The 144,179-nt window shown below is 38.1% G+C and overlaps 3 protein-coding genes across 7 annotated transcripts; 1 reads left to right on the plus strand and 2 right to left on the minus strand.

Moving 5' to 3' along the window:
* Positions 1 to 13,101: 13,101 nt before the first annotated feature.
* Positions 13,102 to 53,026, minus strand: VTA1 (vesicle trafficking 1). 5 transcript variants are annotated; one of them, XM_080390082.1, is made up of 9 exons: positions 52,892 to 53,025; positions 41,993 to 42,077; positions 38,919 to 39,013; positions 35,700 to 35,827; positions 34,969 to 35,044; positions 30,286 to 30,397; positions 23,253 to 23,426; positions 21,326 to 21,406; positions 13,102 to 14,240 (listed from the first exon to the last, which is right to left on the minus strand). In XM_080390082.1, the coding sequence occupies exons 2-9, from the start codon at positions 42,012 to 42,014 to the stop codon at positions 14,095 to 14,097; spliced, it is 834 nt and encodes a 277-aa protein (XP_080246208.1). In that variant the 5' UTR covers positions 42,015 to 42,077; positions 52,892 to 53,025; the 3' UTR covers positions 13,102 to 14,094. The 5 variants fall into 5 exon arrangements, with proteins under 5 accessions (XP_080246208.1, XP_080246209.1, XP_080246206.1 ...); XM_080390083.1 differs by lacking the exon at positions 41,993 to 42,077 and adding an exon at positions 51,111 to 51,254 and having other exon boundaries at positions 52,892 to 53,024; XM_080390080.1 differs by lacking the exon at positions 52,892 to 53,025 and adding an exon at positions 43,517 to 43,543.
* A 3,374-nt stretch (positions 53,027 to 56,400) lies between these two features.
* GJE1 (gap junction protein epsilon 1) lies at positions 56,401 to 62,220 on the minus strand. The gene is made up of 4 exons (XM_080390090.1): positions 59,407 to 62,220; positions 58,633 to 58,815; positions 56,851 to 58,243; positions 56,401 to 56,486 (listed from the first exon to the last, which is right to left on the minus strand). Exons 1-3 carry the CDS (start codon positions 59,443 to 59,445, stop codon positions 57,848 to 57,850), a joined length of 618 nt encoding a protein of 205 aa, XP_080246216.1. The 5' UTR covers positions 59,446 to 62,220; the 3' UTR covers positions 56,401 to 56,486; positions 56,851 to 57,847.
* Positions 62,221 to 62,240: 20 nt separating this feature from the next.
* Positions 62,241 to 86,282, plus strand: NMBR (neuromedin B receptor). Its single transcript, XM_080390093.1, has 3 exons — positions 62,241 to 67,782; positions 81,725 to 82,073; positions 84,464 to 86,282. Exons 1-3 carry the CDS (start codon positions 67,367 to 67,369, stop codon positions 84,863 to 84,865), a joined length of 1,167 nt encoding a protein of 388 aa, XP_080246219.1. The 5' UTR covers positions 62,241 to 67,366; the 3' UTR covers positions 84,866 to 86,282.
* The last annotated feature ends 57,897 nt before the right edge of the window (positions 86,283 to 144,179 follow it).

Below are 144,179 nucleotides of genomic sequence, written 5' to 3' on the forward strand. Positions count from 1 at the left end.
AAAATTTTATGAATAGATTTTACTTTAACTGCCAGCTACCTTTGTAGAAAACCAGAGATCTGTTGGGGAAGTCAGAACCCCTCCAACACATACCTTCCTATGGATGACCGAGGAACAGCCACAGTGCATTCCCTCTTTTCTGGAGACAGATTAATTTTTTGTACACCAAAGGCAAGTTCCTTTGGTGAGACAATAAAATATATTAGAAATCTATCATTAATACATTTTATTATTGATAAATCATATCAGGTGCAGTAAGTAGCACTTGTTAAACTTTTATGATTTTGTTTCCCCTCAGTAGCAACTTTTCTTAAAATTGATCGGTTTTATTGAGCTTGTGCAATAGAAAACAGAAAACACGCTTAATAGACAAAGGGCCACTAGTTGAATGAGACTCACAAGTTTCCTAGCAAAATAAAATAAAAATTAAAACTCTAAACATCGTAACAGAAATCATCACTGAATCAAAGTAAAAGCTAGATTTTTTTATTTTTTATTTTTATGTGCTTTGGTAGAAGTCCCATGTGTAGGGATTCTTCATAAAGTAAGTAATCAAAGTTAAATATAAGAATGCACAGCCCTTCCTTTAGAAGTTCAGATCCGTTAGGAAGGTAGGAAAGTCAACGCTCTGTCTGATCCTCTTCTCTGCATGGCTCCTAGTTTTGCCAAGGGAGCAGTACACAATAATTGCAGACTTCAGATAGGTTGACTTCAAGAGTAGGAGGTCTAATTAGTCTGGAAAGAAATGCTTATTCCTTTGTAGTCTAATTGACAATGGGTATACTTCAACACATTTATACACTTCCATTTTTCAAAGAAGATGGGTTCTTTGTCGAGCTCTGGCATACTAGCATTCTGTTCCTTTTGTAATACATTGTCCTGTGGTCAGAAGTACTGCTCTTGGATACCCATCACAGCAGCTTCCAAGACAAAATTAATACATACTTAAATCTTATTTTGTTTTCAAAATGGCACTCCTATTTGAAAGAAATTAGTCAGAACTAAAGCGAAAAAAACAGCACACCTGTTGAACAGATAAATCCTCTGTACAGAAGACTGGCAGCAGTTATGCAGGGTAATGACAGCTGGAGTTACGTGAAGCTCAGGGACACTGACACAGCAGCCTACATTGAACTCTCACTCCTTGGTTCATCTAGGTTTGTACTCTGAGGTTTTGTTGTTCAAGAATCTTCCAAAGGACAAAGTAAAAATTGATCAAAATGGAGTCTGCTCTGCATAACACTGACTTGTGCCCTTTCCCCCCTAAATTAGTCTTGGTTCACTGGACCGTAATTTTGGCAAAGCCAGTCAAGTTTCACATCCAAAACTGTAATTAGAGAAAATAAACAAAGATGTATCCTCTTAAGAAATAATATACTCACAATTATAACAGAAAGAACAATTTTAAAAAACAGTATTTGCCAATGTAGAACAAGGCTATGTAAAAAAAATAATAAATGTAATTTTCTGCTTCCAGTTTACAAACTGTTTGTCTTGTATAACATGCTCAAGAAAAATACTGTATGTGTAAGCATACTTGATCTCAAGGGAACAAAGCAACCCACTCACCAGAACTCACATAATTTTTACAATGTAATGTTAATAACTGACAAGTCTAAAGTACCTGCCATTACTGTTGCTACATTGCAAGGGGTGGAATTGGGTTTCTTTTAAATGGTTTGTGATTTGTTCGTTGACTCACAGCAACTTCAGAAACCAACAAGCCGGCTGCAAACATGAAACAGTAATTGAAAGCAGTCAGAGAGAGATGAACAGAATGCACATAAATATTCCTATTGCATGATCTTCCTTGCAGAGAATTCCACATAGGTAATGAAAGCTGATTTTGTTCCCAGGAAAGTGTTAATTCCATCATTTTAGTGAAAGATCTCTAGATTCCTGCTCCCATAAGCAGAAAACTTGACATCTAGACTTTAAATTAGATATGATAGACATTACTAAGCTGGAGACCAGCATTCATAGGTTGAATTTTATTAGATTTCTCTCATGTAGAATGCAATAGGCCATTTTCTTCTCTCCCTGCCTATTCTGATGATACTGATCAAAATTTGTGGTGCCAGGAAAGGGATTCACTGAAAAAACCCTCTATATTCAACAGCTGAACACTTGCAACAGATTCCAGTATTCAGTGTGCTCATGAAGCATTGTGGCTTGTTTGCAAATGTTCCAATGCAAGTTATGAACCTTCACTTGGTTGCAAGTGTAGCATTTAAAGAAGTATCAGATAAAAATGGATGTGGTATGCTATCTTTTCAAGTCACCCTTCCCAAATGTGGAATATGTTAAAATATCTGAGGCAAAATATAAATTTACACCAACACTTCCCAAACTTTTTACTTTGCCTCTATCTGGTATAAAATACAATTTTAATACAATAGTAGTTAGGTGAGCACTTATATTAAAAACTCTGGATAAAAAATGTGCTAATCTTTCTCATTCTGCACAATCCAATGAATCTATGGTATAATTCACTAAGAAAAATACTTGAAGGATGAGTGAATTTTGCTGGGGAAGTTTTCTCCACCACTTCTACCCTCTCTTCCATTTTACTATTTTGAGACCTCAAATACATAAAACCTCTGGTTTCAATTATATCTTGCCAGAGACAAATATTAATTACATTAAAAACTATAATTTCTTTTGCACCGTAAAGAACGAAGCACATATTCATCTTATGATGATGCTCACATAGAATAAAAATAGAAGCTTACACTACCGAAAGAAGTTAGCATACATGTCCCCCCCAAACCCCCACTGCAATAAAGATGTAGACTGTGCAATTTTCAATATGTTTCATTTTAGAATATGCATTAATTTCTCCTTTCTTCCATCCACTTCCGTGTGGAAATGTTTGTGTGAGATATGCTTTCCAAATAAAGTCCCTTTCCAGGGCACTGCTCAGAGTATAGCTGGAAAGAAGGACAAATATGAATGCCCACCCTAAATTTTCCATTATTTTATATTTTGCAATGCAAATTATAAAGTTAATGCACATGCAACTTCATCAACAATACCTGCTATGGTTATTTTAATGATGAAAGGTGTCTTAAAAAATTGTATGAAAGAGATTAGTTACCTATAACTAATTCCCTCTAAGATGTATTACCTACAAAATAGTGTCAGGCAGAGAATTTCTGTTTTCTACCACCTGCATCCACTGCTTCACAATGGCACATTTCCAGCAGCATCTGCCCCACTGTCATCTATAGTTCTATTTCTTCCCACATCACCTTGTCACAGTCTACTGAGAGGACTTCTGCACCATAACTGCCAATTGCTTCTTGACACAGACAAGAAGACAACCTGAATGAACTTCCACGAACAGAAAAAGATGAAGCCAATACAGCATTCACCTAGCCTCAGTTCTGCGAACAGGCTTAAGGATGAGCACAGACAATGGCTTCAAGCGAAACTCTGATATCCATCTTCAGAAAAAACGTACGGGGAATCCTCAAAGTAATGTACTTCTCAAAGGTTGTAAAATGCCAGGTTTTTACCCTAGAAACTGACTCTTTCCTACTTTCTTCACCAGAGGGATAGCTAGTAGAAAAAGCATTTTTTGACAGAAGACAGTATAGCCCTTGGCCAAAAGGCAAGCAAATAAAAAACCACAAAGACAAGATTAAGTCAGATGAAGCATTGTGCTTTTCAATAAAAGGAGGAGCCATCACCAAATGCTTCAAACACAGTAGGTGAAAATATTCAGAAACCTGCAGCTACAACCACCAGTTGTACCTCAGCTTCTGTACTCACTGCTTGAGGCACTTGATCCATCAACCGACTCCCAGGAAAGCGAAGAGGACTGCCCTCCAGTACAGCAGAGAGGACTCTAATCTGAATGGTCCTGATCAGGTCTGGTTTCATTGAGAAATGTAAACCACTGAAGATGGCATCTGTGATATTCTTCACTTAAAATTTATCCATGTGTTTAAGACTGACCAATGATACATTCATTTCTGATGACAAGAAATTAGATTCCCTTTCTCCTAGCCAGATTATGAGCCACCAGATTCTGTTAGCAAGTCTAACGAGGTAATAGGAGTCTCATGGGAGGAGTTCTAGAAGAGAAACAAAAGAAAAAGAGTTCAGATGTGGTAAAGAAAAATGGTTTCATGCTTTTGAGCATGTCTGAGGCTACCAGCTGCCAAACACTGGAGATAAACGGCATCTAAAATGACATTAGGTCAGAGAGGCCAGTCAGAGTAGACAGGATCAGCAATTTGGGTTGCATTCCACAAAGAGACCTCCACACAATTCCTTAGCTAGATTTGTAACATCAGAGTTTGTACCATTATCACCATGGAGGTTCCTATATGAAATCTGCAGGAGTTGCCTGTGTGGGATTTGGGAGACGGAGGGCAAGACAGCATAGCATAAAAAAAAAATCAAGTAGCTATCCTCATCAAATGATAACCTCACTGTACAGGTGCTAAGCATGGTTTCCTTCAAAGGATGATTTCTCATTGCAGGATAAATTTTCTCCAGGAATCAAGAGACACACAGCAGACATTAATGCATGTGCTCTGGTATCCTCCTGGGGGGGAGCAGGGAGCTGTATGACAATAGCTTTGTGCTACTAACATACCCAAAACCCAGAAGAAAATATTTGAAGACTTGATAAATAATATAAAATTATCAAGTGGTTGACAGTGTTCTACTATAACCAAAGCCACTCAGTTCTTGTTCACTCTTTTAAAAAGCTGCAGGAGACACGGTGGCTACTGTTCTTGGTCACATAACCAAAAAGAGCCTCTTCTGCAGTCTTTTGCACTTCTTGTGAAAGTTCCTAGAAATTTGAGTATAACGTTAAGTATTTTGGACTTAGCCACCCAATGAATGCCAGTCAGCAAGACCTTTGTTTTGGAGTGACAATGGAGAAACCTACCAGGATGTAGACTAAACGAACATATCCTTGTAAAGTACTTCTGCCAGTTGCTTCCAAAATCTCAGGAACATACTTTGATTTAAATTCTTATAGACTAAAAGTTTCAGGAAAATGTCTGATACTCTCAGGTCTTCTCTAGTGCCCTACAAAGAGAAACGCTCTTTAGCCTCTAAAAACATTGTGTCTGGAAAACTCACGGTTCCCACCCTGTGTTTTGCATTTCCCTTTTCTAAAGGCTTGAATGGGAAAGACCTTTTAAGCTGGGAGGCACAAACAGATGTTTTCTCTTGGGAGCTCTTGAGTCCTTACATTTTCCACAGCTTAGGACTAAAAAGACAAGGAAGTTGACTGAAGACCAAGAGATTTCTTGACAGGAGACTAACAGAACACTAGCCACTAAGAGATGAATGCTTGTAGATTAAAAATAAATACTAATTTCTAAGATGGGAGCTGTGTGAACCAAGGGGGGAAAAAAAGGAAAAAAAAAAAAGTGGGCTGTTCTCAGGCTTGTCCTGAAGATTTGCGCAGTGCACAGATGTCTGTGGCAGCATCTGTGTGTACAATGACTGGAAAGACTCATCAAAGCAATCAAAGGAGGAAAGATATCTCTGAAAAGATGAACTGTGCCAGAAGCAGCTGTGGAATTAGAGACTTTGATTTCTGTAGACAGCAATCTTGATAGGCATTTCCAATGTCAGAAACTGAAGAAATTGCAGGTGCTAGAAATGCAGTAGCAGGGTGTTTAGGATACACCAACGTTCTTAGGTTCAAAGAGCTTAGTGGTTTGACCAAATACATATAGTTCCGTAAACCTGACATATACACAGGCAGAAACATTTACAAACAGGTTACTACTTCACAGAAAGCTGACTGAACAGTATCAACAAACATCACACCATTACCATGAAAAAGGACTGCACAAAGAAGCTTTCACATTTTCCACTGTTTGTATCTCACTTGAGCTTCAGCAGGGATGTGCTAAGTACTCCAAAGAGTCTGTGGGAGCAATACATCATCTAAAGTTGTGTGGTAAGGGGAAGAAATCTTCAATAGGGCTCACAATGCTTTCTTCAAGAGCTGCATGTTCTGATTTAGGAAGGTGGTTGAGGGTGAACAAGAGTAGAAGTTGCCCTCTTTCACAGCCAACTACAGTATACACAGCAGGGTCTGTATACGTTCCTGCAGGTGTATTCCCGAGAATAACAATTTCTTAGCTAATAGGAGCTGTGTTTAGATATATCTGTACCATAAAATATATTGACAGAGCCTTCAAAGGAGTACCGTCCTTTTCTGCATGTCTAGTGCAACTAGGTCCAATAGGATTTATCATTATTATTTTGTATAAAGTACAAATAACCCCTCAACATTTCCCAACAGAAAACATAAATGGAAAAAAGTCAACACTTCCATCTCAAAATCTGTCAGTATAAAGACTATGAGATTAGAACCTCCACACTGGAGAACTAGCAGCATACCACACTTAGATCTCTTAAAGCCACTGGCATTGTTCTAGCTATATTTTACTGAACAAAAAGCAAACCTTTCTCCCCAACCCCAGCAAACACTTATGCACATGAGTACTCTTCATTGCCTCAATAGGATCATTCACATGGGTGAAGTTACTCAGGCAAGTAAGTGTAGGATAAAGGCCAGATGTGTGTAAAGCTTCTATTATCAAAGGGCTGCAGCACTGAAGTGCAGCAGTCATAAGTACTTGCACGCCTGTTTTACAAATACATATTTAGTATATACACTGAAAAAAGTATTTTTCCCAAGACTGTGCTGATACACTTGATCACCTTCAGCACAAAAGAAATATTTGTTGGTTTTTTACAAGAGCTTACAGGGATTTCAGTATGGGCTAGTTCTGCAAAGCTGTATTCACACCAAGAGACATGGCTTCTATTTCGAGCAGTGCCACATCTAGACACAATATGCTATGTATCTAAATCTCTGATAAGCTTTTCATATTGCAAGTTTAAAAGTCTGCATTCAGAAACATGCAGACCATGGATATTCTTCCACGGTCACAAGCAAACATATACTAGGTATTGAATTCATACAATGCATAAAAATCTCTTCATTCTGCTCCACACTCACCATTATTCAAAAAATGCTTACAATGCGTCATAACAAACATTAGACCTAATAAAGACAAAATGTGTCACTGGAAGACACTGAGAGAAATCAGGTCATCACAGTGTCTCAGGTTCTGCAATACCTTTCTTCTACAGTAACGTTTCCAGGTATTTCAGGAGATGGACCATTACTCAAGGTTGAGCAGAAGCCAGAAAAATCCTTCCCAAAACCTCACTGGACTGACAAACTGAAATTTTAAGTTTATTACCACTTCAATCTTGCAATCCAATCCACAAATTTATCAGGATGTCTTAAAATAAATTAACACTTTGTCCCTAATGCCTGAAGTCAGCCATTCTGTAACTAATCTCTTTTTCTATAGATAAGATTTTCATCAGCTCAGTAGCCCTTCTTTGCATCTCTACCTAGTAAATAACTTTTCAACAATGAATTGTTATTGCTGTATTGTGACAGTCTACTTAACTCTGCACTGAAACAGTCTCATCCAATGTATCCTGAACTCACATTACACTGCTGAACTAGGTGAGGCTGATGAGAATTACTTCAGCTTTCCATATCCCAACTTCTATTAAAAAAAATATTCTTGTTAGAACCCAAGTGAGTGATTTTGTATTTTGTGCTTTCAGTTTCACTCTATTCTAGTCTTTCAGTCAAAGTCAGAGGATTTTTCCCAGTTGTCTGCAGTACTTGCAGTACCTCCCAACTTCATCTCATTCACAAATTACACGTGGCTTAGATGGTGACCTCAGCCTAAGGCACCGATAGATGAAACAGGATGTGTCCCTAGGCTGATGTCTCTCAATTTCCATCCTGAAAATAATTCAGAATTTACAGCAGTCTTTTTCCACCAGCTTTAATTCATCTTTCAATTCTCATGTTAATCTATTTCCACCTAAGCAATTTTAGAGCCTTATGTCAAGCATTACCTCATTTCAAGTAAATTACACTCATCTTCTAAAAGTGCCCCAAACCACCCAGGGTGAGGGGCAGAACAAAAGGGCTAGGAGAACACATACTACATGCTATCATATCCATGCTTGAACTTCGTCTTTTTTTCACAATCTGAAGTAAGCTTTTCCTTAATCTTGTGGTTAAACTAACAGGTCTGAAGTTGATCACAACTTTTCTTAATGCAATTGCTTTATTTGCTGCTGTTCTGCTGTAAAATATCAACTGAACTTACAGATCCACTAAAAGTTCTTGGTACTGAATTTGTACTTATTGCAGTGTTATAGAATGGTTATGTTGGTTCTCTGATAAATTTAAGATTTGTGTTAGGTATTACTATACAAGTTGCTGGCCATGACTTACAACTACACTGTCTCTGTATCTCCTCCTCATTCCTGCCCATTCCTTGCTAAATTATCCTATCATTTTTTTTCCCATTTCTTCCATTCTCACTATAAATCATGTCACTACATATTAATGTCTCCTCTGCCTCTCCTAAAAACTATTGATTTGGGAACTTGTTACTACAATCAACTCTTGTCTTGTAATTACTTGTCAGGATTACAAAAATCGTGACTGCATGTAGAAGTACTAAAGGAACCCATTTCACAGATGGGTTAATTGAGGCAAGGAAAAGTTGGCAGTTTCACCACCTGCTCAGCTGGAGGTTTCCAGACTCCTAGAGATCAGTTTGTTGGGCTCTGATTGGGAATATGGCTCTGAGTAGAGTTAATTTCCACTTATCCTTCTTTAAATATTGCAGACATTCTGCTGCCAAAGAGCCTCTGAAATTCAGGAGGGAAGTACAATCGCTACATTTTTCTCCACAGTACATACCAGGTAAACCCCAGACCTGGTATTCTTCCCAGGGTACCCGAGAATGTCTAAACACATGGTCTATCACTCACACTTAGCAACATTCAACATTCATTTAATGACTACAACCTCCCCTCTACCTATGGGAACACCACAGAATAAATACAGTGAAAAATGGGATGCAAATCAGAACAGGAAGGAAAGCACAACATCAGGAAACAGCACGTGAAGGACAAACATGGATCTCTGTACTTCTCTGCAGATACCATGCAGTTATTTAGGCAGTCTCCTAAGCTTTCCAAAAAGGCCAAATAAAAACAATGTTAAATATTTAATAAATATGACATATTTAGTGAGTGCAAAAGTTCCTAGGATGAGAACATCTGCTACTCTCCATTTCCAGAATGCTGTCTACTTGTTTTTTTTCTCTTCCCTTTTCAAGCTAGATTTAGTCTCTGCCATCATTTCCTCAACTAGGTTAACTTTCTCCTGTGCTGTAACTCACATTTTTTCCCAGTTTGTGGTAAAAAAAAAGTGGGGTTCCTTTTGTCATTCTAGTGCTCCTCCCCATCTCTCCTATCTTCCTGTAATCTTTTGCCTTAAGCTCAAGCTTTTTTCTCATCTCTTTCAAGGTTCTAAAGAAATCTGTCAATAACTCTTAACTTCATTTCAGGCACTACCCTGCTCCCATCCCACGTGGGATTGGAAGTATTTATTCTATTTTCTTCTGCAATCATTTATATGCCCCCTCCCATTCTGTGTGATTTCTTGTTCTCCCCTGGTGTATGTCTCCATTCTCTTTCAAGTTTGTTTTTGATGCTCTTATTTACAAAGTTCCTATTCTGAGATCATTTAGGGCACTACATTCAGAACAATCTCTGTGAGACCGTTCCAGCACTCTTGTAAGCCAAAGAGAGCTCTGCTGGCAAAAATATCCTTTTTTTGCCGACAGTGAAATATCTAATGCAAATTCATGTTTTCTCCAGTTCTCTTGTTACTACAGCTGTGCACTGAAAGGTGGCTATGCAATAAGAAAAAAGCATTGTTCCTTTTCCCAACAAACTTGGTTAAAATTCCAACACTGAAAAATAGGTACTCTCAGGTGACTGTGAAGGACAGTTGCTGTCAGTATCAGGGTGCACTGGTGGTTCAGAAACAGCATCAAACTTTCAGGTTTTCCTAATCCAAATATCCAGGCTCAGGCTCTAATTTTGTAAGCTGCACAACACAAGACATTTTAAAAGAAAGCAAAAATTAAACTTTATAAGAAAGGGCACTTTCCAATCTCAGTGAGAACAGTACCACAAAGACTTTATAGTAACAGAAACTACCTTTGATCTTTTGTAAATCTAACTTCCTCTAAATTTGTGTTCTCATTCTTTTTGTACCAGGCTCCTACTTTACTGTTGACATGAAAAAGGAGAAAATCAAAGAACATTCATGTGGAATACTGCACAATTAAAAGTTAAATTTTGGCAAAGTTTAGCATTAAGAACAATTGTTAGCAGTATCTATATATTTGTACTTGACATTTTCCCAATACTTGTAAACAAAGTACTAATTATGTCTTTTTGAAAGCATTCTTATAGCCCACCATTGAATTTACATGCATTATATCATAAATGCACAGACACATGTATCTGCGACCCCCCTCTCCCCCAACTGTACTTCCGACAGTAAGTTCCCCTGTTGTTAATTTATCTTAGATAAGTATTACATAGCATCAAACACTACAGTTACAATCACATTCTGGTATGTGATCATACTTTAGTCTGTGTAGCTGAACCTTCATTACAAATGACATAATTAGAAATTCCACCTGGAATAACTCAAAAATTTTGAAAGAGTACCTCCAATACTGGTAAATCCAATTACTGCACATTTGAAAAAAATCTCCACTGTTTCAATATATCAGCACTGTTTGAATACTATTCAATACTATTCAAAACGATTTCAATATTTCAACAATGACTTGCTCTGCAAGACACTTTTCAAAGACTTTTGTAAGAACCCTGAAGTATGTCATCATCCCTGGAGGTATTTAAAAGATGTGTAGATGTGGTACTTAGGGACATGGTTTAATAGTGGGCCTGGCATTGTCAGGTTTATGGTTGGACTCGAAGATCTTAATCTTTTCTAACCTAAATGATTCTATGATTCCATAATAAGGAACTTTCTCTTCAGAGAGGTGAAAGTATTAAGAACTGCAGAAACATTCAGTAATACCAAAAGCTTTTAAAGTAACAAACAACGAACCGATTTACTAGATTTCTAGCTTACACAAGAAGTGAAACTGAAGATGGAATATCTGACAGAAAATGCTTCTTTCTCTTTTCCTAAGCAAGACTGAAAAGAGAGAGAACTCACACTCAAAGGAGAAAGGCCTACAAGGATGTAGGTGGCAATCATATTGAAGAAGAGTTGTCTGTAGCACGCAACAAAACTGTCACTCTACTTAATACTGTACTTGTATGCGTTGAGAATTTGTTTAAGAGGAGCTATGGGCTGATATTTTACCATTCAGTGGCTGTAAAGTGAATCAGCCAACACTGAAAGCTCACACAATATTTAACAATGGGGCCATAAATTCCAGTGCCTGCCACAAATTCCAGCCTGGAACAATTACAGGCTATCTACATACATTCTCCTGACATTTTCAAATATGTACACTTTTTGAATTTTTCTGCAACACTGGTTTGTATTTTTGGGCTATCTGCCACATTTCAAGTTGTCCCTGAGGCTGTACTTAATAGAATGGAAAAGTTTTGCTGTAATTTATACTTTAGGCATCAGACTGGATGATAAATACTCAGTCTATTACACCAAACATTAGCAGCTTCAAGATGTGGCTTCAAACATGGTTTGATGGGCTTTTGCAAAACTTCTAAATTAACAAATAAGTGATCAGAACAAAATTTCATGCAAAATAAAACTCAATATGCTAATTCAGGAACTGTGGTCTGAAGGTTGGTATTAGGATGTGTTTAATTTTACAGTTCGTGAGAATTTCATATAATAAACTTCTAAACACTAATTTATTTTCAGAAAGAATGTCCTGATAGCTTCTCTAAGAAAGTCTTAAAGTTTTGTATTAGCATTTCATCTCCGTTTCCCTCAGACTCACTTATTCTAACTTCTTTCTAGGCAGAAGGTTATACATTGTAAATGATCACTCAAAAACCTGCTTATGGCTTTTTCATTGCTTATTGCTTTTTCCCTGACAATTCCCTGGTTTCTTAGAGGTTCAACATAATCATGGCCAAGAGACAATCTTACACACTTTAAGAAATACTTAAGTTTTCTTTTGCAAACTTCTTAGTTATTTACTTCCATTTCATATCATTCAATCACCAAAAAAAAAAGATATCAATTTTAATTGAAAAGCCTCAAATTAATACAGTGTTATATCATAGCTCACTTACTTGTCCATGTAATACAAAACCCCTGAAGTTCTTTAAATTCTTTTATAAATAGAAACAGGAGAACTGATTTTCTTCTATCAAGTGCTGGATACTGAAGATGGTATTAGTAAATAGTGGTATGATCCCCAACTGAAAGCAACTTCTAATTTTTAATAGCAATGCAATATATATATTTCTACACGGACCAGTGCTCTGCATCCTTCTCTCAACTGAAAAGCAGCTTTTCCATTCACAGTGTAACCACAATAATATACATGGAACAATTTACAGTAATTCAGTTTGATAGTGGTGAGGGATCTCTCTTGCATGAAGCGCTGTACAAAACACAGACCTACTGCCCAGGTCTGTACAGCGTTACTGTCAAAAAAGTTTCCGATTTAATTATTTTAAATTTCCCAAAACAATTAAAATCTAATCCAAATCACTGTCCAGATTAGCATGCTATCCCATATCAGAAAGCAGCACAAACAATATCAGACATTCTATTAAATCTCAATCAACTAAAATGCTTAAAGCATCCATTTACAAGTTTCATACCACCCTTTTCAAACCTACTGTCAAAGACTCTATGCTCTTAAAAGGGTATGACCAGCTAAACCTTAATGCATGCTTATGTTTGATTGTCTTTTCCTCATCTTTTTGCTTTCAATATCAGACTTATTTTAGTCATTGCAAAGCAGTGCAGCTTTGAAGAATATGTGGATTTGATCTGGCAGCTTGGAAAGAAAGACAGGTCAGATAATATGTCATTAAAATTATTACATATATCAGACATGCTTTATGGTGTACTAAATTATTACATCACGCCAGTTAAAAGACTACTTACTCTTTCTTCTATACAGCATGGACGGATTTTTAACAATCAAGAGCTCCATAATTGCAAGGGCAGACCTCATAAAGACTCAAAAATCAGTTTCCAAGATATTTTAATTAAATCCCAAGTCCAAAAACTCTCCACAACAAAGCAGACAGGAAGAATATTAGCTGGAAATACAAAGCTCTATGACACTAACATCAGAGATGAACTTATACTGCTTTAATGGCTGACGAACAGGCCTTTTTTCAGCCTCTGAAAAAGATAGAACAGCTATGAAGTAAATCTCCCTAAAAGTTCATGTTGTTTTAGAATCTCTGCCTCTGGTTTCAGGATCACCTCTGACAAATATTAGTATGTTCTCTTAATTACCCATACATATACAAAATTGTAAGTGTTCACACAAAAGGAGCAAGAATTAGTAATCAAGAATACATGTAGCAGTCCATACAGTTGTGGGGGATTGGGCTGGAACACCATCATGACTCTACCTGATGTATCAGAAGATGTTTATTTCCAGCACGTTTTGAAATGAAATACAAAAGTCCTCAAAGTCTCACTCAACTTTGACTATGTCTCAGATAATACCCAAATAATTTATGTATAGGAAAAAGTCCTTCCCACTGTGGATGTTAGCTTTCTTACATGCTCTCATTTCATGAGGAAAGCGCTAATCTTAGTGACCATTTTAAAGCTATTATACTTATTAAATAATAATCTGAAATAATACCAGAGCAAGAATTTTAACAGAACATTCTTATGCTCAAGTTTTTTACAGATTCAGCGTTTTTCCAATCCGATAACCTAAATATTGCAAGATGAATTTTAGCTCTTGAGCAATGTTCACAGTATTTCAGTATTTTGCTTACATCAAGCCACTGCATTCATACGTTTCTAGCTCCACTGTTTGTAAGATGAAAACAGAGATCCCTACTGTACCATTAATTGCTGATCTGACTCTGAAACAGTGATTTCATTGTCATGGGTGATGGGATTGAGAAATTCTGTGTAACTCCACTCCTCTAACAGGTACAGTAATAAGCTGTTAGTTCTTTAGGCAAAAGACAGGAATCTGTTGGAAAAAGGCTTTATTCTCTGCCCGTAATCAGTAACTTGAGGGCCTTCTGTAGATTCTGCACAGCAGTGCTCACATCTTCATACTGCAAAGCACTGCCAGCATATTTGCAATATTTTTGAGCTCTGGCAAAGTCCTCTGGAGTCAAACGGACTTCCCCTGCAAAAACATAAGTATTACAAAGTTACTATAAAGGAAATCTGACTGAGGCTTCCTTTCACATGATTTCTGTGTTTTACTTATATTTGCAGTAATATTATTAAACCCAGGCTAATATTTGTGGTAATATTACAAAGACCAAGCTACATGATGTACTACTTTAATGGACAAGCTATTACTTCTGTTCACTTTTCTTTCCATTCATATAATGTTTAACTACTTTGCTGCTGGCATTTGAAAAATATGAGGACCTTTCTAGGTACAAGTATTTATATGACCCAGTGCTTTTCAAAAGTAAATCAATGCCTTCGAGAAAGATCTGCTCTTCATCTAAGGCAGCAAAGGAGAGCTTTTTAACGACTGTAAGTTAGCTATAATCACATTACAACCTGCAAGAAACAAGGACAGTGTTTTTTGTGTTTACAGTGTAATTACTTTGCTCTCTTCTTCAAGAATTATACATAATTGAAGACTGTTCCTTCTCAACTGGAATAACTTTTCAAAATGTGGAAGTGTTTCTCACCAGCATGTTTTTGCACATTTTATATCTCTGCTTTATCCAAGTAAAGTTTATGCTTCCATTTTTATGTAAGATGACTGAAAACAAAATTGATCCCATTTAATGTGCCCATTTTTTTTTTAATACTGGAGAACACTAGCAAAAGGATTCTCATACTGTAATATAAAACAATTAACTTATTTATTAAGCAGAGTATTTTCTTGACGTAAGTTAAAAAAAACATTGGGAATTCTGTAATGCTCAAACACATTCATTCACTCTTCTAAAAAGCATAGTAGGGACTTGTGCCGTAACTGGCAGAAGATTTAATCTGTGAATAGCATCGCTGGTGCGTGCATAAAATATAGCACGGTTATGTTACTGTCCCTCCTTCAACCCACAAATTCACCAGGAGTTTTAAGACTAACACCATGCCATGCCAATAACCTATGGACAAATTATGAAGATTTTACTCATGTTCCTTCAGAACAACTTGTAAAAGACTGATTTATGTGGACATGGATAAATATATGCAGTACTAAAGGATTATGTATTTCTTTAATAGGTTTCCCACACAGCATTTTATAAGCAATGAACAGATTTCACAGATTAAGAAAAAGTGCATTTTAAAATGTACCATAGATTTTATATAAAAATATGGTTAAACTAAAGTTCTCTAAGTACAGCTTTCTAATTTTAAGCAAGGACATTAATATACTTAAATGCATTTTTTATGGTACAGTTTCAGTTAGCTGGATCCCTTTCTTTCAAAATAAAACTGTTGTTAGCAATACTGTGAGAATGTTTACTAAAGAATCTCAGTGCTTATCAGAAAATGTCTATTATATTTGCTTTTCCTTTCCCCAATCTTATTACTTAAGAACAGCGTTTGAACAAATAAAACGGAAAACCTGGGAATATTAAAAACTGGATTGGTCTGCTGGTTTTCGAAACAACCCGACCCAAATAAAAAACAGAAGGGCAAGTGCTCTTAAGATTAATTTTATCATTTTTTAAATATACTCTAGAAGTTATACTTATTTTCCCTTCAATAAATACATATAACCACAAAATAACTTTTGAATACTGAGGCACATGACAGCTTGGTGGGCTCATTATCACTGTGATATAGATTAGTTTACTGCTGAGTAGGTGAAGACACATTAGATCTCTTAAAATACATAGACATGTAAGTAAATATGCATGAGGGAGTGCATAAACACAGACACACACTTAGGTTATTTTGTAACCTAAATAAAGTCACAGACTAAAAGCAGCTGGGGTCAATCTGCAAACACATTACTGAACATCTTTAAGAAATTAAAAAAGACCGAGCTCCCCTCAAAGTGGCTTTATGTTATGATGCCAAAAGAAACTACAAAATCATTCTTTAAAAACTGGCCAAGGCATCAGTCCAGTATTCAACTAATTTATTGGAAGGAAGCCTAAATTCACCAGTCTAATCTTATTTTTACAGTATGAGCTCTATTAATGTTTTGCTGGCATAAAGCCTTATTTATTATGAAATCTATTTCAGATGCTATTATGACATAACTTGAGGGAAAAAAGGTAACAATTTTAGATTTATAAACCAAAGTTTACACAGTAAGGGTGTTGATCTTTTGATGTGCTCAGTGGCCTCAGCTCCTATTGAAGTCAACACCTCACAATGGACAAGCAGGATAGAAATAAAATAGCTCTGTGTTCTTAAGTTTTCAAAACGTAAAACTTAACTATAATGTCTGTACTTACACCAAAAGCATAACCACAAAAGTTAGTAACTGACTTCAGCTTACATATTCCAAGGGATAAGCAGATTTGAGGAATGGAAAGCAGCTTTGTTGAAAAGAACCTGGGGGTCCCAGTGGACACCAATTTTTCCATAAGCCAACAATCTGCCCTTGTGGCAAAGAAGACTAATGGCGTCCTGGGCTGCACTAGGAGAAGTGTTGCCAGCAGGTGGAGAGAGGTGATCCTTCCCCTTTATTCAGCACTGGTCAAGCCACACTGGGAGTACTGTCTGGGTCCTTCAGTACAAGAGAGAGGCTGACATCCTGGAGAGAGTCCAGAGAAAGGCCACAAAGATGATGAAGGGCCTAGAGCACCTCTTACATGAGGGAAGGCTTGAGAAAGCTGGGACTGTTCAGCCTGGAGAAGAGAAGGGTCAGGGGGATCTCATCAAGCTATATAAATACCTGCAGGGAGGGTACATAGAGGACAAGGCTCTTTTCAGTGGTGCCCAGTGACAGGACCAGAGGTGGTGGGCACAAACTGAAACACAGGAGGGTCCTGTCTGAACATCAGGAAACACTTTTTACCGTGAGGGTGACTAAGCATTGGCACAGGTTGCCTGGAAAGGTTGTGGAGTCTCCATCCTTGGAGAGATTCAAAAGCTGTCTTTTGAATTAACAGTGCCATTTTTTTCTCAAACTTCTTCCTTCAGTGCTGCAAATTAAACCATGGGGAGAGTGCAGGGACCGGGGAAGACACAAAGGATGTGGACCTGAGCAACCTATTTTACAGGAGCCTTGCTTGAGCAAAGGGGCTGGACCAGATGACCTCCAGGGGTCCCTTTCAACCTCAATCATCCTGTGATTCTGAGCTCTAAAAAAGCCCAACATCACTCACATGGGAAAAGTATACCATATCCTGAAACAAACCTGCTTCTGTGTTAATCTGAAATTGTTAGCACAGTAGTTGTATTTATTACTGAAACATGACAGACATATGGAATCCATAACAAGAAATATGATTCTTTTAGTTTAAGAGGAATACAAAGTGAAAACCAAAAGGTTGGAGGTGCTGAAAATCATGTCAGGGAAAAAAGCTGCTTCAGAATGAAAATAATGTGTATTTTACATGACACATCTGCTTCTCTCCCCGGTATCCTTTTCTATCCATCAGATGGTTTTCCTTTTTATGAATTTGCCCAAATATAAGGCACCTGATTTAAGAAAAAAGTAATAATGCAACCTGGTGTATAAAAACAGTGATGGCAAAGATAACTGAAGTAATTTTTGAAACAAGATGGTTTTTTACCATTAAAGCACTTAAGATACTAAAAATATAAATCCTCCGAGATGTCTTCTTAGGATCATGAAAACATGTAATGTCATATTATTATTATTTCTACTTTGCATGTAGAAAATCAAACATTATTATATGCACAACTAGAATGGAGAAATGGTTTCTCTATACTATGCCACCTGTGGAAGGGAGCATACGGTACTGTAAGAAGATTTTATAAAAGCTCTGTGTAGCTCGACCATGAATGCATTTAGTATTAGCAAAATCTAGAGGTATTAAATTTTTAAAGCAAACTACACCAGAGAAGTGCACGCACACATTATACAAAGTTGCTGTGTAGCTCTACATTCTGTTGTCACAGACATTAACCTATGCTTAATTGCACAAGCTTTGACACTTTCAAAATCAGTTTTAAACTCTGAAACATGTTCTCACAAGACAGGACAATTATTAAAGGATTAACACTGACCAAAATCAAAGGAGTACTGTTATTTTAACTTAATTTTCTTTTGATAAAATATTCCACTTCACCACCAAAAGTTCCCCTCTCATCATAGCATTAATCAAATTGCTTCTCCCCTGTTACAAGAAAGAAAATACATAATTTATTTTAAAAGTATACATTTGATCTTAGTACCAAAAAGAGTCTTGCAGTTATAGTGTAATATCCTGTTTGGCTATGCCTATACTAGTACATTCAGCAGTGCCAGGGAATGCATCTCAGCACTCAAACTTGACTGTCTACACTGTCAAAACTGCTGGAACAGACTCCAGTATGGTTTTGGCCCATGCAAACTAGCACTTTCCCAAACAATTCCTGGGCACGACTTGTGGTCAGAGCAGGCTAGAGACCATTCAACACTGGCAGCCTTCACAAACTACCTTGTTTAGAAAGTTTAAAAGTTTAATAGTATGGATGTGAGTGGTTCTGTGCCAGCTGTTCTCAGTGTCAAATATTTACAGGCATGTTTAATTTATTAGTACAGACACAGACCTCATGTCTAAATCATGGAGCAAGTGTACTTTGTACTGTGCTGGCTCTATGGATCTACTGGAGGCCTCCACCCCACCCAAAGGCAACTTCAGTTCCATAGGAATGGTGCATATCAAAGCCTAACCTCAGCAGCCAGGATCTGCCCCAAATATATATTGCAACTCAGGAATTGGGGAGGGCTCCTGGGTCCCAGTTTAGTACATCTGTTGTGAGATACAGGCATTTCTAAATCTACTTACAGGTCAGGGAACAAGGCTACTGTGGAACAGAGTACTGTTGGCACAAAAAAGACTCCTCAGCAGCATGAGGAGAAGAGTATCTGTCATTACATGTACAGCTGAAGGGAGGAGTCTTTGGGTAATGACCAGGCACGTATGACAGGACAGTGACAGGCAAGGACAAACACATTCCACTGCTCTCAAGCTTCTTAATTCTATGCATGCAAACATACTGTGACTGACATATCCCTTATGGCCTCTCAAACTGCTGCACGACTGACAGCATATCTTCTAAGCTTTCAGAACCAAGGATCTGTACAAGCTTCTTCAGGTGCACTTTTGTAGAACTCCCTCATAAGAATCTAACATGTCAAGCTGTTACATGACCAAAACTTATAGTGACACAATGTATTTGCAGAGGAGGAAGACAGGCATGCAAATACTCAGGTTAAATCAAGTTAAAAGATTCATCATTGTGCTTAGCAAGGGTCTTAATCTCTTAAATTACACAACAGTAGTTATTATGAATTCTCACAAACACAGGGTATGTTAATCCACTCAATTCCTTTATATTTATTAAATCAGGTTATCACAGGTAAGTGGCTAGAGGGAGCAATGCACCGATATCCAGATACTGAATAATGAAACTTCTAATGCTTAATGAAGAATTAAAGTTTCAATCAAAATTATGACATTTTTGACATCTAGAATTAAACATTCAAACCAAAAAACAATGATGGCTAGAATTTCCAGAGTAGTTATCCAAAAACCTAGTAGAATGACTGTCTAGAGGATCATGATAAGCTGGTTAATTATAAAAGCTTTGCTGCCAAACAGAACAAGATTTGCTTTCCAACTAGCAGTTACTACGGTAAAGCTTAAGTAAAGCCTTCAGCTGTTAAGGAGCTACTGAAACACCCACAACAGTCCCCAAAACTCAAAAACTGTCACCAAATTCAAATGGTCCAGCTACAGGTTTGAGGTATTGTTTTCAATAAAATGAGTTAACTGTCACGAGATGTTACAGTAATATGCCAGATGAACAAAAGGCACACCCCATTGTTTTTCAAAAGAATACTAAAGGTTAATATGTGTCTATCAAATGTAAATTTCATTATTTTTATCTTTTTAGGACATCTTCTAAAAAAATAGCTTCCTAATAAATTAAGATTGACACATCCTTAAGCAATCCTATAACACCAGACTAAAAGTTAAACACTGAATTCCTGTTGTAGCATTCCAATCAAAAACGTTTTTTCAGTAAAGCTGGCATTTTAATATAGACACTGTCTCCAACAATGTAATAAACTATATAAATAAATATTTGTAAGTTACAATATACAAGAATATACCTATCTGAACTTGGTAGTCATAACAGGCAGCTTTCAACTGTACTTAGTACTGGAACTTAATACATCAATTCCATATACTATCAGCCTTCCCTTGGTGAGGATAAACTCCAGGGCAGAATGTGAACGGATTTCATACTCAACATCCATGTTACGTTGCCAACAAAAAATCTGATTATTACAAACAGGTATAACTTATCTTTATTATCTCTATTCCATGGACAGAAAAATTCCTAGAGAACATTTAATAATTTGTCCAAACGTATACCAGCATTCAAATTAGAATCTAGGATGATTCCAGCTTTACTGTCAGTCAGTGCTCTTTCCCAGTCCACGGTCTCCCTAAAGTTAGCATTTATGTGTGCATTTCAATACATGTAATATAGGTTATCAGTGATTTTAACATCCAAGACACATGGCATTTTAAAAGACAAAAGGCTTGATTAAATGGTACATCAAAATGACATCATTAGCAGTATCTTATAAATTATTTCATTTAATACAGGTACTACTTATAATCAATAAGCACACATAACAATTATGCTGCAACAAAACACCACCACAAATGTTGTGATTCTTTAACGAAGTGAATAAATAACTTATGCACTTACCCTGTAGAAGAAATTTTAAGTAAAAGGAATGTGTGTTAATTACCAAAAACATAACGTAGCAAGGCCATCAGGAATGCAGGCTTTGCTAAGTATATCAGAACGTCACTTGAGAAGCAACAGCGTAAATAGTAAAAAGCCTAACACAATGCTAACTCATTGGTTCGAAAAAGTCAGACAACACTAATTGTACACTGTAGCAAAGCTTTCAGAAACTATTAAACTCCCAGCAACACAATGTTCAGATGATGTCCATTCTTTTTAAAGTTTCTGAATTATTAGCATTCAGATAACAATGACATTGTTTCTCAGACTTCTTCCTTCAGCGCAGGGGAGACATACAGAACAGAGCACGTCCACGTACAGACAAGACAAATCCCACTGTCTTACCTGCAGACTGAGCACTGTAAAGGGAAGGATCAACCAGAGGAATATTCTGAGGAGCAGGCTGAATGGTGTTACTTGTCACTCCTGCAAATCAATGCAAAAAATTGGCCTCGGGTTATTTTTCTTTATAGACTTTAAAAGTAAGCAGAAAATAAGAAAACAGAACAGGTAAATCTAATGACTGAATGATTTTTAAATTAAGCTGCTGATAGCTTCCCATTTCTGAAAGTTTGTAACAAATAATTTAAAAACCCTCACTTCAGGCTACAAACATCATAAAATATTACAGAAGAATTTACAGGCTGACATTCATTTTATCAGTGCAGTATTTCACAGAAATTTTATTTCAAGCATTAAAAAAAATAAGAGAAATACTAGTCCAAAAGACACTGGCTACCCTAAAGTATTGAGGAAAACCTGCTAAAGAGGAGTATGAGTAAACTTTTACATTTGAAGTTTAAATTCTGCCTTTACATATCAGAAAGAGTCTCCATTATTGTATTTTTAAAGCTCCGTGTCTGCCTTCTCACACTTGCAAACTATCTTCTTCCTAATTCCTTCAAAAACAACTGGTGAGAATAAAAAAGCTAGCCAGATTTATAAAGGAAATGGTGATGCTAGAAGAAGAAACAGCACTTTATGCTGTGAGGCATTCTTATATCTGTGTTCCCATTTTAGACACTCATTTGCACTGATCTGAAACAATATTTTTGCAGTATGTCCATAACATAACAGACTAACGTAAAGTTACTTGTAAACCATCTGCTATGTAGGAAGACAGTATAATCACTTTTCTAAATTATCTATTAATTCATGGAATTACTAATGGGGTTAAAACTATGTAATGTAAATAATTTATGTATTGCAACAAGGTACATAACTCCATAATTTTCAGATCTGGTAAAAGCAATGAGCTAAACATTTACCTAGGCTGAATGTAAAAAACAACATTCGCTCCCTCCCAGACCTAAAAAACCGCACCTATCTGAAGGATTTCCCTTTGATAAAGCTAAAAAAAAAAAAAAAAAGCATCCTGAACTTCTCATGGGGTGAAGCATTTTTAAAATGTGAAAGTATCAAGACAGAGGGGCTGTGTGACAAAAATACCTCATACGTTCCATAATATAAAAATGAATCCAAACAATCAAATCATCGGCATAATTGAAATCAAGAGCTTTCAATTTTTTAGTCTTATTAAACATAATTATACAAAGATAACATGAGGTTAAAAGGTTGTATTCACAAATCAGCTAATAAAAGCTTTTTTTGGTTTGCTTTTCTTAAACACAGCAACTGGGAAGAACTTTGGATTTTTAAGAATTTCATTTATGGTCCAAAAATGATACAGAATAAGGGGGAGGATGTTGGAGCCAATACGTTTAGCAGCAGGGACAAATTTTTCATTAATATTATTGTCTGAGGTCAATCACACTAAAGTACTTGCATGGGAGAAAAAGCATAAACAAAACAGAAGAAAAGTATGAATGGTACATCAGGAATGATTTTTATAGCATCGTTGTAACAGTTTCAACATCACGTTCCCACATAAAGAACAGCAGTATATCTGCACAAGGAAAGCTAAATATGAAATAAAGTAATATAATTTCATCTATCAAGTGAAAGATTCATAGTTCTTTACAGTATAGACGTGGCAATGCATGATTCTAAAGAAGAAAAAAACCCATTCTGTCTGCAGGAACACTCACTCTTTCACTCCATATATCTCTTCTGGCAAAGTGCTCCAAAATACGAAGTGTGTGTTTTAAAAACCATAAAAAAATATTTTCAGTGGCATTTTTATGATGCTAATTTATTAAGTTGTTTCTGCCACAGAATACTGGTATTATTTTACTTTATATGTAATGGAAAGAGGGCTAGAACTTACTTCTCAATAAAGGCATGAAAGTCTTGGGGTGTGATTTGTCCTTACCTGTGTTATGAGGTACTTCAGCTGGAGTGTTAGCTGGTGCATGGGCACCAGGTGGTATATGTATGCCGGTGTAATTACTAGTTGGTATGTTGTTAGCTTCATATGTAGATGCTGCTGCTGGTTGAGTTGTTCCGCTATGGAGAGAAGATGACCCTGCTTCTTCCCTTTCAACATCTGTTAAGACAACACAAAACTGGAATTACTGTAATTCTTCTGTACAAACACTCGAAAGCTTAGGCTCCATTTTAAAACTTCCTTTCAAATTTTTGTTAGTAGAAAAATTGCCACCACAGCGTGAGACAAAACATTTATCAACTCAAACCACCTACAGTTAATTTGTAAAAGTAAAAAAGCAACATAGCATAGGATAAAGACCTAGAAACTGACATACTTTCAAAGATCTCTTCTGCTTAAATTATCTCATTATCGGTCTGAATATAAGCATTCTGTCTCATTAGTACAAACCCTTATACCTCCATGTACTGCATCCACAGTAGTTGAACAAGATACTACAAATATGCACTATCTATATTTTAATACAAGCATGAACCGGAATATGGAAAACTGTATTTGCCTTACAAACATTTTTTACAAAGACAGACAGAGCTAATCCTTCCACCCCGTATCAATTAAACAAACCACAAAAAAATAAAAAATGGGAATTTTTGGGGAAGTAATACCAAGCAGGAAAATGAAATGCAGCTTAGCTGAGTCATAACAGTATCTAGATCAATTAGAGTACATAATGCACTGTAAGAATAATGAGGTTTAATATATCCTATAACATATACAAAGAATATATATTTTTCAGTCTAGTCATGTTCTTATGGTTCTGGTCTAATTTATTCAATGTTGCTTTGAAGGCTAATAGTCTGATTTTATTATATTAATGAGCCAGTTAATTTAGAATATGAGATGATTTCTGCTCCTTAATTTGAATTCAGTTCAATTTTAAAAAAGCTACTTTACAGTTGACGTGTTCATCTGAATCAATAATGACAGATGGAACGAGCAGTCTTGGGAATGGCTTTGTTAACAGCCAGTTTGAAATGGAGTAAAATGAATATGGGAGCACAAAACTTTTATGTGTTTAGAGCTGGCAAAAGATGCATTCTTTATGAAATCCACACTGATCTTCAACTATAGAAGATTATGTGTTATGCAAGCACCTCTACTGCTTAATAATTAAACAGTCTACTATTGGAAGTATCAGATTTTTTTCCTATGTTAATTCACTCTTCTTCCCAGAAAAAGTTCAGGTACTACCTTTACTCAAAAGGGCCAAATACTTTCCAATTCATAATAGTATTTACTACAATAAAAGACTATAATGAGGAGTAGAACTAAGAGTATTGTAATTTGGACAATTGTACTGGACTTTAATAAATACATAGTTAAAGAATGTATTTTTGTTTTATATTGCAAAGTTGTAGTGGTTTACTTTCATTCAGAACATCCGAGTACTAAAAAAAAATAATCCCCCAAATCCAATCTAATACCAAAAATCTTTATTTAAAAGGACTAAAAAGCAAAAACCCTAGAAGTAAAGTTCTGCCAGGCGCGTCAAGCACTGCTAGCAAAATTTAATATAAAAACACAGAGCATGGTAACATTTTTATATATTACTCTTGTGTAAATTACTTTCACTTGCTGCAACCAGTGCTGTGGCTTTATGAAGCTATTTTGGATACATGCAAACAAACATCTGGCAGATCTCTGGAAGGCAAAGGATATCTTAAGGTGCCAATTTTTCCTTTGCTGTATTTCTTCCTAGTAACTAATACTGCAATATAATGCATGGAAGTAAAATTAAGTGTCTAAAAATTGGCAAAAAAAAAAAGGTAGCCACAAAGTTGGATTTTCCAGGGTGTCTGCCTGAAGCTAGTATTTTGGGAAAGCTGTTGAAAAATTATTAAGCCACTTTTGAGAATGAGGAGTGGGAGAAAATATTCTTTCATTGTACTTAGTACCTCAACTAAGAGAAAATACCTCTCCTAAGTTTTTGCTCCGGCTTAAACTGTTAATGCATTTATTCCTTTATTCTGACGCTTGCTGCTTCCTGTTGTCCTTATCTGGCTCTTCAGTCCCACTCTGATTCCTCTTTGCACCAGAATTTCACATCATGTATCTGCAACCCCTTGCCCCATACCTCCCAATCAGCTTCAAGCACCCTCACTGCATAGTTCATGGTCTCTGATAGTCACTCTGTAAAAGTGCAATGCTGTAGGCAACACTGGCCGTGGAAGATATGAACTCAAATGGTTAAAGTCTGGCAATGTTATAAACAAAAAAACCAAGACAAAAAAGTGCTGACCACCCTTAATAACAGTGCCTGTAAGAGGTAAATTCATAAAAGGGTGATATACTTTTATATCAGGCATATGTAACAAAAGATCAAGCTCAACTGTTTGATTTGCTCATTATGCAATTGGCAAACACTGAACTGTATTAAATATAAAAGTAGCTTTGTTTAAATTAACTCTTCTTAGGTGTTTAAAGTGCCCAAATGCCATCAAAGCATGGTAACTATTCTTTCTACAAAGCAAATATTTAAAATATTCTTTATCAAAGATTAAAGTATTAGAACAATTTTGAGATATGTGCTTGCAGTATGTGTGAAGAGTTTTAACAGTAGCATTAAATGAAAAGATTTCAGGCTGCTGGAAAAGAACATTTAAGTCAACAAACAGAGTTTAAGTTCTGTGGTTAGAACATCCATAACATTATTGAAAAACAACTCTTTCTCCAGGTAAAGAATGCTATAAAAAGTAGGGAATTAATCTAAAAAAATAAAGCTGCAATAATTTAAAATTTGAAGTTCCTTGCAATTTGCTTAAGGATGCTGAAATATCAGGCTGTAAAAGTGTCACAATTGTTTCACACTGTTTCAGCTCCAGATGAGTTTGTCTTTGAACGTCATCAGCCTTTGTGCTTGGATCCCAGCATAATGAATCCATGTGCTCTTTAGATTTTCCTCAGAGATACAGTATGCCCAGAATATCGGCTTGTTTGGTTTTTTTAATTATTATTTACCGAAGGCAAGACTTTGTGGAGTAAGGCTGATACCCTTGGCCCCATAACCAACTGTCCAAAGGTATTTTCATACAAATAGAGGAGTCTCAAGGCTTCATGGCATTCCCTTGTCTAGTTTAGATGTATAGCACTGATTATAAAACTTAAGCGGTTCAGAGCACTAGAGTTAAAACTAGCAAAATTTTTATTTTAAGGAGTCCAGACTCCTTCAATTATCTGGACTCCTATTTTTAAGGACCCCAGAGAATTAAACAGGGCACAGGAGTCCAGAGAAGTAAAAAGGTAATTTATTAATTTTAATTTAAAAACATTTTCTTTTTCTCATTCTGCTGGACTGTTTCTCTTTAGCTTGAGATGTTGCTAAAAGATACACAATGTAAGGTTCTATTGGAACACTGCTTTTTAAATTTTTTTCCTATTTTTTTTTGCTATTTATTTTTTTCCACTTGCTATTTTTTCCTTATTGCTATTTATTTTTTTCCACTACACTGAGAAATGGACTCAAAAATCCACCAACTTTTTCCTTCACTGTTCTTTCTGCTAGTTGGGACTACAAAGATTTCCTGAAATTCTGTAATACAAATGTAGAACACAATAGTATATATTGCAATGAAAGTGGTGACATTTAATGTATTTTACTATGGCTATACCATGGACATTTAAGAACTTTTTTGTATTTAAAACCAGATTTTTAATTTTTTCCACATTAGTGTAAAATCTTGGATGACCTAGGGCTACTGCTAAGTGACCTTTATGTGTACTCTAGGACTTGCATTCCAATAAATCATGTCATTTTAAGGTTTCCATGGTGGCATCCTGACAAAAGCATCCATAAATCCAACAGCAGAACTGCATAAAGCATGCCTATGTTACTGTAAAAACATCTCCAAGAGTTACAGTATGGTTTTCAGGAATCACAAAGAAAATACCACTTTGGAAAAAAATGGTAATTTGTCAAGCTACAGAGACCTAGTTTCACTCTGTTTAAACAGACTTTTTCCACTTGCAAGGGAAGGAAGAAAATGAGCAAGCAGAAAGGAATGGGGAAGGTTCAGCCATACACTCAAAATAATGCTGCTTTTCTTCTTACGATGCACAAAGCAAGAATTGACACTTTTTTTACTGATTCTTCTAAGAAAAAATTAATTTGCATAGAATTTTTGTCTTGGTTATGTAAAGCACCATGGACACCTACACTATGCAGCTAACTTCAAAAATAAATGTCTAAAAGTATTTTTCATTTAATTGCTCAGAAAATAAAACTGTGAGAAATTCTTTTACTACATGAAATAGAATTCAAGAAATAAAAAGATATTGCCAAATTATAGATATTGCAGGGTCCCTATCATTAAGGATGTTAAAATTTTGGCTCATTCAGCATTTGCTACCCTTTAAGTTGCATGTAGACGTAACTTGGTAATGAGAGCAACAATCTTCGCCAATTCATATTACTGCTTGTAATGACCTACAATGAATAGTAAGGATTTGAGTAAGATCTGAATTCCACATTCCTTCCTACAACAGTTTCTTTTGCAGCCTTGAGCAAGTCAGTTACCTTTGCCTCCACATTAATAAAATGAAGAGCAAGCCTATTTGTTGCTGCTGAGGGACAATTATTGTTTCTACACAAGCTGCATACACAGATTTTTAGCAAAAGCTCTAATCTTTGCTTAGAAATTCCATTATTGCAGTTGTCCAGAACTCATAATTCATTTCACATAATCAGGTGAGCTTTGAAAACATTACCACACCATGAGCCAGACCACTAAAGAGCACTCATTTAAAGCTAGAAATATTTAACTGAGCTATTCATGACATTCACTATAACAAAAGGGGGTTTTCCCATGTTGTCTTCTCCATTAGATTATCAAACTGGTATATTTTGACTTACAAAAATGTGGCAGTGTTTGCAGCTTGAGTTGCAACATAAGTTTCTCTACAGCTGCACTGGCAGTTAAGAAAACTGCACTGAAAAAGACTGTAGGTTAAAGAAGAAATTAGTTTGCTAATGCTTCACTTAAGTATAGCTATGCCTAGACTGGAGCATATTTCAGTGGGTAAGACAGCCATTCCAGTTTTTGAAGTCCGCAGGGGATCTTTAGGTAAGGAAAACATAGTAACAAGAATAAACCAGTAGCTTGGAAATCAAACTGTATCATACCAATTATTTTTTCACAAATATTTGAACTTGCAGTGTTTCTGCAGTATTACTATCCAAACAGTATTTTACCCAGGAAATTGCAAAGAAATTATAATTGGCAGCCAGGCTTTGAGACACTTTATGTTTAACAAAATAAAGGCTAACAATAAGCAGGAACAGATGTTTGGTACACATTCTCCTCAAAAAAACCTGTGATTATGTATTTTGTAATTTTTAAATTCTTTTAACATGTAGTGGTGACCACAACATATAAATGATAAGAGATTACACTGTGGAGAGCCACATTCCAAATAATTTAATGTTCTTAGTTGTTTCATCAGGTATGTGAATATACATAGAGATTATTGTCACTGTGCAGAATTAGTCTGCTTTAATTTGCATAGTGAAAATATCCACTCCAAAGACACCCTATTTCCATAAAGGATTCACATTTAAAATTTGTATTTTAAGTTTCTGCACTGACTTAACGAAAACTAAGAGACACTTTATTAATGAAACTGGCCACTATCAAAAGCAACTGGTGAAATGCAAGCAGAATTAAACATTCATAAAACATTTAGCACAGAAAAAGTGCAAACAGTGGGAAAATAAATGGGTGAAAATGTTTTGAAAGTTAATTTAACCATTACATACTGTTTCTATTTTGATATACTTCAGAAATAAGTAATTTTCACATCTATTTTGCTCTTACAAATAACTGAAAAGTGTTATCAGTTTATACACAGAACAGTATGCTTTAGCAGTTTAACAAATGAAGTTTTGTACGATATCTGTGGATCTATACCTTAGAAACAGGATAACATTTATAAAATTCAGAAACAATATGACAGCTCTGGTTTGATTGTTTAGTTGTTTTTAGTAAAGATACACATAATGAAATGAGCGAATGGAGCTTTTCTCAGAATAGGTTAAGATGTGATCTATGTGCTCTGCTTAGTAGTGTTCTGTTAGTTCATGGAGAGGCTAGCTTGCATCTGCTCACAGTGGTGGTGTCTGTTTTTAAAGAGCTCTAAACAAGAAAGGTTTGGATGCCCCTCATATTTCTTACTGAAGAGCTAGAACTTTTAAATTTAGACAGGTCTAAGTGCATTAAACAGAAGGCAGTAAAAGGTACGATTTGGGAGGGTCGAAACAACCTGTTCTGATAAATGTTCATTTTGGTAAGTGAGTGTCCTTGGAAATCACCTTTTATTTAACAGTCGAGCAGGTAATTTCCAAGGAACCCTGTATAGGACAGTCAGGTAGCCAGAAGAACACAGGGAGTAACTAAAAACATGAGGAAAAGGGGGGATTGGTGAGAAAGCAGCAGGGAATCCCAGCTAAAAAGAGTAAGCCATAAACCTGTTTTGAAAACCACATTATTATAGGGGGAGAAGGGGCTGTCTCACAATCAGGTGTTTGTTTTGAAGTCGAATTCATTTACCAGCAATCCATTTCCAACTCCTATCTAATTTCCAAGAGAGGATAAACTGGCAAAGGTATCATAACTACAGGACAGATTTAAAAGGAGGACTGTGGGTAGCTGTAAAGAAATGCATGGTTCTGGCCCAAAGGTGACAACGCCTTCTCAGAGAGTAGCTGTATTCCAAACAATAATCTACACTACAGAGGAAAGAAAAAAAAAAAAGTATTTTATTAAATAAGTCAAACAAATAGTAAGGTCCAATAAAAATAACAGTAGGAGAAGCAGAAAAGAAAAATCAGAAGGTGGCCCACCACAAATGGAACATTAAACAGTGAAGCTGTGCTTCTGGTGGGGTGCTCCCTGAAGAACTGTGTACAGCACCATTTCGGTCTTGGCCCAGCACTCTGCTCTTTTTAAAAGAAAAAAAGACATACCGAAGCTTTCTCCTTCCATTCCGATAGGCCCAGGCTGAGGAGTCTCTCCATTCTTCAAGCAGTTATGAATGTACGCTGCCTTCCACCTGGCGTACTTCCTGTGCTGCGCGTTCTGGGGAAGGGAAAAGGCCAGCCACTTTAACCACTCGGGGCTGAGAATTCATGCGCTTGAGACAGAAATATAAACGGGTTTTCCACCCTGAGAAGAGATTATAAAACTAAACTGCTTTCTCTGCTACCATTTGACACCCCTTTACAAGATAAACAATATATGTGAAATTAATTGAATTAAAAAAAAATACATACATAAAAAGAATAGCTCTAACAGTATCTCAGGAAAAAAGGAAAATGTGGGGATTTTCAATTAGTTCAGCACATCAGGAAAAGGAAGTAAATTATACCAGGACCATATAGTGTGAAAGACAGAACACACTGCGTAGTTATTACTAATGTGAAATAATAAAGAAAACTTCCTAACTCCATAAACTTACATGATTATTTACTTTAGATTTAAATATCTGAAACTTAAAATACCACTCCTGCTGATCAGTAATATAAACTCTTCCCTAATTTCATCATTTTAAAATTTAAAAATGCATTTAAAAGCATAAAATCCGAAAGGCTGCTGTAGTTGCAGATTAATGTGTGTGGGTTGTGTGTGATATTCAAGGACATAAAATATTTTGATTTAATATCTTCACAGCACAGCTAAACATCAGATGAAGGACTTTAGCAATACATAAACTACCTCCAAAGCAAGGGGTTATGATAACAATGACTTTTCTAGTTCAGTTATTAGAAAAAATATTAATACTTATCAAAAAATTAATTACTATATTGCCAATCAATATGATTTTTTGCCAACTCTCGTTTTCTGAAATGGTGTCAATATGAAGCAATAGCAGTGAAAGTGAATCTGCTGCTTGCCTGTCTGATTCTATTTCCACAGTAACAGTTCGAAACTGAAAACATGTGGTAGTAACTTCAGTATTTAAAGAAAACCAATGTGTTTTTTTCACTATTTTCAGTTTCTGGGGAAAAGGAATCGAGGAAAAGTATTTCACCTGGGTTTTCATAAATTCGTCTTTTCACAAAACGAGTGACTGAAATGTATGTCAGAATCTCAACGTTTTGAGATTTTCCATTTCATTTTTTAAAATATACTTTAGAGGTCTTAGGTACAACTTTAATATGTCAAAACATGAAATTAAGCTTGGCCACTTTCTATTTCCTGAGAGTATTACAATAGCCCCTTTTTAATCCAGGAAGAGTTCAGTTCTCAATTGTTATGACAAATCTTACTGATTATGCAAAGCAATTATTTTGTCAAAAGTTTTAAGAGATATAACAGTCCTGACAGTTATGAGGTAATATATTTCAAGGAAGAAGGCTGAATATAAACAGAGACAAGAAATGTGGAAGGATGAATGGAATAATTTGGCCAAGTGAACAACTGAGGTAGATCACGTTTCACATCAACATTATCACCTGCAAGATACCGGTGAAGTCAAATTTCCACAGCAACAAGTACAGGTAAAAGTGGTTTGGAAACTGAGGTAGACAGAATACTCTCTCTTTAAAAGTCCTGAATGAAATTACATCCAAACTTTTTGAGAATGAATTTAATTCAATGAAACTGAAATTAAATTAAATGAAATTCAAAAGTGTACTGCAGAAAGTCTGCTGCACTGTTGTCTAGAAGAGGGCAGGGAATGACAGTGACAGGTAAGTCTAGCAAGCTCTCTTGCCCAAATTTAATGGGATGCTCACACAGCCCAGGAGAAAGATACAGTCCTTCATTTTCACAAATAAAACGTCCTCCAGAAAAAAGCCTATCATGATGACAGATTTATTAAAATGCATTCATTATACCTCAGAAAAGACAAGTACAATTGGAAAGCATGGCTTTCTGTAAATACTTTTCTTTATTAATCATTTCTGTCCAGGTAATGTTACAGATTAAATCCTTTTATCATTCACAAACAGAAGCCACAAAATGCAGAAATACATATCCAGAGTATGGCACCTTTAGACACGAACACTTCACAAGATGTAACAGCCTGCACATCTTCCCTTTAATACCACAACTATTTCTTGATAAAGCGTGAAGATGCTGGTGCATTGGGTGTCCATGCCCAGGTGCTAGCAACAGAGGGTGGCACCTGTGAGGAGAGGCCAGGGCTGCCCTGTGCTGGACACAGCCAGCTCCAGCAGACCCACTGCAGGACACAGCCGAGTGCCTCAGCAGGCTGGTGGTGCCCCTGGAAAAGCATATTTAAGAATGGGCAAACCCTCCCCACACCACAACTCTGGACACAGATGAGAAGGAAACAAAGTGTTTGATGTGTGTCATTCTGCATCCCAGCTGCAAAGCTTATCACTCCAGAACGGAGAACCTAAATTCTGTTGCTTTCAGTTTGTTTTTAATATGCACTGCTGCCTCTTTTTGGAAGGCTGCCCTACTGCATGAACATTACTACCGAGGTAAATGAAAATGACACTACTATCACATGGCTTCTTCCTGATCTGATTAAGCTGTCTTGTAAATCATGTCTTCCAGAAAATCCTTTTGCCTGTTCAGATACTGAGGGATGGAACATCCACTGTTTCCTGTGACACAATTCATTCATACTACCCAATAATCAACCACTTGCCAGTTAAAAATATACATAGTATTTACAATACCCATTCTCTGATTTTAGGTGTCAAGTATCTGCTTTCTATGCCTTCTACTGTTGATTTAAAAGCCTTTAATAGCTGATATTCCACACATGTGAATTACATACTGAAAAGGCACACAGGGGTCTGAATATAGATATCATACTATATAATCGGGTGTCAGGCTTAGCTTACTTCAGGCTAACACAAACTTCTGCAAGTCTGAGACAGTCACATGTCATACTCATCCCATCATTCCTTCACCTGACACTAGATAAGGAAACTGTTGAAACTTAATAAAGCTAGCCAGAAATGCAAACCTTTTAGTGTATTTCTTGTACAGTCTCTTTTAACACCTTCACTGATTAAACAAAATGAGATAATTCTGTTTCTTTCCTTTCCGCATCAACAAGAACAAAACTCCACATTCAGTAGTAAACATACCACTGCTAGCATTCCACATTAACATTTATAGTTATATATATCCAAGTAGGATTACTTCAGGACTTCTGAGGAGTCACCAAATCACTGTCCTGTGCACTGGATTCCTAGGGTCTAAGATGACAGTCTTCTCAGTCCAATTCAATGTGCATTCACTCTGGCTTTAGGAACAGTTACTATTTGATATCATAAAGGATGCCAAGGAGCATAGCAGCCAGCTTTAAGAGAACACATGAAAGAGCAATCTTACTTGCACCTCTTGATAGATGAAGATTGGTATAGTCTCAGGCTATAGGAGATGTAGAACCTTGCAAGAACACTAGGACAAGTGTTCTTGGGCAAGACCTATCTTTATCGGTACTTACATTCCTATATGTCATAGTATACTAAGAAGTGCACCGCTATCAAAACCATTCTTTTACCTTCCTTCCAACATTTAAAAATTAGCCATGGCAACTGCTTTTTAAACTGAGCAAATATGCCTGCATGTTAGGCACATTTATCAGGTCGGGGATTTACATACAGGATGTTGAGCCTGCGAATTCCAAGCAGGGCATGGATTAGTCTGGGACCAACACAACCACAAGCTTGTTATGGGCCTGCAAAGCAGCAGAACTTCAGGTTTTTAAAGCACTTTTACTTGTGTAAGCATGGAAGCCTATAACACTCAAGCATGTGAGAAAAAAATATTTGTAGATTACCTCTGCGGATTTAGGTGTCCTGAGACATATTCAGCACTTACTGACTTTGTCTCAGATTGCTTAGCATTGCTGCTGTTTCTTATTTGTTTTTCCAGGTATTTCAGCCTTTGTTTAAAAAGATTTGAAATTTGTCTTCATGAGTCAGTAGCAGCTTTCTCTGTTTTTTTTTTTCTTTGCCAGAAGTTATCAACTATACCATTACATTTTCAAACTGAGCTTCTCATTCATTTAATTTAGCAAGGAAACATCCGCTTTAATTTTCAGAACAAGGAATACTTTATTAAGAGTACCTGTTCCTCTGTATCAGAGATTAATTCTTCTGTGGGGCATGAATAACAGAGAGCAGCTGACCATGCACCTAATAGAAAAGTTGCTTTTTTCAAATCGGACCAAGTGGTTATTCTGGTGTGCCTTAATAAAAATAATCATGATCTTGTTCAGCCAGTTCTGGAATACTTGTTTGATTAAAAGATTACCTGCCATAAAGAGCACTGCGTTAGTTACTTTAGCAGATAACTTTTTGAATTAAAACATTCATGTCCTAATGGCCACATAGCAAGCCATTTTTTATTAAGTAAATGTACATTCTTCCAACTTAACATATCACCTTTCAAAAGTGGGGTTTGTTGCAAATTCAGAAATATCTAACTAAAATTGTATACCATTTCACTTCAGTTAGTAGCACTAAAGATCCTGCTTGCAGAGTGAAAAAAACGGAGGTGGAAAAAGCCAGGAACCTTGCTTCATTTTTCCCTATAATCATTCCTACTTCTTCAATGTAAGGCTATGAGTTCCACAGTAATAATCAGACTCTGAATTTCTGATGGATACTTAAGTCATGAAGCATCTTCTAACAGATAACAGCTGTCTAATATTCACTTACCTCTTCAGAGAGCTCCCCAAATACTGTTAGAACATCTATCAGGAGACTTGCAGTATAAAAGGACTTTATCATGTTTCTGTAAAAAACAAAACATTTCACTAACTTGGTATTGTTAGTCTCTCAGGATCACATTTTATAGGGTGGCATTTTAGATCATACTGGCTTATATTCAAGACAATCATTACTATTTTTTTCTTTTAATCTAATGTTAGAGAACTTACTTCACAATGTTTAAATTTAGCAATATATTGACTAGTCTCCTGACTACTATGTGGAAAGTTTTCAGTATTTTTTAAAGCTGGTCATGTGTTCTGCACTTAGTTTCTAGTTTGGAATGTTCAATATAGGACATAGGACATCCTGCATTACCTTAGAGAAAGCCATCAACATGCAGTAGTTACTGCTGTAAATCAAACCACATAATGTATCATCACAACTATTTTAATATCACTGTAGAGTAGAAAATAACATGCTGGATGTCAAGCTCAGTATCAGCCTGGGATTTTAGAAGGCTTGCCAGTAGGTGAGCAACCTCTTAAAGAGTAAAGGAGGATACCAATTAATGTGTGAAGTTAGAGGCATACAAGTAGTAACAAACAGAGTTTTCTGAAAGAGAAATTAATGCATTAAAGCCCAATTCTTGTTTTCAGTCAAAACAGAGAGAGTTTGGATATTCAAATTACATGACCAGTACCTTAATTCAGATAAAAAACCCAAAGATTTTCACCTACTTATGAAATTGCCCAGCTCTGTCTTCATTGTCTGCATACAAAAACATTTTCAAAGCGTAATTCTCGACATGAGCAGAACCAACAATTTCCTGAGTAATTGCTTCATTATCACCAAATTGCTTTTTCATCTGGAAAAAGTTAAAGAAATATATTAATTACCTTATAAGACCTTAGCAATTCTGCAATCTAATTCAAACACAAGGAAAAGCTGCTGATTTAGACAAAGCCAAGTACAATTTAAAAAAGAAAATACATACAATTCAATTATTTTACAAATCTCCAGCTTCTAACATGAACACTAAAAGCAGCATGCTAAAGCGGATGCACATTCTTTTGAAGAAAGAATATTATGAATAAGTAGCACTGAAAATTGTCTTCAATCACAAAATACTTAAAAAAAACCCAACCAAACACCAAAAAAATCTGTTAAAAATAAACTACAATATTGTGAAGGAGGAGCTACAGATATTTTCCTCCTTGCTATCTGAAAGACCAAGCACTCTGAAGCCTCTGTCAGGATTCAACACAGTTCAATTCATAAAGTAATGCACGCTTTGTAAATGCACTGTAGGTGAGAGTGATCATGTATGTTTTGTCTTGTAAGGTTACTTCACAGCAGTTCATTACATCTTCCAAAGCGTCTGAGCCCTACCTTGACCAGTCTAGTGACCTATGGATTTACTGGAATTTTCAATGTAAGCAGTGTATTTGCAATTCAAAGACCTCTTTTCAAAGAGGTTAGAGTACAAGAATCCTCAAGTTTCCCAATAAAAATCAGTAAAGCAAATAACCCTCTAACAGTTACAACAGGTGGATTTAGAGCTTCTGAATAGGGTTACTGTTCACACATAAGGAAATCTCAGGTTATCCTCAGAGAACAAAAACAGGAACACTGCATGATACTAACCTGCAGCCTTTATTTTGCCAAAAGATTTAAAAGCAATCTCTGAATGGCAGTTATTTTTCACTGTGCATGTGAAGAAAATCTAATCATGCAGGCTGCACTTCCATATTTTTTAGATTGCTGCCAAGTCTTTAATACATAGCATGCTTCCAGAAAAGTTACTTGATACTAGCAGTGAAATATAAACTTTCCAAATAGAACTTTAAATCTGAAGACTTTTGTCAAACTCATAACTCTACATAGTTTTCAAAAAGTATTTGTTTTACAAAGTGTAACTGTTTTTCTTGTGAGTGTACTGCAATTTGTAAGTTGCAAGATACATAACGGAAGTGAAATTGAGGCTGAGGAAGAAAATTATCTGTTTATATATACGATTTCACCAGCCTATATATACCTTACACTCAGATGACAACTGATCTGATCTTCAATGGAGATGATTTCAAATGCACAAATGACACACAAGCTTCTAAAAATATTAAACAAGTTGTTTACTTTTGAAATTACCCTTCACAGAATCTGTGACTCAGTACTGCAGTATTGATGTTTTAAATGGTGATTTATAACTTCAACCTAACAGATTCGGTTTAATTTTAGTAAAAGCTTTTCAATGAAAGAGTTACCTACTGGAAAACAACACAATCATATGTAAAAGTATTTCTGACAGAAACACGCATCTTGGGATACAAAATTCACTGTATTTAATTAATTCTCATATTGGGAATATTATGAAGTTTCTTGCAAAGAACACATCTGGTAATTTCCAGATATATCTACACTGTTTTATGTTTTGCTACTATAAAGTTCAGGATTGTCTGTCTTAACCTTTAATGTAATCAGTTGTGGCAACACACAGAAAGCTGTGAGAAACATCTAGCACAGGCTGCAGCACCCCTTTGTGCTCCCTGCTGGTTACGGGCACACTGGAAATGGCTGCTATTAAATCACCGCAGAAGTCCAACTTGTCAATACGCCCAAGCTTCCTCGCCATAATGCCATATTAGATCTACTTAAAAGTGCTCTCTCCATCCTTCCACCACTTGGCTATCTAGAAGGAACTTCGACACCTAAGCACAAGATGTCACACAATCTTACCAGCAATTGAAAGATGAAACCATGGGGTTTTACTCTTTTTCTAGTCTTTCCAAATTTGAAACAAAAGGGGTAGCTGCAGATTAGTTCCTGCAGTACCACAAGGGATCAGAAAAAAATTAAAAATCCTTAGGAAATGAAGAGCAAAATCTTCTGGAGTTTTAATCTCATGTCTCCGGCCACATCTTTTCCCTTTTGAACATGAAAACCAGACCCATTAAGAATGTCAAAATTTGATGAGATAACACACCGAGAAGTCACTGTACACTGGATTTTCCATTGCTAAAAATCAGAGACAAAACATAGCAAGCAGCACAAGGTATGAAAAAAAAAAAAAAAGACAAATGGTTCATGTTTCATTGTTTTTCTGAATAACTGGAGGCTGTTGCACTACTGAACACAAAAAGAACTGCTACTTCATTTTTCAGCTTTACTTTCTGCTTCCAAAGAAGCCCTTATATCTTAAAATTCACACACTACTTCCTTCCAGACTATTGAAAACTACTGCAGATGAATATAAACAGCTCCTGGAACTTAAACTGACCATCTGTAAAATTACTTTATCTTTCTTTGTTTAACTGTTACTTTATTTAAGGTTGTTTGCTAATACTATCAGGTCTACTCAAAAGAACATGGCATAGCTATCTCTTACACACACAGATAGGACTGCTTACAAAAATTCATAGTATAAGAAGCCCAATCTCTAACAGAGGAGATGATCAAAAGTATCTTTATCTTTTAGGGAATGTTTTAAAAAACTCCCTGGGTACAACAGTTTAGATCAAAAATTTCAAAAGCACCCAAGAACTAGACTAGCCTCTTGCAGACTTCAAGGAATCAAAGACAAATAAATAATAATAAAAAAAAAAGTCTTCTAGAACACCTCTATTTATTTTGTAATGAATTACAATTCCTTATGAGAATATGTATAAATATTGTAATTCATATTGTCTAAACAAATCTTATGGCAAATGTCTGCTATATAAAATTCCTGTTATGTTTGTGCTTGCATACGTACATATAAACATACATACACACATAAAATTTTATTTCCTTTCAATCCTTCTGCCATTTATTACATATAATTTAAATTCATACAGTATACCTGCATACAGAAATAGTTGCATCAATGACTGATGACAGAGAAAAAACGGTATTTGCAGAAGCTTAAATAAAAATTAAAGCATCATGAATCATTTTAGAGGAGAGCAATAAATTGTACTTACAGCTTCCAACTGATCCATAAGTTTTGATAAAAATTTACGGCATTCTGGGGTTTTACTATCAATCTTCATCCCTGTTTGCATTGCATACAGGCGACCTTTGAAGGTGACAAAACACATAAAAAACCCAAGAAGTTATTATCTAAGGCAAAACCCACAAGCAAACAAAGCAATGCCCCCTCAACACATCAGAGAGACAAATTCATCTCATGGTTTAACAATATACTACTGCAGTACTAGCAAGCAATGACAGTGAAATCTAGATATATTCAGTCTTACAGAGATATTAGGGCATATTTTTCTAAGACTTATGCTTTATTTTTTTCAGTGAGTATTCCTGCTGATTTCAGACTGATGTTTGTATCACCATTATGCAGTATTAAGTGCTTTTGTAAATAATCACCACCCATGTTTGCAAGCCTCTCAAATAGAAGCTTCAAGTTGGGTTTTATCTCTAATGATAATTTTCACGACTTACATATATGTATAGGGTGTATGGATATATCTCAAAAATAGAACTTAATGTAGCAGGAACCAGTTAGTTTTAAAACTCCACTTTAACAGAATTAAGCATCTATTTAACAGAATTAAGCATCTAATATATAACATCAAAAGACACAAGACACAAACCTCATCTTTAAATCAGACCAGACTTTATTAAGCTTTCCCTGCAAGTAGTCATTTTTTCATATGACCTTGAAAATGAATTGTTAACATCTTCTGATTAAAAATTAACTTTTTACTACCAAAAACTATGAAATTTAAACATGCACATATGGTAGAACTTTATGTGTCTCAGGAAATTATGGGGGAAAATTAAGCAACTTATTTACTGGGATTCACACACAGAGAAGGGAAAATGGACAGTAACATTCAGTAACACAATGCAGAACTTTTTTCACAAAGTAGCCATTTCACTAATTCTCACTCTTGACCCTCAAGGGAGTCCTACAAAACAGTTTCAAATGTAGAGCTTAAGAACTAAAAGCTGTAACTCTACCAAATATTATAATGAGCTAGTTATTATGGCATACCCCAATGTACTTCTTCCTGCAGGATACAGAGTTCTGCAAGAGATCCTTACTTCCCTCATAGCCTGACCATCTCTCTCCTTCCAAGCATCTCTTCATGTACCAGAGATAGCCTTTTCCCTTCAAATTATCTCAGTAAATACAAATATAATACAGGTATTTTCAAACTGCACTTATCCTGATGTGTGCGGAATTAAGCTACTGAAAAGCATGTCTGTCTTCCATCTATCATCATCAGGCTGTCTAAGAAAATCAGATCTCTCTCTACAAACCTTACCTAGGTTCTACTGGTGAGCATCATATATTAATTTATATGGAATTTTAAAGTAATATTTAATGTTTCATATACAATTGATAATTCAAACCAGACAAAATATACATTCCATATTTGGGACTGCAAAGCTGACAAATTTTTTGAACATTAAGCTGTTGAGTTGTCCAGCCATTTAAAGATTAAAAAAAAAAAAAAAAAAAAGTACTTGTGCCCTCCAGTGCCTCTCTATTTCTACGATTTATAAAACAAGCCAGCACCTTTGTGTTCAAGTTTTCACTAAAGAATAACCAAGTAAAAGTCTACTCTGAGCAAAATTTCAGGAATTAATAAAGGCTATAACCAACTACAACAACTGACCACGACAAATGAAAGACAGCAATTTTAACAAGAATTGCTGTGTAGGTTCTACGCTATGTAGGTTTCATCAAGTGACAACATTTAATATTAAGATAATTACTGATACATCCTTTTAAGCTCACCTTATTTATAAGGTGTAAATGACTGATTAGTTCATATTAAAAATTATGAAACCTGCACGTGTAAAGTCGAAAGATAGAGATTTGTATCTAAGGCACTCAAATTAGTTCAGTTCTACTGCCAATTAAAATACCATAACCACATGATGAGGGGCTAACACTTCCAGTCTTCAACTAAACTGATTTTTAAGGACATACATGATTGTAAACTTCCCTGAACACATTTCATGGTATAATTTAATAATGAAAAACTTAGGAATTAACATAATGGATGCTAGACCTATGGCCATCTGGATCAGTTATTTCTTTTGTAAAGACACAAATATCAGATATTTTCAGAAGAAAGTAAATTAATTTTATATTGATATGAGTTAGGGTGATTTAAATTCAGAATACCCTTGGTCATTACTAGATACAGATTTATCTTACTTGCTGAAGTATGTACCTTCATCTCTCTCCATAATTCATATACATAAAAAGAACTTTGTTTCCATATAAGTGGAAACTTTGCAAATGTCTTTAGTCTTGAGTATCAGTTTAATCATTAGATCTGCTTATTTGTAACTGTTATGAACACCACTTTCCTGCTAACAAAAGACTCTGGGACGAAGGTACCCAAGAGTCCTCAGGTCATTCAAGATTGAAGGACTATTACCCAAAGTGTACACAGACCGTTGAGAAAACATCAAGGAGCTCTAGCAGCAGCAGCTCTGCAGGTATTAAGAACAGAGACATCCTACAAACTATTAATGTCACCTGAGCTGTGTTCCACCTGTCACAACTATTAAATCTGTGTACCACACAATTTACAATATGAGACAGCACATCTAGCCATGAAACCCTGATTTGTATCAACATCTATATAAACTAGAAAGACTTCTTGCAAGATCTTAACTAGTAAAAGGTCAAAGTACACTTAAGTTACCCTAACAAGAGAGTCTACTGCAATCTTTAAGAACTTTCAAAGTTCAGAATTTTTGCATACTCACTTCTTCAGATACAGTAATATGTTTGAAAGGAGTACTGCATAACAAAACCTGCCCAGAGGCAGGCCTCTGATGAGGCAGGCAGTTGTTGAGGTAAGGGCAAAAGCTATTCCTTCTTTCTGAAATAACTGGTGATTTCAGTATGTTTGTGAAAGAGTACGTTTGTGAAAACTTCGAACTGACAAAGCATCACTACCTAGCACCATTCAGTACTGAAAGGGAGTCTTGACTCAAGTACCTTGATACAATAAACCGATTGTGATGAAGTATGAAGCAACCTGCAGGTCAGAAAATACAAACCATACCTTACCAGCCAAAATCTCCTGGAACATCAGTTCCAATTGATGAACTGAGCATAGAGAAGGACAGTATGCTCTCCACAGTTTGAAACTCACCTGTGACAAACAAAATGTTAAGTACATTTAGGCAGACCTACTGCTTTACTCAGTGCTGCCCTAGTCACAAGTGGGGCTTGGGGGTTGAGAACTTATCATTAAACTTATCAAGCAGACAGCAAGTGAATTGTTGAAAAACTGAGAGAACTAGGGATTTCTCTGACAGAAACAGAATAGGAAGAAAAGGAAACACTTTGGTATTTGCCTCTACAGACACTAGTGAAATAAAAAACCACATTCTTTTAATGTTTTGAAATGTTGGTTTTGAAATTATCTGTATAAAAAGTAGTCTGGAAGTAAATCTGAAAGCAGTTAAGTAATCAATACCCAGTACCAACACAGGCCAGGCAGAGAACAGACTGAGAGCAACCCTGAGGAGAAGGACTTGGGGGTGCTGGTAGATGAAAAGCTCAACATGGACGGACAACGTGCACTTGCAGTGCAGAAAGCCAACTGAATCCTGGGCTGTATCAAAATAATTGTGGCCAGCATGCTGAGGGAGTTGATTCTCCCTGCCTTTACTTTGCTCTTGTGAGACCCCACCTGGAGTACTGCGTTCAGCTCTGAGGCCCCCAACATAAGGAAATAGACCTAGTGGAGTGAGTCCAGGGGAGGGCCACAAAGATGACCAAAGGGCTGGAGCACCTCTCCTATGACAACAGGCCAAGACAGTTTGGGTTGTTCAGCCGGGAGAAGAGAAGGCTCCGGGGTGACCTTACAGTGGCCTTTCAGTAAAGTGGGCTTATAAGAAAGACAAATCTGGTCTACTGGAAGGTGTCCCTGCCCATGGCAGGGGGGTTGGAACTAGATGATCTTTAAGGTCCCTTCCAACCCAAAATGATTCTATGATTCCATGAATCCCTTGCCTTATTACTGACATCACGAAAAAGTGTCTACTAGTTCTACTCTGCATTTTTGAGTATTATTATTACATCTTATTTCTAGGGCAAAGAATCTCAATTTGTTTCCAAACACATATTTTTCCATGTCTGCATCTTCTGTTATCCTTCCCTCTGATCTTTCTGACTTTGAAATGTCCCAAGTGCTCTGCATGAAGGCTAACTGTAAGACCATGTTGGTTTGTGTTGGTTTTGATACTGCTACCTTTGCCAATTAAGGTGTCAGAAGTCTCTTAAGTATCTTTTGTTCCTTGTGTAGTTTATCACACAAATATTACATATGGTAAGGATACACGACAGTAACTGAAAGATACACTTTGATCTAATGAAGGAAATCTGTCCTTTTCCTGTCTCAGTTGCAGCAAATGGGCAAATAGTTCATTATTGTCTTTTCAGTAGCAATGAGCAAAACAATTTTCTCTGTTAATATCATCAGTGAAAATTTAAACTGGCAATTAATGGCCAAAGGACTGTCCTCCCTGTTTATGTTGACTGGTAATTACGTAGCAAAGAACTCAAAAGCAGAAGGCCAAGGTTTACCATTTCCAACATTTCTGCAGAAAAAGCCAAATGTAACATGAGTTCAGTTTTTTCCCCCTATACCTGAAAAAAGACAGAATAATTGTTTACATTCCTTTAAATACAGCTGTTCTGGTTTCTGCAATATTGCAAAAGCAGTGGAATGTATTACTACCATGCTTGCTAAGTCACAAAAAAAAAAAAAATTGCTTTAATGTAAGTGCTTCAATTTCTTTCTAGTAAGTAGAAATTAATCTCCCAAACAGTACGGATACCACAGAAAGAAATCCTGTTAAGTGTTTGGTATTACAGTTGTATTATTTCACCTTTTAAAAATACTACACGAGATGCCATTTTACATCAAAATTATTTCAGTTTTCTCTTCAGAACTTCTCTCTATACATTGAAAAATGTTTAAAGTGCACGTCCCTAATAACCACAGTAATGTAATGTAAAATTAAACAACTAGACTTACAGGAGCCATTTGCTTGCTAACTTCTGATAAAAAATTTCCTCTGTAAAAAGCCAAGCTGCTGAAAATTCTGATATAATAAGACAACTAAACCCATACATTGTAGCTGCAAAAGTTTTCAAGTTTTTAAAGCCTAAATGAAGTATTTGAAGAATCTTGGAAAAAAGTGACCTGTAATTCTCATTTCTTTGCACTATTCGTGATGAAGATCTGTAATACCTGAAACCAAATAAATGAATGCAATTATTGGTTCTTCTTAAACTTGTTTTATGCACTTGGCTTCATAACAGATGTATTTTTTTGCCTCCTTTATCCAAATAAAGTAGCAAAAAAGATTTTTGTGTGGCCAACAGTAGTATAAGCATAAGGAGGTAAAGAAGACTACATAGAGTTAACATCTAAATATTAATTAATATTATAAGTAGAGCTAAAGTAACTTGTAATCTTTTATGCACGAAAGCAGAATTGTTTTGCCAATTATTAACTAAAAAAAGAGTTTGCTCTCAGTTTACAGACAGGACATTTATCTTCAAATTCATAAAGAGTTGGCAAGTAATCATACTCAGAAAAATGTTTTGCCAAGACAACTACAAAATTTATGTCTTGATTTGTTGCCCTTAATTCTTGTTCAGCAAACACTTCAGTGTGGGTGTGCTGGATGGAACTATACAGTGAGCTTTACAGAAATTTCTCTGCTTTTATTTATGTCACGTAATACCATGTTATTTTTCCTTTGCTAATAATACACAGCACAATTTCAGAGTGAGTATTTTGTCTTTAGTACAAGCCAGGCATTAATTCCTAATACACAGTAAGTTATTCCAGATTTATGTTTGGATAACAACTGAAACTCCCCGCACTCCCATTTTAAAGTAACTCCATGCCAAGTGAAAATACTGGAGAAAAACAGTTCCAGCCAGCAAGCATGCACAATAGGTTGATTCTATCTTCTAAATTCTGTCCTACTATCCATCTTTCTTTTTCCAGGTCTAACAGGATCAAAAGATTACAGTTCTTCCCCTCCCTCCCTTTAATTCCCTAGTGTAGAAAAAAAAAAAAAAATACTAGGAACTGGAATATTTTTTACATTTGATAGTAACAAATGGACATTAAATAGTAAGAAAAAACATTGCCATAACTTTGGCCATATTTTGACTTTAACTTAACCTCTGACTGAGTGATGAAAACTTTTTCAGGATGTAATTTATTATTCATTCATATTCTACACCTTCCTCTTTGCTGTGTCCCATCATTGAAACAAAAATGTTTGTTTACTGCTTGGTACAGGAAGACAACAGCTTGAATACAAAGGTGGGAAGCAAGGGACTCAAAAACATTAAATTGGATTGTACTCAAACTACTGCAAATGTATTTTTTTAAAGAATGCACCTGCAAAGAAAAATAAAATTACTCTTGCTTTTATGAACGTTAATGTATCATACTTCATCAATGTAATTCCTGCATGCAGATCATGAATACATGGTAATTTTACATGGCCAAGTACAAGTTGTCTGAATTAAAAGACTTTTTAAAAAGTGATTTAATAGCACCGACAAACTTCGAAGGGCCTTCTACTTCCTCTTCATTATACGATGTTTAAGGAAACTGGCAAAAACCAAGGTAAATATTAGGCTGGCACCATCAGTTAAAAATCTGAAACATTCCAGAGAAAACAAAATCACTTTTTAATATTTATTTTCAAGTAAAACTAGGGCAAGGAAAAGTGCAAGAAAAAAAAAAATTCTTCGGCAAATATAGGGAGAAGGAAGACTACGGGCAAATTTAATTAAGAAACTAAAAAAAAAAAAAAAAAGCATAGTATCATGACTCCTTCTTCCCTCAGATTCTTTTAGATATTCTAAATCCTACAGAGGAAAATGGATTGATTACACTTATTTCAAGGTTATGTTACATGATAGACAAACATAGTCAGGTCAAAACTATCTCAAGTAAAATGTCTCTTACTTAAAATTACTGAAAGTTATAGTAAACTGCATTATAATTCACTGTTATTTGAAGAACAGCAACTTGTGAACAATCAAGACGTGTTTTGCAATTACAAACAAGAGCAGTAATTACGACATTTTGATGACAAAACAAGTAATCTAGTAATATCTATCATGAATCCTAGGAAATGACTCTGTATTCTACACTGCCATTCTTCAGGTTGATATAAGGACCAATTTTGGTCTTGTAAAATTTGAGTAAGAGATACGTGGCATTCATAAGTTTCTAAACTACTGCTTCTTTCAAAGCTTATCTTTATAGTTTAGTAAAGAAAATGAAGTATTTCTAATTAAAACAGAAAAACTACCTGAACTGTAGGATTTATAGCAATTGAGATCTCAAGAAGGCAAAAGGAGAAGGCAGCTACTCTGGATTAAACAGCGTGTAGTGATTACAGCACAGATTTGAAGCACTTCTTTGGAACACCCTCCAGTTTTAACTAAACTGGAAGAAACCTATCTCAAACTACTCTGTGCGGTAAATCAAAGGACCCTAGACGAGCACAAGCTTCCAAAGTGCACTCCTGACCCTAACTGCTAATAGCATGCAGGGCTGCATTAGGAAAAGCATGGCCATCAGATTGAGGGAGGTGATCTTTCCCTTCTATGCAGCACTGAAATACTGGGTCCCAGTTCTGGGCTCCCAGTGCAAGAGACACAGGAAAGGCCACAAAGCTAGTAAAGTGCTAGGAACATCTATCATACCAGAAGACACAGAGAGCTGAGGCTGTTTAGTCTTGAAAAGAGAATGCTTAAAGGGTCTTATCAATTGCATAAATATCTGATGTGGGGAAGGGGGCAGTGGGGAGTGAAGACAAAGCCAGACCCTTCTCTGGTGCCCAGCGACAGGACAAGAGGCCACGAGCACAGAATGAAATACAGGAAATCCCATTTAAACCTAAGAAAAATCTTCTACTGTAAGGATAATCACACATTGGAACAGGTTGCTCCCAGCAGCTGTGGTGTCTCCATCCTTGGGGATATTCAAAACCTGCCTGGACACAGTCTTGACCAACCTGCACTAGTGACCATGCTTTGAGCAGGGGATTGGACTAGCTGACATACAAAGTTCCCTTTGACCTCAACAGTTCTGTGATTCTGCAAATTAGAATGCTGATATTGATGCATTCCTTCTTCAGAAGCAGCAGCAAACCTCAGACAGGAAAAGACAGTTCTTAATTCTACTTCCAGCATCTCAAGTTGAATAAAGATCCACCAAAAAACAATGAACCGTAAAGTGGGAAAAATGCATGTTAGTATATTTACACAGTACAACTGAACTTTATACCACATACCTCAGAAATAAAGTTTCAGTCTCTGAAGTACACTTGCTCTATTCTATGTTCTCATTCCTATCTGTCAGAGCAGATTATAAACTGAGAAATATTTTTAGTTTATATACTCGTAGCTCAACCAAGCTCAACCAAAGTAAGTCTCACAGTACACTATGAAATGGATATCTACTACTAAAATATTTGACCATTTCAATTAACTCATCCTGAGTAAAGAACAGATTAAATCTATTCTTCAGTATGTAATCTCTAATAATAGACTTTGAATCATTTACAGTATTAGCATCACACAAAACAGTTTTCTGCCACCAGTAAGATGAGAATATGGAAAACTTACTTTTACAAATGCATTATACAAAACTAATACAGAAAATTAATATTTGAACTTGAAAACCAGGAATTTGATCTTATTAGATAAGAAATGTTATAGGAACATTATTTAATGCATTTCAATTTTACAATGTCCCAGCTAAATGAAGTCAGTATCTGCAGAACATCTGCAGTGAAATACAGTAAAGACCAGTTACTTTTATCTCCACTAATACTTCTGAATTACATGCATGCTCTAAATTAGTCATTCAAAGTGCATCAAGATACAATAAAAAGTTGAATAAATTAAAAGCTCAATTAAAATATTTGTCTGTTATTTCCTCTGCCTTGAGGAAAGGTCAGTGAAAAATTAACAGTATTCCAACTGTAAAATTACACAGTAGCTATTATTTCCCAAGTTCCAAGTCAGCCCATGAACTCTATTTTTTTGTCTCTCTCTTTTTAATTAACAAAAAAAAAAAAAGAAAAAAAGTCTTATAATTGGTATGCAGCGAGAACCTTGTTTCATGGATGTCTGACTAAACTTGAAAGTAAAAAACCAGTCACATTTAACAGATGAGTATTTCTCTTAAAAGCTGAATGACTTTTGATTCAAGAGGTTGTCAACCGGTTGTGGGAAAAAAATCCCACCAAGTCTTTTGCTTTTCTCTCCTGCTTGATCCCACAAAAACAGAAATGTTAACACAACAGTAAGATCCTTTGGAAGGATTTCTCTGGTGCTTTTGCTATCTCAAGAACTTGGGAATTGTAGATTTTCTTCATACCTTTTTTAAACAGATAAAGTTTACTGATCCCACATGAATGTCTTCTGATTAGCAGGTAAAGCAAAAACTATCGCAGCCCTGCTTTTCAGAAGTTACTAGGATCATGATTTTTCATGCTGAATTCACTGGATATCCAAACACCGCTGCATGTTAGGATATTATGTATCATGAAACATCAGTGCTTTCCTGGCAACTCACTAGCATTCTCTCGATGCTTTTGCATTAGAACAAAAACACAGCCAGTAAGTATGGAAGTATAAAATAAACTACCAATCATCTTTGGAAGGAGTTTAACACTTCTGAAGGGTTGAAACAACAGCTAGTAAGGAAAATCTCGCTTTAAACACTTAAATAGAGGTTGGAAGGCAGAACTCTCTCTCAAACCTTGCAATTTTTCAAAAAAATAACTACCGAGTCAAACTGCCTACGGCCCAGTTAGAGATACAATTTCTTTAGTTATTACAAACGCCAGAGATTTTTTTTTATCAAAGCCTGCCTCCTTGTGTTTGCAGAATAACATCTCAAAGTAGTCAAACAGACTGTAAGGTTTTAACATAAGAAAGTTACTTTATTGACCACCAAACACTTATCTTCCTTTTGCTAGGCACTCAATGTAACATCCTTACTGGTATTCCCTCATACCTACTGAATCAGCTGACCTTTACTGAACCTGAGATAGCTACACACTTAATGACAGTGATTAACAAAATAACATGAAACATGACAAAAGGTACCACATGGGGAGGTAATCATTTCGAAAGAAGGTAGTAGATCACCACAGCACTGAATGCTTGCATTAACCATAAAGTAATCTTTTTAAAAGGAAAATTATTTTGAGATCATGTCCTGTATGACTTAAAATAAAACTTGGTTTCTTCATTTCTCTACAGTCTATGGTCTAAGTAGAACAAATTTTACAGCCAAGTACATTTACGGTACATACTGTCCAGAAGCAAATATATTTTTGTTGCTTCAATCAATTATGTTCATCTACAAACAGTGGCTAGGGCTAAAAAAAGTAACAGTTTACAAACAAATACAAAGTGACACATCATATGCTGCTTTGAATTTGAGTATCTAAAAATGGAGTTCATCATGAAGGCTTTGTAAGGAATACATAGGACTACCAGAAATAAAACCTTTTTTTAAAATTTTTGAAGTATTTCTAGCAAGTATAACAAAAAGCATCTGTGATGTGTTATGGTGCACAAGAGCATCAAAGCTGTTCTTCAACATTTTATTTTTCATGTGGAAAATTATGTGGCAGTTGTATTAATCAACCCTGCTCTAGCTATCCATATCGTGTAAAACAGAGATGAATGTTAATCAAATTACAGTTTCTTTAAATCAACATATGCCAGCAATATCAAAAAAGCAGGAACCCTGCCTTCGCCCCAGCCCACTGTGCCTTGTTCCTTTTCTTTGTCTGTGTGGGAGCACAGCTATTTAAGCGGTAGTGATTTGGCCTGGCTGAAAAATAGTTTATTGTTGGTGTTCATCACACAATTACATCAATGTTTGCTTCTGAAGGAATCAGGGTTGGGAATGAGAGAACAGAGAACTACTACAGTATCTTCTTTAGGTGGCAGTGCACGTATGTACTAGTTTAAGTCTTCGAATGAACCACACCCAAAAACGTAACAGAAAAAAAGTTTGAAATGGTGTATGCAAAATAATATGTGTAAGCACCACTCAAATTCACAGCTTTAAGAGCACACCTCTAGCACCAGTGGATGCTGCTGAGAAACAAAAATATTAACACGAGCAGTAAGTAGCTCCTCCTGACAATTTTATTGCTAAGCTACAGAAAGTAGTATTTTAGGTTGCAAACCAGAGTTCACGTGCTTCTTATATCAAATTAGTTTGTGACACAGCTCTTATTATCAGAAATATACAAGTGGAATTGAACTAAAATGTACATAAATCAAAACCTTGCAAACATATGCCCATAATGAAAACTACTGTGCTGTGGAAACACTAATATTAGAAGCAAAGCTTTTTTCTAGGGATGAACCACTTCTGGCAACATTCCGAAGTCCAAAGCTATAAACACCTTACTCTTTTCTTCAGACTGATAGTTACATCCATCATATGACCAAAATTCAGGTGTGCCCCCTCTGCTGTGCAAGCAGCCTTGTGATGGAACATGCCGCACTGTTCCACCATAGGACCTTTCACCATAGGGTCCCCTCAACTGGCTGCTGTGCCACACCACCCTCCCGGTCCCACCATGTGCGAGGAGGTGCCAGGCACCTGCCTGCAGACGGAGCTGGTGGAGGAGCACCGGAGCTGGTGGAGGAGCACCGGGACAGAGAACACCACATGTTCCAGCACACACACACCCCGTTCTTTCCATAAAATACATTACAGCAAACATATAAAGCTCCTCTGGAACACATTTCAAAGGCTCAAGAAAGACATGCTCACTTTTTTAGTGAAGCTTCTCATGAGAAACACTGCTGTAACTCCACATTAAATCTGTGTTGCTTTCAAATCATTATCTGAAACATATAATGAAATTTCTTTGCATCTCCAGACTTTCTCTTCAAAAAACCCCTGCCTTTTTAGGAAACTTTTTATTATTCACAGCATGCTAGAAGTATACAGATTTTTGTGACAGAAGCAGTATTAATAATTAATACTTTGGGATTCCACATAATTGTTCTAAACCCACAACGTTCAAAATGAATGGTTCATAAATCTTATTTATTTCAAAGCCAGAATTAAAATTTAAAAAACCCAAACAACTACCTATGAAACAGGAATTCTTCATTTTAGTCAATCCAGACAAACTCACACACCATGCAAGGAAGTAAGTGCCATCAGTGCAACACTGGTGAAAATTAATTCTTCTTTGTGTATTTAAAAAAACGAACGGTCCAAGCAAGACCCGTCCTGAAAAAGAGGTGTCACTGCTTTTTATTTTATGTAGTAATGTAATGAGAAAGATATCTCTAGAATATAGTCTCCTCTGTACTCAGTAATGAACCTGATACGCTGAAGTACTCAAATGAAAAAATATGATACACAAATTTTCAGGGTACTTAAGACAGATAATGCAATGGACTTTACAATGATTACACACAGGTTTGTGGGTTTTTTCCTGTACCTTAAGACTTACATTAAGTTTAAGAATGGAGAAGATATTAAGAAAAAAAGATCAGCCACCAAAACATTTATGTTTTATAAAAAAAACAAACTTGTATTTTGTTACCTACACTAAAAATCCAGTATTTTTATTATGTAGGCAGACAGGGTGTTACATCTGATAAAAAACCCCAAAGAAACAAACAAAAAAAACTTGTGGAGCTCGACCTAGCTGGTGCTTCCTGCTACACCAAGTATTTGTCCTGTGTTTTTCCAAGAGACAGCAAGTACTATTGAGAACGTCCAGTGTTCTAACATGTGGCTATCTCACTTCTCTGGTGGCACTTTTCCACATTAGCAAGGTATTCCTGCATAACACATAAAAATTAAAATTATTCTTCTGACATTTGGCTGACAGTTTTTTCAGAGCCTTCTGAAGCCTGAATTTCATGAGTTAATCCTCTAAACTTAAGACTGTCTCACAAATTAATCGGCCAATTATACCTCTTTTATATTTAACTCTTCTTGAAGACAAGCTATTGCCACGTAAACCCCCCAAAATGACCTCCTCACACCTCAATAAAAAGAAAAAACTCAACAACATAAGCATACATTTCTGGTGATATGCTTGTCTTAGAAACTTTCCAAGTGTGGTTAACAACTGTGAGGGAATTTAAGACTGTAGCAAGAGGCTTGCATTTCTTAACTGTGGAAGGCCTTTTAGAAAAGCTCAGACACCACCCTGACGACCATTAACTTAGAAAATTTACATGTTAATTTGATAGATAAACAGCAAGATTATGCTGTGTTTATTTCAATGAAACAAACAAAAAAAGAGCCACCCACTCTCCACCATAGGGAACCCTGAAGAAACGACAAAGCTACAAGGAAAGGAAATTGACACTATTAAAGAGAATTAAAGACTCTCAAACCTAAATTGGTTACTTAAGATACAGGACAGAAAGCAGGTCTTTTCAGGAGAAAAACTCTGAAAACACTCTCGAATGTTAGTTTTTTGCGATACTTATGAGGACTGCCCCAGCGCAGACAGAAGAGTTGACTTTATACACGTGCGTACATATATGGAGGCTGCTGACACACCCGCGACTATAAAAAGTCTTAACTCTGCAAAAACAGAGCACGTGAAAGGCAGCCTGGGGCTGGCAGCTGAAGCGGCTGACAAAGACTGAGCCCCCAGCACCGCCCCGAGGGTTGGGGTGGGGCTTCCCCCCCCCTTCACCGTACATGCGGCGGGCACTCCGCGCACCCCGACCTGCCCGGCAGACCGAGGGAGCGGCGCGCTCCACCACCGGTGGCCGGCGTGTGGTGGCGGCGGTGGCAGCGCCAGCCGCGGGGGGTGGGGTGGGGTGGGGGGGGCGGCAGGGCGGGGCGGGCCCGGCTCAGGGGCCGGCGGGGCGGGGCGGCGCTGCGGCCGCCTCACTCACAGTAGTACGCCACCACTGGCTCGCGTTTGTCCAGCTCCTGAGCGGTTCGCAGATGGTGCTGGATGCTCTTGAACTGCGGCGGCAGCGGGGGAAGCGCCGTGGCCGCCATCACGCGGGCGGCGGGGCGCAGCGGCAGCAGCTGACGGCCCACAGCAGCTCTCGCTCCCGAGGCTGGCGCCGGCCGCTTCCGCTTCCGGTACGGGACGCTGGGGCGCGTGCGTGGTGGGCGGGCCGCCGCCGGTGGCGCTGCTGCCGGGAAGCGCGCCCCCTGCTGGTCGGGAGGGGGAAGCGGCGGGGCGCCTCACCCGCGCTGTGGCCCGTCGCAGCCGGGCGGACTGGTCCGGCCGCCCGCCCGGCCGCGGGGACGTGCAGCCTCATGCGGCGCCTACGTGGCTGCGTTAGTGTTTGAAACGCGCCCCACAGCCGCCCTGTGGAGGGGCCTGGAGACCTCGGTCCAGCATGGGGATGGTGGCCTGGTCCTGGCCCTTCTCTTCCCCTTTGGCCCATCAGCCCATAGAACCGTGTAGATTTAACCCGTGTAGGCAGATCTGCAAGTAAAGTCGCTTTTCAGATTGCAGAACCTTCCCCTTGTGCCATCCCGAGGCTCACCGGAGGTCTGGGAGGCCCTCGAGCGCTGAAATGCACCTCCGCTCCTGGGCCTCCGCTCCTGGGCCTCCACCCCTCGCCCTGCTGCTGGCAGGGGAAGCCTTGCCCTGCCGTGGCCTGGCTCACAGCACTCCGCTGGACTGGGCTGCTTCCTGGCAGCTCTCAGCAAGTCCGCCAGCCCTGGAAAGTACATCTTCCTGGATCACCGCTTCCCAGATAACGTCTTCGGAACCTCCAGGGATTTCTGTTTTTGCTGAGAGGGGTTAAGAACAGCAAAAGAAATGGGAACTGTTGAAACAAAATGTTTTTAAATGGATCTCAGAAACTGCAATGTAAATTATTTCAGTGTTTGTCAGCTTCTCATTCTGACAACATAGTAAAATGATTTTAACATTTCTTTTAAATGGCCCTGTTGCCACACTTCTTCCTGGTCTCAAAACGGCTCTTTGCAAGACAAAAGAATGTCAGTGCTCCAGGGTGTAAAGGAAGATGCCTGTTGGAGGGAGGCACATGGTAGAAGAGGTAGCTGCATTGTCTAATAGCTATCATGGGAGAGTGCTGAAAAGAGAATGGAAGGGAAATGATGGCTGATCAGAAGAAATGAAGCCAAAAAAGGAACAAAACAAGGAGTTCTGGGATAGAACTGTGATGTTGTGGTGACATACTGGAAGTTGGCTGGCCCTGAGCATCTATACCTTTGATATAAAGGCAATCACGTCACTTACTGGGTCTATTTAGCTTGTTTCATTGAAGATAATGGAGGGAACAATTACAGCTCTTTGTTAAATGAGAACTGCAATGGGCATGATACCCTGCTAGAGACAAAACCAACTGCAAATGCATGATCCGGGGATTGCTTTGAGTGCTGTCTGTGAAAATGAGGCAGCTAGAGTATGGTGGAAAACAAGAAGCATTTATAATGTGACCCTGATGTAAGCAACAAAAACACTTCCTACTGTGTTCTGGGAGACAGGACTTCATGTTTGCTGTGTAAAAAAAATTGAATCAAAGAAACCCCAAGTGTATTATATTATTCCTTTGATAATGGCAAAAAAAGTCTTCAGGATCATCTCAATTATTTGCTAAGCATTTCAGATACAATCAATGCAACACTGAGAAACGCACGCAGATATGTTATAAATCTCAGAGGGAGTAAGGGTAGAAGGAAGTTGATAGAAAGCAATGTAATTGAGCATAGAAATGGTGGGAGTTTGGAAGATGTAGAAGAAAGAAAAGTTTAGAAACACTTGAGAATACAATGAATGCTAGGAAAACAAATGGCAATATAGGATAGAGAAGTGTTGACAACCATGGGGAAATAGTTTCTTTACATGGACGTAATATATCCATCAACGTGTTTCAGAAACTAATGATGGAATCAGTCACAGAAAAACATCTGCACTAAAAGGCAATAATGCACAATTTTTTTAAAATGAAAAACAAACTAAGAAATTTGACAATTTTAATTTCACTGGAAATGCAGAAAAAATCTGCGTTGTATCCCATTTGGAAGAACAACATGTTTTCATATGTTACAGATCTTGACCACCAAGGGAAAGGGCATGGTGGTGGGTAATCTGGTGCCTAGAGTCCCACAGGGGTCCTCAGACAGTCCCATGCCAGTCCTGTCTCTGCAAGGCTCTTGATGGTAACAAGGAAATCCCCTGAGGGGCTGGGGGTTTTGGCACTCCTCTGACCTTTCTGAAGTGTTTTAAAATCTACAGAAGAAGAACAACAAGCAATGGAAATATTAAGCACCAGGGAAAATACTGATGAGGTTGTGATGAGGTTTTTTATCATTATACAAACATCTATTAAGTGTGATTTGAGTACAGTTGGTTACAACTGTGTCTACCGCATGGAAGTAAATTCTTTAGTAGTAAAATATATATTGTATTTTATTTATAAATAGGTATTTTTTTTATCTGAGATTACAAGTTTAAATTGCAAAGAATAATTCCAGATGGATACCAGTGTATGCAACAAAAAACCATGTATTGGCCAAAGCACATGGTATATTACACAAACAAAAAGTTAGCACAGTGATTCTTATTCCAATTATAATGCTTACAAATATAAAATAATTAGTTCAATTTTGTGCAAATCTGATAGTGTTAACTGGACATGTATTTAAGACAACATACAATATATTTCCATAGGGAAAAAATGACACATTAATGCTTTAATATAGCGAATGTATTGAAATTTAACATCTTGTTCTTGATAGGCATGTTAAAAAAATTAATACATCTAGTGGTGACTCACTTTGATTTAAATGACCCAGAATCCATCAAATCCAAGACACCTAAATCATGCAATTCCATTTATGTAACGAGGACTACTTCTGTGGGTGAGGTTTACAAGGCTCTTGCGACCCAACCTTGTTTGGATCTGCTTAACTAACAGTCAGTTAGTTAAGCTAATTTAGCTAGCTAAAAGATGTTGTAGTCATTTTCCCACAATTTTCCAAATATTCCTGAAAGGACCCAAATGCTGTCACTGGGATCTCAACTTTTTATACTTTTATACTGAATGTTTTCACATAAGTTGAATTTGATTCAAGAAGCAAAAATGTTCCTCCCTTCAGTGTTACAGGCCTCAAACTGTGTCCAAAGATGCTGATGGATTCCTTTTGACTGAATGTGGTTCCTGACTGGTTCCTGGATCACTGTTAAGTAGCGATGAATCTGTCTCTTGCTTCACTGAGATTCAGAACAGAAATGATGAACGAGGAAGAGGAAGAAACCTTCCATTGATTTTCCTAGAAATTGAGGGTATTTGAAAAACAAATGGGAAATAGCTAATTGTTATGACTGCTATTTGTGTATATTTTATACAGGGAAGCTACCTCCTCCTTTCCTTTCAGTTCTGAAATCTGCTTTTTATTTTTCTGTTACGTCACTTCAGCACAAGGAATTAAATCAATTCTAAGTTCAAGATGTCTATTAGTCCTTAAGAAGAAGCTGTTGCACACAAAAATACCAGATACCTATTTTTGCGACGGAGGGAAGACACAGTCACTCAATATGAGTGATCAGTAGACTTCGTTTATTGTACCTTACAGTCACTTTTTATGCCTTGTTATAATTAGCTCATACATATTACAAAAGTTAAGCTCATTATTGGTTAGTTGCCTAAATACCAAGCCTGCCCCTAGTTTCTCTTCTGTAGTTTTCTGTTCCCACCTGCAACATTCTTTTCCCACCGAAATCTTCCTGTTATTGTGTAACAAAAACAGCCAAAGACAGTGTATTTTGCTTTACTTCAGATAAGGTGAGAGCGATGTGCATTTTTGTCCAGCCAGCTGGACTATGTCTATGAGACCTTTTTTCAGCTAGCCAGTTATCCACAACCTATATAAAGTTCAAGACCTAACCTATCCAAATACACTTCTTGCATGCAATAATTTTAGTATGTAGACTTCTTTTTAAATGTTATTCTAGCAACTTTCGTCAGAGCAATAAAAAGTTAGATGTGACACACAGAGCAAAATATTCTGTAAACCCAGTTCTGCAGTCACACACAAGCAAAACTCTCGCTGAAATCAAGGCATGATCGCACCCAGGAAAGGCTTTTCTCCAAGATTTTCTTTTGACACTTTTAAGCTTCTTATGCAAAATGAAGGCATAAAGCCCTTTTACCCCTTTAAAATGTGATCATACAAAATCAGTAGAAGTCTTCTACATCGTAAGCCAAAACATAATGAGGGTAAGGCATTCCAATCAGCACAAAGAATACCATGTTAGTCTTTATGACACTAGCTGGACTGCTGCAAAGTAAGTTGATATTGATGGATATGTTTTCACCACAGCCTAACCAGGAGTCTTTGCCCCTGGGGTCTGAGATGCAGGTTGAAGCAGTGGCACAGCTTGGGAAATTATTTGAATGCTTTTTGGTACCCAGACATTATCCACCATTACTGCTTAATTCTCAAGCCATAAGAACATGTAAGAAATTTGGAATAGTTTTTCCTGGAAGGTCAATAACCTTGTTACCTTGAATTGCATGTGTTTAGAAAAGCTGTGAATAAAAATATGTTTATAAATAACCTCCTGCTCACATACAGATACTCCTCTGGAGGCAAAACTATTGTATGTGGCAGGTCATGAACACATATTACGCTTGTAAATCTTATTGCCTTTGTTCTTGACATGAAAAAAAAAAAAGATTATTTGTAGTCTTTTAGATGAGGAATAAGTGTCAGATGACTACTCTCCAGCAGCAGTAATCACCAGTGTGGTTCTCTTCTGCAACACTGCATAGAGGACAGATACTTTTTTGTTATAGCTTGAAATCATTGTTTTAAAACTGCAGGTGGACTGGATGGTAAATAACTAGAAGTGGTTGACGTCACTGAGTTTTTAACAAACCTAGCCTTCTACATGAGATCTCAAAAATTTCAGCAATGCACAAGACCACTGTAGTCACAGTAAATGTGTACATTGCAATAAGAAAAATTGTCTTTTCTAAGTGCTCTGGCACCATGCACCGGGTAATGTTAAACTTTTTTTCAAGTGCTCTCACATCACACATGTAGATTGCGTTCACTTTGAAACCAAAGAGCTGAATCTGAAGCCAAAAAGCCACAGCTTCAAGGATAATCCTTAGGAAAACAGAGAAGATATAAAAAGCAGTGTAGAACGACTTTTGGAGAATATCTTCCTGTTTGATGCTCATACATGCAGCATAAAGGTGAAAAAAAGCTCCAGGTACCAGTACAATCACCAGCTGTAATGCCCAGAATACCTAAAATGTAGCAGAAATGTAGTTGTCAGATCATTTACAACTGCATTATGACAGCTAAAACGTGCACATACTGGAACATTTTGCAAGTCTGTTTTTTAATATATAACAAATGTATAAACAGATGACAATAAAGGTAAAAATCACTATTATGTTTTTAATTTGCAAAGTTCAGTTGGTTTCTGAACTGTGAGGATTGTTGTTACAAAGGACAGAAAACACAACTCTATATTTAGTCACAGATTAAAGGTTATTAAAAGGAAACCGTTCATGAAAAAGCTAAGTGATAATTAGCCCAGTCAGTTATTACTACTTATATGGAACAACTATGTTTAACTTCTGCAGTTTATTTTCTTAACATTGGATTTCTACAATAAAAAAAAAATAATTACCTGAGGAGTTATAGGCCTGAACTGGTTGTAACAGAAAAGATTAACCTCTCTCTTGTCTGGGTCGCAGCTGAAATGCAAGGCCTCATTGCCATAAACAGCAAAGCCCAAAACGCCGAGGAAAAACATACGAACCGAGCCAAAGAAAAGCGTGTGGAACTGGCCAATGACCGTTGGTGGCCTGAGCTGCAAATCGCAGACGTGTTCAGCATGAAAACAAAAATGAACAGTGTTATTGTTGGAGGCCTACTTGCTCTTTTTCATTATCCAAAATACTTATTTTATTCTATTTGTTTTAAAAAGGAGAGGGTTTGCCTATGAAGGCTGCAGTAGCTTTCTAACAAAATAATGGCTTAGAAGCTTTTATTGTTGCTGCTAAATTTATGTAAACATTCATCCAGCACTGAGCAGTTGATTTGTTTCACCGCCGTTACACGTATCCTGCTGGTGCAGAATGCGCCAGGCAGAGCTGAGCGCTCCGACAGAGAGTCCGTTCGTTTTGCAGCTCTGTTGATTTACGCGATGTCAAATGATGCCAAAATAACTCATCATCAAACCTAAGGATACTTATTCTTGCAAATTACATGTCGGCTTCCCCTCAGGGGCATTCCTAGCACCCTGGCAGGCCTGCTGCTGCTGCTGAGCGGCCGCGGCAGGCAGACCCCCCGCACCGCGGCTTCGTGCCCGGGGCTGGGGGGCGCGGCGCGGCTCCCTGGCCGTCGGGGGCCGGAGCTCTGGCTGCCGGCTGCCGACCCCAGGTCCACCCCGCGTACTCACACATCCCTCCGAGAAGCTCCTCATGTAGTTGGGGAACATGTCGGGGCAAGGCGCCCTGCGCAGCCAGCCCCGGCCCCGGCTCGCTCCGCCCGTCGCCCCCGGGCGGGCTCCGGCTTTCGGGCAGGGAGCGGGCGCGGCGATGGCGGGGCCCCCAGGCGGTAATCCCCGCCCGGCACCGTCAGCAGCGCCGGCCACCCCTGCCCCGCCGCGGCCGGGTGCCCCCCGCGCCCTGCCGCCCCGCCCGGGGGTACCCGCTGCACCCACTGCCACCCCGTCCCGGTGCCGGCCCCCGCACTGCCCCTCGACCGCCCCGGCCCTGAGGTGGGGGGCAGCGGCAGCCTCCTGGGCTGCTGAGCAGTTCAGTTTACATCGTCTGGAGTTTAATAACTTACTTTTAACTAAACCCAATAAAAAAGTAGTATGCAACCAGGTGTGGAAGCTGTAGGTCCAAGATTCTGTATTCAAAGAAACAACGGCAAATGAATTAAAGGAATCAATATTAACCACTCCAATATTGCTACAAATAACTTAATGGCAATAATTGCTATTAATAATTTGCCGGCATAGTCCATATGGACAGTTGAAAGAACTCCAGAGCTATGCATGTGAGCTCATGTATGCACCACACACTCCTGCTGGCAAACAGGCATAGGAACTTGGCTCAACCTGTCAGTTTGAACCTAGTGGGAGTTTTATGAGAAAGTGGAGTGAGGAAGGATGGAGATGGAAACCCAGAGGAAGGGAAGAGGTAGCTTGTTATCCAGTCACTGGTGCACAGTAGCTTACTTGGCATTCTGAAGAGGATGCACAGGAAAGTGAAATCCAGCCACCAGATCCTAAAGGGAATTTACTCTCTTGCCTCCAAACTCATGAGAGAGCTTCCTTTACAACCAGTTGCAGCATGGCTTCAAGCTGATGTAACAAATAGTATTGTCCCATCCCCCCTCCGTGGAAACAGGCAGGAGGAGGGAAGAGGTGGGGATTTGGGTTCATTTTATATGTGAATTCAGCTGCTGCAACTCAAAGGTAACACACAGCATGTTTGGAGTAACTGCTGTAAGACATTGGAACACCCTTTCTAAGGGGAACCTGTCCTGCATCTGCTAAAGTAGCTAGATTACAAAGAAAGTGACAAGCACTTCAATAAGTGTGCTATTTACTACAGCTCCTTTTTCAGGTAGTTAAATATTTATCTCCTGAAGATAAACATACTGTAAGAAGTGCTGTATTAGTAGCACTGAAACTGGGTTTCTAAACTTTCTGCCGCTCCACTGCTTAGAAAGAATGCTAAGGTTTGTATACATTGAATGAACTAAGAGCAATAAATACCTCACAGTGCCATCTGATCTGCAATAAAATGTTGCAGCACTCTCAAAACTAGCCAGCTGCAACAAGGATTTTACCACCCCATACCAGGTTAACATCAATAAATAGCTCCTGCACCTTGCCCCAGCACAGCCGCAAATCCCCCACAAGATTTCAACAGTTCATTTACTGTTCATGCTGTTTCTCCATGCTCTTCAGGCTAGTCCCTCTGCTTCTTGTCTCTGCTTCACCCTTCTCCTTACCTCTCCTACCTCCAGGGCACTCTTTCTCCTCCCTCTGCTTCTACCAGATCTCTCTTCACTAGCTGCTCCTTTTCCATACCCCTTAGAGCTATTTAACTACTTAGCAGGAACCAGCCACAGCTGCACCTTATCCACATCAGCCAACCCACCGCCCCTGAAGCCAGCCCACAGCTGTATATTGTTAATTAACCCAGATTCATTTCTCTACAATAAAATACTGTGGTTCTTAGGATGTGTGGCTAACCTTCACAAAAAATGCAAGACTTGTTGCTACAGTGAGTTGCTTTTCTTCTGCTCATGATACATATGGAGCTTAATTATCATCCAAAAGCAATTTTTAATGTTTCCACTATACTATAAAATTGCTAAAGTAGATCAGCATGCTGGACAGATGTTTAATATTGATAATATTTCCATCATTTAATTATTTTAAAATGTGACTTGCTATTGAAAACCTAATGTTGAACGTACTTCCAAGAATAGTTTTATTGGTATTTTTTATGATTTTTTTTAAGCAGAAATTTTTAAAAAAGCAATAATGGGAAAACTGAAAACCTCTGTTTCTAAAGTGAGATAGATTTTTTTCAATTTTTTTTTTTTTATACTTACTAGGGTAGTGATTACTTTTACATTAATCGGTGAACATGAATCCACAATAATAATTAAGTTTGGTCAGGAAGCATTTGATTTCACTACAGATAGAAAAAATATTTAAGAACACACTTTAGGTAAAAACCTGCAATAAATGCTACTTTGTATCTTTTTATTGTTAGGTGGGGATAGCATAATTACTTACCTGACTGGACTGTCTAATCGAAGACAATCAATACATGCACTGTATGACCTCAGTAACATTATGGAAACTTGAATTTCTGTCCTGTGATAAAGATGCTAAAAGAAAACTTTGCTGCTGGCAATGTGCTTTCACTTTATACATGAGGAATACAGCTGCATTGAAATAAAAAATGAATTCTGTACAGGATATCAGGTAAACCCAATAGAAACCCTATGGGTGTCTGCACTCAGATCCCACTGAATGTGATGAATGGACCCACAATAAAACTGTTGGTTTCTTGGAAGTGGTTCTCTACATGTCATGTGAGCTGAAGCACAGGAAGCCCATTATCTTCACACTATGAGCAAGTAGTAGCAATGATTTCCTTTTGTCATGTATGTTCAGTAATGTGCTTTGTAACACTGCATTAAGAGGATAACTTGAGATGGAAGCAGAGCAATCTGGCATTGTGCAGTCCTTTTGAATGCAGTCTGCTAAGGCAACTCAAGCCGTTCTTTGGGACTTTCTTGACAGAAAATCATTATTTGTTCTGAATCTGCAGGAGTGGCTGGCTGTTGGTTGTCTGTCATGGACAACTGGGATAGAAGATGTTGATATCACACTTGTTTCTAAGTGAGTCTTAAGCCTGGCTTTCTGCTGAGGGTTGCAGCTCAGCAGTGTGCTCTTTAACTCCTCAGCAAGCTGGAGCCCTACTGAATAATCACAGTGAAACAAATGGAGACTAACTGCATGCATGAAGCTGCACTTGTGCTTAGAGGGATGAACTGCATGTTTAATGTTAAGCACCCAGTTCATTGCTTTATTAGTGTGATTAAATGTAATGCCACCTATTATCCTTGTGCTGTGAAAACACGGCACTGTGAAAATGACACGAAATGAAATGGCACAAAAGAATATGAACTGGTAACAGTAAGATTAATTTTTTGTTTGCCAAGAGAGAGCTTGCATGCTTCTATCTTGGAGAACAGCCTCTTCTTCCAGATTTTCACCTTTGCCTAGTGCTGGAATCACCTAAATTGCCATTTTGGTTTGCAGACTTCCCCCTTTGATGCTTAGGCCCAGCGGAGGCCCCTGCTAGCTGCAGACTGGTGCCTCCGCTGTAATTCGGACCTGAGATGGAGTTTGCTTCACCTTTTGCTGGGACAGGAGGCTTAGGAGGCAGGTGACTTCCTCAGATCCTCCTGCCTGCCTGCTGGTTTATGTTTAGCATGACGAATAGCGGGCAGGCTACAAGGTCTGGGAGTTGAGAGGGATGGACCAAAGGGAGTCTGGGTTTATTGCACAGGGGTGTGAGCTCAGCCATGGCACTCCATCTGGGGAGATGTGTGTCATCCTTAAAACTTCTTCCTCAGTATTCATTTTCTTAATTAATGCAAAGTCTGTTTAATCTAAAAGCATATTTTGAAAAAATAAGAAACAGGCATGCTGAATCACCCTAGCATTCTTTTCTACAGTCATTGTGTCCAGTCATGCAGGCTTAACAAAGAGGAATTTCCCTATCGGTGTTAGATGCAGCTTTGCCAGGCCTGGGAGGCCACAAACTACTGCTTGCAGCCCAGTGCTGCACAGACACAGTACTGCCAGCAGACACAGTCTGGCTCTGACCAGAGTGTAGTTGCTTCTGTTATCTAGAGTCTGGAAGGTGGAAGAGCTGCATGGCACACATCTGACATTTTTATATTAGTTAGCTGCTTCTTAGATCTTATCCCTGAGCAGCCATAGTTGAACTCATGTTGATGTTGAGATGTTTAACCTCAGAGTTTGAGGTCTGGCCTTAGATATGTGGCCTTAGAAGCTGAATGTTTGTCCTCCTTGGAGGCTCCACAATATGGAGTGTTTCATACCCACGTAGAGAACCCTTGTCTCCATCCTCACCTTTCTCCAACTCTGTCTACTCTTCCCACATAGCAGCAGTAGCAACTGTGTTACCTGGTCTGAAACCTGGGGATAGGAGAAGTGATCTGTTTCTGTATCCTCCTGTTCTTTAAATAGAGCCCCTGACTTAAGAAGGTGAAAGGCAATGGAAGACTCTGCCAAAAAAAACCCAACCCTCCACCAAATTAAGAAAGCCAGTATTCAACTAACAAGAAAGAAAGCATGACTGACTTCAGGTTATTGTACATTTGACTGTCAGAGACAAGTCACTCTGCTACAATGCATGTTCGCTTTTTCCAGCTGTATCTACTGGCCTGATGTGTGATATGGCAAAAATTTCTCTAAGGCTTAGTTCCTAATGCTCTGTGTTTAAAATAAAATAGTATTTGTTCTTAGTTTGTTGCTTTGTTTCTTTTTAATGCATGACTGATGATCAGGCCTTCAAACATAATCACTTCCAGAGTTGCATTTGAGCACAGTTCTCATTTAGCTTGCCAACATGCATACTTAATTAAAGGCTACTTACTGCAGGTAGTTTTGGTGGCAAGATAGGCTTGGGTTTTCATGGGCCTACAAAAAGTTTGTTGTGATGTGCAAATCTGGAATTTGCCCTGAAATTATCAAATGCCTTTTGCTGCACAAACACATGAAAGAAACCTTTTTCCCTGCTAGAAGCAGTTCTCGGTAGAGGGCGTTTGTGGGATGTGTGGAGTTCCTCATTCCTACGCTGACTGATTTTGCATCCCTATGTTTGGGAATACTGATGAAACAGATTTGCCTGCCACGTTTCCAAGTTGTTGCAGTCCCTGCCCTGTGGTGTTGCATTCCCAGATATGCTCCATCTGCACTGGCTGATTTCAGCCTCTGCAATTTCTTTCCCACTGAGACTTACCGGTGGCACTCTCTCCTTTGCTCTCATGCTAAGCACTTTGCCACAGCTGCACAATGAGGTTGTCACTAGACTGTAACCTGAAATAACATCCAAAGAGATGGGTGGATTATTTTGCTTGAAAAGAGAATGATGAAGTTTGTATGTAGGGATCTGAATTCTGGCTGGTTTATGGTAGGGTCTGTGGATCTTTCCCCTCTCCTTTTTGCCTCTGCAGGAAATTATATTCATGCTGTTTGAGTATATTCCTTTGTCTTCACACAGACTTCTCTTGAATGACATCAGAAGTGTAATCTGTCTGTTTCCTTTGAGCTGGAGATACTCATGGTCTCCAAAGCTTATTTCCTTGCTGTTCAGAGTTCTGAAAATATAAAGTAGATAAAATCAAGTACGGGTAAAAATTAGGAAGCTAAATTCCCACTGAATATGATTCTGATTCCTTAACCTTAGGAATTCCATCCTGTGGACTAAAAGTACAGGTAAAACTTACTAGGATAGAATAAATTCCTGTATGCAACAAAAAGCAAGGGGTCTCACCTCTCTCATGCAAACTGCAAGTAGTTTATGTCAATAGAAGCTTTTAAAGTGTTCTTCTGTTGATTCTCATGCAAAAAGACTCAGCTTCCTGTTGTCCCAGATAATACTAAAGACATGTTGACTTTAAACTATTCTCCAATGGGAATCATATTGATTGTTCACATATAAACCCATTTTCACAGAAATTAGTGCACAGACCATACTCTGGGATCACGTTGTTAATGGCACATATTGGATCCAACCAATGGGAACTGAAAAGACTGATTCCGACTGTTTGCAGAAACCTCAGTATTGATGGTCTAGACTAGAAAAGTGCATGTATGCTCAGCAAAGTAGACGGTCCCAGAAATTTAGATAAATATCCAAGTCAACAGTAAGGCTGCCTCAGAGGGTGTATAGCTGAATTTAACACTGTGTGGAGGAAACTTGATCAGTAACAAGAATCACTTCCAGAGGAGCTCTGTGACAGTTCCCAACAGCTGCCTAGTAGTAAATGGGAAGTCTCTAGCCTGATCTCTTCTGAGGATTAGCACTGGATGGGTTTTCTAATAAACTGTTCCGCATTATATGAATCAGGAATATACACAACTTCAAAACATTTATATATTCAGGGATGTGAGAAGAGTCACAAAGAAGTGTAACTTTGAAGAAACAATAATAATTTTTCTTTTTTAATCTTAGAAAAAGGTTATGTAAAATAAATTGTTGATGTCTTTCAAATTTAATTCCTACACTGGACAGCATGCCATGGACAGGGTATGTATTACTGCACACATGACATGCTTTGCTTCTGTTATTTCAGTGCTCAAACCCTCCCACTTCTCCCACTTCAGACAATTCCTCCGTGCATTCATTTGCTTTCTCCATACACCTGTCATAAACCCATAGGGCTTCAAGAGAACTCTTTTAGTAATTTGAATAAGCAAGTTCACTGTGAGCTTATATATCATCCCTTTTGAGAAAAGGAAGGGAAAGAATCAGTCTGCAGAGCATGTTACTGGCAAATGCTGTTATTCTGCCTTAGTTCTTTATCTTGAAAACTTCAGTCCAGTAGGTGTGCCTCTGTTTCAGCATATTTGCACTGCTACCTACTACGTTCATGCTTCTGCTGGAATCAGATGGAGCTGTTTGGAAAGCATATATATGTGCAGACACTGGGAAGTAAAAGATATTACCTCACTGAGAAGCAAGAAATACTAGGGACAAATGCTATGCTCTGAAAAGGCAAATAACGTTGATTCTCCACTGTGCTATACCATTTGCATAGTACACATCACCCCTTCCCATTTCCATAGTCGAGACTCACGTGAAATGGAACTTTGTGAACCCTAAACTTTAAAGGCAGCTGATGGCTTTGAATAGGATCTATTCAGAACCCACGGCTGGATGACAGGAATAAAATCTCTTCACCTCCAAGTCCCTCGCTCCCCGTCGCCCCGCATTTCCAAGCGCCGTGGTTTCACCCGGGTAAGACGCTCGAAGCCGGGTTTCCCGGAGGCGATCCCGCCTCCGCCCGACGTGGCGGACAGCTCCGTTTTGCTCTCGGGGGCTGCTGGCGGGGGGCAGCGGCGGGGGAAGGCCCCCCTCGCCGCCCCCTGCCCTCCCCATTCGAGCCGTCCGCGCCGGGCGCAGGGGCTGGGATCCCCCGGGACTGCGGCAGCGCCGGGATCCGCGTCTCTCCTCCGCGCAAGATCCCCCTCGGCGCCTCGGGGCTGGGGCGAGGGCACAATTGCTCGCAGAAGGAGAGGCGGGACGGCTCCTCCCAGCACCAGGTATAAATCGGGGCTGCGGAGTGAGGCGCGGGCTCGGTCTGCGCCTCTCCCCCGGCTCCGGCTCCGCCACCCGCAGCCGCGGGGCGAGCAGCACCGGCGCCGCTGGACAGCGCCCCGGCGGGCGCGGGGGGAGGCGGGACCGAGGGCGCTCCGGGGGCCGCGGGCAGGCTGCTGTCCCGGTGCCGCGGGCAGGCTGCTGCCCCGGGGGCGGTCGCTGCCCCCGAGGCTGGGCTCGGGATCTCGCCCGCCTGCCCACCAGGGAGAGGGCTCGTCCGCAGAGCTGGAAGGAAGCGGCACGGGGCTCTTATCCCCCCCCGGCCCCGCAACACGCCCCCTGCGCCGGCGGGGAGCGCTTCCTCCGCATGTCTGAGGGGAGGAAACTCGGCAGAGGAAAAGCGGGGGCGGCGGAGAAAGGCAGGAGGGAAGGGGGAGAAAGTTGGTTGACTTGCAAAGAGGTGAGGCTTTCCAGTGGCTCCCAACTGCACTGTGCAGTGGAGACCTTCAGTCTGCCCGAAACTGGAGGATGGGGACAGAGCTGCCGCCCGAGCTCACCGAGGTGCCCCTTGGGGGGAACGGGAGTGCGCAGCCGGTGCCTGACACCGCCCTGCTGCCCCCGGCGCGGGGCATGGCCATGTTCATCGTCCGCTGCGTCATCCCTTCGCTTTACCTGCTCATCATCACTGTGGGCTTGCTGGGCAACGTCACCCTCATGAAGATCTTCATCGCCAACAGTGCCATGAGGAGCGTGCCCAACATCTTCATCTCTAGCCTTGCTGCTGGTGATCTGCTGCTGCTAGTGACCTGTGTGCCGGTGGATGCCTCCCGGTATTTCTCTGAGGAGTGGCTTTTTGGGGAGGTGGGCTGCAAGCTCATCCCTGCCATCCAGCTCACCTCTGTTGGTGTCTCTGTCTTCACCCTCACTGCCCTCAGTGCTGACAGGTAGGAAAGCTAGGCTGCCCCTTCTCAGCCCTCTGCAGCCTGGGCTAAGGCTAGCCAGAGCTGGCATGAAAGGTGAACCACCCCTCTGATAAGGGATCCCCGGTCCGCAATCCCCTTATTCCAACTTGTGAGATGCCCGTGCTTCTCCTTCCCTCACCGGCTGGTGGCAAGTCCGGTACTAACTGAAGTTAGAGGGTGTGCCTGGGCCTCCAGCTTCCCGGGTGCCAGCTGCAAGAACTGGGTTTAGTCCTGTCCTCTGCACCCCTGGGATGGTCCTGTAACTGCCAAGGTGTTGAAATCTTATCCATTAGAGGAAGGTGTTAGACACTAAATATGACCCATGCCAAACCACAGTGGTAGGTCACAAGCACAGAGGTATATTTAATGAGTTTGTTTCTTTCTGCTGAGAAAGTGTGTGTGTGTGCGTATGTGCTTGCACCTTCGTAGAAGAGCAGGCTACCAGAGGTGACTTCCAGGACTAGTTCAGCCTCTGGGAATTTGGAGGCACCAAACAGTTCTGTTGTAATTGTCAGTCTTAAAGTTTGGCTCAAACTATTTGTTCTGCTTCTTCTGAACTTGTAGAAAAATTGAGGGGGGGGGGGGGGGGGGGGAGGGGGAAGAAAAAAAGAGGGGAAAAAAAGGAAAATCCCCCCAAACAAACCAGAAAGTAACACTTCCATCTCCAGTACTTGTCAAATTAGGAAGAAACAAAGAGCTGGACCCCAAGTTTTTCCTCCCAGTCATTATAAATAGGTACTTAAGGGATTTATAGCAGCTGGGTGGCTGTTGGACTGTGCTTCAGGCTTTGAAAGACAAAATCTTGCCACATAATTGGCAATCTTAAATTAAATTAATTACCTTTCTTCCCTTACCTAAGCAATTTTTTTTTATTATTTATTTTTTTTTAAAGCCAGAAATGAAAATGTTTAGTTCCTTTGCCATAGGTATTACCCCATTTTCTTTTGCTGGGTTTTAGCTGAACCAATGCATTACCTTGGTGTATAATGTAAAGGCTTGAGTTTAGTAATGTATCTTCACACTTATAGTAACATCTCTTTAAAACTTTTAATCGTTTTTTTTTTTTTTTTTAGTGTATAACTGTAATTTATTTCTTTTTTTTTAACCAAATCAGTAAATTGTTTGATTCCAACTGTGGGTAGTCTTAATGGCCATCAATTTCAGTGGTGTTTGAATCAGGACCTAAAATATTTGTGTATAAAAAGATTGCAACTTACGAAAATAGATTATGTTTTTGAAGAATAGCTTGCAAAATGTACCTGAAAGTGAACATCTATAACTCTCTGATTACCTCAGTTAAAGAGTATGTCAAAAACTGTCTTGGAGATCCAGGTAAACTTTACAGTTTTCTTTCTGCTCTATTTCCACTGTTTAAAAGTATGAATGTGGTATTTTATTTGAAAAGGGAAGAAGTTATTTGCAGAGGAGATCATCTCTCTAGTGAAATATAATGTGAGGAAATGCTAGTTGTTTAATATTTAAGAATTCATTCATTTACTTTTTATATAGCCCTGAAGCATTCATTGTTTGCTTTTTCCATATAATTTTACATCCTTTTAATATTAGTAAAGATTCAAGAAGTAATAATGCTGAATCTGTTTCCACTGAATATATTTAGAATTACATGTCCTAGAAGACAGCTACAGATGGTATGCTGTGACCATATAAGCTCATAATAAATATGATCCTCCACAGTATATACAAATATCAGAAATGGTTATACTAAGAATTTAACAACTCTGTTTCTTTAAAATCTGCAATTACATTTTCAGTTACTGGGAAGAAAAGCCATTTCTTTTTCAGTCAGAAGAGCAGCCACTGACTTCAGTGACCAGTGTCTTGTCTCCTAGGGGCCCGAGTCATCTCTGAGTGAAGCTGGCTGAACTCTGAAAAGAGTTTGGGTTGGACGCAGGTCTACTTTCTTGTTCGACATGTTTTGAACTAAAGAGGAGGCACTGGTGTGGAGGGGTTTTTGTCACATTAATTTGTAGTCAGATCCTAACATGTGTCATCTTGACTATATCAGTTATGGGTAATTATGTTGGCAGATCAGGAGTGATGGCAGCATCCTGCACCTAAAAGATGCTGAGGAGACAGGTCCTGGCTGGGAGCAATGTTTTCTCCAGATAAGCAAATCTATCATAGGATGCTAGCAGTTTGCAAACAGTGATAGTACTAAAAAGGCTCCATTATAATCCAGTACATATTTGGTCTGGTATACTATATCTTCGCAGTGACCCCTTTCACAGATAAAGCTCAGAGTACATTTTAATATATTATCATTAAAGCCTTTCCTGCTTTTTACTCCCTATTACCACAGGACTGTGTAGAAGTCCAGACACTGATTACACTAAAAAAACAGATTTAGAAATGTTTAGAGTTCTTTACAGTGTGCCTGTGTGAATTAGGATAAAGGAGGTTGTCCTAGTTTCCATGGTGTAATCAGCACTTATATTTTATAGAAATTCTGTGTGGCAAATTACATGTATGTGCTACATTTAACAGCAACGGCTGCAGAAACAATAAGCTCTGAATGATCATTACCTACAAACTGAAGCTATAAGGAAGAAAAAGTAGTAGTCATTGCATATATATCTTTTCTAAAGTTGCTTTATTTCATACGGCTGTTTGTCACAGAAGTCCCTTACGGCATCACTAGTGTTTTCAGTGTGACAAATGTGCACCTTCTCTCTGGAAGCTTCATGATCTAATACTGAGATTATTTTGGTTTTGCTTTGTTTTATTTTTGTTTGTTTGTTTGTGGGTGGTTGTTTTTTGTGTACAGACATGATACGTAATGTGTAACAGTGTTTCCCATATTTCCCAGGGGCACATTTGCAGATCGAAATTGGCAGCATGCAACAGATCTGCCCAAGGTTACGCATCCCAGGAACAGAAGCTGGTCCCATCAAACAGCCCTTCCCACCCTTGAGCTCCTGTGGGTCTGGCTGCCAAGTGTGGGTGGTGGTGCCTTGCTGCAGCCCCACACATTTTGTGGCAGAGAGGGGTGGGAGGTCATTGGCAGTGTTGGGGATGGAGGCAGCAGAGAAGGTGCAGTGGTGGCACTGGTGGTGCAATGTGTTGGCATTAGAAGAGGGTGCGATATCCCTCTCCTCTGGGGTGCACAAGGCAACACAGGAGCAGTGCTGCTGAGCCATCCCTCCTCTCTTGCTGCCACACAGGAGATGTGCAGGGACAGCACCCCTGCCCCTCACAGCCACTGGTCCTATTGATTTTCCTCGATCGCAGAGAACCCAGACCTCCTCTAGAAACCTTAATAATTCTCAGTTTTAAAAAAAGACAAAACCAGAGACTGGATTACAGAAGGAGAAAACATAATAATTACAGTGGACAACAAATGAAAGAATGAAGGGGGATGAAGGACAAAAATGTACAAAACAAACAAACAAAAAAAAGGGAACTAAGGAGGGCATAGGGCTGAATACCCCAAATAGCACTCAGCACACCCTGAAAGTGCCCACAGAGCTGGTGCGCGATTGCCAAGGATGCACTTCCTAGAGGTGCAGTGGGACAAGGTATAAAAAATGGGTCCTCTGTCGAGCTTGTTTCTCCAGGGGCCATGGAATGCAGTTTTGACCAGGGCTAATGGATGTTGTTGAGAAAGTCTCAGGACATGGTGTGGTCTTGGATAAGGAGGGTGAAAAAAAAGAGGTGAGAAGTGTTGCCAGAGGGACTGCAGCATGGCACACATGAAAAGGTGTGCCAGTGCCTCCTCACTGTAAACAGGACAGAAGCCGGGGCTGAACCTGACTTGAACTATGTCTCTGACTTGAACAATCCCATAAACTTGTTCACTGCTCCAGGGAGTGTTTTTCCAGTTTATGTCTGTGGTGGGCCATGCAGTTAGCTCAGAATGCAAACAGGGTCCATGGGGCTTGCTGTTTTGTGCCTGGAAAGGAATCTAGGGTAAGGAAGTGGAGTGCAAGTATGGAAAGCTGTTTCCAAGATGCTTTTCATAACTAGAGGTCAGGATGACCATAAACCTTGGGGAGAGGTGGCTGGAGAAGCCCAGGGGGCAGTGGATTAAGAATGAATGCTACAGTGTGCACCTCTGGCCATCTTTGCATTATCATGTATGCTGATGAAAAGCAATTGTACCTACAAAATGTCAGGAGACATGGGGAACAGACTTTAAAGGAATGAATGATAGTCCCTTAAAATAGCTTTAGATTTGTCCCACATAGTCTTTCCTTTTCTCTTTGGCTGTCATTTATACATATTTTTTTGTAATCTGTAAAAACAGGATTAAATTTAATTCTGCTACTTTTCTACATTGAATTTTCTTTCTAATGAAAGGTTAGAATATCTTAGCTGAAATACAGTCCTGTTGCACTCTAATGAAGACAGTGAAGACGCACAGTGGAGCAACTTACCCTATTGCAATTCAAATAGCATCTTCTTTGTATTCTTCCTAAAAAGTGCAAGAGACAAGTACTTGAATACTTGATTAAGCATGTAACAGAGTTATTTCTCAGTAGTGCCATGACTCCTTTCCTATATAGTAATAACAAAGGAATTTGAAAATTTAAATAATTAAATATGATGCCTGAGATACTTAAAATGTGTTCTATAGATTTGCATAGGTAAACTATTTGATAATTTTTTTTTGTTTTAATTTTTTATTTCTTTGCTTTCAATTTGGAAGATTGCAATCTGTATTTTTAAAAGTATAAAAGTACTCAACATTTTATGCAAGTTTAATATCTATGTGCTGACTTATGACTACAACTGATAACAAGAACCATTCTGGCTCAGCTGGCAAGTCTACTGCCTCCTGCTTTTTGAGAAACTCAAGAACTGTTTTGAAGATAAATTCAGAAGTGTGAAAAGGTGCCTTAGCAATTACTTCAGGATTTTTTATTAGTAAAATCACCCCTAATAAAATATTCTTTTTACTATTCTTCTGAATTTATTTAAAGTTTCATTTTTTTTTTTTTTTTATGCCAGGTGCTGATTCAGGCTGAAATACAGTGATTAGAGACCTCTAAAATCCTCATTTCTTATTACATGTAGTGGAGCAGGGGAAACAGGAAAGTGGACGTGATTTCCTTTCGAGCTCTCATAGCTGATATTCAGGGACTAAAGAGCCTTTACAAGGAAAGTAGTATTGAATGTCATCTTGAAAATTATTTACAATTAACTTATTAATTAAATAAAAAAGGGATGACACCACCCCACCCACCAGCAATGCAGAAGGAATTTTATTTATGGAGTAGATTAAGGACTTACCTATTCTAGGGTAAATTTGTCCAAGTTGGGCAATTCAAATCAGCTGTGGAAGAAGTTCCTCTTGTAACCATCTTTACACATCTGAAAATGTTTTCTCAGAAAGTAACATTTTCTTCCAGAGTTAGGCAAATTTTTCTCAGACTTCATACAGACAACACATCTTTTAAACTCCAGCCTTCTTGTGTTGTCCTGGTTTTGGCTGGGGTTGAACCACGACAGTGTGTCCTGTGTGGGCTCTTCAGCTCATATGGAAACAGCTTAGCCCTGAGGATGATGGCAAAGTGAGAAATGGCTGTGGTGTGTATCCTATTCAGTGATCAATGCAGTGCCTGTGTTGTGCTGGCAGCTTTGATTAATGCAAACGCCAGTGTCCAACAGCCTTTTGTAGGCTGTAAACTAAAATCTGAGAAACTGCTACAAAACCATTCCTCCTGTTCCCTGTTTCTTTGATCAGTTCAGTAAAAGCCTGTGCCTGTGGCAGATGAAATAGCTGCTAAACAGCAGATCCAGCTGAATTCTTACCAAGCAGGCCTGAACATAAATCTCCACACATTTATTTTATTTGTTTGCCTCTCCCCATAACATGGTACACAATGCCCTTACATATTACATTGCAATGCGTTTATCCAAACTGGACTGTTGGAACCCTCAAGTCTGCATTTAGCAAGTCCTCAGAAATTATGCCAAAGATCAAATATGCTCTACCAATGCTTTCTCTAGGAAAAAGATCTCATATGTTTTCTGTGATGATAAATTAGTTAGAGAATGAATAATAAATATTTTTTATGTATGTGCAGAGCGGTGGAACTCTCAAATATCCTTCCCAAAGGGATCATTTCATTGAATCCTCTCTTAAAATAGTTTAACTATAGAAGAACAAGTTTATTTGTCTTGTGGGTTTTGATTCAGAACCATTCTTCCAGACTATATATTCCTAGGGCTAATTTTTTTTTGTGCGTTTTTATATGTACTAATGTCTAAACATGTACCTTCACTAGTAACTTCTAAATCCATGCTGAGATTCAGCCCAATTTGACAGTGTGATTACAATTAGCAAGTAAGTTCTTGCAGGTTCATGAGATTTGTGGAAGGTGAGAGGAAACATACCTTGGTGTCCATTGAGAAGAAGCGTGTTTTGAACTTACCTTGACACAACTTGTCAGATGTCAGAGAAAATAACCAAGAGATAAACAATCCATATTAACCTTGGTGTAATTACATTTGCTGCATGTAAATTTAATTGTGTGTTTCCAGCTTTGTATGAGCATATATGTACAAATAGAATTGTGGTGTGTGTTGTATGTATGAACATGAAAGTGACTTACTCTGTTATGTTGTCATTGTGTCTCATATGATTCTGTTTGGTCCTTCACATGACTATCCCAAATACTGTTCCATTTTTTTCCAACTACTTTTCACAGGTTTTTTTTGTTTTGTTTTGTTTTTTTTTGTTTGGTTTTGTTTTTTTTTTTACATAGTGTCATGTTTGTGGTTTAGCTCCAGGTTTGTTTGATTGTTTGTATTTTAAGGATTGCTATATTAACTCTTTTGTCTGTGATTTTTTATTGTTCCCTTTTTTACCATGGTGTGTACTTGTTTTTTCCATCTACACTGATTTTAATGGAAACTAAGAACAGAAGTTGCTAATGAAACTGCACTGGACACAAGTTTACAAGTGACAGAGTGGAGTCTTCTAGGTGATAATACTGGACCAAATAAATGCAATTGCAGCTTTTTGAATTTAGCATTTAGAGATTTGGGGTCTATATTCTCAAATGATAAAAACAAAGTCTGTTCCAGATATAGTAATAGAGGTTTGGTCATTTAGTTCTTCCTGGCTTGGAACATTTCTAAACATATCTGACCATGTAATGTTCTCCTCAATAGTTATGTTATCTGCCATGGCATGGACTGTAACTGAATTCATCAAGGAAATGGGAGGAATTGCTTTCTAACAGCAACAATTTCATAAAGGTAAACTGGCACTGAACATATTTTACACTCGGGATTTCTGCTTCCAGGCACTTTAGTTTCTGTAACCGATATTTTTATTGATCTTCTGCTCCAGTAGTGACAATTTTGTGAGGTTTCCTTCATTCGAGTATGTATGGATATCACTGCTGGGAGACATGCAGTAAGCATTACAGTGGATATGCAGATAAGTATGCATCTCTGTCTCATCAGCCTAAGGGCAGGGGTATCAATGGGATTTGAACCAAGCCCATCTGGGAAATGTTTCTCTTCCCTCAAACTCCTTTAACCCTTCAAGATTCCAAAAATAAACTCTGAAAGAATGAGATGAGGTTAGATGTGGGGGTTTTATTTTTTTTTCTTACAATAGGATTATAGTGAGGGAAAAGTAATATGACTAAATGGAGAGTAGAGCACTAGGGGACAAAGCCAAACAGTACGTGAGCTTGTCTAGGCTACACATTGCAATGCCTAACCTCTAACCTAGGTGTTGAATTTCTGAGCAGAATCCAACGTCCAGAACTCCAAATTAGTGTTGGAATGAGGTAAATGCTCCAGAAAGGCAATAAAAGCCAAAGAATACACATGCTAAGCTGCCTTGTACTTCCCAGTGGGAAATGCTGTATCCAGGGGTTTGCATGATGCAGCCTGGTAAGAATAAGGTTCTGTCCTCATTGATGAAATGTTAATTTTGGGCCACTGTCTGGCAAGCCTGGGCAATGACTCCCAGACACCCTGTCTGAATGAATGTTCCATTTTGTTCTTGTATAGGCAGGTACCAGAGCTGCTTTTGCCACAGCTGTTTTATGAAGGCTAATGACTTTGCTGTGCTCCAGCCATATTTTAAACACAACTTTGAGATCAGGCTCCTCAGTTTTGTTAGGCTTAGTTTCAGGATACTAATGAAGCTTAGGTGCAAACTGAGTAGGTCTGATCAGGGAGTTCCTGTCATGCACAGCAGGGGAAATACAGCTGCTTGCTGAATGTGAGTCAGACACAAACCCACGTTCAACAGTGCCAAAACATAAGCCTGAGCACTGAAATTCAATCACTTTTCAAACTGCTATTAGAGCAGTCCATGGTGCGGTTTTGACCTGGGTCAATCAATATTGTCCCAAACAATTTCTAGGCATGATTCAGGATTAAACACAAGCCCAGGAGCCATTACCAACAGAAGTATAAACTACCTATTTTATTTGGGTATAGTGTTCTTGATATTGGGAGATTAAGAGTTTAATCAAATGGTCATGGGTATCCAGCTAATGCCACTTGGCCTCCAGGCCAAGGAATAGGCTCTGGCACTGTTTAGTTTGCTAATATAGATGTAGCATAAGTTTTTGTTAGATTTGGCTACTGGTTGCCTTCCCCTTCCCCTTCCCCTTCCCCTTCCCCTTCCCCTTCCCCTTCCCCTTCCCCTTCCCCTTCCCCTTCCCCTTCCCCTTCCCCTTCCCCTTCCCCTTCCCCTTCCCCTTCCCCTTCCCCTTCCCCTTCCCCTCCTTTTGCTTCCCTTCCCTCTGCAAGTCCACTGAAGATATGTTTGTTAAATACAAATCTATGGGGAATGCTGACTATATGTGAACTTTTCTGAACAATAGCCAGTTAAACAATGTACTGTTACTGCTCTTGGGAGGAGAACTGAACAAATTACTGATGATACTTTTAAGTTGTGCAGTTACAAGTAAATGGGTTTAGAGAAGTAGAACTAAAAAGCCAGACTACTGGCAGTGAGCTAGCATTGAAAGGTTTGTATGACCTTGTAAGAAATATAGCTGGCTAACATGAGGTGAATGCAGGAGAAAGACATAGCTAGAGAAGAAAAAATCAAAAGGAAAGAGAAAATTTCTCTTCTGAAACACTGGCTGGACAGGCCAGGAAGTATATTTACCTGGGAAACTTATGTTTTGATTCTTTTCAGGGTGGAGAAATCATCATCCAAAAAAGTAAATCAGACTTTTTTTGTTGAAGTATTATTGTTAGTTTTTGGCTCAACAGAGCATGTTTCTATAGAGTGGAAAGTTTTTTTCACTTAGGAAAATCTTAGGATTTTCCCCCTGAGAAACACAGAACATATGCCATTGATATTCAGTTTAATTGTGTTTACACATGGTCTGCTAGCCTTCATTTCAAATACTGTTCATTTTATTCCGCTATCAGACCTCTGAGGTGCTGATTCCTGGTGAATGCAATTCTCTGCACTTAAGAGATAAGCGCAGAACAAATATATTGGGAATAACTATAAAAAACATATCTATTTTAAATTGCAAGAATTTATAAGAACAAAATAGAATAAACGTGAATATCAGACTGAGTATTGTGAAATAAATTCCCACAAAAGTAGACATCAAATGATCCCACATTGTTCTCAGCTCGATAAATTGTTCTGCTCTTAAAGATTGCACTGGAGTTGAGTCAACAGAACTCTCTATCCAAAATTTCATTCTCCTTTAGCGCAGTGGACTGCAAGTGGACACAGTATTAGTATTTTCAAGAAATATTGACCATACAGCCATGTTTTCTATTCAGATATATTTATATCCTTTCACATTGTTAGGCTAAATGCTGTCTTTTTGTGTTTGAAATCCTTATGCAATGACACAATAAAATGCTAACATATAGATGGTGTTGATAAATGACTCTGGTTTGCAGGAAATGCAATACTTTGACAAAGCAACATCACTTCAAACAGAAGGCTTATAATAAGGCCAATGATATCAATCCCTCCAGCTCCAGGATTAAAATGCAAATTAAATCACAGTGCTATGTATCTGCCCTGCATGAATTAGGTCTCTGCTTGGTTTATGACACTTACTATATATTTTTTTTTATTGTAATAGCATGTAGGAAACTAGGTGATAAATTAGGGTCCTATTTGTGGTAGGTGTTATATGAACAGGAACAAGAAGAAGGTCCTTGACTTGAAGGGTTTTTAAGTAGAGACAACAGAAGATACAGAAACAAAAGGGCAAGGAGATATTGAGGCAACTCTGTCTGAAATGGTAGGCTGTAATCATAGTCCAGTGACTGCCTAAGTATGGTCTAGCTGTTTGGTTTTTCTTTTTAATTTGTTTTTGAAGATCATCTCAAAGTAGTCTAGAAAAAGAGGATGCAATGGAGGGATAGCTTAGAACTAATGATGGAGCAGCTTCTTTTGAAGTCAAGTGTGCGGGAGGGAAAATAGCATTGTGGATGCAGCAGAACAGGAATAGAGCTTTGCACTGTTTTTGAGAACTGCAAAATACCTTTATGAAGGCCTTTGAAAGCAAAGATGGGGATAAGTAGATAAGCTATGCTGGAATTTAGAAGGTAGCAACATGTTATAACTCTGGAGGAAGAGGATATTCTTTTTTCGACAGTTTTTTGGGTTGTGTAGAAGGGAGGAGATTGCTTTATAACGAAAATACGCTATACAAACAAAACAGTCTGCAGAATGGGCAAGTTTGTGCTTGTGTTTGTTGGCAGAAACCACAGCTCCAAAGAAAAGAAACTTATAAAAGTATTTCCTGAGTTGGGCTGCCTTTGTCAACAGTGATAATGATAGAGGATGTAGGAAGACAGAATTTACATGAAAGCTTTTAATTAAAACCAAATGCATATTTATAATTTTTTCCTGAACTTCGTGGCAACCTATGATTTTCTTTTTTCATCGGTGAAGTAAAGGAAAAGATGGATTTTGCTTACTAATTTGACTAAATAATTTGCACGCTTACTTCTGATGTACCAGTGTTTTTTTATTGATAGAAAACACAATTCTTAATTTGAATGGTTGGTGGTATATTTTAGCCTTACGTTGGTTTTATACATAGGAAGAGGCTGGGTGTTCATTTTTGGGAACACTTCTAATTTCACTTAGTTTACATTTGATTTTATCTGTAACCTGACTTTTTCTATCTTTTCAGAGTTGTAAACAAGAAGACAGATTTTGTAAAGCACTTAGTGCCTTTTCCTTCCTGTTGACGCCAAGTACTGTGCAGGGCTGAGTCCTAGGAAGAAGAGGGCTATCTTGTAGTTAGTTGAAGTAGCAAGCAGAATTTTGATAGGATTAAATAAGTTTTCTGGGCTAAGCCCAGCTGTTTTGTGAAAAAAGGCAATGCCTTCCAACTTGGAGTCAGTTGTAGTTCAGGGGAAAGAATGCTACTTGCTGAAACAGCAATATATGCCAAGGCACAAAAACATGCCACATCTTCTGCTAATGTAAAGACTTCTGAAAAGGACTCCCATTTAGATATTAACCAGACCAAATACTGCTAAAATAATTAATTGTAACATGGTCATTTTCTTGGGTAACAGCACTGTGGTCAAAACAGTTTGAAGCACAGCAGTGGGAAAAGAGAGGAAAAAAAATATCCGTAGTACAAAAAATGATTTTTATCCAATGTCCTCCCTGCTGCCCTGACAAAATCCCCAAAACAGCTCTTCCCCAGCAATGCAGAGTTTTAAAGAAATGAGCAGATGTAAGGACTTGACGTCACCTCAGTTGAATGAAATGAAATAGGTCTGTCTTGATGTAATGAAATCAAGGCAGACAGCAGTAGGAAGCAAATTATTGAATAATAAGGTCACAGTTCGTGCTGTGGAGACTTTGTGCTTTGTCCAGAGGCTTCTATACTTCTTATGGCAGTATAAAGGATTTCTTTACACCTTGGTGTCCAGGGAGTTTCTCATTGTGTGTTAGAAGAAATTGTAAACATTAATTAACAGAGACAGTTTACTGAGGTTTATTTTCTACTCCATGATATGGGTGAAGACACTGAATTCAGAGAGGATATGAACATAAGTAGTCATCATTTATAATTATTTAGTGATAAGGCAATTTATCACAGTCCTGAGAAAGACGACTCCAAGGCACATTTTATGTGACTCAAATATTCTCTGAAGAAAAAGTTTGCTAGGGTACAAAGACAGTGCTTTGATCCAGACATTTTCATGGCATAGCCAATTGCACTGTTGGTTGCCAAGAAACTCACAATTTGATGTATGGGGCTATAGCTTTTACCCACATTTTTTTGGACATCTGCTCAAGGTGTTGAGGTGCTATGAAGTACCTCTCAGGACCTGCAAATCAGCCATAAAGGGTATTTGGGATCACAGCTTTATTTCTCAGCATTTTTTTCAGCAACAATGTTATATTTAACCATAACCTTACCCTTGGTATGTATAGAGACACCTGCTCATACCCATACATATTTTCATGTGTATATGTATGTATATGTATCTATATGCATTGACAAGGAGTTATATCACCAAGTGGAGACATCTAAGTTAGAGTTCTCACTATAAGCTCATTGTACAGCTAACAGAGAAAAATAAGCAACTCAGAGAGTGATTTAATACACCTAAAATCTGAATCACCCTTTGAAAGTACATCTCAACTGAGTAGAAAGACCTTAAAATGAATAAAATTATGTTCCTGGAATATGGATCTCTCCTGACTGCCTTCTTCCTGTTAAAATTTTCTTTAGATATTAAATAAAAATCACTTTTCCATTTCTCAAAACTCTGCAAATTCAAAAAAAACCCCTCTGCCATTCCAAAGCAAATCAAAACTAGAAACAAAAAATTGAAGAAGCAAAAACCCCCAACCATCAGATAAAGCGACCTTCCAAATTACATGGCTTAGTCAAACTGAAATGTTTTGTTTAATATTTGTTTTTTAGTAAAAAACATTAAAACATAATTTACTTACATTTTGAAAAAGAGTTTTCAAAATAAATTAAAAATCTAAGCAAAACATTAAGGTATCCTTGAAATATTTTTCTCAGGCTGTATTTGGCCTTTTAAAACTGACCTTTTCTCATGGAAAGGTTCACTTTGTATCACCTTCTACAACAATATTTTTAAAATAAAAGAGTTCCTGACCAGAGTCTACCTCTATTTATTTTACTTTGCTGTACTGTGAGATTTCCATTCTTTGCAATTCTCCTGTTTTCATTGTTATGAAATTGCCAATTCTACAAAGGTTTATATGTAATCATATATTATGAGACAGTTTCCCAAAAAATCGTGTAGAGCAGCAGCTTCCAATTATTGATGTGGAAATATTTACTTTATTTAAGAGTTTAATACTTCTGCACAAACCATTGGGAATCATTCCTGCTTGGCTTTACATAGATGCCTATATTCCAGGTGTCACACTCAGGACAGCATATCTGTCTGTGGAAAGGTGCTGGGGTGGAAAGGCAAGAGACAGTACAGAAGCAGGTGTTGCTGGTCTGGGAAGAGGTGGTTAATGTTGATTACAGCCCTGTGCTCTAGTGGGGAGCAGGAAAGCTGTGTTGGTGGGCAGGAGGAAGTTCTGGGCTGTGGCAGCCCAGGAAGGAAGTAAACTGTAGTGGGCAAGTGTTGGTACAGGAGTGAGGTGGAAGTATGGAGGTAGGATGTGCATCTGGGGGTTTGTTGGAGGGGGGGTGGAGAGAAAGAGTAGTCATGGTTGCTTCTGTGCTTTCACCAGGCTGGCACAGATCGGCCACCTACAATCACAGGCTATATCCCAGGGCTCCTTTTGCCATCTTTGATGGGTACATGTACAGATGAAGCTAGACGTTTAGAGAATACAAATTTATGAAAGGTTACAAACCCCTTGGTATTTCAAATAAGAACAAAATATGACATTATTGTAATCAAAGGCATGAAGTGGCCTTATGCATCACGTGTTGAATTTGAAAAGATACCTTTTAATTTGCACCTGCATTTTGATCCATTTCAGGTACAAAGCGATTGTAAATCCCATGGACATCCAGACCTCCAGTGCAGTGCTATGGACCTGTCTTAAAGCTGTCGCTATCTGGGTAATCTCCATGCTCCTAGCAGTTCCCGAAGCAGTGTTCTCTGAGCTAGCCCACATCAATGACATGGATAATGCCACTTTCACAGCATGCATACCATATCCCATGACGGATGACATGCACCCGAAGATCCATTCTGTGCTGATTTTCCTTGTGTATTTCCTTATCCCTCTCGGCATTATTAGTATCTACTACTACCATATTGCAAAGAGCTTAATAAAAAGTGCTCACAACATCCCTGGAGAATACAGTGAGCATTGCAAAAGACAGGTAAGCAATTTGCTTTTTACATCCTGATGAAAGATTTGTGTGCTGTATATGCTTAACAATGGAAGTACAGGAACTATAACATCCAGATTGCTGGATTTCACAGAGGACTTGTTCAGTTTTCCACATGCATGAAATAAGCCAAGGATTATCTGAAAAATCTTGTTTTCACAATTGCTCAGTATTAAGCCCAGTATGGAAATGTATATGAGCAAGGAAAAATATAAATTCAATGCTATCAATGTACGTTCTTAACAAGAAGCAGTATCAGTATATGTGTTTGTATGTGTTGTTACTATAACCATTACTTGTGTTCTTAGAGAGGGACAGTGTTTCTGTAGTTAATGCTGGTGGCTTCACCTATCTCTATAGGTGGCTATTTTGAGAAGAAATCTTACCTAAACTTTTTGAGAATCTCACTTTATTTGTGCCTGGAAATGAAAAAAAAACCCAACCCTGACATAGGCAGGGAAAATTTTTCTTAGGGGATCAAAGGTTCTTCTGAGACCAAGGAGTGCTGAAAATATGAATGCAGTGTGCAAATTTATTCTTCTTTGGCTTTCTCAGTAGAACTTTCTTGGGTACAATCCTGAACTCACACTTTTCTAATACTCTTTCTGTTACGGATGCTATAAAACTTTTGGTACAGGTTCTGTATACCTTTGAGACAAAGCATTTTAAAATGCTGGACAAAGTCAGCTTCCCTGTAAGGCACAGGAAGCAATAAGATAGCAACAAACTGTTCATTAGCAGGAATATTTATATATACAAACAACAGTTTTTGCAGTGAAAGTGCCTCAACCACTTTACAAAAGCATTAGTATTGATAGGGAAAAATAGTTATGCCCATCAAAACGATCAGGAAGCATTTTCTCTGCCAGTATTTTAGAAAATACTTTTATATGCACTGAAATCTCTTTGCACATATAGCATGTAAGTATTCTTTCAAAAAGAAAGACCACATTCCCTCATGTCCTTTTTACTCAGCATTTCATTTCTACTCTAGTCTGTTTCTTGTCAAAAATGCATACATATTAGCACTTCATGTATTATTTTATTTTCCTGTGAAATATAGAGAGCCTTTTGGCTGAACCCTCAGGATGGAAAAATATTTAATTTATATCACATTTCTGAACCCACATGTATTTTCAAAGTAAGAACATATTTTTTCATTCTATTTAACTTTTTTCTTTTTGTTAATCTATGAGGCTCGGAAGAATAGAAAATTCTGTTATACTTACATATCTTCCAGCAAAAGGAAATAAATCCAGACTATTGTTATCAACTCTCATTTCTTTAGGCCATAGCACAAAAGTGTAATATTCACCCACCGTACCTCTGCATCTTTTAGTCTGCCTTTGCAATCTGTCTGAGTGCAAATCCTATCAAATCAGAATGTTAGAGTTTTCTCACCTTTTGTGAATTCCCCACTGGTTTTGGTTTAGATAGAGCCACGAAAACTACTTACAGATTTATTTCACAGATCTGGAAACCCTGTTAGAATAAATTCACTTGATTTTTTCAGAAAATTGATCAAAGCCAGAAAACTTTCCTGCCTTTGCAAAACTTTGGTACCTGACATACCTAATAAATCTTTTGGGAGGAATGGGTAGGTTTCTGCCTCCCTCTGGTGCATCCTACCTGGCCAGTTTCTCTCCCTCTTTCAGTTTGGAGCTGCTGTGTATGATCATTTACTGTCAACTTTTCAGCCACTCTCGATAGCTACATTTTAAACATTGTAATCATTATACTTTAGCACTGCAATCAAGGTACATTTCTTTCATGTCATTGTTGAAGATTAACTGAAACTTCCACCTTACCCTGGAATTAAGATGCTTCAGACTGTGCAATGCAGTTTTGGTAGTTTGCCTAGGAGAGAGGCACAACCTGAGGCATTTCAGGCAAAATAATGGGATGTAAGTACCATTGTACAGCTAACACCCTAGCAACGTCTCTACATGTCACTCACAACATCTCTAGATTTCAAAGCTAACAGTCTTTAAATAGCTTTGGAAGTAAAGATGAGTTGCAAGCCAAGTGCTGAGATCTCATCAGAAAAGGTTATGTTTCATGAAATTCTTTGGTGCATGCTTTCAGGCTAAAAGCCAGTGTTTACTTGGGTCATGAATCACTCACACTGTGTACATCATATAGAAAGAGCAACCTTCTGTAACTGCAGACGGCTAGGATCTTTCACTGAAAGTAAACTGGAAGTGGGAAAGTAAATGAAATACAAAAAATAATTCAGCCCCTGAGGGAAGCATTTTTACTGGCCTTACTTATGACAGTTTTTAAAGCCAATACAAAGCAAAATGCTACATGTTTTAATTAAGTCTGTTATGTGGAATAGTTCTATTCAGTGTTGTTCAATTGGGTTCTTTTCATCTTTTTAGATGGAAACTCGGAAACGTCTGGCAAAAATTGTCCTAGTTTTTGTTGGCTTCTTTGCTATCTGCTGGTTTCCTAACCACGTGCTATACATGTACCGATCTTTTAATTACAATGAGATTGATCCATCGACAGGACATATGGTTGTTACCTTAGTGGCCCGAGTGCTAAGCTTCTGCAACTCTTGTGTCAATCCATTTGCACTGTATTTTCTCAGTGAGAGTTTTCGAAGACATTTCAACAACCAGCTTTGCTGCAGGAGGAAAGATCCGCAAGAAAGATCTGCCAGCTACTTGCGCAACTCTTCTGCCATTCAAATGACTTCCCTGAAAAGCAATACCAGGAACACAGTAACTAGCATGACACAACTGAATGGGCACAACTTGAAACAAGAAATGTCATTGTGATTTAATAGGTGTGATTTTTGACTGTGGAACAAATTTGAACTTTTTATTTGCAGTTTTTAACTGTCATTTGGTTCTCATATGCTTAGACCATCTGAGTCCTGAGAATAGAACATCTGTTAAAGTCTGGCCAATCTGAGGTTATTTCACGCTTAGTCTTACTTTTAGGTAGAAGTTTGTGGAGAAAACAAAACCGACTGGCTCCTATTGTACTTTAAAGGAGTTGTTAATACATGTTTACTATATAAGAAAGCAAAATAATGGTGTGAGTATTAGTGTAGCTGATATAACACTGCTTTAAAAAGTATAGATTTTCTGATCCGAAATACATGTATTCTTAATTTAATATTGATCCAGGATTATGTCTTACTCTAATAGATTTTGCATGATTTAACTGTGCTGTGTGTACAAGCATTGTTCATTAAGACTGATCACTGATGAACATCCAGTCCATGAGACCAGACAAGTTCTATCCCCAAGTAATGAAACATAGGTAGCTGGCACTGGTTGCTCAGTACCAGCTCTTTGCTCTCTAGATCTACTCCTTTTGCACACGCTGTTTAGCAGTCTAAACAAAGCCTAAGTACTGTTGAAATCTCAGCTTTAAAAGACCTTTTCTTTTCCTGAAGGCCCTTGTGCATAAATAGTCAATACACTTCTGAAAATCCTATCTGGGATGCCTAAAAGAAGGCTTTACAAATGTTTCTGGTAAGTCACCTCAGTGCCATGAACAGTGCACAGGTCTCTGGCAGTATTCCTAGGAGGACATTTTCAAGGTACATGGTCAGTAGAGAGCTGGGATTAAAAAAGCAGGGAATGGTGGGTGAGGCTGTAGGTACCAATTATCATCCTGTCCAGAATAAATTTGCTAGGAACGCTTACCACTTTCTCTTTGCATTCATATTCCTCTGCTAGGAATACCTTATGCGAGGCTTGCAAGCTGCCCTTGTGCTCTGAAGAGCACAAGAAAGCATGCAGTTCAGCTTTAAATACTATTTTTTTAACCTTTTTTTTTATTTTTATTTTTATTTTTTCCTTTTTAAAAATCAGTTTACATGTCAATGTAGGTAGCCAAGTAAACATAATGACTGAAGCTTGTTGCTGCAACAACTCATATAAAGCTACCTATATAAAAGTATCTAATCTACCTCAGGGCTGGACCAGCTGTTGCTGCAGGAGCTGATGGGGCTGGGGCAGGTTCCCCCTTTATATCCAGCTGCATGCTGTCAGGCGAGTAACGCTTCCCCAACCCAGGTGAGAGGTTAGCTTGTGCAGGGTCTGTTTTGGGTCTGAGCTCTAGAGAGGAGATGCTCACAATGTCATTCTTAGGAGAAGGGGCAGTAATGACTGACAATGGCACCTTGTGGAAGTATTTTTTTATGGCCAGTTAATGAGCCAAATTTAATTTTAAATGGCCTTTTTTTTAAAAAGAAAAAAAAAAAGTGTGGAACTGCTCTACCACAGATCTTTCTCTGTCACGACACTGTAGCCTGTCCTTCTGCAGTGACTTCTTGAAGGTGAACAGTTAGAAAGTACACTAGAAAGTTAGACTGGATTTCAGAATTAGTTACTAGTCTTATAATTTCAAAAGCTGAAGTGCTAATGCAGGGTAACAGCTTACTGTTCCTTTTGTCCCTATTAATGCACTTGCTGTTACTTAGTTCTATTTGTAACTCCGTGGAACTAGCTGAAGTTCAACATTTCTTTTCCAATTCCTCCACCTTCAAGGCTAGTTATACCCCTACCCCAATTTTTAAAGCAACAAGAAGACATATTGATGTAACCTGTAAATGATTTTAGCCAATTGCCTGAAAAAAATCCCCAATTGTTAGCTGTCAACAGGGAAAGTAACAAGTTGAAGGTCTGAATGTCAATCAGTGTGGCCCAGCTGGTGAGACCTATAGCATGTAATGTAGTTAACTTATGAAGTCCAATGTGGACCAGCTCCATACTGCCTGCCCTGGCTGACTGCAGTGGCCCTGTGGCTTCAGTGGCTCCTTGGAAGACTATACAAAGGAACAGATTGCCATGGATTTGTGAATCTATCTATAACAGTTTAGGAAATTGTCATCCATAACTGCCTTACACTAGCTCATCCTCCTTTTTCTCCATTTTGCCTCATCTCTCCATGCCTTAGTTCTCTGTGAGCCCACGTGTTCTCAGAACTTCTCTTTAATTTTATGCCTCTAGTTCCTCCTGGATGCCAGCCAGAGTTCTGGATTCCTCTCTTCTGATCAGTCTTGAATCATTTTTACTCATGGATATTTTATACCTACAAAACACAAAAGCTGGAAGTCTTCCTTTCTTATTTCTCAATGGTGGTCATTGACTGATCAAATTTCCCTTTTATTTCTGCATTTTATTTTCTGGTTCTCTGCTTCTGATTTTGTTTGGCAATCTCTCCTCACAGCATAACATTTCATAGGACTTCTAAATCCGTTGTTTTTTTTATTTCCTGGAGGCATTTGTCTGATGTGGACATTACCAGATGATACAGGTACCCTACCGGAAAAATAGTAATCTAATTTATAGTAGATTTGATGCTTGTGTTCGATTCATACTTTTCACTCAGTGTCTCAAATTCCTATATATGGTATGGACAGCATGTGTCTGTCTTCTGGCAGAACTACAAGTGACAGCCTGCTCTTTTTTGTTGCACAGGGAATGTATTCCCAGGTAAATTATAACTCCTTCTTGTCAGGAACTCAGTACAATTTTGGTTCATTATTTTCCAGGCTTAATACTCAAAGCCTGTTCTGATGAAGTAACTTAAATTGTATATGCATCCTTTCAAATTCTTGTAGCATGATGTGAGGGAATTAGTTAATCTGCCTGGAGCTTTACTACCTGTATTGCTAACCCAACATGCATTTTTGGAAGTGTCTGTTACTGTGCTTTTGTACACATTGTGTACAAGTGCAACTGCATGTGCTCTTTCCAGACAACGCTGCTTGCTAACAATTAAAAAAAAATGATTGTAGAATGCATTATATGAAGCATTTTCTTCTAACTGTAGTCAAAGCAACAAAGGAAATCTGTAAATGAGATCATGTCATCTTTTCAAGTACTACATTGAGATCTATGCCAAAAAAGTTGTTAAATACCATCTGATTCTTTTTTTTTTTTTGTTATGAAAACTTTCTTATTTCAGAAACATCAGTTCTTTTCTATCTTCCTCTCCTGAGCTTTGAATTGGTTTCCTTCAGAAATACTTTTGCAACATTTGAGAAAACTACCATCCCTTCTCACAGTCTTTGAAAAATGGGAGAATAGAGGTGATTACTGTTTCCTCCATGTAAGACTTTTTTTTCCCCTAGACTAGTGCTAGTACAAAATAAATCTGATAGCATCTTGTTAACCCACCTTGCCTGTTATAGAAATATTACAATGCTGAATCCTGAAATGTCATTATGATTGAATTCTCAACAGATCTGAGCTGTCTCGTTTAGCATTACATTGTGAAGTGATAATTGTCTTCAACAAAGCCACTTTGGTTACAATACAGCACAGTCTTTACATTTTGCAACACACCTGCCCCATATATACTTTTCTTAACTCAGAACAGATTCACAGAAGTATAAGCACAGAAAGAGTCAGTTTGGGAATAGGAGTGAAAAATGCTTTCTCATAACATAAACAGACTCATATGAAGTTGAAGATTTGCAATGTTGATTTCCAATACCATTTCTTTCTCCACTTATTTCTAAAATAAGAGTCTGTTGCACGACAGTCAGCCTTTCAATGACATCATAACCTCACAAAATCATTGGATACCTTTGAAAATCCACCTGCATGTTTGTAGTGCTTGTGACAGTCACAGGGCTCTACATGGATGCTTGGTGTTACCTGCTACTGGCTTCTTCCCTCCTTCTGGTACCACGATAAGTCTTACTCTCCTGTCTGAAGAAGTTTAGAGGGGCCCCATCCACTGTGGCAGAAGCAGGTATGGGAGGAGGAAGAGTGAGAACAAAGATAGACCAAAAAGATATGTCTTCAAATGGACTGTGCTGGCTCCAAGGTTGCCAACATGACTGCATTTTGGCAGACACAGTCTGAAAGCATGAAACATTTACTAGGTTAGGGGTCCCTTAGGATCTGGATGAAAGAGAAAAACATCTGAACACGTGCATGATACAGCTTAAGAGCTGCAGTTTCCCAAAGAGACAGAAAGTTTTATATTTCAAGCTATGGAAATATGCAACAAAAGTAGAACCAAGTACAATTCACAAGTACATTCAGACACTTGTGGGGTTGGTCCTGCTCCAGTACAGTGAAGGGGAAAGCCTGGCTGAAGAACTTGACTCCAGAGATGCTTTACGTTACAGTGCATTTTGCAGCTGGTGAACTGGCAAGTTGGCACCGAAAGTATATTGCTTATCCAGATCTGCTTTTGATTTCTGATTTGATTTAGACAATTGTCTAATTCAGTTTTGACGACTCACCTTCATTTCTAACTGTTTCTGATTTATTTCTGACTCCTCATTCTACTGCTGTCTTGGTGACTAACAAGAATGTGAAAGAATTCTTTTTGCTTTCAGTGAACATCTGTTAATGACTTTTGTGGCCTAAGTCAATAGGAAAGTGGCAATATACTGCAGCCAAAAATTTTGGGGCTTTTTTTTCTTTTCTTTTTCTTTTAGGGGGTATAGTTGAAGATGTTTGGTGTGAGGTGAATTAAAGCAGTTTTGGTTTTATATTACAACGTCATACACTTAGTAAATTTCCATAGAATTGATTTTGAACAGAAAAAGTATAATACATGGCCATACTTAACTAATCTGGTGAACTGTTTTTAATCTGTTGGGAGGGTAGTTTTGTGACTTCATTCTTTAAACAAGGTGAGTCATTTTTGAGTCAGCAGCTCTGTGTCATTGCTGGCTTAACGCACTATGGTTTCACCTTGTAGTGCATGTTTGATTCAGAAGACACTTCTATTGAGTGAACACAGGAAGATATTAATGCTGTGTCTCTCCCAAGAGGGATGGTACTGTAGCTTAGCTTAGCTGTTTTTAACCCTTCATGGCTCTGAGCTGCTCCATGAACCAGTCTGTATTAGTGCTTCCCAGTGCCTATAGACTGCATTTCCCGTGCATCTCCAACAGTCTGCCTCCAGCAGACCCAGTGTGTGGAGATGGGCTGCAGCTTTCTGCCTTAGCTGTCATAAAGCCGGAGGGTCCCATCTACATGGCATCCAAGACAAGATACCCTTGCCGACATTAGCAATTTTGCAAGACCTTGCTCTATAGCAGAGACAGCCCCTCCAGCATTTGTACCATGTAGTACTCACCTGCCTGTCACATAAGGTCCTTCTCAGTTCAGTCCTCTCAGCATCTTCTCATTTCATGGCCAAGGCATGTGGCAACCAGCCTCTCACAGTAGCTGGGAACTGGGAAGGCAGAACAGGAAAAAGAGGAAAGGGAGGTGTGCCAGCTCTATTCTAAACCTGCTTGTCCCCTTCCTGTGTGCATAATGGGAAATCAGCTCCACCACAGGACCTTTGGAAGGCTGGCTGTGCTCTGTGTAGCTGACTGGTCTGAACTACTAACAAAAATGTCATATATATTTGAGTCATAAAAGGCAAGTGCCTGAGAGCCCTCTGTACCTTCCCTCCATACATTGCAACTGTCAATCCCCTCACTGCAAACCCCAGGCTTACATAAAACCTGCAAGCACATCCCGAGACTTGTCTCCTGTTACTGAAACTCCTTGCAGCACCTGACCTAGACAACTAGCTGTTGCCTGAACACCATGAGTATTGTTGGAGCAGCCCTGCTCCCAGTGGCACGTACTGTCTTTTGGCCTTGTTGCAGTGCCCTGCATGGCTGTGCACAGCCCTTTGCCCAGGCCGAGCTGGAAAGTGCATTCCACCCTTAGAACTGTATATATTGTAAGAGATATGAGAGTCTTGAGTTATGCTGAGAGCTAAGGGTATGTGATCTCCAGACAATAAAATAAAATCAATACTATCTAAAAGCACTGACAGTTCTAAAATTACAAAGTACCCTTACCTTTGAGCATCCCAATGCCTGAAACTAAATGCTGCCAAGTCCTCATCAGTTTTGCCGGTCTGAGAGCAGGGTTGCCTAATTTCTGTAATACACATTTCAGAAAAGCACAACATATCTTTGGGTGGTATGGGAAAATTTCTTTGGGGGGAAAGCAGAGAAAACTGAGACCTAACAGAAGTGTAGTATTACAGAAAGCTTTTGGGGGTAAAATGCAGTTACTGCTTTCAGGGTGGTTGGCATGCATGGAATGGACTTTGCCACAGCTCCCTAAGCTGATCATACAGAAAATTGTTTTTAAAATGTAGGTTGCTATCTCACAGAAATGATTTTGAAAATACAAAATGATCTCTGAAGAAAACAGCTTGAGCTTAACAAGCTAGCCCAAGTCTGCATCAAAATTATATTGTAGGAAATGCTAATGATCAATTGCCATTTGATCATTAACATTTCCAGTTAGACATTAAAAGATAAACAATTGCAGCTATTTCTGACTTGAAATTTGACCAAAAATTATTCAGAGCATGAGTCAAGAAGAGCCATTTCTGCAGACTAACTCTTTCTTCACTGTTTTTTTACCTTGCTGATTCTCCGTTGTCTTCTGCCTTATGTTGTCCTTTATGTAGAGAGAGCATGAAGATGCTTTCTACTCTAAGTTCAATTGTGTAATTAACTAGTAATTTCAGATATAAGACCTTTAAAAGAATCAGGAATTCTGTGAGGGAAAAATGATGGAGAGCAAGAAAGTAGTTTGGCAAAATATCTCTGGGTGTTTTTTGTGTATTTTTTTACTTTTATGCTATAGATTGACTTAGAGCTTAGAGATGTTTGTTAGTCCAGAATAACTAGAAATTGTGAATTCAGAAGCATTATTTTGGGCTCAGATTGGTGTAAGTGGATGCAAACTAGGAAACCTTACTCTGTATTTTCTAGGAAGGGTTTCCTATACTAAAGAATTAAGGTTATACTGATCTTCCTAAAAGATTCACTTACTTTCCTCTTCACATTTCCAACAGAAACTTTAAGGTCCTGAAAATCAACATGAATTTATGTGTGTTTATTCTTGGCACTGTAAAGCCATTAAATATAAACAGAGATTCTTATATGACTTTATTTAAAAGTATTCTCACATATATGCAAAGCAGCCATACAATTCTTACTGATATTAATAGGAAATGTATATGAATGTAGAGAGGACATTAGGGTAGGTCTTCAAAGTGCTGGTGGATTATAAATCAAACCATACAGGACAAAGTATTCATTGCAGTACCTCATCAGTTACTTCCATTTCAGTATAATTGGGTTCTAATTAAATTTTACTTTTTGGAGAAGGGCTGCTAAAAATTTAAATCTTAGGAGCTTTATTTTTCAAGCTGAGAACATATTGGCAAGTGTTCATTGTAATAAAGCTGTTAAGAATGCATTTATTAATCTTATTCAGCCTCTATAATTCCCACAGAAAACCAACCAAAACCAACTGAAAACCAAGGGTATCCTAAGTGATGGTTTTCACTAGGATTGTCTGAAAAATGGAAATTTTTCCCAAGAAAAGAAATTATACAAAAAAATCAACATTTTTTTCTTGAAAATGTTACATTTTATGTGAAAAAAAAATAAATCTAGGAAGAAAAATGACAACCTTGTTTTCATCTAAGCAAAAAGTAGAGAAAAGTGAGATTTTATATTTGATGCCAGAGATTTGCTGGTTTTGAGGACCAGAAGAACTCAAAGTGCCCATTTCAAATTCTCTGGCACTAGTTTTAAATGTAGGGAACTCTTTGACAGTCCTCATGCAGAAGTGGTATGTGCAAAAGGTAGTTTTAAAGGATCTGTCCCATGTAGAGAGAATTTTTACTAGAGAATCCCCTTTATATTTAACTAAATTACAGATGGCTTTTATTTCATGTGAAATATATTGATATGTAAAAGCACAATGCAGTAATTTGACCAAAAGGCAGAAAGTAAAAATGGTTATTGCATCAGTCTGTCAGAGGAAAATAAAAATATTTTCTGACAAAGTCTGTCAGTCACTGCACAAGTGAAGCCATGGCATATCATAACCCTTCGACATGTTTCTAGATCTTGCACAACGGCAGAACCATGAGAAAGTTTTAATGCAAAAGCAGTTTCTTTTCTTACTGAAGAAAAAATGTACACAGCAGATATAGGCCTTGTGTACATCCTTGAGTCATGTTGAATAAATGAAAGTCTTTCCTTTTTTGCAGATTGTCTTTCATAAAATCTTGTTGGATCAAGAACTGTGCACAATACTCATAAAGAATAAGAGAAAATGTAAAGCCTGTGACTTTTCAATTCTCCTGTGTTTTCAAAAATATGGCAAATGAAGTGTGATAAGTGATCAGAAAATACTGGTCTAAACGATGGGAGAATGCTGACTTTGCAGTGCATATGTTTTGCACTTCCTTTGCTAAGAGGCAAAGAGGTTTAGACAGATACAAAACCCTCACAAGCCATAAATGTATAGCAGAGAAGCAGATAATTCACATAGCGGGCACTGCTGAGCAGGTACGCCCATAGGCCTGCTGAGGACTTCTATACCCTTCAGAGAGTGTTGCCTTGTGGCATTGATCAGAAGTGGGGACAGCTAACGGCACAGGACTCATCAGGAAAATGGACTTGACAAAACTCCACAAAACCAGACCAGTATCAGTCTTCAGATAAATCAATGAAGATGTTAAATATTAATTTAATGTTAATAAAGTTAATGTAAGTATTAAGAGTGTGCTTCACCTGGCTGTAAGTATTCACCCAACTACAGGCTAGACATGTCTTCCAGAATTGGTGCTCATTTAAATTTAATTTAAATGAAATTTAAAACCAGCAGTTAGTGCAATTAATGTCCAACCAGCACACAGTGCAAACAAGTGGAAAAACAAAAAGGTGAATTACACATCTGTGCTAGAAGGAGTAGATGGCAATTAAAATGAGCACAGGGTGTGTTGCACTGTAGATGTCTGTGCCCTCATCCGCAGCCTGAATGGCTGGATGTGTACACAGTCCTGCACCTAAAAAGAAGGTGTTTGCTGGGCAGTCACAAATGAGCACACTCTGTTTTCTGTATACAGTCCTCCTTTCTCATCATAATCATCATAACTATTGCAAAAAGAAAAGGTAGAAATCCTTCCTGCTTTTCAAGACTCAGTAACTGAAGCCCATAATCTGCAAATAATGGTGTTCTGCCAGAAAAGAAAGGCATAACCTCTGTAAGACCAGTGCTGAAAGCAGAGGTGGTTGAGTATCTCAGAGAACACTGTACCACAATTATGGTGCCTGTTTCACTGACTGCCCTAAACAATATCTCCCTTCCACGGCTGGAACAGACAGCTCGATCAGTCCTGCAGACTTCCATGCACAATTCAATAGCCGCTCAGCATGAACAAGTTGGGCATTACACATGCTTGTACCTGGGCACTAGAGTAGCATGTTCACCCAGAAGCAGGACTTCCTCTGACATGGGATGGGGAAGTAACAGGGAAGAAGACAACAGGAAAGTACTAGAGAAGAAGCTCCTAAGGTTTCCTTAAGTAGAAGACATTATTCTGGAAACCTGACTTGGTTTCATCTTGGGACTTACAGTCCAGGGGGAAGTGGACATGTATTTCAAGGACTTCATTGTTTTTTCTCAGGGTATGGGGGACTAGAACAGGCCAATGCCATGGATGTATTCATACATCTTCCTGGTAGGGGAGCCGTTTCTATAGGAAGATGCATGGGTACAGTGTAACATGAACAAAGAGGAGTCTGGCAATACATTCCTCATCAGGAATGTTGAACAGAGATGGAGCTTCTCTTGCTCCCTTTCAGTGGACACTTCTAATTGTGTATTACAATGTCATGCACACACAAGAATTTTCCACTTTATCAGGTATTCTGATAGTTCGCACCATGAGAAACATCTGAACAATTTCATACTCTGCAGTTTGTGCTATAGGAGTTGACAGACATTTTTTCTCTTCCTATTTAAGAAAAAAAAAAAAAAGAGGTTTTCAGCTCCACAAGAGAAATAAAAAAACCCCAAAGCCAGAAATCAATCTTAGTAATATCATGATAGAAATGCCTTAAAAGAAAAAAGGAGGAATATGATATTCTCAATCTGTTTTTATGCCCCCAGGCTATGGTGATAAATAACATTTTGCTTTTCTTCTCTTCCTCCATTCCTGTGGCAATGGTAGTGTTGTTCCTTCTGTAAAAACTCTGTGGTGCAAATTGCAAGATAAACCCACTTTCTCCATGGTGGGAGTTGAAGATGGAACTTTAACTTGAAAAATCAATGGTCCTCATAAAATTATAGTTTTATGGAGTGGGGAAAGGAGACATCTGAGACCAGCCTTTAAGTCTTAGAAGGTAATATATGAGACTTCACAGACTATGCAGTACTAACTTTATCTACAGAAAGCTTATGGTGCTTATGAAAGCAAATGGTCTACAGACTACTGCCTGTGATGTGCTGGGGGGTGCTGCAGGTGCCAGGTTGTGCTGATATGAAGCTGGGTTATAGGTTGGGCACTCACACAGACTTGAAAGTTGGAAAGTGTCTGGTAATACAGGTATATCCTTACAACACTGGTATGTATTTCAGGAAGAAAGAATACAGCATCATAGAGGCTGGTCTTTAAAACAATCCCCACATATATGGAGCTTTGGTAAAAAGGAAACTTCTCTTTTTTGTGATTATCTTAAAAGAGAATGGTAGATCTTTGTGGTAGGACTCTTACTGTGGTTTGGATGAGCACTTTGCTAGAAGTACAGCAGAGAGAGAGGAAAGTAGCTGAGAAGGTAGGCAAAAGGACCATAAAATACTATTATTCACTTTTAAAAGTAAATCCCAGCATCCTGTATCGACAAAAGACAAGTTATATTTGTTTTAAGAGCCTTACTGAAATAGGACACTGCTACCTCACCCCGAGCAGATAAAGGAAATTTCAAGGGCAGATCACATCTAGAATAATTCTCAAACTATTACAGAGAGCAAAAGCTATCACAGTATCCTCTTTCCAGTCTTTCATTCAAAAACTGCCTGGTACTGAGGCCGCACAAGTCTGAGAAGTGTCAGGCTCCTGGTGCATGAACACATCTTTTATGCTGACCGAGCCAGCATGACCTTGCTCCAAAACCCCAGCCTTGGGAGCACTGGTAACCACATTATGTGCCCCATTGTGGCCACCAGCTGAGTACTCCAGCACGAGGGGCAGCTTGTGCTCAGGACACTGAGGTGTGCCAGACATGTGCCAGCTATGTGCTGGTCCTGCAGGCCCTAGCAGGGCTGTGTGGTCAGGATAAGTAGCCTTTACACTTCCTACAAACACCTGCACCTTGTCTTATGCACAGATTGGAAACTGCTGATGGGTATGCTACACCTTCCCTAACTCCCCTCCTATACATATACCTGATAGTCATGGGTTTCTTTTCCTATCTCTGGGTACAGTGCGAGAAAACAGAATCATGGCCATGACAAGAGTCCAAACATGCTCTTAACACTCTACACATGCACACACAACTACTGGTAAGGATGAATACTAAATGGATTGTCCTGGAGAAAATTATGATCAGCAGTAAATCTAATAAGAGATATTAATTTAAAATATTTATGTATTGGCTTTGTGTGCTGGTATAACTGCACCCTTCGTAGTCATGTGTCCAGTCGGGCAGGTTTAGGTGTGTTATAGTGCAGGTTCTGATTAAAGTGTTCCACTTGTCCAGCATGATGAACATGGACATGGCAATTGCATAGAATCATAATCATAGAATGATTTGGTTGGAAGGGGCCTTAAAGACCATCCAGTTCCAACCCCCCTGCCATGGCAGGGACACCGTCCACTAGACCAGGTCGCTCAAAGCCCCATCCAATCTGGCCCTGAACACTTCCAGGAATGGGGCATCCACAGCTTCTCTGGGCAGCCTGTTCCAGTACCTCACCACCCTCACAGTAAAGAATTTCTTCCTAATATCTAATCTAGATCTACCCTCTTTTAGTTTAAAACCATGACCCCTAGTACTATCATCCTATCACTACATGCTCTTGTAAAAAGTCCCTCCCCAGCTTTCTTGTAGGCCCCCTGCAGGTGTTGGAAGGCTGCTGTAAGATGTTCCTGGAGCCTTCTCTCCTCCAGGCTGAACAACTGCAACTCTCTCAGCCTGTCCTCAGAGGAGAGGTGCTCCAGCCCTCCTCTGGACTTGCTCCAACAGGTCCACGTTCTCCGTATGTTGGGGGCCCCAGAGTTAAACACAGTACTCCACGTGGGGTCTCACGAGAGCAGAGGGAGAGAATCATCTCTTTTGACTTGCTGGTCACACTTCTTTTATGCAGCCTAGGACATGGTTGGCTTTTTGGGCCGCAAGCGTACCTTGCCAGGTCATTTTGTGCTCCTCATCCACCAGCAGCTCCAAGTCCTTTTCCTCAGGGCTGCTCAGGCTGCTCCATTCTCTGTCCAGCCTGTACTTGTGCTTGGGATTGCCCTGATCCAAATGCAGAACCTTGCACTTGGCCTTGTTGAACTTCATGATGTTCACATGGGCCCACCTCTTAAGCCTGTCAAGGTCCCTCTGGATGGCATCACTTCCCTCTAGCTCGCTGACTGCACCACAGAGCTTGGTGTCATTGGCAGACTTTCTGAGGGTGCACTCAATCCTACTGTCCATGTTGCTGATAAAGATGTTAAACAGCACTGGGGTGGTGCAGTCTTTTCCTGGCCACAAGGTCCTCCATTTCATTTCCTCTTTTTTCACTGACTTATGTATTTATCCTGTAAATATGTGCATATGCAGTACCTTTGAAGGTGCCTACTCTTTACTGGTGTTTTAAGTATCAGCATGAAAAAACGAATGCTAATAAAAATAATGTCATATTATCTGTTTCTGAAATCCGGGTGTAATGTTAGATGAATGTTTTTATTACATCCTGCTCAAAATACCTACTTCAGAACTCATTCTTTTCTATAAATGCCAATGTATAAAATGCTTGCTTTTTGTATACTCTGCAGACCCTCAGTGGGTTACTATTCAGGACAATAACATGGTGAGGTTTGAGAATTTTACTGAATTTTACTGGTCTTATGTTTTATTTCTAAAAGAACATTTTATAAATTCAGATTTACTGTCTCCTGTAGTCAGCGGACAAGTAGGTGCATCATTAAGTTGTATAGACATTGGTTTTCTTTTCTGGTATGTAATATTTTCCTTTTTTTTTCTGTCCACTATCTTGACATGATAAATAAATTCTCACTTTGGACAAAAAAATATTGGTCTGAACTATGCATCTTAGCTCTCATTTGAAAGTATTTTTGAGAAAACTGGCAAAAAGTGTGTTGCTTGATTCCTCGTTCTCTCTCTCTAAAACTGTTTCATCCAGCTGTTAGAAAGGCAACAGTATGCACAAACGATGTTATTATGTGAAAAAGAAGGGGAAATGCCAGAAGCCTGATCACTAGTTTGCATATATTAGCCTTAGTCCAATACTATGCCTCTCCCTTGGTGACAGTATTCAATACCTAGAACACATAATAAATAGTTTGTCTCAGGTGGACCTTGTATTTCCAAAAACTGTCGGCCATTGCCTGGATTCCAGATTCCGTGTTCATTCAGCTGTTGGTGTATCAGGGATGACTGCCAAGAAGACATTTGATTAGTATATGCTGTGGTAGCTTTTCTAATCAAGGCTTTTCTCTCCAAGGGTGTGAATTTCACATTTTGCTAGTAAGCCACAGTGGATTAGAATCTTTGTTAACACAGCTGAATGGAATTTGAGGTTACTGAATCCCCTGACAACTGGCCCCTCAGACCTTTGCCGGTTCACTTCCCCAGAATAGTATTTCATAATATGTAACCTCAAACCTCATTTTTTTCAGAAGTTTTCAGCACAGTACTTTTAAGCAGAGTTGTTGCTTTGTACCAGTTCTTGGCATATATTATGGCTCTGCAGAAAATATGATGTTTTGATGCAGGATTTCAAAAGGATTCATGTGCTGAGAATTGACCAAAAAGGTATCCAAATACATATATTTCTCTCTCAAGTAATTAATCCTCTAGCTGCTTGCTTAATGCCAACTTTTCTGTTATGATGATGTCTCATCAATATAAACACAGAAAAGATGTAAGGTTCTTGGGAGGAAGAAATGAAGCTGAAAAGTCAAACCAGCAAGAGGAAAATTGTCTTCCTCAGGCAAAGGGGTGCTCTTTTGGTGTGTCTACAGCAACGTGACTGACTGTAAGTAAAAATGTCTCTGTCCACCACTCATGAAGTGGCTGCAACTCTGCAAGCCGCACACAAAAGAATGGTCTTGAGAGGAACTGTTCCCTGAGTGCCACATTTGGGGTTTCAAAAGTCATGAAAGTATCAGAACGGGTACTAGCAAGGTAAGTAGACAAGGAGTTGAAACCTATGAGGTGAGTTTCAACATCTAAATCTTCACTAGCATACCCTACCAGCCTACCACTTTCTCTGGAGAGTCACAATGAGTTTAAGTCTGGTGATTCTCTAGTTAGATTTTTGACTAACATGCATAGGATGTGTTCCAATCCTACCTTCCATCTGAGTCCCGTTTGATTTACTTTTTCTAAGGCATATGTTCCACCAAGCCTGCCAGGGAAGTCAGTAATCCTAGCAGAGTGTGGACCATCAGCAGTTTCCACACACTGTACTGAATGGTGGATCCTAAATCTGAATCTGCTGGTGACAGAGGTGACAATCTGCTCGTGAGCATCTTGGCCTTTGAGCAACTGATGAGAGCAAATGGGAGGGCAAGGAGAGGGAGAAAGTGCTTTATTTGCTTGCCAGCGTTACCTAGAGTGGAGTAGGTGTTAGAAGATAGACTAGCTGTGGAGAGTAGAGAGATGCCAAGAGGCTGTCATACGGTAACAGGGATGTGAGGGAACACACAGTAAAGGTTAGGGTAGGCAGACATGACCAAGCAGTGACTTGGGATAGGTTAGCTTGGAGATAAGGCACTGCAGGGCGAAGGGGCAGCAGGGAGCTGGGTCAGGTGGTGCTGAAGCTACTTAGTATGTGTGCCAGTAGGCTGCTATCACACATGCCTTTCGGCCATGCAGAAGCTCTTCTATCTTTGAGGAAGACAGCTGTACTAAGAGAAGATGGCTCAGTGACAAAACTGTGCAGCACCTATGGGACTTCTGGCAGCTGCTGTAACAGTTTGATTTGTTTTCAATTTACTGTATATTGTTTTCAGAGAAATAGGTCTAGCTGGGAAGCGAGGAGGAAGGTTGCTTATTTCTAGGTGAAGCTGTCTGGCTCCTGTGGCACTTTCTGGAGGCTTCCTCTCCTGAAAAGAACTGGGTAATGCCAGGAAATAAAATCTTCTGTATGCCTGGATGGGTCAGGCAAGGAGCCTGCTGTTAGAAAGTATCCCCTGGAAAGAGTGAGGGGAACATTTACGGTAGAAAGCAGACACACAATTGTCAAAAAGAAAGAAATTCAAGGGACCAGAGGAAAACAATGAAAGTTGCTGGAGAAAAGATCTTGTCCTTCAAGCAAACAGTGGGAAGGGAGGAGACCTGCAGACTGTCCCCAAATCACATGATACCTTAATTACCCTAAGGTAATTAAGAATGTTGATTATAGCATGGGGGATATTGGCTTCTCTCAGTACATGGCCAGTGAAAACTGGCCAGCCCAAATCCTCCAGGATCCATGCTTTAAGGAACATCCAGATATTTTCTGCAACAGCTTCTGTGGTGCAGAGGAAAATACACCTGAGAACACCTTTGGAGAGGCACGTTCAAATAATGAATTGGACAGAAGCCTTTTGTGCCTTTGCTGAAAGCTCCAGATCCTGGCTCACAGACAGCTGCTCACTATCACTGTAACTTGCAAAGTCACTGGTTATTGAGACAGAACAGATAGGTTGGCCTTGTACATGTGTCTGCCTACAAAACACCTGCCAGGCAGCTAACTAATTGCTAGCTAATAATCTTAGGGCAGTGTGTTGCAGTTTTGGGGTTTTTTTCCCCATTTCAGCTCATTTTTTTTTTGAGGCAGTATAAATTAGCAGAAAGCTGCTTTAAATGAAAACTAGTTTAAAGCTGTTCTAGGGAGCGCCCCTGTCACTGTCAGTTGCAAGTGAAGGAAGGGTCCGGCACTGGAAGGCAGCATAGCTGTGTCCTCCCAGTCCTTACCTGGTATAGACTTAAGGCTGACTGAGATCAGCTCACAGCAGCAGGAACCCATAAATGATACCTTATAGTTCCTACTCATCCTTCCCTTGCACTTCTGTGTGCAAGAAGAAAAACTTGTGCTAAACCTAAGTGTCAGGAAAAGTTTATTACTAAAATTTGTAGCATATACTAGCAACAACTCAGTAACCATTGTTTCCCATTGTGTAAGCTAAGAGTATGATAAAGCTAGAACTATTTTCAAAGTTCAGCAAAATTCAGTTGACTATTTAAATATCAGGTTGTACAAATTATACTATAAATACTGTGATAATGAAATTTTCTAGCTGTCAAGTTTCTAAGTGTCAATAGAAGATTGTTTTATGTGTATCCGCTCTGTTGAAATAATTCACTCCTAAACTGGTGGTGTCATCTGCGACCACATCCATGTCATAAAAATAACACATGGCTACAAAATGATCTAAGAAGTTACTTTAATTGTCAACGCCTAGGCACTGATATGGAATCATAGAATGATTTGGGTTGGAAGGAACCTTAAAGATCACCCAGTTCCAACCCCCCTGCCATGGCAGGGACACTGTCCACTAGACCAGGTTGCTCAAAGCCCCATCCAATCTGGCCCTGAACACTTCCAGGGATGGGGCATCCACAACTTCTCTGGGCAACCTGTTCCAGTGCCTCACCACCCTCACAGTAAAGAATTTCTTCTTAATATCTAATCTAAATCTGACCTCTTTTAGTTTAAAACCATGATGCTTTGTCCTGTCACTACAGGCCCACCTCAAATATCTGTCCCCGTCTTTCTTATAAGTGCCCTTTAAGTATTGAAAGGCCACTATAAAGTCTCCCTGGAGAAATCTCAGACTTCATTGTTTCAGTTTTAAAATTCTAGCAAAGATTGTTTATTTGAACAAAGGCTCAAATGAAAAAAAGTAGTCATGGTATCAAACCTTAAAGAACCAATCTGAAGAGAAGACAGGTAGCTGGTTAACAGAACTAAGGCCAATTATTTATTTATCCCAGAAGTGTATTAATGATTTTGCAAGGAAGTCTTTGTGCCTTCATGAGAGATGGACTTAATTTTCTAATAACAGAGAAAATATGTTTTCTTGCTGTATTTCACTCTAGCTATTTTATCTATCTATCTATCTATCTATCTATCTATCTATCTATCTATCTATTTATTTATTCATTTATTTATCTGTCATGGGGGACACTTTAGCTGTAACCTAAGGCAATACCTCCAGTTAATGATGCCCACTGAAAAACATGGAATAACACAGGTGTAATGTGAATAGTTCTTACCTGGATATCAGCTCAGGGTATATGCTTAGTTTCCTACCATTTACTGCAGCCTGCTAACTCTCATGACAGCTACAAGGCTGCTTTTATTTCGCTAGAATTAGTTGCTGTATTACAGCAGACACACTGTGAAAGTGCCTTTTTCAAGGCCCAAGGAATCAGGAACTCAAACAAGAGAATTTAGGCATTCTTTCCTCACCAAATTACTTGCAAATGATGATAGAAAGATGGCCAAACTAATTTTTGGTAATGTGATAAAAAAGAGCTAAATTAATGAATATGCAATTAGAGAAAAGAGGGATGATTATAAATGAAATATCTTTCATTTAGATCTGAATATGTAGATCTGCTTTGATGAGTTAACAAAATGTATTGCCTTTTCAGCACAATATTAGTTCTTAATAATATTAAAGGCATATGATTTCTTTGACTGGGAAGGAAGCCAATCCTAATCACAGACACTGTAAACATTGGTCTAATCCCTTTTTCTGTTTTATCTTCCACCTATTAGTACAACATTTCTGCACGTCTAATCATTTATATGGATTACTAACACACTACAGTCTTCTAGAAGGTACATTATTTTATTCTACAAATGCTAAAAAACAGTTGCTGCAATCACTTTCTTAATTGCCTTATTCATCGTGTGGATACCGTGTGTTTTTTGGAAGAGTGTGACTTACTATTACTACAATTATTGTCTTCGAGAGTGAACAAAAAAAGAAGAAAAAAAGGGAAGAAGAGCAGGGAAAAAATAGAGAATAAAATAGAGAATTATCATAGTAAAAGGACAATAAAATGTTTTAAAATCTGTTTCATCTGTTCATCGTAGCTCCTCCACAGGTAATGGAATTGTACCATTTAATGAAAATTCAGGCATAAGGTTAAATCACAAGGAAGAATGATTTGCTTAAATACATTTAATGAACTTTGCTAACTTCCAGAATGATTTGTGCTGTCAGGAAATCTCAAATGCAGACTTTTCCCATGCTGAAACAATACCATTTATCTCTTGGGGTGAAAGGAGAGATGTACAGGAGAAGCCTGAAATAACATGAATTGAAAAAAGCATTAAAGGCTTGCTCAGTCAGTTCTCTATAATAGGAAGTTTAATCATTGCTATTTTGTCTCTGATAAAGAGATATGAAGTCTAGTTTGAAATAAAAAGGTAATTCCAGTCATTGTGATTTCATAATCTGCCTTGTCAATGAGTAGCATTGACCTGACGTTTGAAACACTGGCGTTATCGAGCTTTCCTTCTGATATTTCATGTGACTATTTCTTCTGTATATTAAGACAGCAGTAACTTATTTTCTTATCTGAAGTAACTAGAATAGCTGGTTTTTGTCCTAAAGCACTGATTTACACGACTTTTGTCACAGTTGCCTCCCACTCCTTTTTTTTCTAATAAAGCATCAGAGAATGTCACTAAAAACCCCCTCTGATCCCTTTATCACTCTTTAGGAAATTTTTGTTAGCCTTCTGAATTATATTCATTAAAATCTTGTCTTAGACTCCTATCTTACTGAATTTAACTGGGGAAAAAAAAAAGGCAGTTCAGAGGAAATTAAAAAAGTAATCTTATCATGATATAGTTTGACTTTCATATTGGAAGATCCCAAAATGGTTTTAATTTTTATTTCGTAGAGGTCACTCTTCTGAGTAGCTGAAGTGCCACCAGGAGTATGGTCTGAACTATTCAACATTTTTACGTGCCATGGAAAGTGTGTTACCGTCTGCTGCTCTCTCATGCAGGTCTCCCAGAGGAGATATACCTTTGCAAATAAAAAAAGCTTTGAACTGGAAACACCTCACTGCACTGACAAAAGAGTGCCCTGTTAAATGTCTTTCCATTCCCCAGGGCTTCTTTCACTGTAATTGCAGATAGATCCTCTCAAACTTTATATCCCCTTGTACAAATCTGCTGCTGGCTATTTGCCCAACAAATACAAGATCATGAAATGGGATTCTAAGGAGCTACATGTTTAGAAGAAGAGTATTAAAGCACAGGAAGTTATCTGAATAAGTGATTATTTTCTGTCTCTTGGACAGTAAAAGGGAAGTCATCATGGACTTAACATACAGTTGTCATCTCGCATTAAACCCAAACAACATCTGCGAGGATCCAAACAGTAACGGCACAGGGAAATGCTGCATCCCACAGTGTTCATGACCCAGGCCAGTCAGTTTCCAGTAGGATCCGTGATGCCACATATCTAACATCCCCTAAATGAGGTGGGAAATGAAGGTCTCTGTATTCGTACTTATATTAAAATGAATTATAAATATTCCTGCCCACTTACCATAGAAAAAGGGGAAATTATTTGCCATGTTTTTTAAGGGATATGGTTTACCTTACCCGGTCCTCAAGTTTTATTATCTCTTACAAAGCAAGCTTTGCTCATATGGCCATGTTAAATATGAAGAGAGAACAAATCATTTGGGTGCTTTTTCTGCTCTGCTCTTAAAGCTTATGACTTTCTGAGACATTTATGTTGGAATATGGCAGGGACACCAAAGAAAATAGAATTACCCATAACTTTCCTTACTTCAATACATTCAACATTTGTGTTTGTCTCTATAATGAAAACAACTATGTTTTTCATCTTACTAGGAGTCAGTACCCCCAGCAGCAAAATACTTTCTAATATTTTTAAAAGAATATGTTTGATTGGAGTTTGAGGAACTGAGCAAGTAGAGCTTCTTACAAAATAAAACTGTGAATAATACCTAATGCCAACTCAGACTGCAACTCTGAATGCTGGATTACACTTAATTACATTAATCAATGCAGTTCTATTACTGTCTCTGCTAACGACAAAATCTTGACTTATCTGCTTGAATAATTGCTGCCTGTGATCAGGCACCTAACTGAGCTTTTGAAGAAGAATGCCTTTTACATGAAGCTGGAGTGGATGTTTGCTCTTGTTGTTTGCATAAAGTTCAGCTCATGAACATGTGCTCTCTGATTTACTTTCTAAGAAGAGAATTGGTCTTAGACACAAACACTCTAGCAATGCTTTCTAATGCTGTAGGGATGGCAGGTGTCACAGCACTGGAAAATAATTTCAATAGCTCACATGGGCAACTCAGTTATTAGCTTTTCTTATTTTGAGACTGAAGATAGCACCACCTTCTGAAGGCTAGACCTGGAATAATAAGCAGTTTCACAAGCTACTAGGCAGACACCATAAAGAATTATTTTAAACATTTTGAAATTTTGGAATACAGTATTATCTCCCAAATTATGTATAGATTTGCTTCATTTCTCCCTATTGTTAAAAAGTACCATTTAGTAATACAGCCCTTCCTTTTCTGGATTCACAGCATTCTGTCTACTTTCTTCTGCATGACGGCCTGTAAGAAATAATTTTTCTTTCCCCTTCTGACAAAAATTGCAGCTCCACTTGCTGGCATTATGAACTGTTAACACCAGGACCAGTGCTAACATTTTACTTTGTGACTACCCCATCCTTGTTTCACTAGCCACAGGGGAGGAAGGAGGAGGGAAGAAGAGTGCAGTGGAAGTGGGCGCCTATCACTCCAAAGTCCATATTTCATAAAGGCAGGGAATTTAATCTTCTCCTTTCTGCTTTGAAAAGCAAAAGGAATTGGTTATCTCATGTTTTCTTCCTCCTACTGTTACGCCCACCACTTTTATGTGCAACTGCAGTATGTGCTAGCACATTTGAGGGATAAAATTGTGAATGGAAGCAGTGTGGCTTGAAATCTATAGCTGTAAAAGTGTGCCCCATTTATGAGGTCAGTATTCTAGGCCAATACAGTAGTGGAGTTCTATATGTGAGAAACATAATAAAAAAATTTCCCTACAGTATTGTTTTTGACAAATGCAATTCCCTTTCTGAATGTAACTTACTACAAACTAAACCTAGTAGCTGCTAGAGTTCAGATGTGTTAATTTGCACAGTCAAAATGTGATTAAATATTAGAAAGTGAATGCAACTCCTTAGAATGTGTCAGCCAATTCTTTTACTTCCATATCTGAATATCTGTGCATCTGTAGCTGCCTCCTGTCTTAGATGTTGTAAAAAGGAGGAGCTGTCCTTTTATTCCACATGTACATATAGCCACTGTTATTTCCTGTTTATGGATAAGTTCCCACATGCTGTAAAAAAACAAATAATAAAAGCTTCTGAAGTGAAAAAAGAACCATGCAATCATTAGTGAATAATGGTACATCCATTGATTAACTAAATTGATAACATTGATAACATAAGTAATAATGTGAAGCTTAGCCTTGGTTCAGCTCAGTGACAGATTTAGTCCCATTTGCATCTCTACCATTACTGGAATTATTAGCATATCAAGTTGACATTTGCCATAATTTTGTGTCTGTAAATTGCCCTAAGTTATTCTAGCAAGAGCACTCCAATATGTATTACTGTATGAACAGAAAACCCGTGGTTTCCGGTTCCAAATATGGTCATCTCTCTGCCTGCTGAGAGGAGGAACAAGTGATGTATGCTCAACGTACATAGATACCTTTGCATCCTCTCCTGAATCCTGGCAGTGAGCACAGTTTAGACTCCTGGGGTACAGCCTTTTCATTCTAGGCTGGCACAGTGCTCTGTAGCAAAATGGTATCCCTGTATTTTTAATAGCTCCTCAAAGCACCACCTCTTTTTGCAGTTACAGTATCTCTTCTGTTTTTTTTTCTATAAATGCAAACAGTTCAGGAGATGTAGACATTTTGCAAGTGAATTCCTTAACCCATTAATTAAGCACTCTTTTTAGATCATATCAGTATTAAGTACATCAGACAGCAACACGAAATGTTGGCTTGCAAAATTTGTATCGAAACAATTGCCTAATTTTGCTTTTTGCTCAAATTTGGGGTGAAAACCTAAAATATTTGAAGGTTTTCTTTGATACGTAACTGATCTTCTTCTAATCATGAAATATGAAAATAGAAGTAGTTATCAAGTTTCGGTATTTATTTGCACTTTTCCCAATACCTTAGTTCTTTTCTTCTTGTTTCTATCTGTAAAGAAAAAAAAAGGGAGAAAACTAAGTTTGAAGTGTTCTTTTTAATGCACCTTTATAATAAACTATTAAGTAAAACGTCCTGAGTTGTGTTTAATTCTTCTTGTTTTTGTTAACTTCATGAAATAATCTTGGTTACATTACAACACAGCATTTTGATAAAGAATAGTATTTGTTTTAAGAATAGCCACACATATTTTTTGTTAATGTCACCTCATATAAAGCTGTAATTCTCCGCAATTTTAAGACAATGTTCTCAGCAAGAGACTGAAATATCACAAAGAAAAATCTCCTGGTGGGAAAAAGGAAAAGACAGATTTGTCTCAGCAAAATGCAAATTCTTTTCATTGGGTTTTCTCAGCATAACAAAAGGAACCATAGCAACATAAGCAAGCATATACATTCAAAAGCTCTAATTGACTGATAGGTCTGAGATGAGAGCAAAGAGCAAAATCACTAGTATTCAAAGTTTGCAAGCAAAGATGCGATGATACTTCAAGTCTTGCATTTGGATTCAGAGTTCATACAAATTCAGGGATAAAGGTCACAGATAAGTAAATCTGGAATCTCTGGGTTACATTACTGGTATAACAAATTTTAGCAACTAGAAAGGTGCCTTGTGAAATGCAAGGCTTTGTGCATCGTGTAGGGTTTGGTGGTACCTTTCCCAGTTCCTGGAGGTTCAATGAATTAGAAAGATAATCTACCATACTGGATTTTATTTTATTGCTTATATTACCTGATCAACAGTTCTGATCCTTTTACGTGCATTAGATTTACAGCATTAAATGCTGGTTTACTCCTCCTGCAGACCAGATGTTATTTTGCTTGAAGAGACACCACCTACTTGGGAATAATAACAGAAAAAATCAGATTGGATTAATCCTGTGAAATAATGAGAGAGAATATTACCAATGGCAGCCACTGTAGCTTCCTGCGGAGGGAAAAAACCAACAGCAAAACCCCCCAGAAGCTGAAAAAAACCCCAGAGTATATCTGTTTTACAATATATAACATCGTTTTGAAATGAGATAATGAGTTTGGCTGATAAAGGTTCTGTAAAACACAAAGGCTTTGGTAAGCAGTTTCATTTGTACTTAATGACTTTCAGATTGAAAGCTGGCATTTATGCATGAGGTAGTTTGATGGTAGCTGACCTGGACATCTCAAGCCTTGTCATTAATAAGAAATAATAGGTGAATGGAGTTTCTAGTGCTGGAGTTTCCACTGAGGATTTTCAAGGAACAGTTTTCAGTGTAGCATAACTCAATACATTCATCAGTAATCAAGAACCAGTTAAAAAAAAAAAAAAAAAAAAGAACAATGTTGGCATTATGCAAGGATGACACTGAGTGGTGAATAATGAAGGCAAGATAGCCATACTTACAAATTTTCTTGACTAATTTCCAAAGAAAAAGATGTATAAACATTACCAGACCCAAATACAGAAATTGCTGCTACACTTTTGTAATGGCAAAATGCATTTTCCAAAGAGGTAAGTAACTAAGGTTAAAATCACAATGCTACATTGTAGCAAAAAGTCTAGCGTTTATTTATAGAGGGAGGGAATTAGAAACATGGCTTTACCTCTGTAAATGGCTTTTTCCTGCAGAAGTAACATACTGAATCCCATGGCTATCCACATTTTTAGACGGATGATAAAGAACTGTAGCTTGGGAGGTGCAAAGACTAGAAGTGATGAAAGGTCTGTAACACACAGCTTGCTTTTAAAGAATGGAAGGTTCACTTTGTTTAGCATATCAAAAGGAAGAGTGAGAGGCAATGTGATTCAGTTGTAAAAGTATCTTCATGAGGAGAAAAGGCTAGGTTTATTAAAAAAATAATTTTAAAAAAAATGCATTTCGGATCACCAAAAAATAAACTGTGATGAAGGTCAATGATATGGAATTAAAGCTGAATAATTTGGACGAGAAATTCAGTACGCTTTTACAAGAGAGTTAATTACTCAATTATACAAACTACCAAAATAAGCAGTAAATGTTAACGAGAACAGTACTTTTATTCTCACAGTTATTAGTGATTAAGGTCTTCAAATGAAGTTTGATTTATTTCTGGGAAAACATGTTGGCCAAATTCAAATTATGGAAGTTAATATGAGAATAACTGAGAGAAATTCAAGGTAGACTAGAAGTAAAAAAAAAATGCTAGTTCTTTCCAGCTTTCAGGTTTTGCATCAGCATTCCCAGGTCTATCTTTTAAACCAATATACTGTCTATATAGTAGCAGTACATGGAACAGACGTAAGGGATGCCTGTGCGAAAAGGAGTAGTGGTAGAAAGGGGAAATCTGTATCTGTGCATCTCCTGAAATATTATTGTCTCTCCTTTCCTCTCTTTCTCCAAGACTCTCAAGGTGGTTTCCTAACAGTAAGCTTGCATAAAGAATGACTTATCTTAGAAGGTTTAGAAAGCTCTATGAAGATAATACTTAGCAAAATGATTTTATGTCTAAACTACCAATAGCACTCGCCAGTTCATCTGGTAAATTCGTAACGTATATTGGAGAAGATGGGGCAAGGCTGTTTCACATACCCATTCAAAAACAGCTGTGGTATCTAATATAATCTGTAGAGTGTTAGTAAACCTAATTCTGCTCCAAAATACAGTAACTTGTAGTGTTTTGAACCAAAAACTGAGCAGATGGACATTCAGAACAACACTGTAGCTGACATCAGGAGCTTGCTTATAGCACTGGAATTCTGTGACTGTGGCTTGCTAATCAAAATAATTGTAATGCAGAGTTAGCTTTTATTCCCTCAGATAATGCTTTTATGGTTTGGGCGATGTTGGCTTTTTTTTTTTGTTTGTTTGTTTGTTTGTTTTATTATTAGCAAAATTACAGCATTCTAAGGTGTTGGTTTTCAGAACAACAGCCTAGTATTGGAAAGCCAACCTAGTCAAGCAAATTTTACTTCATGCAGAAGGTTATCTAATTCCTTTAGTTACTGAAGGTTTTGTACAAGAAGGGACAGTCATTTTGCAATGGGCAAGTCTCATCAGACTGAGAGCAGCCAGGGATACATGGCATGTTTGTGTGGTTGTGATGAAATCTCCTGATTAATTTAACATCTTCAGAAACAACAGATACCATGGAATATTAATGCTCAGGATGCCTGAGAGCATGCTTGCAGTAAAAATGGAGACCAAGGCAGAGAGTCCTTGATTTAACATTGGACACAAGTTACTACGGAGCGGCACAAATGCCTTGCGGGTGTAGCACGTCTGATCCATGGTCAGGAGGTGCTGTCTCTAGGGAGGGCATGTTAATTTAGAGGCAGTCTTAGGTGAATACAGCTTCCAGGATTAGTTTCAGTGGATCGAGTAGTGGTAGCAATTCTCTGAGGGGTCTGTTGTCATGAAAGTCTCCTGGAAAAATTAACTTCAGCAGTGTACTATATTGAAACATTAACTTCAATAATATCCCACCTACAATCTTGATAATTATGCTGAATAAATGCCCATGCATGTAAACCAGATTGTTTATGATGCAGCTTTTACATAAGAACACGTTGTCTTTATCACATGCTGTGTAATATGCATGTTTTTTTTCTTTTTAGATCAGTACCAACATTATTTTTGTAAGCTAATTCTCCTTGCTCACCTTATTTTTCCTCCCTGTTTATCCATAACAGAGCCAATCCCAAGCTCTTTGAAGTCAGCAGAAAGACTGCTACAGACTTCAAAGGAGCCTGAATGTGTTTTCAAGAGCATTTCAGAATGAGCTTTTTCCTGTGCTGAAGGATCATTTAACCAAGGTGATGTGAAGTGCAAACAGAGTCAGCACCAGGCTCTGTCATACCCCATAGAAAAGGATAGTTCTTCCAGGCACAGCAGCTCATTTGTGCAGATTACCTGTCATGCTTGGGGAGGTATGTTTAGGATGTTGTTGAGCAGTGTAAGAACACAGAAAGCATTTTCATTTGTGACTGGTGACAAGGCAAGAACAGTTTATAAAATTAAAAATCTGCTGGTGGAAATGGCTATACATCTTGTTCGTAACACATCTTTGCACTGAAAATGTATCCTGCACTAAATCTGATTTGATCTGATTTCAGTGAATCTGCTAGTGTTAATTTGCCTATTCCAGAGTCCCACACTTCCCCCCATACAGCCCGATTGATTATAAAGCAGTCATAATACATTTCTCTTTACCACTGACTGATTTCGTGAGCCAATTTGACTTAGTCATGAAGTCTTAAACAACATGAAATTTTTACTGAACAGAGGTTCTGATTGCCACATCTGGAATGGAAGGAATCATTGCCAAATCAGGTTTACTTTTTTTTATTTATTGTTTACCATATGAAGAATGATGGCTACTTATGTCTATTTTCTGTTTTGCTAGAATATCCAGATAGATACATGAGCTGGTTTTCTCTTGTGCAAGGGAAAATGCTCTATCCATTTTCTCTAAAAAATGCATCTAGATTAATCCTCACTGCAAGGCTAAAATTCATGAGCTTATTGGCTTTGGTTGATTGTCAACAAAAGCAACTAAATGTATCCACACTTTCCTGTGCTTGTTGTCCCATCAATTTTGAGCTTTTTTGCATTGCAACTGCCTTATCACTTGCCATTTTTCCAGTCTTATGCAGTAGAATACATTTGTTTCTTAAATTTACAATTGGTTTATGAAGCAAGTTCCCGTTAAACTTGTGTGCATACTGGTTTCCTCTTTCATTCTTATCATGTATCCATCTCATGATAAAAGGGCACAGACATTGCTGAGGGGATGACTATTGCAATTATAGGTACCTGAAGATAAATGAAACCTTTATCTATACGGGAAAAACTTCCTTCTTTTAAGTATGCATAGGAACTTCTACTGAAAAGATAGCTTAGGCCAAGTTAGTGATTATTTACGATGTGAACAGAATTAAGATCTAAATGATACGTACAGAAGCACAACAATTTGCTTGATCAATTAGCCTGAGGCTAATGTGCTTCCCTGACTGGCTATATGACTCTGTGAGCTCTGTGTCTTAAATAATATTATCCTTATAATTAATATAGATTGAGGAGATGTTCAGAATTATAATGAATATGGTAACTCTTGAGCTAAACAGATAATTATATCAGGAGGAAAGAATTAGCCAAATTGTGTTGGGTTTTGGCAGACACTAACATTGGATAACTATATTCGACTTCATTTGTTCCCAGTTGATACAGACAATTCAGACTCCAGAGATGAACAGATGTACATAGTTCACTCTGTCACCTGGTTCACCATCTTCTCATGTCATGTGCTCTTTCTGTGGCAACAAGCTGCTACTGGTAGAAATTTGGCACAGAGACTTGAGAGTGAAGCATATATGCATCTATATGAACACACAGGAAGCTTTTGAATTACTGCAGTATTTTTAAAAGTTTCCCTTACTTCATGTGCATTTTCATAAATCAAAGGTCTCTGAAGCCAAAGCATTAAGGCTCAGCAGAAGCTCATTATTCTGGATTCAGCTACTATAATTTTAACCTCTTGGAACCAGTTAAAATTACTTTAAGTGCTCTTAATTTGGAAACATTTTGATGCCGGCAGTTTGCCTGGTGTGTCTCACTTTGGTCTTGGCCGTTTCAAAATGCACACCAGTTTAGTCCTTGCTTGTGTGCCAATTAACTAAAGGTTATCACCAGTGATAATGTTAATTAAAGTTGTTCTTTAAAACGATCCTAAAAATATTCCTCATTTGGCAAAGAGAACATGCATGTATGTTATGAAAATATAAAAGTGACTCCCAACATCACAAAATCCCCAGAAATAGGGATTCTATACAGAGGCAAGTATTTTAAAAAATAAAAAGTCAAAATTTGATTAAAATTTCATAGACACTCAACCCAAAATGAAGGCCAAGATGTCAAAAGATATATGTCTCTCTCCCCCCCCGCCCCCACCTCTTTCTCTGTCTCTCCATATATTACATTATAGCATATCATTTTTCTTGAAGAGTCTTCATCATATTAATCTTATGCAAAAAGAAAATAGAGACAGTTTTCAGTTTTTTCATACTCAAGGAAGAATAGGAGTTACCATTCAGAATGATAAAAACAGTTTTATTAAATTTGTTTCCCAACTTAAGTTACTTCATTAAGTTATCAAATCTTCCTGTACTTAATAGTGTTCTGACATCTCTTGCTTTTATTTTCTCTCTGTAGCATCACAGGTAAGAGAGAGTTGTTATTTAAACCACTGTGTAGACCAAAGAGTACTCTGAAGAAAGTACCACAGGGCTCTTACTGTTCCTGCTACTGAACAAATTGTGTCTTGGAGATTTAAATTCTGTGCTTTCAGACAATCTATGTGATCCACCTAACAAGACTTTCAGTTTTGCTCTTTAAATGTAAAGCATTAATGCTCACAAGTTATAATTCAGTAGCTAGGAATTTTCTACAAGATTAATGTAGATAATACTGTGAAGACATAGATTGATAATTTAATTTTTATTTTCCATGTTAGTATAAGGGTAAGATATACAACATTACCCCCCCACCCCCACCCCCCACCCACCCCCACCCCCAGATTTATAAGACTAATTTTTCAAATTTGTAGAACAGAATACATTTATCTATTCCATACTGGTCATAAGAAGAATCTTTTTTACATCACAAACTTTGAAATGAAGCCCAGTAAATTCTATTTACCTTTCTCATATGAATAGCTTTTCTATTTGTAAAAAATGTTATCTCTTTTCTGTTTACAGGAACTATACACTCAATATAAAAGAAGTAGATGTCAAGTCCTGACTGTCTCAATATACACTTATGAAAATTTGTAAAGCAGTTGTATGTATCTTCAAATTTAACCTGCTTACTTAGATTATGTAAGTGGTCCAGTTTTCTTAATATAGAACAATATTTAATAAGTAACAAGTTACAATTTTTTATGAACTGTCATCAGGCATCGATGTTCAAGTGCACATCTGGTTTCATGTCTGATATTCAGCTAAAAATTTACAGCACAGAAATTATTAAAAAGCAATTCTTAATTGATCACGATTCTTTGGCAATTCCAGACATCATGAACACAGCTTAACTACATAGCTGAAGTGAGTTTGCATCAACAATAGATCATAATGGAGCATAACTAGATAGAATTTAATCTTTAGTAACTCTCTGTCTTTTAAAAAAGACATGAACCTTAATCAAAATGTATGAGTACTGAGTTCAGACACACTCACCAAGACACTGGGTTTTTCTGCAGTCTTTACAAACATACTTAGCATGAAAAGAGGGAGGAGGTGAAGTTTTCTAAAGAAATCGTTTGTTCAATAGAGAACATGTCTTCCCAGGACTGAAAGCTAGTTTCATTGTTTCCAAAACATACTTTTTCAAATTTAAGAATGGAAGATCTAAAAGTTACACATTTAAAACTAATGGCAGGAATGGGTTTGAATATTGTGATTCAAATGCTTAATCCTAGGTAAATATTTGGTTGAACCCACCAGAGAGATCAGAAGATTTGTAACACTCATATTTCTATTAATGTGCTTTATGTCCCTTAACCTGAACACATTCGGATCAAAGGCTAGCTCTAGTCTCCTTCAGCAGCTCATGCCAAATTGGGATCCACAACAGTAACTCCCCTTTGACTTCCCTCCTGGATGGCACTGACTCTCCTACTGAACAGGGAAGTTGGGAAATCCAAACAATTGCATGTATTTAGTGGCTTGATATCCAAATCCATTTAAACTTCACGCTGTCACTTGATTTTAAACCATGACACCCGTGAAAACTTTCTACTGATTTTAATGACCTCTGAGTCAAGCCCCCAGAGTTCTACTGGCTTTGAATTTGATTAACTACCAGTGTTTCAAAGCATTTTCAGCAATCAAAACCAAACCCCCTAACACACAGGAAAAGCCCAGTAAGGTTCTCCATCAGGAGATGAAATTTATATACAGTCTGCCAGTTTAACTACTCCGTGACTCATGGAATGACATGCATGATGTGTTTATAAAATTAAACTTGTGGCAAAGAGGTCAAATGGTAGGTTTAATTAGTAAGCCAAATAATTGTAATTCCTACACATTGTTCTGTTTGTGCAAAGTATTTGTGTCACTTTCCGTTACGTAATTATGCTAAATAGAATTATTAGCTTAATGAACCCCCAAAGTATCTCATTGACTTCCAAGGGCTTTCACTACTGATGATGTTCAAACACCCTCAGAGCTGGTAGTAAAATAAATAATACAAAAACCTAGGAACCTCTTGCAGTTGCATCAATAAAAACCTTTAGTGGCTAAAGTATTCTACAGAAAAACACTAATGCTTGAACTCCTTATCTTGTCTTTATGAAGTAAACTCAGGCAGCTGCTGGGACTGAGTGGGGGTCTAGCTTAAAATCCACAGGATCCTTTGGGACAGATGGGTTGGCCCTATTATGAACTTTCTATAGTATTACATGCATGTTAAGAGTAAAGTAATCTAGACAGGGTGAGTTTAGGGCCAACGCATCCTTTGAAGATGAGAGCTCAGTGTAGTTACAGCTTGATCAGTATAAGGGATAGATGATATCCTTTATATCCCAAGCAAACAGACAATTGTCATATATATCTTCTTTATTCCTTTTAAACAGAAATGATTTTCAGTTTCTTTTTGAAAAGAAAATCTACAATTGACAAAGATTCAGTATTATGTCAGTCTATGGTTGGCAATTAAGTAGAAAGATTTCAGCCTCTCCCCTTCTTTACTTGCATGCACATTGCAATCTCAGCACCCTTTCCCTCATTTTCATGTCAAAATAGTAGGGAAATGAAGCAGAAGAAACTCATCATGTCTTGCTTGTCAAGCATGACTAGTAGGAGGTTCTGTAGTCTATATGAATTATCTGCCATTTTGCTCTGGCCAGGAAAGTAATTTGCAACTGTTTTTAAAAGTTTTACTGTTCATCAAAATAAATTAACATTCAGAAGTACTGAAGGACAATGAAATAGAAAAAGCAACTCTACACTTCCTATCCTCTTACGCACTTTTATGCAGTTTTATCTGATACAGTCCTAGCAAGAAGGAGAAATGCTGATTTTAGCTGATACTAAGTGCTTAGTTCTTGAATGTGAAGCTTGGAGCATCTTTTGTCAGTTTTCCAGTGGTGTTAGAGAATCAAAATCTGAAACCTGAACAAACTGTCTGCCTTGAGTCTTTGTCCCACTGGCTTGAGTGTCTGTCCATTACACTGTGCTGGTCATTTACTGCAACCCTAAAATCAAAGCCAAGAACTGTAAGACATAGGTTTTTCATGGGTTCTGCAGGGCATGCCTGGAGGTCCCTTTGGGCATCAAGGCACTCACTGATATCAAACTCATTAGCTTGTTCTTGGCTCAGCTGCTCCCAAATTTGTACAGATTGGCCACCTTTAGGCACCAAAATCTCATTGCTGATTGTGGGACTTTGCCCTGGAGTGGGAGCTGCTCACAAGCTGCAGGAGATTAAAGGGCCGCAGATCAGCTGTCTTGTACCATAACACTCAGTTGCCCTAAATCACATCTACATCTGCTTTACTTGGTGATGCTTCATGAGAAAAGGGAGTGTTTAATTCCAAACCCTCACTTGGTATAAATCAGTGTCACTGATGTGAATAGAGCTGTAGCAGTGTATGCTGGCCCATGCTGTGTTCTACTCCTCAGAGTGTATTTTTCTCTACATTAAATTTTAGGGACTCTCACCCCTCACAAAATGTTGCTATACTCTACATTGCCAAAAGCATGTTTTATTCATGTGTTAATAATGCCCTTGATAATTTAATACAATGTGTCCTTAACTCGCTATTTAATGCAAAAACCATAACTATCATAAAGAAGCACACATAATTATATGCAAAGAGCATTTTAGCTGTCTATTCTTAGTATCCACATGAAAGCTGTTACTATGATATATCTTCTGGGTTACATGTTGTTATACATTTCAGAGCCACTAAATTGTATAAAAAAAGAACAAGAAAATATATTTGTTTAATTTAGCCCGCACACAAAGCTCTTTCTCAAAATGGTTTCTTTCAGAGCATACAGAGAATTTGTGTTGTTTGGTATTTCAAGAAAAAAGAATCATCTCTAGAAAATTTTAATCTTTTTTGTTTCCTCTTCATTTTTAAACCTATTGTGTATCTTCAAAACATTGTTCTGGTTGTACAGGAAATTATTAATTTCCTCTGTCTGTTTCCATTTTTCATATGCTTGGTCTGTGATTTTCAGGCTCTGTTGCTTCCTTTTAGTTGCTCTACCATTTGCAGGGGAGAGAGGAAAAAAGCTGCCTCTTTTTATTATATACTTCTCTTCTATTATCTCTGCCTTGCTAAATTTATGCAACTCCTGTCTCACCTGTTTCATGCTATTTTCTCTCAGAAATTAATTGATACAAATTTAGAGAGTATTTTCCATTATTTTTTTCTTAAAACAGATTTATTGCATTGTGATAATTTTACTAACAAAGTAACAGGTTTAAGAAACAGGATCTAATCTTCAAACATTTTCTAATGAAAAGATTAGACTGAGGGCAACATCCTCTGGGGAAGCCATGATGTGGACCTGCACTTGCATCTCACTACCAATACTGTCACAAAAGAATAGGAAGGGGAGGGATAGTTTAATGTATTTCCATTTACCTATTCACAGTTTCTGCTACAGAGGTGCCCTGGAGCTGATCTTCAGAAAAGTGATGGGAATGGGGGATAAATTAAGTCAGGAATGCTTACTGAAGGTACCAATGTGCAGAGTGCTGGGTGACACTGAGCAGACATGGAAAGATCTTGTATCTGGCCTCTGGTTGCATTTTAAATGCCTACACATATGAAAACATGTCAAGTCATCAAGGACGAGGTCAGAGTGGTTTTGGTTCAACCATGTCAACAGCATTTGACAGTGTTGACAATGCTATGTGACTGTGAGTAGATTGTGTATTGCTCTGTATTACAGTTATGTGAACTACAACTCTTTATTGAGAAACCTTTTCAAGAAGAAGAAAGAAATTACCTTTACTGAATTTTACTGATAAAGCAAATGTTTCACTTTGTATCTGTTAGCAGAGAAAAAATTCTGAGTACACATGGAAAGTTTTGCTTTGCTGGGAGGAGCATTACTTTGCAAGGCAGAAGACATATTAAGGACAGCACGTCAAAGCAGCCATCTCTGGAAAATCCAAATCCCAAGGAAAACTGAGAATCTGTTGTAGTTTCAGAGAAATTCAAAAGGACATCTAAATATAGATAATGAAAGTAAGTGTGTTAACACTAACTTCATATAGAGGTAATTTGCATTGCATTTGCAAATGATACAGTCTAAGTTTTTCCGGAAATTACCCACGAAACCTGTTCCAACCCTACTTTCAAAGGTCAGAAATCACAAATGAAAAGTGATTCTTGTAAGTTTTCTTAAGGTGTTGAGTGATATTTCACTCTGGAGTGTGGGTAATATCTGAGGCGTAGGTCTTAATTTGGGTATACTGAGGTCCACCCCCACAGAAAGCTTTACACCCCTTGGTCACATCTTTCTGAATGTTTCCCTCCTCATCCTGTCAGCCCTCAGCAAGCCCTATTTATTTATTTATTTTTATATATATATATATATATTTATTTATATTTAACTATATATTTAAACTATATATTTAAAGATGGTCCAGTTCTGAGATTTTTTCTTATCATGCCTGGCCAATGACATTTAAATTCACCAAAGACATCATAAAATTTAGTGGGAATGATGAAAAGTTTGTAGCTACAGGAAATATTTAGTAATGTATCATAAATTATCAGAAGATAGCACAAAGGGTCCAAGTTAGCCAGAAATTAATCCTTCAGAAGAAGCTAGTATTTAGTTCACATAATGCCCCTTATGAAATACTTCTTAGGTTGGGGTGTGTGTGCTTGTTTGGTTTTTTGGTAGTATTTTCTCTGCTTTACAATCCTCTATTTGTAATGGACCTGAGGGAATGTCTGCATGCTACAGATCTGCTGGGGTTTTGTGCTGCAGGACATATTGTTCAGGTATGGTGACATACAAATGTCCTCATCTGTGGTGATAACAGCTTATCTTATAAGGATGTAGGTTCAGGGTCAAAGCTGTTTGTCATAAAAGATAGTTTAAATTACTACAGATATCCAAACAATCACAGCTTCTTTCCCTTAAAATGATTTCTTGGCAAAAAACTGGGGGCTTGGACAGAGGTTAGATGGCAAAGTGGAAAAAAAAAAGTCAGGAAGTTCAGTTTATAACTAATCAAAACCAACTTTGATGCTCAATCTTAAGAAGAACAGAGCTATTTCTGAACATGCTGGTTACTGTATTTGCTAGAGCCAGCGGTACTCTACATCAATGCCACACTTTTACCACAACACTTTACCACAACAGCAGCCAGCACTCCAACAGATAGAAATATTGAGTCATCTTAGTATTTCCTAACACATGTCCAGAACTGTCACCAGACTGGTCAAACCTATGCACGTGACTGCTTTCCTCCAGTGGGTCCCCATCAGCTCTTGTCACACCTGTGCTTGCATGATACCAGAGAATTGTATCAGGAGTGAGAAACTTCCACCTTCCTGTACCAAGGATGAACATTTCTTACTCTGTCCCGTGTATGTGGAGCTGGAAGATGAAGTAACATTACAGATCTTCCTGTCTTTTCATCAAAATGCACTCTTTTGTTATACAACCTGTCCTAAGGTTAATAATTGTTTGACTGTTAGGAACAGTGAAGATTTGTAATATGTATAAGCAGTCATTAAACCCACTATGCTTTCTAAGTCTGTAACTCACATTTATCTTGACTTCTTTGTAATTGCTATGAAATAGAGTTTCAGATTATTATTTACCTGCTGTGTTACAATTAGCATGTTCCTAATAGCTTCAAAGCGGAAAACTAAAGCTGAACATCTGAACCCAATTAACAGTTCATGTTGCAAATTACAGGAACTGATACTCCTTGCTTTTGGCCAAGTTAAGAGCTAATAGATAAGAGTTAAGAGCATGCATAATGGTCATATTAGGGTGTCAAGCTTAAAAATGTAATTAGCAAAAAATAAATGTAATTTCATTTCTGGAGAGACTGCTATCTGAGGAAAGGGGAGGATGTTACATTATGGTTGGGAGACTGATGTAAAGGAGAGAAAATGACCTTGTATTCTTCACAGTGCAACTTCAAAACTAGTAAAAACCTACTTCATTTTCATCAGCATTATTAAGTATAAAGATCACACAGAAGGTATATCAAGGTAGCATGAAAAATCTATCATTTGGATTTCTGCAGCCATAATCTCTTATAGTCTCTTCTCATTCGCATAGGGAATGATGGTATGGATGTCCCCTGCATAGTGTACTTTGGCAATGGCAAGTGGCTTCCAGTTAGCATTGTCAGTCAGGAGTGAAATTCCTGATTCTTACTTCTCACAGGACTACCTTCAAGGGTTAATTAAACAATGTCACTAAAGATCATCTGAATCTCAGCCTCAGAACTGTCAGTCTTTTCCTAATTAAATAGGAGCCTTGAAAGAGCATTTGTCTTGAAATTTATTACGAAGACTTAATTCTTTGTTCCTTTTCAGGAAAGAGGTTCTTTCCCCTGGCAAAAATACTTCCTTCCTGGAATTCCTTTGGTAAAAGACTATAGTTTTTCACTGGGATCTGCCAGTTCCTGATGTTGGTATTAATCTTCAGCCCTGCTCTTTCTGTTCTTCTTCCTGTATGCATTTTTTACAATCACAGAAACACAGAATCATAGTTTGGGTTGGAAGGGACCTTAAAGATCATCCAGTTCCAACCCTGTGCCATGGCAGGGACACTGTTTGCTAAGACCAGGTTGCTCAAAACCCCATCCAATCTGGCCTTGAACACTTCCAGGAATGGGGCATCCACAATTTCTCTAGGCAAACCTTTCCAGTGCCTCACCACCCTCACAGTAAAGAATTTCTTCCTAATATTTAATCTAGATCTACCCCCTTTTAGTTTAAAACCATGACCCCTTGTACTATCACTACATGTTCTTGTAAAAAGTCCCTCCCCAGCTTTCTTGTAGCCCCCCTGTAGGTGTTGGAAGGCTGATATAAGGAGCCTTCTCTTCTCCAGGCTGAACAAACCCAACTCTCTCAGCCTGTCCTCAGAGGAGAGGTGCTCCAGCCCTCCTCTGGACTTGCTCCAACAGGTCCACGTTCTCCGTATGTTGGGGGCCCCAGAGTTAAACACAGTACTCCACATGGGGTCTCACGAGAGCAGAGGGAGAGAATCATCTCTTTTGACTTGCTGGTCACACTTTTATGCAGCCCAGGACATGGTTGGCTTTTTGGGCCGCAAGCGTACCTTGCCAGGTCATTTTGTGCTCCTCATCCACCAGCAGCTCCAAGTCCTTTTCCTCAGGGCTGCTCAGGCTGCTCCATTCTCTGTCCAGCCTGTACTTGTGCTTGGGATTGCCTTGATCCAAATGCAGGACCTTGCACTTGGCCTTGTTGAACTTCATGATGTTCACATGGGCCCACCTCTTAAGCCTGTCAAGGTCCCTCTGGATGGCATCACTTCCCTCTAGCTTGCTGACTGCACCACAGAGCTTGGTGTCATTGGCAGACTTTCTGAGGGTGCACTCAATCTCACTGTTGATGTCACTGACAAAGATGTTAAACAGGACTGGTCCCAACACCAACCCCTGAGGAACGCCACTCATCAATGGTCTCCACTTGGACACTGATCTGTTGACCTGCAACTCTTTTAAGTGTGATCACACAGCCGATTCCTTATCTACTGTGTGGTCCACCTGTCAGATCCATGTGTCTCCTTGGATTCTGTTCTCTGTCTATCTCACTGACTTTTTGGGGAGGGGGCAGAGGGCTAAGTAGCAATTTCTTTGTTACCTCACTACCACATTTTTTCCCCATCACTGGTTTAAGAAAGATTGTTTCAAGGTTCCTATTTAATTATATACAGGCTGACAATTCCCATACAGAGATTCAAGTGAACTTCAGTGATATTCTCTTGTTCTTAAAGACAGTCAATGAAGGTGCTAAAGAACAATCAGATGGTTTAAGTATGAGGAACAGACGGAGGTTTTGGTGTGTGTAACTAGAGTATGTTCACAGTAGGGACTACCCCAGGCAGATGAACACCCTGTGAGTACTGGAACAAGCGCCTTTTAGATCTGACATGATTATAGAGAGATTCAAGAATTTGGGAACCTATGAAGAGGAAAATTTGGTATACAAGTAATAGCAATGCATGAAAGAATAAGAAACAGCAGGAAAACAAACAGAAAAAGTGTAAATCTTCATTACAGTGATAGAAAACTGGGCTGCAGTGTTAGTTACATGACTTTTTCTATGGGGATTAAAAGAGGGATAATGATCAATAAAATAGCTGACATGTTTCTAAACTTATTTTATAAAACAAGATGTTAAATTAGATTAATCCAAAGTATTGATGCTACCAAAATATGGTAACTGGATATTGTGAGACTTGCAAAACCACCAATCTACACGTCACTGAAGACAACAGATGATTTGTGTGTATGAGCCAGTGAGTTTATGTTGTAAAACAACAGAAGGTTTCTAATTGACAAAGAAGTTGGCCTTCATTTTGGTATAGAAGAGCAAAATTTTCAAATGTTTTAAGATGGAGCTCAGTCCATTCACCAAAAGGGTTATTGCCATAGCTGCTTGCAACACAAACTGTCTGGAACTTGTTCTATTTTTGTTGTTTCTCTTTCCCACAAATGCACAAACAAGTCCACAGTCATTAAAACAAACAATTGGAAACCCAGCAGATTTTTCATTTATGTGCCCAGGAAACTCCAGGTTTATCATGTAGCACATGTTTAGTCTTGGTCTAAACTGCAGACTCTCCAGTCATTCACACATTTACACATAAGCAATGGTCTGGCACAAGCTTCAGAATAGATTTTATTTCTGTGAATGTAAGTGAGCTTGGCTTGCCACAGACCAGCTATCTGGCACTTACTTCTTCATGAGCACTATGTGAACATTTTAATTCTGACCTAAAAACATGTCATCAGCATGAAACACGGGACACTTCAGGAAGTAGGTCCACTTTCAACCTGACAGCTCTAGACAGCCTCTTTCCCTCTAGAGTTATTTTGACCTTCAGCTGTTGTTCCAGACTCTCTATATCCATCTCATACACTTGCCCCTCTGTTTACTGTATCTATCCTTCCACTTTCACAGCTTGGCACATCCAAAAACCCACATGGCTTATCTCTGACATACCATGCACTGACCTGCCCATTCATCTTGCTTACTATTTTAAGGAGTCCTAACTGCTCCATCTCCTGAGCCAAAAGCACAATTCTGATGTGCTCATTGGGTTGAGTCTCTAAGTCTCATAGAGCCAAGTGATTCTTGGATTGCAGTCATTGGCAGCTTTCATTATAGTGCTACTTGTAGAAGTTTCCTTTCTCCCACTTCTTTTCCAAGAAGATAGCTAATTAGGATTTCTACAAAGAACAAACCCAAAACCTCTGAAAACAGTTTGAACATCCATTGCTACTTAATTTGTAAACCTACTCAGATTGGCAAAATGGATTTAAAGAATACATTTTAGTTCAAATAGCTCCTAGAGAAAATTGTAGGTATTCCAAGCCTCCTGGCTTTCCTGGCACACATGGCATTTCTGTCTGACAGCTTCCACTAACTTGTTTTTAATTCTCCCACAACTGTAATGGCAAACTGTAAAAACTGAATTGCTTCTTCTGGATTGCACTTGCAAAACATTTTAGCAGAACTGCTTTATCAAAAAATAGAGATTTATTACCAATGGCAATTACTCTCTATAATCAACAGCTTTTAACCTCTACCAAAACAACTATGGCGACCTTTTGCGAAATGACTACTAACCAGTAACAGCGACTGAAGGAAAAATTGTATGTCAGTAACTTTAATGTGTGTGCTGTTAAATGGGTCTGTTTTGGTAATAGACATGAAATGCATAAAGGCAATGAGAGTGTGGAGGGAACGCCTTGTAGTAAAGTTATGGAAGACACAGAGATGTGATTTGATCCATTCATTGCAGAGTGTACCACATAGCTGACCACTGGAGAGCTGCACTTACAGCCATCTCCAGTGGGATAGTCACATTTGAGACTGCAGAGACACTGCTCTGGCTTTTTCTCCCTGCAGAGATTCAGACGAACACAGTAAGGTGGCTGCTACATACTTCCCTCATCTGTAAATTAGCGTGCCATTTACTGCCTATGCACATAACATGGTCTCTTTGCAAGGCTTACATGATTTCTCTCCTTACATTAATTCAAGTCTCAGTAGTGTTTTCTGGCTTGGCAACCAATCTCACAATCTCTTCAAGTCTGCTCATTTGTTGTGAAGTTATGTTGCACAAGAAGTATGCAGCAGTATTCTGAAGCATGAGAAGTAAAGTGTGTTGTTTGTGTATTGTTTTTCAGGATTAAAGGACTCCTGTTTTCAGTATGGTTTTCCTAACTGTCCCAAACTGGTTTTAAAACATCCATGACATGACACATTTCCACTGTTTATGAACCGCAGTTGTAACACACAGTTGTTTCATAGCAAAAACAAGTTATTGTCTTGGTGAAAGAAAGGCAGCATTGTAACACTGTCAGAGAAGAGCCTGGGGCAGAGCCAGAGCATCCCAGTGCTGTGCCAGGCTGAGGCAGACTTGTCTTCACACCTTTCCAGAGTTAAAGGCACACTCGCACTGTTGGTGAGAGGGAAGGGTAGGAGAGAAATCTGTTTTTATGAAACAAGGAAAAAAGGCCTCTGTATGTCTTATTTCCCCTCCCCAATTTCTTTATCATTACATTACTGAATCTCTCCTCTGAGTTCTTTCTCTGGGTGAACCTTTTCAGTTCCAGAGGATTCTTACAGCACATGCTGTGCCTGTTATCCAGATGTAGGAATATACTGCATACAAAGCAGCTGAGAGATCCCAGGAAAACTCTTTATTCTTTGCCTTTCAGTATATAGATTAAATTATCACTGTACTTTTTCCCAGAATGGAATCCACTGAGGAGATCTCTTTTTACAAGATGGCTAGTTATGGTAGCAAAACTGTCCTTATTCTGTCACTTTTCTAGTGACAGGAAGAATCATTTTTCTGACCACCTTTTTAGGTTTTTTGGCAATCCAGTATGCCTGAGTTAGTTCCATAACTTTCAACAGCGTACATCATGACTTCATAGGTAGAACTGCCTTTTTGAAAATGAATCCTCGTACAATGAAAAACAGATATGTGAACTTTGCTGAGATCTACCCTTCATGTATGGGAGCTGAGTAAGATATTTCTACTTGGTCTGGCTTTGCCTCTGGAAAGAAGACAAATTATATGTTGTCATTCATAGTTCTAAACAACAGGAATGTACTGTATAATATAGGTTGTTCTGACTGAATGAATTGGATTTTCAGAATAATCGTTGTAGATGGCAAAGATCATACTAAATGTATTTTTTTACGTTATAATTAGTTTTCAGATCTTATAATGCTACTAAAGTCTTTAGTTGGAGTATTGAATGATCCAAGAGTCCTGAGGGGAAAAAAAAAAAAAAAAAAAAAAGATGTGAGGTGATATAATTAAAGACTGTGCCCTAATACACACAAAGGATAGATGAAGATTACATAGATCATCTTAAAGTTTTGTAAGATACTGTTAGGTAAGGTTAAATTTCTGTGCTAATTCTAGCAAAAGGATTGTTCTTGAAATGTGACTTCAGAAAGCACTAAAGTTATCTATCTATCTATCTCTGGAAATCCAGCCATTCGGTCTCTGAATACATATGATTGGATTGAAAATTTGAACCCATGTATCTAAGAATCACAATCCTTGATTCCTGGTTCACTACTGAGACTAGCTTCAATCTAAACAGCTGTATTTCCCGTCTCTCTCTTACTTCCTGTACAGTATATTTTTAGGACAGAAGTATTTGGTGCACACCTAGGTCATAAAGCAGTCCCACACCTCATGCTGGAGCAAGCAATGAGATGCATAATGCACAGGGCTGCACAGACCACCTCAAGTATCTGAAAAAGCCAAGAGGTCTTTCTGGAAAAGAGAACAGTAATTACGAACATGCCTGTGGCATGAAATGCATCATAGTGAAGATATACTTACTTGTATTGGGTAGAAATCATCTGAGGCAGCAAATTTGTCTCTCTTCCCTTCTTGTGTACTGTGGTACAGCACTATGCAGACTTGTATGCTTCAGGCTGTGTACTTGCAGATTCATGATAACAGGATAGCAAGTGCTACAGAAATGTATTTCTACTCTAACCAGACTGCAGATAGTTTAGATGTTACCAAAGTGGGTATCTGCACACCAGGAACCCCATTTATTAGGTGTATGGAAAGAGTCAAACAGGTTTTCTATGTCTGTATGCTTCTAAGCAGAGCCAAAGTTTTTGTTGTAATTATTTAAATCTTTGATAGAATCACTGCATTTAATAATCCATAAATGCTACAAACCTCTTCATTTTTACTTTGATTGTCTTCCACAAAATGGACTTGGCTAGATTTTTGGCAGTTAGAAAGATTTCAATGCACATGTGTAATCAAGATTACACAATCTTTCTCTAACTTTTTAATTAACACCAATACAACTGCTGATAGTGCATTTATTTTTATTTTATTGTGATGCACATGATTTCATGAGTGGCTTAGACAATTTAATGAAAGAGCTAACTTTTGTAGTTTTAAACTAATTGGATTGTTCTGCAGCTAGCTATCTGGTTTTATTTTAAATAGATTTAAAGCAAATTTTACTTTCATATAACAATTTACTTCAAATAACAACTGCAAATAAATACATGGTTCAACATTTCATTCCCAACAGATTTTCTGTTTGACCAATATCTGATTAAGAAGTTCCAGTTCTGTTTAAAAATTGTTAACTACCTCTGACAAGTGTCTGCCTGATATACTGGGAATATAATCTTTGGCCCTAGTACAGAAAGCAGTATCTCCTTAGGTTTTGACTTACACAAGTACAGCCAGAGTGTTTGTTGATGTTAAGGAGGGGACTTTAAAACTTTAAAAGGCACAGTGATGACAATCTTGCAGCTGTTTTCCATGTTAGCTTGCAATTCTCTGATCTTCATAGGTATCTATGGACATTGATCTAAACCTTGGGCAGAAAATGGAAGTGAGGATGATCTTTCATTGCACTAAGTCCATCTTTGAAGTTTTTGCAGATTGGAATGGTTGCATAAAGTATTGCTCCAATAAACCTAGGACACAGCAGGATATTATAAAGAATATGCACTAGACATTGAGAGGGACACTTTCTATTAGCTTTCCATTACTCTGTACTTCACTGTACAGTATTCTAACAATTCCCTTATTTTTTCTTGAATAAAAGTGTTTCTGATGTATTGTATAGCTAATTAATTAACTAGCTGTAATAGACAGAAAATTACTTATGCTTTGTCCTTATTTTATACCAATTCAACTTAAAAGCTGTAAATTTTAAAGAGTAATGATAACATTATATTTCTTACTCCATCAGTTTAGCTATATATATCATTATAGGCTGAGAGTGGAAAAGTAATAAAGCTGATTGTGGAAAACAATATCAGTGCCACAGGTATTTTAGCTGTTAAGCTACTGAACTCCACAAATAGCTAATAAAACGTTTTAATGAGTCAACATATCCTAATAGTACACATTGCCATAGCTAAACCATTCAGGTCTTATGGTGCACTGTTGAACCTTCATAGTGCACCAAGGTCCCATTCTGCTAAGAAAGAGTGAAGTGGAGACACAGAAGCAGTCACTGCTTCACTGGAGCTTCCAGTCAAAACTACAGTTAAATCTGGATGTGCTGAAAAGGAGGAGGAAGGTAACAGTAACAACGAAATGCAAGCATCTCTCAGTGTTACCACCCTTCTAAACTTATGGAACCCAGAAGTAGATGTATTACTCTACTGTCATCTCATTAAAGTTCTGATTTTGCAGAAATAATGCTACATCCTAATAGTATGCTGCTTTCTAGGATACCGAATAATGTTCCTGTCATAGATCTATGACTTTGCATTTGCTGTACTGAAACACTGTGCTTAAGCAAGTTTCATTTGCCAAGCAATTGAGAGCAGTCTCTCTGATTGCTCTCTCCTTATCAGTATTTTACTACTTTGTCAGCTTTGTGTCATCTGTAAATATTATTGGATTGCCTTTATGTGCTTCTCATCACTGAGTTACTGAGAGCTCCTGGTGTATTATCAGGCTCTGTAGATGCTAGAAATGCATCTGTTTTATGATGATTTCCCTTGTGAATGGCTTTTTGTCATCAGTTAATTGTATAAATTTTAATCCATTAAATTTATGCTTCATGGATGCTGTGTCTACTCATCTTTTAATCAGACTGTTGTGCAGCACTCAGATGAATTTCTTGGTTCAGCCTATATTGTGCCTTTATTATGTCTTTTCCACAGTAAGTGAAATCCCCTCCAAGGATATCACGTTTGTTTGACAAGATCTTGTTTCCATAAGACTGTGAGGACTGATACTCATTATAAGCTTTCTCTTTAATTCTTTATAAGATGATTTTAATTCTTTATACTTTTAAAGGCTTAATGGCCAGACTAACAGGCTTACAGACTGCCTGACTGAAGCATGAATAGAGCTAACAAGTATTGACTGTTCCAGCTTCAGCTGCTGCAAGAGCTCGACCTGTGTTTTCTCAGCAGACAGTCCTGTAGCAGCAGTCATCATGCCCTAGAGGAAGCCCCCTTTGGATGACAGCAGCTCATTGTGTCACTGTCTCAGTTTGGTACATAGTTGTCTGGGGAGTGCTGGCTGCGTGGGAGCTGCTTGGATGCTCAGGAGCCTGACGGGTGCTTGGGATCCTGATAGATGCTTGAGAGCCTGAGATCTCTTTCCTTTCCTGAGAAAAAGCACTCTCCCAAATGGAAGCAATTCATGGGTCAGCCCACATCAGAGCTCTCAATAAGCTGCCAGTTCTGGCCAGGAACATGCCCATTATTCTAGACTCTACTAAAAATAAGCATCAGAAATCTAGCTGTCTCCTCAGCCAACACTTTTGCTACTCTGGGTAGACTGTCTGGGTTTCCTTAGCTGACATTTCTCCACCATCCACATAGGCGATTAAACCCTTCCTTAATTATTAATATAAAGTACTTTCTTATATATACATTCTTATGTAATATAATATCTCTTTGCTTCTTTCCAAGTGCAGATCAGAAATACTTACTAAATGCTTCACACCTTTATATTTAATGACGTTTTGGCTAGTCATTCCCTAGTCAGGAACCCATTACTTTTTTTTTTTCCCCTTTCAAGCAATAAATCTGAAGTGTGTTATGCATTCAGGGTATTAGTCTGAAACAGCTTTTTTTTTTCTTTTCTTTCTTGTGCTTTACACATAAGGAATCGTTTAATTTGAAGGGTTTTCCTATTGTTGTATTTGTTTCATTTTAATGTCTACTTTATTTTGCAAATCTGTAATAACAATATAACTGATAATAACTATAATTTTAATTCTCACTGGATGTGGAGTGGACACTTTCATCCTGAAACATTAGGAATATTAATTTTTAGACACTTCCTTCCTCAAGACACAACAAACTTGATTTTCATTTGACTCAGATTGCCAGTAAAAGAAGAATCAGGCATGTTATCCCTGCTCTATGTCTTTCCTTCACAGCATGTTCCCAGACATGGTAAACTGGACTTCCTGGAAGTGTTACACCTTTCTCTTTCAGGGTAAAAGAGGCATTTATGAATACTTTTTGGATCTTATTAGTAAGCTGGATCTGAAAACATGCACAGAAACCAGTGTCAGTGCCAGACTGGTGCTTCTTTTGTGCAAATCTTGGGGCAAGTACTCTGGCATGTCACCCTATGTCTGCTGTTGGGTCCAGAGTGGACTCAAAGCACATTGTGCAAGAGCAGTGTTTATTTGTCTAGCTGTATCTCAGTAGCTGCAAAGATGCTGTTTCTGCACTGTATGTTACTCTTAACTCAGAGTAAAGGACTTGATTTTACCTCTTTTCATGTTCCTTTATATACAAATGTCTGTAACAAATGAGGAAAGTGTCCTTATCAAAGAGAAGAGCACGGAGCTTAGGACGTCTCAGATTGGATTGATTAGGTCAAAGGAGTTTGACCACAGATAATTTAATTTTGATAGTTTTTGCAACAGCGAGACCACTGGTATTACAGAAGGATATTACATTTTGTTTCTTCATTTTAGATGTATTGCTGTTGGAGAAGATGACCAAAAGTTTTAAAAGTAATGAAATAGTGAGGTTTTTCTGTAGAAAGCAGGATCTTCCAGCACATCCTTCCGTGTCCTAATCTCTCCAGGAAACTTGTTCTGCAGCTGTAGCTGCTTTATTTCCAGCACTTTCCATTTCCTGGGCTTTGAAAGCTGCATTGCCAAAAACATTAAAATCTAATCTGAAATAAAATGCAATGATGAGTGTAAGGAAAAAAAATGGGAAAAGGAACTTAACACAAATGGCTTTCTTGAGTTTTGATTAAACGGAGGTATTTCAGTCAGTCTCCTTTAAAGCCTGTTCTTCATCATATTTAGAACTATGCAGAGGAGGAACAGTAATAATTTAGAAGTACTTAATGTTTTATGCAGAAATTTTTGTATCTGGAAAGGAAAGGAAAAATGTTTTATATAAAAATAGCTTAAATGGCTGTTTATATTGCATTGCTTATATTACATTGGTAATATACTTCTGTTACTCTACACTTGGAATATTTCTGTATCATTTCAAAATGAACAGAGAAGCTGGGTTGAAATAGCTGGAAATAAATATTCTTCCAAGTTTTTTATGTTAATGATCATACCAATACAGTAATTCTGAAGAAGTTCAGCACAAATCCTTTTTTCTTATTTGTAGGAGTCTGAATCCTGAAAGTAAGCCAAGGTATTCCCAGTGCTTGTTTTGAGGAAGTTTGTGAGTGGACATTGCATATTGTATTCTAAGTCTCAATAACCTTCTGAAGCATTAGGGGACTGCAGATTTCAATAATATTATCAATAAAAATAATTTAGCTTGTCCCTTGAATGACTGGTTTTTGGGATGGTTGAATGTGTTTCTGTTTTACTCCAGGAATGTAATAAATGGGCATTGGATTATCGGTGCTCCAGAACACAGAGAAATTGCGATGTGATTTCAAGTATGTAGAAATGTGTGTACTTTAGCTTAACCGAGACTGATCGTGATTTTTTCTCCTGAAGTAAATTTCATAGCACTATGTGATTAGCAACAATATCCATCTAATGTTTTGTCCTTTGCGAAGATACTATCGATCCATGTTACGCCCAGCTAATGTTAATCCATCAGCATGAATATTTTTCACCTATGAACTGCTAAAGTTCAAGTTATAACACTGCAAATGTTACTACCTAAAAATAAAGGGCTGCCTTGTTTTTATGTGGCAAGTAGTAGTAGAATAGTAATTATTAACCAAAGCCTGGCAAAGCTCAAAAGGACTTGCCTACATTTATGAGTACCCTGAAAAAACCTGCTCCTTAATACCAGATCTGAAACAAATAATAGCAGAATGCAAGTACTAACAATTTTCATCAATTTAAAGCTTTGGAAACAAGGAAAGAAGTTAAAGAATTTGGCACCCAGATCTTTTTGAAATTCAATGGGAATTTAACTTTTCAGATTCAGATGGAAATCTTAAATTTGGGGCTAATCACTGGCTGCCTAGCACAGTGATACCCCAAAACATTAGTGAATACTTTGACACTAAAATATTAAATGTTTTAGCTTAGTCACATGCTCCTGCAGCTGAGGCCTAGTAATGCCAAAATTAGATAAAGTGCTTGAAACTCTACTGCATTTTCTCATATATTGTTGACTGTTGATGACTTAATTTTCTGGCTATTTAAGATATATAACTATAAAGTTATATATATGTATAACTATGTGTATATGTATCTCTATATATAACTAATCTATGTATGTATGTATCTATCAATCTTATATAGATACATATATTTATCTAAATATAACTTTCTAGTTATATTTATTCTTATTCAGGGCATAAAATACCTGATAGTATATTGTGCTCCTGAGATTACTATAGTAATCATGAACAATCTTACTTATCCCAATTCTTCTGAAGCAAATTTCACAGGAATTAAAGTGAAAATCTTCCTTCACAACAGTTGCAGAAATATAATTAAATCTTTCTTTGTCAATGGTAGTGCTAAAAATGTATTTCCAACCCTTTACTGATTAAGTAAAAGACTGTCTTTTAAAGCTTTTAAGCTGCTTATTTTTGAAATCTTCACACAAGTAATTTCAGAGAACATTGATAACAGAAATATTTTTCAATTAAGCCAGTTCCTATAGAGGCCAAAATAAAAGACTCCATGGTTTTATAATCCAGTAATGTTAGCTATGTTTGCAAGTAATCTTTTTCTAAGTAGGGCTTGAAATAACACAGTAGGCACAATTGTAGGTTGCATGTATACAGATAGCATACAACAGTTTAGGTTGTATGAAGACCTTAATAGAAAAGGAAACCACAATCCTGTTACGAGAACTTTGTAATTTACCAACTTCTATTTCCAGCTGGGAGGAGATCAGAGAGATAGAAAATTATGCAAAGCAGCCACACAGCTCCCCATGTAAAAGTGATGCAGGGAGACTGTTACTCTGTGTCCTTGCAGTCAGAAAAGGAGCTTGAACTAGGGAAGGAAAAAAACTTTCCGAGTTTGGAAACACCTTATCCTTGCCATACTGAGCAGGGACCCTTTCAACTTGCTGGCAAGGATAGCAAGGTGCTCTTGCTGATTGCTGGGCAGAAGCTATGGCAGCAATCAGGCAGCAGGTATGGAGGGACACAAAGAGGGAAAATGGGGACCAGGGACTGCTTGGGAGAGCAGGCTCAGAGCTGACCCCTCTCAGACCCAAGCTGCCCTCAGTATCAACCAACCCAATGTCAGGGCTCTACCAAAAAAGGAGGAAAGAACTTGAGAAAAATCAAATGTTTTCTGCTGTTTGCAACAGAAGGAAGAAAAAGAGATGGCAAAACTAAAAAAACCTGTGGTAAACCCAGTATGAAGACTCCCAGTTAAAGCAGTTCCTATAATCTACTTTCCAGACACAATACTTTTCCAGTAATAATTTTATAATCTCTCTGACTCACAAATTCATTGAGGACTTCTCTGTATTAGTAAAAAAAATCCTCACTTGGCTCTCAATAGATGCAGTAAAAGACAGTGACATTGGTAAAAAAAATGACTTAATAACACCTCTGCCTCTTCACAGAGACTGTCAAACAGCTCCTTCCCACATGAAACCCCTGTGTAGTAGCTGCCTAATTAAAATTCTGTGCCGCTCTTTGGAAGTGGAGCACATTTATCTTAAAATGTTGTGTACTCTAATGCATTGTCTCACTCTGCTATTTACTACTAAATGTTGCATCTGTTTGATACCTACAGTGCTGTATATAATTGCTAACAGTCTCAGGATGCCTAATGAGCATATTCAGTTACTCCTGAACTATATTTTTTTATTGGAAACCACCAGGAGTATATTTTATCGCTGTAGCTACATCTAGCAGTTGTGGTCTGGCACATAACTTCTCATTTAGAGAAAATGGTATGGAGGCTCCTTTGTCAGATGCAGTTCTGCACGAAGCATCCTGAGCAATTGCACAGACATGAGGGAGAGTGTTATGATGCTTCTACCACAGGGGCTTCTTTATGCAAAGAAAATGAGATAAGTGTGGCAAACAGATCCATGCTCCTTTGTGCTAGTAGTAATGCAAAACGTACATTGTAATTTACCGGTAAGTATGAGAAGGGGTCTGTGGGCAATTGTGCCTCTATTTAGCATATAATGCCTTCCAATGACAGAATTATTGTTATCTCTGCCCTTTGCACTCAATCTGTCCTGTCATGAGTGAAGCATCTGGAAGTGGAACTGCAACAATTAGTTGTTTTGAGTCTTATTGCCACAGAATAGGATCATTATCATCTTTCCTGTGTCATTCAAGAAGTCTGAGAGGGGTCTTCAATCATCGGTTCCCTATAAACTGTAGCATCTCCAAAAATCAATGCTCCAAGGAGCCTTTTCTTACAATATATATATTTAAACAAAGCTTGCTTCATTGCTTCTTTACATACCAAGTGGCATGTGGTTAAATTGCCTTTAGGATATCCATTTCATTGTACAGATAGGTTCTTCTTATTTTTTTTACTGTTCCTTGTCCTCTATGTGCCATTAATTATGGCCATAAAGTAGTCAATTAGTTGAGATTAAAAGTTTTGCTTACAGTCCAGGCCTCTGGCAATATGATTTCACTCAACTTTAAATCTATCTTTCTGCAATCTTGCTTAAAGCTAAAGCCATTCCTGGATTTGAAGTAATAACATCATTGTAACTAAATCCAAAAGTATTTCAGAGAAGAGGTAAAAATAGAGGTCTGAATCTGGTAGCTTGAAGACAGAGTAAACTCTTTACAGATATTGTCTACTAGATTAAAAATAAATAAGGAAAATGTTAATTGAAAAAAAAAGAAGAAATAACATCTGTTTCAGAAAAATCTAAAGCGACAGCAGCTGATCTTTTCCAGGGGATAACCAGCAGCTAGTTTCTTTCAGTATTGTGACTTGTCAGGAATAATCACATAATATTGGACAATTCAGAGGTCTATTTAGATTGTAGTCTGACAATGAAGCTGTTTGTTCTGTGCTTGTGCAGTGCTTGGTGTACTCTGCTACTCTCTTTTACTCTATTACTCTCTATTACAGAGTAACAAACACTCTCTCCCCCCTAGTTATTGGACATGTATAGCTCTGTAAACTTGTTGGCTCCTGTAGCAGAAATCAGGAATAAAGAAAAAGCCCTACACCATTATTTCTCTTCCAGATGTCCACTGCTAGGATACACTTAAAATGTAATCATTAATTGAATTTATTAAATTCAAGGGACTCACTGTCCTTTTTCATATATTTTTTATATGGATAGGTGGCTCGATACAGAGAATACTTGCGGGAGTGAATGACTGGCAAAGGGAGACTGAAAGTTCGAGATAGTGTTTGTGAATGTTAATGCTAGTTCAGTGTTATTTCTCACACAATTATCTGTCCAGGGCTATTACTTTTAGAAACTAAAACCCAATCAACTAAGGTGCTTTTCTTTAGAGTGGGTTTTTTTCTTTGTGCTTGGCAGTGAAGCTGGATTTGGTTTGTACTGAAATGCTGCTCACAGTTTTAGTAATTTTAAGATGCAAGCCATGTTATTATTTTTTATCCCAAATCTGGGTTCTTCACCAGGAGTGCAAAAGCAGATCTACAAACAGAGCCCAGGGATGTGTTTATTGCATGTCTGCAGAGATAGGTGCTAGGTGGTAATCCACAAAGCTATCACACCTCTTAACACATTGCAAAACTTCTTATACACTTTGAAAAGTTATTTAGAATTATGTTTATTCACACTTCATTCTCATTGTTCTTACAAGCCTTGTCTCCATTAAAAGGTACAGTGTTCTTTTTTCACCTCAAGTGTTCTGTGGGGAGGGGGCTTTCTTAGTAGGGGGCTTTCTTTATTCCGGGGTGGATCTTTTAGTATGCTAATTAAGATAGTTTACAATTAGTTCCAGTAACTTTCCCTTTGTTCTCATCAACTATTTCATTCTCCTTGAGTTTATCTGGTGTCCCAGCTTGACATATTTATGGTGTCTATTCCTTCTCCCAAAGCCATGTTTTGTTAACTGTTTGTAAGGGTTTAACTAGCATCCTCTGTTTTTCAAGTTCTTTCTTGTTTTTCACTGTAGGTATTTACTTTTTTCCTCTGTCTTTTTTAGAGTGGATAATTCTTACATCACATTTAACAGGCTCATTATGGGGAGATTTGATAGTTTGACATTTAGCTCTATTAATGTTCAAGGATGAATGAAATACAGCCAGTCTTTTCACATGTATGTTGCTGTAACTGAATAATGCACATTTGGACTACACTACTGTGATGTAGCTTGGATGGAGGAAGGGAAGTCAGCAAACTGCTTGTCTTCTGTGCAGGTACCAGGTTTAGACACTGCTCAGGTGTTCACAGTCCCCAGTGATCAAAATGATGGCTACAGGACCTAGGCACATCATACTGAATTAAGGATACTGTTGCATTTTTGGTTCAGCATTTTTTATTGCCAGCAGAGAACCTCATTTATATGAGCTCTTGTTCTTTCAATTGCTTTGTGAGAAAAAACAGGGAAAAAAGGACAGCATGAAAGGGTGTTACAAATCACAGTGTAAGTATCATTTCACCATTCTGGGGCTGAAAACTTCCGTGAAATTATAAAGCAGTTTCCAAAGGATAGAAAAATACCCACTGGAATTCTGGCAATATCTTTAAATCTGTCAGTCCATTGTGAGGATATTATGAGCGACAGCATAGCCTTGGTGGATATTTCCAGTCAGTGTTTTGTCTTAATTTTTCTATTGTTGGCAACAACCTTTTGTTAACTTTCAGACAAGAAATCGCTTGAAGATAGCAACATTAGCAATAATCTCTTCATAATAAAGAGATGACGTGCAAATTACAGTGTCTTTTTCCATCATGACTATGCCTGAATTATGATTAGAAACTGGTTGTCTTCAGAAGGCAGATTTAATATAGTTCAGACACTAAAAACCTACATGAAAAGAGTGGCGGTATTCTAGACAAGCTAGTCTATGAGGCTTAGCTGGCTTAGCTGTGAGACGATGTCTACCTGTGATGTGAAGAATGAGCTTTACAACAAATTTTGACATGTTGAATTTGGTCATTCTTGAACCTTTTATTGATATTGCTGGCTATTGTCCAGCCTCAGATCATTCTTATTATATTCAGGAAGAGCTAAGCTTGGTATAACTAGCAGTCAATGTGCCTGACTACATCTGCATCTAACGTGACTAAAGGTGTAGCACAAAGTATATCTGGGCATTCTCTTTGGGATAGTTATCCCTAAAGTAAATTCTTCATGTGAGTTGGCTGGTAGTGAGTTGTTTTTGGAACCGGCTGGTATTGGCTCCATCGGATATGGGGGAAGCTTCTAGCAGCTTCTGACAGAAGCCACCCCTTTAGCCCCCCCTGCTACCAAAACCTTGCCACCCAAGCCCAGTACATAGGTAACTGACTGATCATTGTAACCCTGATGAAGTCAGTGGAAATTTCGGCATTGTTTCTTTGTAGTCTGTTTTTCACCTTCAAAGTCTTAATATTATAGTGAAAAATGAAATACAAAAATTATCTGTATTGCAAGCAATGATCTCAGATGTGTGGGCGACTCCCTGGAAGGCTTAAGGCTGGGGATGTATTTTTGAAAACCTTGCTGTAAAAGCTACGTTTTGTACTGCTTCTGATAATAGTGATATTGAATTGAGAATGACTGAGAAGACAGATTTTATTCCAGCAGAAATAAATGTCAGGGTAAGTACAATGAGAAGGCTATCAAAAGCAGAGGGCCAGTGAAGAAACCCCTAAAAGTTCAGCTCAGCAGTGCAGATAATGTATAGTCAGTGCTATGGTACATGTACCATAAACAAATATTTTGTGTATTACAGCTTCACATCCAAAGTAGCACTCATACACAGAAAGTCCCATGGGATGGGAGCTTCATAGTTAAGGTGCCTTTTCTTGTGTGAAAAAAGTGGATCAAAACCATGTGTTTTACAAGCATTATTATCCCATTGAATAAAGAGGATATTTTTTCAAGTTTTGTGTAGCTGATAAGTTAGCTGTTTGGAAAAAAAGCTGTGGATTTTTTTTTAAAGTAAAAAATACTAAGTATTGATTTAAAAAAATCTACTAAAATCTTAACCACCGTAAAACTATGCTGACTTAGAAATCATACACAAGTATAATCTCATTTAAAAAAACCCAAATTCTTTCCTTTTAAGATTTTTTCACATTTGTGATCAGTATAGCTTCAATTCTTTTTCTATTCATATAATCCAGGCTATGTTATTTATTTGGTTGATTTCTATTGAGAACAGTTAGTATAATTTTAGTGAGAACAGCACATTTCTAAAAACATTAAATTCTATCAGTTCATATGACAAACTACCTATTTGTGCTACAATGTCATAAAGATATTTTTCCTGTTTCTTTCTGAAAATTAGAATATGTTCATGTTATAGGTTGGACAGTGGCATAGGCACATGCATGAACATTATGGATTGAAATTGCAGGTGTGCACTCAGATATATGTCTTGTATTAAGGAAACGGATTTAGACTTTCAGAGGTACCTCCAATTTAACAAATCCTTGAGCTGAGCTGTCTGGGTCTTAACTCCCATTGAGTGAATTATCTCTTTCTGAGACCTTTTCAACAAGCTTCAAGGGCTGGTGGTAGCTGCATACGAAAAAAACCAACTGGAGATCCATTGAAATGGAATATTGTTAAAAACAGATTCTCAGAAAATCAGTTTTATATATGAAGCTGTGAAATGTGTTTTTTTCCTTCTCTGGAACTGACGTGGCTGCCTTCCAGGCCTATACTCAGCATGTGTAACTTCTTTTGGTCCATAAATTATTGAAGTTACTTGAAGCATCTCAGCTCTGTTATTTTCCTACTATTCTTTTTCTTCTCACACGTCTGTGAGAAATATAGACCCAAAGGATTTCTTCAGACACCATTAATGTCTGAAAACCAGAGGTCATGTAATAAAAGAAAAGAAATCAGGCCTTGTGACTCAGGAGGTCAAACATGCTGAATGTAAACAGACATGGAAAATTCACAGGGAGGAATGCCCACTGTCAGCACATGGTCCCCCACACCTCTGTAGGACACAGAGTTGATTCAGAGTCATAAGAAGAGCCAAAATGAACTGCTGAGTCGGTAGTTTGGTTGACCCCTGCTTATCTATTGCACACAAATGTACCTGCCTGCAATGTGTTGTGAAAGACATACTCTAATTATTCAGCTTGTGTGTTTCTACTGCCTTAATAATAAGATTTAATTAAGTCATTTGCAAAACAACGATCAACAAAACCTGCTGTATAAAAAACCCCACACAAACAGTCTAAGCTGTGTTGGACATGCCTTCCAAAATTTTGTTTCTGAATATACAAGTTGGCATATCACATTGGAAATGTTTGATGTTTGGTTACAGCAAGGAGAAATGTGATCTCTACTTTTGTAGAATTCTCCCTTTCTAAATGCACTTTAAAAGGATAGCAATTAAATTAGAGTTTCTTGTTCTTGTTTGCTGAATTATGAAATGATACATTAAAAACATTTAATAGTTGCAGTTCATTACTGAAAAGGCATGTAATTATTCTGTTCTTAAATAAAACATTCACTAAATTACTGTGGAATTAAATAAATAACACAAAGTACCCAGAGATTGCTACCATAATTGCAAAGTAAACAGACATTTGATTATATTGCTTTAGAAGTGTAGTGAAATTGCTGATATTTCTCAATAAATACAGGTCCCACAGGTATTTTCTTCTCCCTAAAAAACAGGAGTAAACAAATGCTGTGAGTCATTACATTTTGTAATGACTTGTAAAGTCTAACGCTAGGAAACGTTCAGGAAAAATGTTTAAAAGAGCATGAATGATCAAAAAAATTGTGTGTTTAATGAAAACCCATTCTAGACAATAATTAGGAAATGAAATTATTTATTGAGATTACTTTTCTACCTTTTAGTTCTAAATCCAGAAAATCTTATTACTTGGATTTAGATTTTTTTCAATCCCTATTGGTTTGAATGGAGAGCACTGACTCAACAGTGCTTTGGATCCACTCTACATAATTGCAGGACTACAGTACAGAATTTAGGACACTGAAATTTTGCAAACAGCTACACCTGACAACAGCACTAGGTTTTAACACAGAAGGTTACATAAAAAAATACCATGGATGAAAAGGAAATGGGCTTGCAGCCTTAGGATGCCAATATAAGGAGTCCATTTATAAGGACTTCTAAACAAAATTAAAGTAGTAACTTACAAACAATATAGTTTATACCAAAATATAATAAGAGTAAGAATATATAATATTCAAAGTTCTGGATTCAGTTTTCACCTGTTATTTGGCTTACTATTTAACTTCCATTTCTCTTAAGAATAATGAAAATGTCACATTAGGCACCTAATAAGCAATACTTTTTATGCAGTGCTGAAGAGCTGGGACAAAATATTTAAAAGCTTTAGGACAAAAAAATATGTATTATATACCTGAATGAGCTTGAATTTCTGTAGGTAAAGGAAACATTTCAGAAAAATGTTGTTACTCTTTTCAGTTTGATAGATATTCTCGAAAAGATTTTTCTAACTTGCAGGCAAAATCCACCTTCAAAGATTAAAGAAGCATCCTATGTAATCCAAAACGCAACATGGGAAGCTGGAAAGTTTCAAATACTGAACCCATCGGTAGTGGGATGGCAAGATTTAGCAGATGTTCCAGGCATGTGTAAACCAACATATATTAACTAACCAAAAACAGATATAAATGACAAATCATATCACAGAATAAAAATTCCCTCATATTTTCTTCAAAAGAAGAATGAAGCTGTATAAAAGGTTGAAGTTTCAGAAAATATCTTGGCAGCTACCGATTCAGTCACTTTTCCAGGACATAATAATTCTTCCAATTTTTGAAGTGAAGACTGAAAAAGACAGAGGACTTCCAACTGTGCACATTCTTCCTCTTTTCAGACAGATGAAGGCATACTGAGCTCTTCCTTCCATGTTTCAGAACCAGGCCCATTTCCAGTTTTTGCACAGCTCATAAAAGATTTCTGGAATTCATTGCCAGCAGGCATTCCCGAGGTCAGCTTCTTAGTCTGAATAAAAATGAATCTAACACTTCTACATGCAAAATACCCAGTCTTGTGTAAAGAATGTGGAACTATGAAGTAATGATACTCCTTTAGTTTGAGGCATAAGATTATGCCAGAAATTATTAAGAGGGGACAAGAAATTTTCCCTTTGGGCAGGCTATTCCATGAAGAGATCTTCTGTATCTATCTTTCACTTGAACATCTGCTGTACTAGACATTCATTCTTACAGCTCCCAGTTTGAAACTTTCATTGCACACCATAGCAGGCATAATTTATAGTATACAATCCATTACCACGTTTTACACATCATTCATTCAAGGTCATACATATTTACTTCTCAAGCCCAGTGCTAGTCAACGAACACCTCAAATGTCATTTCTCAGCTGCCACGTCTATCTGCCCATCAGTACTCAGGCTCGTTAAAGCCACCTGAGGCACATGTATCACTGACATAACTTTGCCAGAGAAGCTACCAAGACAGAAGGACTCCTTGCCCCAATCTCTTTTATTTACAGGGACTAGAGCAATGCTTTCTCCTGTAGCACATGACATGGCCATGACCTTGCGGCTCCTGCACGCAAAGAGGGTTAAGTCCTCTCCTGCTTTCAAAATGTGGTGGCAGCACACATTTCTACCAATCCATCCAGCTTTAAGTTGTGGTTTATACACTGAGAAATAGGCAACCAATGTTTTCTGAAGGAATTCCTCCTCCACCATTCATTTATGAGCCAGTAATTGGGCACACAGGGAACAGAACAGTATATCAAAGCAGTCAGTGTGTGGGCCTCTATATCAATGCAGCACATTTTTTTTGGCAAGTTTTCCTTATGAGTAGATTTAGTATGGTCCCCTGGACCAAACATTCCCATCAAGTGTGTAGTTTGAAGCCAGTCAGACCACCACCATCAGGAGCTGGAGGCAAAGCTCCTGGTATCTTAAAATGTGTTTGAGCTGTATTCTAGCATTGTTCTTAGTTTTGCGTTTCTTGGATATTTTTCAATGCATGTCTGGGGACTTATTCCACTTCCAAATCATAGTTTTACTAAACAGGAAAAAAATTCTCTGCTAAACAACAGATAAATCAGAAACAAAAAAAAGAAATAAGGTTGTCTCCTACTATTAAACTGAAGCTTATATAACTGTGTTATTTGACTCTGATGCAGAGAAGTAATTAATCTTGTGCATATATGTGTGAGCACTGGATGTAACTCTTTTCTCTGGAGCTACTTAGACCTCCTGCAGCAGTGAGACATTAGGCTCTCTAGTAGGAATGTAAAAGCAATCCCAGATCTATGACTTTCAGGAGTCTGCAAATATCATTCATCTATAAATAAAATATTTCCTAAGCTAATCTATTCTAAAGTAGCGTTATCTTTTAGACCATGAAGTACCTAACAAAACTCTATTAATGCAAGTAAAGAGACCAGATGGATGTTTTTATGCAGTTTATCATCCAGTATGCGTAAAAGCATAGGCACTGTTAAATCTGACAAGCCTTTGTTCTGGCACACTGCAGCTGGGCCTGTTGGACCCACCAACAGCTGGGGGTGATTTGGAAGACATAAGCTATGAAATCTGATAGCATCTGCATTGAGGAATCAACTGGTAAAATTCATAATATGTTGAAAATCTTATCCTTTCCCTGCTTTTGTGTAAAGTAATGGCATGGCCCTGAGCTCTGGCTGATGAAGAGCATCCTTGGTGCAGGAAGTGTGGAGACAAGCACAGCTCTTTTCCAAAGGAGCCTTGCAAGTCCAAATGAATGGGTATATTGAAGATAGTATCCAGAAGTTTCGCTTTAACTCAGGCATTATTGTAGGGAGGATTCAGTGAATCCAGATCTCTTGACCTCTCATTACAGTCAACCTACCTGGATTTCCAAAAGGAACTAAATCCTATTTTGATTTAAGTCTGCATAGTGACATTGACTTTGTCAGAATTACAGACAATATTGACTGTTTCTTGTATTGCTGAACAAACCTAGATTTACAGCATGTAAATGCCTGGAAATAAGAAGCATTATAACAAACCTTTTAATACAAGGAATACAGTTAGGCACAAATCAGCCTTGACTTGATGTATGCATAGCATACTGGGTTATATCAAGAGAGGTATTCACTATAATTTCTGTGTCAGAACTTCGTGGGCATAGTAGGTGATCTGCTTTTTGAAAATAATACAGCTTAGTGTTCTCAATCTGCCCTATAATCTTTATTCCAGTCTGAGAGAGAAGGGAGGGCTCCCAGTCTCACTAGAAGCAGGAATGGGGAGAAAGGAGAGGTGAATCTGCTACTAAACTGGAAGAGCATTTCGAAGGGACTCTGACCATAACTCTGCAAGTCATGATGAGGCTCACGAGGATCCGACATTTTCTCCATCTGTGAGATGCTTTCAAATGAAAGAGAACATCTACTGAATACCCAAAAGTACCTGAAACTGTATCTGTGAGAAAAATGACTGGCTCTACCCATGGCAGTGTGTTTCTGGTATCTTTTCAGTGCATCTGTAACAGGCCACCTATAACCGGCTCATCAAACATATTTTATCCAGGGTCTTTGTGCTTCCTCATGGGACTTCAGGACAGCACTGGCAGACACTCTTATGCTGACTTCTCAAAATGTGCTTTTCAATAAGACTTGAATATCAGGCCAGCTCCACACTAGATTTCCTGCCCTGAAAACACAAGTCACTCAAAAAACACTTTCTCATAACCTGTAGTCTACTTATTGGAAAAAATATTCCTTTTTCAGTTAAAAAAATATAATTTTTTAAAACGAATTAAATAAATATTCTTGTAATTATGATAGATGAAAATATGTAAAATAAGTATCAGTAGTTTACTTTTTCAGAATCTGTATAAGTGTACACATATAGGCACAGGAAGTGTAGTTTTTTGAATCACTTGTAGGTCCCTCACATTTGAGACTTGGAAGACCCTGCAGATTATTTTATTTCTGTATGCCTGAAAAGTCTCTATAGCTGTGAGCTTACTAAGTGCATTTGATATCTTTTGTGGTATGGGGTTTATCTTATCATCCATCACTACTCCAGTCAAATAATTCTGGAGGCAAGAGAATATAAGATACATCTTAAGTGTGTTTACACTGAAAAAAAAAAATGAGGCTGTAGAT

The sequence above is a fragment of the Falco punctatus genome (genome assembly GCF_963210335.1).
Source record: "Falco punctatus genome assembly, chromosome: 5".
Classification (NCBI taxonomy): domain Eukaryota; kingdom Metazoa; phylum Chordata; class Aves; order Falconiformes; family Falconidae; genus Falco; species Falco punctatus.

What these genes read in the sequence shown, in the direction of transcription:
- VTA1 (XM_080390081.1), bottom strand. Translation starts at nt 53,000, where the DNA reads ATGGCGGCCACGGCGCTTCCCCCGCTGCCGCCGCAGTTCAAGAGCATC. An exon ending in GCCAGTGGTGGCGTACTACT is followed by an intron (nt 39,014 to 52,891) that starts GTGAGTGAGGCG and finishes TCACCTTCAAAG; the next exon opens with GTCGCCTGTATGCAATGCAA. An exon ending in TTGGGGAGCTCTCTGAAGAG is followed by an intron (nt 30,398 to 34,968) that starts GTAAGTGAATAT and finishes TCCCTTCCCCAG; the next exon opens with AACGCGCAGCACAGGAAGTA.
- GJE1 (XM_080390090.1), bottom strand. Translation starts at nt 59,445, where the DNA reads ATGTTCCCCAACTACATGAGGAGCTTCTCGGAGGGATGT. An exon ending in GGAGCTTCTCGGAGGGATGT is followed by an intron (nt 58,816 to 59,406) that starts GTGAGTACGCGG and finishes TGCGATTTGCAG; the next exon opens with CTCAGGCCACCAACGGTCAT. An exon ending in TCAGGCCTATAACTCCTCAG is followed by an intron (nt 58,244 to 58,632) that starts GTAATTATTTTT and finishes GCTACATTTTAG; the next exon opens with GTATTCTGGGCATTACAGCT.
- NMBR (XM_080390093.1), top strand. Translation starts at nt 67,367, where the DNA reads ATGGGGACAGAGCTGCCGCCCGAGCTCACCGAGGTGCCCCTTGGGGGG. An exon ending in ACTGCCCTCAGTGCTGACAG is followed by an intron (nt 67,783 to 81,724) that starts GTAGGAAAGCTA and finishes GATCCATTTCAG; the next exon opens with GTACAAAGCGATTGTAAATC. An exon ending in GTGAGCATTGCAAAAGACAG is followed by an intron (nt 82,074 to 84,463) that starts GTAAGCAATTTG and finishes TCATCTTTTTAG; the next exon opens with ATGGAAACTCGGAAACGTCT.